At 40.2% G+C, this 126,183-nt stretch overlaps 2 protein-coding genes across 4 annotated transcripts; both read left to right on the plus strand.

Annotated features, from left to right (window-relative positions):
* Nucleotides 1-994: 994 nt before the first annotated feature.
* Nucleotides 995-65,504, plus strand: KLHL14 (kelch like family member 14). 2 transcript variants are annotated; one of them, XM_027674526.1, is made up of 9 exons: nucleotides 995-1,356; nucleotides 2,327-3,309; nucleotides 17,985-18,106; nucleotides 47,720-47,809; nucleotides 52,261-52,339; nucleotides 58,736-58,926; nucleotides 59,094-59,252; nucleotides 61,885-62,042; nucleotides 62,788-65,504. In XM_027674526.1, the coding sequence occupies exons 2-9, from the start codon at nucleotides 2,372-2,374 to the stop codon at nucleotides 62,926-62,928; spliced, it is 1,878 nt and encodes a 625-aa protein (XP_027530327.1). In that variant the 5' UTR covers nucleotides 995-1,356; nucleotides 2,327-2,371; the 3' UTR covers nucleotides 62,929-65,504. The 2 variants fall into 2 exon arrangements, with proteins under 2 accessions (XP_027530327.1, XP_027530318.1); XM_027674517.1 differs by lacking the exon at nucleotides 995-1,356 and having other exon boundaries at nucleotides 2,142-3,309.
* Nucleotides 65,505-95,379: 29,875 nt separating this feature from the next.
* LOC113963455 (ras-related protein Rab-10-like) lies at nucleotides 95,380-125,664 on the plus strand. Of its 2 annotated transcripts, XM_027674541.1 has the most exons (6): nucleotides 95,380-95,590; nucleotides 101,576-101,636; nucleotides 102,701-102,839; nucleotides 110,829-110,918; nucleotides 116,135-116,236; nucleotides 125,288-125,664. In XM_027674541.1, exons 1-6 carry the CDS (start codon nucleotides 95,419-95,421, stop codon nucleotides 125,360-125,362), a joined length of 639 nt encoding a protein of 212 aa, XP_027530342.1. In that variant the 5' UTR covers nucleotides 95,380-95,418; the 3' UTR covers nucleotides 125,363-125,664. The 2 variants fall into 2 exon arrangements, with proteins under 2 accessions (XP_027530342.1, XP_027530352.1); XM_027674551.1 differs by lacking the exon at nucleotides 110,829-110,918 and having other exon boundaries at nucleotides 95,388-95,590.
* Nucleotides 125,665-126,183: the final 519 nt, after the last annotated feature.

A 126,183-nucleotide genomic window follows, 5' to 3' on the forward strand; every position in this document is an offset into this window, starting at 1 on the left:
ACTCATTCATCCAGATCACAGCTAAGAAAAAAGCTGGTCACAGAAATTAGCAGTTTCAGCTCAGCAGCAAAGTCGCCAGCCTGTGAAGGCAGAGAGAAATTGACTAATTAGCAATGCGCACTAAAACTTGACGGTTCTTTATAGAGAGAGAGAAGAGAGAGGGAGAGCGGGAGGGAGGGAGGCGGGGGGGGGGGGCTCGCTTTTTCCCCTTCTTTCTTCCAAAGATGTTTGAAATCGCAGTCATTTACGCTCGACAATTTTTACAATAGCCTTGAGCCATAATTTTGCGAGTCTCTCCAGCATCCATCCCCCTGTATGGTCTCTCTCCACTGGCCATGCACGACCGTTTCTCTCCCCAACCGTGGATTTCCTATTACTCTCGTTACGACTCACTGAGCCCCAGGCCCAAGGATAATGATGTGTTGTTTCTTGGTAGCATAATTTGTCACACGTACATTTTTTCTTCTTCTTCTCTTGCAGAAAGCTCTGCGCTCTCTCTCTCTCTTTCTCTCTCTCTCCTTCTCTCTCTCTCGTACATTTTCTTGCTGTTGCTAATTCATGGTGATCAAATGATGTACGACAAAATAAATTGTAAAGAGTGACTGCTTCGAGTTGGGAACCAGAAGGTTTTTTTTTTTCTTTCTTTCTCCTCTTTTTTTTTTTTTTTTTGAAGGAGCGAGCAAACCTTTAAAAAAGGAAGGACAATTGATTTTTTTGGGGGGGAGCTTAAGTGAACCTTTACTTTGGCAGCTGGTGTTGGAGCAGGTAAGTTTCTGGCCTTGTGTCTAACCGTCTCTGTGCATTTTCTAGTGCCTCCTGATTTGTTTGTTGATGGGGGAGAGGAAAGGGGTGTCTGTGTGTGCGGGGGGAGGCAGTTGTGTAACGAACGCGTTTACCGAATAAACTCCGATTGCAAGAAATGGGCAAAATGAGAAAGAAGGAAAGGGAGGGAGAAAGAGGAGGAGTATGTGTCTGTGTCTGCGTGTGCATGTATGTATGTATGTATGTGTGTGCGTGTGTGTGTGTGCGCGCGGTCGGGAGGGGGGGTATTGACCGGGTCCACTTAAAGGGAGAGGCTCCGGGAGGTTTTTGTAGCCGGCGGCGGGGCGCGGAGCGGGGCTGAGCGGCGCCGGGGCAGGGGAAGCGGCTGGAGGGAGCCCCTCGCTGTGCCGATAAATGGGGCGAGGCGGGGGTGAAGGGAGGCAGAGGAAGCCCAGCGTTGGCGAGGAGCGACTGAGCGCGCTGCAATGGCAGGAGCAGGTCTCGGCGGGATCCCGCTGAGGAGGAGGAAGAGCGGCGGTGCTCCGCGGGGCGGGATGCGGTCAGCGCGGGTCGGTGGCTGCGCAGCCCCCGCAGGTGCGGCCGCAGGTCGGGGCAGCCCCGCCGACCGCCCTCCCTGGGCCGGGCATGGGGCCGAGGAGGGGAGGGCGCGGCGGGGTCCGCCGGAGCGAGGGACCGCCGGGCAGGGCCCCGCTCCCCGCCATCCCTTCCCGCGTCCCCCGTCCTTCTCCCAACTTGAACTTCCCGTAGTTACCGGAGTTACGGCCGCGGCGCCGTCTGCTGCGAGGAGTAGCGAGCCGGGCAGGACAGCGCCGGGCGGCCCCTCGCCGGACCCGGGGCTGCCGCTTCCATCCCCCCCGTCCCGGGGTGCCAAGTATTGCAGCCCCCGCGCTGGGTCGAGGAGAGGGGCTCACCTTCCGTGCCGGCCAGCGCCGGGGCCCCCGCCCCGGGCACGGCGCCCCCCGGGGAGGACGCGGGTCCTGGCGCCGCCGAGTTGCCAAAGCGGCCAGAGGGGGCCGGGGGCTGGCGGCGAGCGGGGCGGGAAGGGCTGCTCGCCTGCCCGGCAGAGTTTCAGTCACTTGGTAGTTTCTCTGGCCATGGCGGTGTTTGGGTGGGGGGTGGGGGTATTTGGTGTGTGTGATTGCTTGGGTAGCTGGGGGGAGGGGGGTGGCTCAGCTTTTAAAATGTCCCCGGCTTCCTCGCTCTACCCCTGGAGAGCAGCCCGGTTTGCACCGGGGAGGGAGGAGAAAAGGGGGCAGGGGGCAAAGGAGGTGTTAAAGGGGAGAGGCAAAAAAAAAATAAATCTCCTCCAGCCCTCCCAAGTTGCGGCCCCTCCGAGCGAGCCCGTCTGTGTGCGGGGCGGGGGGTGGAGGGGGGAGTCGGCTTGGCTTGGTGGGCACAGGGGATCCCGTCCCCCGGCTGCGGCCCCGCCACCTGTGCGCACACAGCCGGGATGCGCCCTCCGGGCCTCTAAAGCTCTGTGTTTATTGTTGTGTCGTCCCGTGTGTCCCCCCCACCCCGCTCTCCTCCCCACCCCTCTGCCCAGGTTGGAGGAGGGTTTAAAAGGCAGGTGTGCCGGAGGCCGCTCGCCATGTCCAGATCCGGGGACAGGACCTCCACCTTCGACCCCAGCCACAGCGACAACCTGCTGCACGGCCTCAACCTGCTGTGGAGGAAGCAGCTCTTCTGCGACGTAACCCTGACGGCCCAGGGCCAGCAGTTCCACTGCCACAAGGCCGTGCTGGCCTCCTGCTCCCAGTACTTCCGATCGCTGTTCTCCAGCGGCGGCGGGAGTGGGGGGCATCCCCACGCCCTAGGGCTGGGGCCCGGCGCCCAGGACGGGCTGGGAGGCCCGCCGAAGGAGCCGCCGCCGCCGCAGACGCAGGAGGAGCCTGGCACCCCGTCCTCCTCCCCGGAGGACAAGCTGCTGGCCAGCCCGCGGGCCATCAACAACCTAGTGCTGCAGGGCTGCTCGTCCATCGGGCTGCGGCTGGTGCTGGAGTACTTGTACACGGCCAACGTGACCCTCTCGCTGGACACGGTGGAGGAGGTGCTGTCGGTCAGCAAGATCCTACATATCCCGCAGGTCACCAAGCTGTGCGTGCAGTTCCTCAACGACCAGATCTCGGTGCAAAACTACAAGCAGGTGTGCAAGATCGCCGCCCTGCACGGCCTGGAGGAGACCAAGAAGCTGGCCAACAAGTACCTGGTGGAGGACGTGCTGCTGCTCAACTTCGAGGAGATGCGCGCCCTCCTCGACTCGTTGCCCCCCCCCGTCGAGTCGGAGCTGGCGCTCTTCCAGATGTCCGTGCTCTGGCTGGAGCACGACCGGGAGACCCGCATGCAGTACGCCCCGGACCTGATGAAGCGCCTCCGCTTCGCCCTCATCCCGGCGCCGGAGCTGGTGGAGCGGGTCCAGTCGGTGGATTTCATGCGCACCGACCCCGTCTGCCAGAAGCTGCTGCTGGACGCCATGAATTACCACCTGATGCCCTTCAGGCAGCACTGCCGGCAGAGCCTGGCCAGCAGGTGAGGGGGCGGTGGGGAGGGGGGACAGCCCTCACGGATGCTCCCTCGGCGGCTCCTGCCCGCGGGAGGTGCGGAGCTGGGGGTCCCGCCGGGCAGGGACCCCGCGGGGGCCGGGCCGGGGGCGGTGCGGTGGCCGGAGCGGCTGGAGGGGGGCGGTGGCGGGGCCGAGCCGCCCGCCCCCTGCACCGAGAAACTTTTCGTCCCCTCCCCTCGGACCTCCGTCCGCCCGCGCTTTGGGAACCTGTTGTAATTGTTTATTATAGGCCACATTTATTAACTTTTTTTCCTCCCACAATGTTACTCCTTAACAAGGAGTTGCGTCTTCGGGGCGTTTTAAGCTGTAATAGCCAGGTCCTAAATCTGATTAATTATTTTCACAAATAACTACATTATCCGTGTGCACCTTGGTATTGCTGGTGGAGGTGTGATGTCCCTGTTGTGTGCATGGAAACTTGTGACTTATTAGTCCTTACACCTATGACATGTCAGTTATTTACATTTATAAGGTAATGAATCATGATATCAAAGATCGACAATATGAGGTTGGTGTCAGGAACTGAAAGCACAGTATGTAGTTTAACAAGCAGTAAATATACCCAAAATTTATTTTTCTCCTTTTAAAATACGTTTATACTTATTTCATTCAAAAATGGAAAGATAATACCATCTTCCAGTGTTGATATTACAGAGTGGTATGGTAGCACAAGAAATCAAAACACACTTTGCATTATTCAGCTTTTTAACTAACAGGTGCATATTGCTAATGACTTAGCAGCAAGAAAAAAAATAGTACATTATTAAATATTTTAGATAGTACATTCTATTAGCATTAATGGAGTATTCTTTATATTTCATGTAATGGGTACCCCGACAATTTAACTTTGGAAATGCTGTGCCTTCTTTTATTATCTCTGGCTAGCTCACTGTGTTAGTGTTCTGTCATGCTTATCACCTTGTTGTCTAACGGATTGTCTCTCTGAAATCCTACAGTAAAAAAACAACTACAAGCATTTTGCAGTGTAAAGTATTTTTGAGATGCCGCTATTGTAAGTTGGTGCCTACCCTTTGCATTTCAATACTCGAAACTGTTGACTTTCAAAAGTGAAAAAACCCACCAACTCCTCGGGCGAGATTCTGCACGCCGCTGGGGGCAAGCTGGTGCTCATGTCCTGGTGGATTGCTGAGATACCAGCCGGCTTGGTTCAGTGAAGATACCTTTCCAGCTTCAGTGGTCCATGTCATTTGAAGGATATGTCGTAGTGTTCTGACCACTGAATGCTTACAAGTGTCATGGATGCTGCAAGAATCTGATACTCCTGTTGCTGGGAGCTGGCTTTCCCTGTAAGAGGGAGTGTACACAAAGGAATTGCACTCTAAGTAGTCCTAGATTAGATTCTAAGTTGCACTTACTTAATGACTTATGGGAGACTCCAAATACCACAAATACTACATTTTTTTATTTGTAATAGGTCTGCACATCTATGCAGGCAGTGGTATTTCAGAGACTCTTAACCAGTGGGTGAAAACGTACTGTCACCTTCTCAACTTTAACGTGTGTCTAATAATAGCATTGTAACTAGGTTTTTGTGATTGGGTTCTTTAGTAGCAGTGAAACAGGAGTAAAACCATTCAGATTTATTTATAAGCGGGCATTAGAACTTACTCCAAATGTTAAAATGTTGGAGATGTTGAAATGCTTTGTAATACAGAATGCAGTTTTTATATTTTCATTTTTGGTCTTGGATGATATTCCTGGAAATTCATAAAGGTCACAAAGACCCATTTTTGAATCTTAATCACTTTAAGATTTTGTCAGGCTGCCTAAATGTACCTAAATGCCTTCTTAAACATGAATGAAGAAATGCAACATACCCAAGACTATGGAGATTTCCAGACTTGTCCTTTCTGTTACTTATAGTTTCTCTAAAGCATCAATTTTAACAAGTTGACATCCATTCAGTAAAATTTTATTTTAAGGAAGAAAATCTGCAGAGTTCCTTAAGTTACTAATTTGCAGAAGGAAATCTTAAAAGTAACTAACAGTGAAGTATGTGTGCAGGTACATAAAAATTATTGCACAGAAAAGGACTTTAAAACTTTGATTACTTTTTTCTGTGAGTAATGGTGACTTTGGTAATTTGGAATTTAATGAAAGGTCATTCGCAAAGGATACACGTCTTCAGAAAGAGATTAACTGCTTCTCTTGTGCAGTGTAATACCTACTGCACAGTACAGTGTGGGTTGGTGAGAAATACAAGTAGCCCAGTGCCAAAGCCACCTGCTTCATGTGTGTCAAAGAAATGAGGAGAATTGCACTCAGTATTAGAATTAAAAAGAACATTTTTTTTGTAACATACTACTTTAAAAAAAAAGCATGTAGACATATGTTACGTACATATCCATATGCACATTTTCGAGTACTTTGGTATCAGGGCTACTTATATTTCTTAAAGAAAATTAATGTAATGGGAAGCTCAAAATGCAGGGATTCTCCTCTGAAATGTAACTGTAAAGCTAGTCCTGTGGTCAGGGCTGGAGGAAAGTGATTTTGGCTCATAAGAACCTGTCTGTATACTGTGAGCAGAGTTATTTATAAAGTTTGTGCCACAAATGCAGATCCTGTAGTGCAAATGATGCTGGGGCTACATAGGTACCTGGAATGTCTCTTGTGCTGCAGTGAGAAACAGTTTACCTGCAGGGAGAGCAGGGTTTTTTTTTCATGAAATTTCTTAAGAGAAGGTAATGCTTGAACAGCCTCGTGTATTTTTGTAAGATTAATTTTCAACGTACTGCAACTAAATGATCATCATTGTAAAAGTTGAGAAATTACATTCCTGACTTTTCAACTTTGCTGCGCACCCTGAGGTTTAGGACTTCACCACAGGGGGTGGGTGTTTTGGCTTTGAGTTGATGTTTAATTAGGTGCTCAACTCTAAGCAAAGTTAGTAATTCTGTTGACTCAGTGATCCTCACCTCAGTAGGGCCTCAGCATACAAGCTGCTGTTAAAGCCTCTTGAGGCATAGTCAGTTTTGTACTAGGAAAAATCATAATTGATTTCGACTTGGAGTAGGGTGAGTGACCCTGAACATTAGGCCTAAATGATGTTTGTCTGTCCCTGAAAGGCACAGGTAGCTTTGTGCTGTGTCATGTTTTCTGTAATTCTGGGAAGAAAATGCATTTAGATAGAGGAATGTTCATCCTCCTAGTTATTTATTTGACTCTTAGGACTTCACCAGAGTATTGAGTTGATTAAAATTTCTCTATGCTTTGTTGTGTAATGCAATATGTTTTATATAATACATTGTATGTATTTTCAATTTTTAAAAAGTTTTGGGTTAGAGCATTACCATGTTGCTGGAAAGAAATTAACTTTTAAAGATGAGTGAGCTACTTAGAATTATTACTGCTTCCATGTTTACTTGCAACAATGAAAATGGTTTAAAACACATCACTGCGGTGAAATATCTAGTTTTTAACTTCAATTTTGCTTGTGCTAATGCACAGTGTAGCTGTAGACAGACAATGGAGCATAATAGAAAAAAAATATTTAAATCATGAGGCTTATTATTAAATGTTTTACCTAAATATTGTAGCCTTTTTATAGATCATTGCCATGATTTTTAATGGTTTCACTCGCCTGTAACCATTTATAATGCCCTCTGTTCCAGACAGGCGTGAGAAGGTAGGCTGGGTGGGAAGAGGTGGCCCTTGATGTCCTGGGAGTTGTTTGTCGGGTGCAGGACACACGCAGCCCCTCTCCACATCAGTGGGTGTTTGGGCTGGTCCGCTCCTCTCAGGATTTGCAGGCAGAGCAGCAGTTAGGTCTCTGTACAGCTGCTTCAGGTACCTGAAGGCAGAGGGGAGTGAGATAAGTAAAAATGGGAGAGAGGGAAAAACGCAGAAAAATAAAGGAGTTGAAATACTCCAGAGGAGAAATGGGACGTAAGTAGAGGAAGCAAGAAAATACAGATGAGGGAAGAGGGGAGAGAAGAATAGTTTTGAAGGGAGAAAAATCAGAGAATAGGATAGGAAAGGAAACTAGCAAAACAAAAAAGACCATGGCAGATAAAAAAGAAGATACAGAATGAAACAAAAGGTAAAAACCTAATTCTTGGCAAAACCAGCATCTGTTGTCAGTAACAGCTGAGTATTCCAGCCTCTGAAAAAGCTATTTCAGATGGGAGGGGAGGAAAAATGGGTGGGGATCAACCAACTGACATGAGATGGGAAAAGTCATAGGCAGAAAATACAGAATTGAAGAGTACAAGAGAAAAGGAGGAAATAAAGAGACAAAGAGATAAGAAGGCTAAGCCTGATCGTGCTGTTTTATGGGTTCAGCAAAGTCCCAGCATGTACAGACCCAGCTGCTTTTCTGTACTTTTGTTCCCTGGACTACTAGACCTTGGGGAGATAAGAAGTGCAAATTCTGGTCCTGCTAAAGCTAATTGTAAAGGTGGTTTGTTTGGGGTTTTTTCTTTATTTTCAGTGGGAAGAGGGTGTCATCCAGACTGTTTGGTGTTAGGCAATATTAGTGAAAGTGATAGCAAATTAAACAGTGACAGGTGATGAAGATGATATGACAAGTTTTCATTCAGTAGGAAGGTGGTAACTGTTGATGAAGAAGGAATGTGTAAAGTGCTGAACAGCACGACACAGTAGCATCTATGTGCAAGGCATATATACCAAGTCTATTTTACTTACCACAGAGGAGATGAAAAATTTGAAGAAACCGGTTACATCCCTTGACAATTAAATAATTTCCTTCTTGAATATACTATTTGTCTACAAATCTCACAGACTGTAGTTCGGTTTGGCTGCTTTTTCTACTGAGATTTTTGTAGAGTCTTGGTAGGACATGATTGCTGGTTGTAACAAAATTTCTGTGTTTTTTCACTGAAAGACATTGCTGTGTGTTCTGATAACAACCATCTACCTGTCCCTTTGTGATCATAACACCAATATTTTGATTTTTAACTAATATTCTTACTCATGATTAATTGCAAATGAGAAATATTTCAGATCCTAAACTAACATCCTGATAAAAAACATGTATGTGAATTCTTAACTTTTGCATTGTGGTATGGATGAAGTGAATGTGAGGCTCCAGTTTATTTTAGTGGCTTTAGATCAGGTTTTATGTACCCAAATTAATATCAGGAAATTGTATGTGTGCCAGGACTCCCTCAGCTGAGCTGCAAAAGGGAGACTGTTATATTATAGGCTGTGGGGAAGTGAACCAGAGACCTGGAGTCAGTTTAATCCAAGTTAGTGTCACCTACTTTCCTTGCTTGCCTTATGTGCATTCATTTGCCTTTGGAGACAGGCTCATCCCGAAGTATAAGTGGAAAGATATGAAGTGTCCAAGAGGAAAGGAGTCCTGGAGCTCACGTTATGGACAGAGGCGGCATCATTGTCTTAAAAGGACTGCTGTAGGTCAGGACAGTCCTTAGGAGCCTTCTTAAAGACATGTATATCCTGGCTGGTAAAATCTTTGGGAGCTGCAGTGGCATAGGTGATAGCCAGTTTCTTGGCTCAGTTATAGTACTTGTTAGGAGAAATATAATTTATGAAGAGCATTTAATGTCCTTTCTTGTGGGCAACCATCTTTCTAACAGCTGTAGGTGAAGAAGGGTTGCCAAGTACCCTGTGCAGGTACTTGCCCTGCCAGCCAGTTTCCTGGTCAGAGGTCCTACTTGGGATAGTGTCCTTTGTGAACTGGCAGTCCCTCCTGATTTATGTCCTGAGGTGATAGGACTCGTCCTTAGATCCAACTTACATGAACTTCACCTCCACCTGTCCCTTCTCTTGGATCTGCTGTTACTATGACCCCTAACTCCTCAGGGCCCCTTCCACCAGGCTCCCAAGCTTACACACACCTCAAATGCCCACTGCTCCATGCCTCTCAGCTTGGATCTCCAGAGGCTGCTGCAGTTTGCTGGACTGTGCTGCTCCTTGGCTTTGTGTCACCCTGCCCCTTTTAGCACCTGAAACAGCTTCAAGCATCTGCATCTGCATCTCCAAACTCTTTTTCCAAGGGGAGATCTTTCACTGGATTTTAAAACATCTTGTTCTAGAGGGAAAATTAAACTAAGTGTAAAAAAAGTCTTACTAAGCCGCTCAAACTAATGACAAAGTGCCTATGAAAATGGGAACTTGTTCCTCAAGTGCTGTGCTTTAGCAAAAACGTGCTTTTCCACCACCTGCAACAGTCTATGAAGTAGATTTACAAATCATGCAGGTCCTTAAAAGCAGAGCTGTCCCCCATGAGGTCCTGTGCTGTTCTTGCCCATCCTTTGGCAACACAATCCATGACTGTCCTGTCAGAAAGTACATAGGTCACGGTAGTGCAGAGCCTCCTAGATAAGGAAGTTCCATCTTAGTCAAAGTCCTCCTGGAGTGATTTATACTTAGAGTGTACCTTTTACAAATGGAGCACTGTAGGATCATGGTGAGCATCACACACACCTGTCTTGGCTATGGATCTGAGACTTTTCTGTTTGCTCTTTGCCTGATGTGCATCCCCTTCATGTGGAGAGAGGAGATAGAAAGGAGAGAGTCTTAGATGGCATGTTGTGGCCTGAGGTCACTATAGTTTTTTCTTTATAGCAGAAGAATATGGAGGTTCTGAGTCCGTAACTGCTGAGCAGTAAAGGGAACAGAGCTGTAATGGTGTAATTGTTTGGATTTGTACTTGAAGAGAAAGAACAGTGAGCCTCGAGGGTAAGGGGAGTGAGGAGAGCAAACGTAAAACACAAAATCAGCAGAAAATAGTTTGCCAGGAAAAAAAGCTTTGGTTCTGGTAAACCCATGTTTAATCTGTAAAAACACTGTTTTATCTTTTCAAACAACTCCTGTGTTTTAAAAATACAAGCAGTTTTCTAAATCAGAGCAAGGTTTGTTATTATCCTTTGCTCAGCATGGCCTGAAAACATTGAGCAGTGAAGTTAATAGGAATCCTGAAAGAAGGTTTTGAGGTCCCCTGCTCTCTAAACATCTCTCTTGTTGGTTTTGTTGAAACAGGTTCTGTCTGTATTACAGGCTTACCAAAGGACTATCTAAAGAGTGTGAAGAATATGGGAAGTTGAAAACTATTAGTTGATACTTCCTGGCATAATTTTTTCATATTTGTTGCCTCCCTGAAATTTTCTTTAAAGACTGTCATGCCTAGTACTTACTAGGCAACACTTGCTGTATTCTTGGAAAGCAGACAATAAACTGAGCAAATATCAGCTGCCAAGTTCAATGGAAGCAGACGGTTTGCAGTGAAGCTGGAAGTAAATAGAAGTTTGTGCCACAGTTGGTTCTTTTTGCGTTCCTCAGATGCTGTGTCCTTTCAGGAAAAAAAAAAGGGCAGTGGAAAAGGTAAACAGTCATACCTTGGGTGAGCCAGCAGCAAGGTGTGTTTCTTCTCTTTGACCTCCTAAGGAAAAGGAGCCTCAGCTGGGGAGAACACAGCCTCTGATGCAGAGACCTCCTGTTGACATGGATATCTGATTTAGAATCAAACAAAAAGGGCCTTCTTGACTTTTTACAGTCTGAAAATCAAAAACAAGAGTCGATTGAAATTTCCTAGCAAAAAAAAAAGAGGATTTGACCACTTTGAGGCGTTCTATAAAGCATTTCCATTTTATAATCTCTGTCTGAGAAAAAAACCAAACCAAAAAACCAAATCAGCCAACCAACCAAACCCAAAATAAGGCCAAACAAGATGAGGTGGGGAAGAGAAAGCAATTTATAAAAACATGAAACATTTAGCTTTGACTTTTTTTTTTTTAAGTAATCTGGATAAAAGGAATTACTTAAAGGTTTTTTAGAATTTCCATTAGTATGGAAAATTGTTGTTTGCATAGTTTTGCCAATAAAATTCATGACATGGGAGGTTTTGTGTCTCATTTACCATTTTCCTTTCCTAGTACAATCTATTAGATTCCTTTCCTAGTACAATTTATTTGATTCACATCCCTTAAAATGCTCCAGATACTCACTGTGTGTCTAGTAAGGATATCTTTAGCAGTCAGATTTTAACAGCTTGTGTTCAAAGGATCTATTTGTGTAGATATTCTCACTATAAAAGTATTATTCATGATCTTACATAGGCAACACATCTGTTAAAGCCAGTCTCAAGCTTTAATGAACAACAGTATTGTGTATGAATACAGCCACCTTGGAAGGACTCCGTATGGGAAAGCTACTGAGAATCTTTCTGGGGAACGGTACCAGTCACCTGTCAACATGAAGGATAGGCTGGTAATACAGGGAGACAAAGACAAGAAGGACATGCCTCTTTGTTCTTCCCAAAGGAGCACTGCTGGTAGTTGTCACTTTTCCAGGATAGTTGCCCACCCTGAAGCTACCTATCACGTCAGAGGCTTTTATCCCAAAAGGAAGGGACATTGTCTTTCAAAACTCTTCGAGCTAAAAGCTGGAAGCTAGCTCTTGAAGGTTTACTTAGAGACTGTCCTAAACTGCTAACAGTAGTGGGATTGGATTCATAAAGAAAAATTGGGTATTCAGAGCTCCAGACTTATTTTAATACAGGGGATGGAAAAATGTCTTGCAACTTTAGAAATAAAGGAACTTTAACTTGTAAGGTAACTTTTTAACAGTTTAGTGTGACCTGTCAGACAAAAGATTCACTTACCCTCAGACTTCTGCATTTTAGGAGGAAAAGGAATGATTGTTGTTAAAGCAAACAGTGATGTAATTTTTTTTCAATGCTTTTTTTCCTTTTTTTTTAAAGTACTGGAAAAATTAAAGAAAAGTTGTAGTAGATTCAGAGGACTAACCCATCAATCGGTGTCTTAGCAGATCATTCTCAACTTAGTATTTATGTTACTAAACTTCATTCTGTCAGTGGTCAGCAACATGTATTAAATGAGCAGGAAAGCGTGTCTCCTGGACGTCACATCGTCTTCAGTGAATGTTACCATGAGCTCTGCTGCAATGAAAACTTGCACTTGGGGCCTTCTGCTAAGCATGCTCACACTGAGAATGAAAATACAGAAACCAAAATATTCATTATAACAATGATTTCCAGGTTTTTAGTGTTGCCAGAAATGTCTTTTACATTCTTTTAAGTGTGCCTGGGGCAGTAGGTGCGGCTTAGAAGCGTCAGAAAAATCCATTCATAAAGCAACTTTCATACATTCAGCACATTTTTTAACATTCTTTGAACTGAAGAACTAAATAATTTATTGGTCATAATTTGCAAGAGACTTTATCATGATTTAGGTTTTGACAAATTCATTATATCCTTTTAGGTCTGTACTTTATCCATAAGGAGAAAGATATTCCTGGTGGGTCAGAGTTCCATCAGGAGACAGGACTTGGTCTTTCAGGACTTGCAGACTGTGAGAGCTCAGGTCCGTCCCATGGCAGTACTACAGGGTTAGGAAGAGATTCTGGATGCCTATTCACCTATAGCTTGTGATGTTCATTTTATGTAATAACAAAACCTCACAAAATTCCTTTGTCCAAAATAAATTTTACATTGTACCTTATGGCTTTCATCAAGTTCATAGTTAAAACTCCTGGCTAATTATATTTCCTCTCTATTAAACATGTATTGCTAATCATGGCTATCTTTTCAGTCAACTATGGAAGCCAAAATCCATTGAAATAAGCAGTTTTCATATGACACTTTTGTTGCACTGAAATGTCCATCCAGAAGCGAGTAAGGTAATTGTTGGAGATCACATCACATGTGGCAAAATATTTTCTTCAGTCATGGGCAAATGGATGCCTAGAACGTCAGTTCAGATTTTCAGGCTGCAACTAGATTCTCCATTACATTTTTGTTGGACACAGCACCCCTTCAAATACTTTTCGAGAGTATCTAAAGGGTTGCTAAGGTCCACTCTGATTTCTGAAGATGGAATTAAGTCTTTAGGGTTAACAAACAAGAGGTCTGCAACTGAAATGCTGATTGGGATAGTATGTATCTCTTTGTCTTATTGAGGTTGGTATCTAAACCTCTCTGAAATATTTTGTTTCTGCTGCAGGTTGATACAACCACTTTTTCTGAGATTCTTGCTACTTGTTTTGACAGTATCACTATCAGACTCCAGTTTCTCGAATCCTTTGATGTAGTGAGATTTGTGGATGTAGGTAAAATTCGCCACACATTGACCTGGTCTTCTGTCTGGTTTTGTTTGTGCCTGAGTTCAACGGGCAAATACCTAAAGCTTGATTTTGCTCTGCTGCATTTAAGGTCAGCACTGAAGCAGGAGTGAGGCACACCATCATGTCTATCGAGTCGCTGCTCTGAAGAGCTACCCGGCTCTATCCATACTCAAAGCCATAGTAATAGCCCTGAGATAAGAGGAAAGTATAGTTGAATAGTGTTATTTTTCTTTCTTTCTTTTTCATTGATGGCCATGATCCCCTGTGCATCTTAAGATGCAGTTTTCTTTCTGATGTGTAACACTACGCTGGATGCATTAAGAACCACAGGATTGCCGTTTCATGGTTGTATTCTTTCTTTTTCATTCCCTAAAGCAGTGGGAGAAGCCTTATTGCATTGTTTAAAAACTGGAAGAGTCTGGAGCAAACCTGTTGTTGGGGCTTGTTTTCTTGCCAGCTTTGGTAGAATGTACTTATACTAATTGTCCAGATAAGGAAAACCCATCAGTAAAAGATTGATGGATATGTTAATAAAGAAAAACAATGTACAAGAAGAGTATTTTCCATTCATGTGTTTTCTATTAAGATAAGGGAATCAAGGTTGCAAAAGAGTAGGAGTGGTTGTCAAGAGTATTGAGGTCTCATGGTCTTTTCTATTGATTCTTTGTGAGTTGATAAACTCTCTTGGGCTCACCCTTTTGTTATGCGTATTTTTGATTAGTTTAGACTATGGACTAGTGACCTGAGTTTAGAGCTGATGTGCATCTGCTGCTACCTTTGAAGTGAGTAGGACTTAGTTATGCTGATAGCTATTCAATATCTCTGAAAATGATGCCACTTATCTGAGTACCCAAATTCCTTGGTTTATGTGTTTGAGGGAAACCCTAAAAGTTTGAAAATCTTGACTTTGAAATAGACTTTGGTTTCCAGTCTTATGTGTACACAAAATAAACTTCACACCACATGAGGTACCCAGGAACTTAGTTAAGGTGAATTAAGTGTTTAAAAGTCTTAGCAGAACAGAAACTGCAAAGTGTGTGCAGAATAATAACAATACATGAATGTTCATTGGTGGGAACTAGAGTTTTGGAGTCTAGGTATAAGAAATGTTTTTGAGAACAAGATATGGATAAATTTATCTCAGCTTTTTTTGCCTTGACATCAGTCTGCCTGTCCACAGTTAATATTACTTTAGCCTTCCCCTACCAGGATCCACTACTATTAGTTGAACTTAAGATGGCCACAGTATCCTTGGCAGGAACACTGGGAACTACAGTATGTAACTAAATAGTATATTACACTGTGAAATAAGGACTATGAAGAAACAGTGTTTCAGATGTAATGAAGAGCATTTCACATCGTAATCTGGAGTTATGTAAATAACAAACGTAATAATACAAGAAAGGGAGAAACTTTATATTGCTAATGTATTACACATATTTTTAAATCCTGTCTTCATTGCAGAATTTCACTGAATCACATTTTTATTAATATTTGGAAAAGTCTTCTGCATATAAGCAGTGGTCATTTACATGTTTTTCATATTTTAGAATGTATTTTAAGATCGCAACAGTACTGCTCAGTACAATATGGAACATAAATATGACATCATAAAGAAAATTTCTTTTCGAAACCTAAACTGTGGGAATTCACACCAAAACTTAAAAAGCAGAAATTGACTCCAAGGAAAACACATCTGTATAAAACATGCATATCTTTAGCCACTGTATTAGCTTTACTTAATTCACTGGAAAAACTCTCAATATAGATGATATAGATGAACTAGTTATTTGAGTAAAAGAACCTGCATCTTCTTTGTCATGTGAGAGTTCCTTGCGCTTTTGGTAGAGACTCTGCTGACTATTAAGTTCTTATCAAACTTTTATTAAGGTCTTCTGTTCATGCTACTTCCCATTTTAAATATGTAAAAAAACTAAATATTTTTTAAATATTCCCATATAGCCACACAGAAAAGAAGAAGTGAGAAGCAGTAGGTTCTCAGACTGTTTAGCTGAAAAAGTAATGTTAAGGATAGTTGCAGCTGCCAAAGTCTGGAAACTCAGAGTTATATCTGACATTTCATTCTTCACCTTAACTATTGAGCCTTGGCCATTCATTGGATTTTCACAGTGCTTTGGAGTTAGAAGGGAGTTTTACAGATGAAAGATGAAAATCAAAATAAACTCCTTTATCAAGTAAACCTTGCAAGGGCATTCTGAATTTTACAATACACAGGGAGTTGATTGTGATATAACATAGAACACAGGAGGGTTGGAATAAACAATTTATTCTCTATCGTTAGGGATGGCCATGCATAACTGACTTATGGCCCTGGTTTGCTCTGCCACTTGTTATGTGTGCAGTCATCCCTAACTCATACCAAAAACAGTTTATCATACTCCCATGTTGCATAGTTTTTATCAAATGTTCTCTCATTAAAAACTTTACTGGGGAGATTGAATGTTTCAAGACGCTGACAATGCTTTTGAAAGCTTTCCCCAGAGCTTGGTCTCACTGAGTCGAGTCTGTGCCGACAGTGATCATGAGACGATGCCTGATATCCTACACAGCTACAGTCTGGTGGGCAGGTAACAGTCATCATTTGACAGTACATAGCAGGTGCAGTGCAGGCATCAAAGGCTGACTTGTCAGGAAGACTGAGGGACTGTAGGGCTCTCCCTAAGTCAGTAGAGAAACGGGGTAGGACAACATGGGACACTGCCACTGCCCCGTGGTGTAACTCCTGCTGCTGCACTGAGGGTTTTGTTTCATCCGCTGTCAATCCCTCCACCAAAATCCATTTAAAAGCAAACAGGGCCACCTGCCAGATGACCTTCCTTGTCATAGATGCCTTTGTAGTCTGTAGTTGTCTTTTGGATAACCATTGGACAGATTTTATTCTGGAGCACTGTGTAGATCAGGCCTTCAACTGCGTGCTCCCTTCCTGAGAGAGGTTCCTTGTGGGCAGTGCATATCTGCAGGACAACGTAGTTCATTTGGCCCATACTTCTCAAGAGAGGCTGCAGTCCTAGTACAAGTATAAATTGTTGGGTCACCAACACGCATTCTAGGTAGTGGTTGGAGTGAAGCTATGGGTGTGGGGAAGCTGTGGAATAAAGTACCTGCTACCAGAGTGCACTGCTGAGATTGGAGCTCCTGGATGCTGCTTTGACCCTACTGTGTGCAGCTGTGGTGGGGCTTTGATTCGTGGCATTTGGTGCCTTTCTTGGCCAGAGGTGTTTGCTGCATACTGACACACAGAGTGCTACAGGGATGTTTTCATGTTTGGAAAAGTGTTGGTGTTTGACAAGGGTGCTTTCCATCAAATTTATGGTCCTCCTGCACATTCATTTGTATCGATGGATGTTTTCCAGGCTACGTCACCTTACTACTTAACAGGAACATTTTGAGCCTAGACTTTTATTTCAATGTTATCTCACCCAAGCTTTGTATAACTGATGAAAGTTCAATTATATGTGAAGTGACTATTAAAGCATCAGGGCTCATCTGGGGGTCTCGGCCTCCCCCCCTGTTTTCACTTACAATTGCGCTAAATCCCTTAATGCTGCAAAGAAATCGTACGTTCATCAGGTGGAGCGTTGGAGGCCAGGGTGCAGATAACCGCTTTTACTGCAGATGAGACATTGCAGTCCTGTTCTTAAGAACTGCCAGGCAGATTGGGAATCACGGTCACGGTTAATAGCAGCGAATTGCCAGCTCTTGATGGGTGGGTAGTCACTCCTTTCAGTGGTTGCCCCCTGGGGGAGAAGGTAGAAAAACAGAGGGAGGGAATTAGAGTGACTTTGCACAGTTGAGCAGGTTCATGCCGCTGGATCAGTGGCAAGCATTGGCAGGGCTCCACTCTGGGGAGGCTCACAACAACATCACAGTCTCATTTTTACCAATTGGTGTTGCTATAGCCAGTGGTGCACAGGGGGAGAGCAAAGAGAAGGGGGGGAGCCGGGGGCGAGAGTGAAAGCAAGAGTCTGGACTAAATTAAACAAACAAAAGTGCTTGTAAGTAGCATTTAACCCATAACCATTAGCCCAGTGCTGCTAATTGTACTAAACTATATATCTGAAGTTCAGTGTGTGATTAAAGAGTTGGCTCACAAACTCTCTGCATAACCTTAATTTTTTCAAGGTTCTTTGAGTGTAGAATGGCTTATAATAATGATTTTGACTAATACGATTTTTGACATGCAACTTTAATGCTTAACCTTAGTACAACTCCAGAGCATTTCATGTGTATTCAGCTGTAAAGAGTGATGATTTAAAGGGATAATATAAGAAAAAGGTCGTTCTAGAATGAACCTCTAACAAATTGCATAAAGGAAGCTTATTATTCCATGAGTAGAGAGATACGCAGCTTTTCTGATCATTTTTCTGCTTGGTTCAAGAAATTGTTGAGACATGATTGGGAAAAGAAACACAAAAAAATGAAATAGAAAACTGCAAGCAGTGAACATTCTTTTGATGGTTATGATTTTGTTGCCACTAAAAATACTCCTCAGTAATGTGGTTGTTCATCTTTCCTCTTGTTTTGGGTGAAGAATTCGTTCCAATAAGAAAATGCTGTTATTGGTTGGAGGATTGCCTCCTGGACCTGACCGGCTACCCAGCAATTTGGTTCAGTATTATGATGATGAAAAGAAGACATGGAAAATACTGACAAGTAAGTGGTTTATTTTTGTACAGTTGTCTTGATGAATTTAAAAACATGGTTAATCAAATTAGACACTTTATTGATTTGTTTCTCTTCAGAGATTTGTTTATATATCACAAGGGGCTTCACAATGGAGCAATAAATTGAGATTGCAAAAGATGCTAATTTTATAATAGGATAGGCCTAAATTAACATTGGCTTAAAATCATTCCAGTAAGTTTTTTAAAGTAAACTTGTCTTTCATGCTGCAACATGAATCCATGCATATTTATGTATATAGGAATAAAATCTGGTTTAGGAAAAAAAAAAGCAGGGTTCAAGACATTTTTCTTAGAGTCAGATCCCTGGTAAGCCATAGTACCAGAGCACACCTTTGATTCTCTTTTGCATTTTCATTTCCTTCTTCCAGCTTTATCTGTTGTCCACAATCATTAAAGAAAGGTTTCCTCTGTACTACTCTGCGTCCATTGCTGACAGAAGCATTGGTGGAATATATCAGCTACAATAAACAGTGCACGGAAGCTGCTATCACAAAATTCTTTCCCACCTTCTTTTAAAGGTTGATTGTGTTTTAGAGTAAGTATTTTGCCTCGAGCATTGAGATTTGGAACTTATTGTTATGTTGGTTGCGATTCCCAGTCTGACTTGGTCATGGAATCAAATCATAGCTTCTTGAGTGCAGCAGGCTGTGTGTGCATTAGTCCCCTTGTGGCTAAACTGGCTGCATTGGTCAATAAAACTAAATTTTAACTGTCAAAATTGCCCAAAGCAGTATAGGTAAAATAATAAATGAGCAATTTTGATCCATAAATCAAAACCATACTTCTAAAACTGGACAACTGGTAAAACCTGGATTTCCTGCTAAACCTGCTTTTTTTTTTCTCCATTAAAATACATTTTACAGAATTCTGTTCTTCTCCCTTATCCAAAGCCCTGTAATGGGATACATCCACATTAATAATATATCCACAGATTAGGATGAAAAAAGTCAAAAGACTGCTATGATGACTGAAATAATGCTCTTGCAAATTACTTTTCCCCATGGAAGATTTAGGAGCCTTTCGCAAAATGGTGCAACATAAAGACTGCTTAGGTATAGATGACCTGGACTAACAGTTGAGTGTATTGTGTAAGAATGACAATTACAAAAGGTTATATGTACATTAGAAAAGTCTACAGCATCTGTGCTAGGGAACATACTGTGCTTCACATTTTTCAGAATAATGAGATATGATGCTCACCTCTGTACACTACTTCTAAGAAAATTCTGAAGATGGTAAGTCAGTGAAAAATCAATGATACTGCCTAAGGCAGAAGTGTCCAGGTTTTTATTTCATTTGCTGTGTCTAATCCAGTGGCTCACCAGGAGAGGCTGGAGGAATGGACCTATTGCTTCAAGATCTGAACTCTCCACTGAATTAAAGTAAAAAGCTTTATTCTGAATCTCACCTAGATGTAGATATGTGAGATTTTGTAAAAATGACATTTATTCAACTCTTAGTTATATTGTGTAAAAGTTACATTGTGATGCTGTCTCCAAGACTGTGGGAAACTACTCAGAGGCATGATTCCTGAATGCTCCAGCTAAATGTCCGTCACCAGTATTTGAATAACACCACTGTCTATGGTGGTGTTAAGAGATGTTTCAGAATAATTTTATGTAGCTAATGTAGCCTTTTCTGTGTTACGTCTAAGAAATAGTGAAGAAAAATTCTCTTTCCATTATGGTTAACACATTTTATGCTGTGATTGAGAGACAATGAATTCAACTGTTACAGACATAGCTCGCTCATGTTCAAGTGCTTGCTGCTCAGCACTGGAAGTCCTGAAGGTCCCAGGATCTGTCTCAGTGTCGGTTGAGACAATGGCTGTCAAATACACAGCCCTCTTGTGACATGAGTAATCCCGTTCTTACAAATCCTTCTAGAAAAGGATGTCCTCTTGGCCTGGTCTGCAGTTTGAAGAACACAGAGAAGAATGCCTGTCTTTTCACACTGAAAGAGACAAAATGTTAAGAAGCAGGATTTCTTAAAAAATATTATTGCTACTCACCAAATGGTAACAATAACTGTTAAAAAAAAAGGTGAAGTAAGAGTTTCAAGTATCTCCTTTATTTTCTAACTTAATATAAGAGAGAATGGGAGACAAGTTCAAGTAGAACTTCTGTCCGTTCCATAAAACAGTGAAGGACTCTACAGCATAGGAGTGCAGAGGCTTGAAGAACTGTGACTGAGAAGTTTTAGGGAAGACCACAAACTAATCAGCTTATAACATAGTGATAGTTTAGTGCATTCATGTTGTTCTATCACATACAGTGACATTCATGTGGGAAATTAGGGACACTGTTCTAGTTTTATTTTTCTTGAACCTTTTGCAATTTAGGAAGAAGGGAATTTTTTTCTTTCTTTACTCCAAGTGCACAGTTATCAGAGATATACAATCAGCAGGAAAGGCAGAAGAGATTTTTTTCTGATTTCTCACTTGTTTAGACAGTGCTGTAAGTCCTGAGGCCGCAGTTCACCCTTAACTCACCAGTACAAAGGAGGAGTTTGCTCCTTACTGAACAGGGACAGAGGAAAAGCTCTCCTGCTCATGAGGTTCTGTGATAGGAAAAATCTCAGTTGTTTTAGTCTGGTATTTTAAGATGTTCTATTTTATTATCGCCTTAGGTGTATTTGATTTCCTCCTCTACCAGCAAACATTTAAACAGTCTTTTCTTTAACCTTCTGCCCACCAGTAGGCTCCCACACACACCAACAAAATGCCATGTCTTGCACTTAAAAGCTTACTGATCCAATGTAAAAGTGCACAGAAATTCCCTCTCCCTTCCTCCAAGTCAATCTACATTCCTCATTTTCTGCTCTTTGTGCCAGTGGCATTTGGGGATAGGGAAGGTGGGAAAGAAGCTTGCAAACACTTAATCCTGTGTACAGTGGCAGGGCCATTGAGGAGTAGATGGATGAGAGGAGCTTGAATCTGTTCCTGTCACCTTCCACTCAGAGGAACCCCAGAATTTCCTTGTCAGGGACTGCAGACCCTTTTGAGAGGGAGCGGCTTGCCTGCTGCCTTGTTCCTTTTCAGCGTGGAGAGTGGCTGTTGCAAATACTCAGTTGCTTAGGGCTCCGTGTCCTGCCTTGTGTGATGCATGAGGAACAGAAGATCAACCATCAGAAACTACTGACTCCATGTAAGCTGTGGCACTGCAGTTGGAGCTATGAAGATGGTTGCAGGTGAAACAGCACAAGCTATCAAGTATGACAGCTCAGCAGAGTAGCAATCTCATTTTGTTTCCACGACAAGACTAGATCTATTGGCAGGGGATCCTGCCCACCTCTCTCTGCCTGGCTAGCCAAAGCACCAAATGCATCAGTACTAATGGGAGTAATTCTAAAGGTATCAGGAAAACAACTTGCCTTGTTCATAGACCCAGGAGAGGAGGGGAAGCACGCACCCATTTCCAATTTTTTAATGTCATCATCTATGGGCAAGAATGCTATGGCTCAAGGAATCAGTAGATTTTTCACAGTCTAGTATTACTGTGTATTTTTCCTATCTGGTATTTCTCAGGGTTATTTTTTCAATGTTGACAACAAAGAATAGAGGCAAAATAAAGAAAAGGGGAAAAAAAGGAGAAAGTAAGTGGCATTTTACAAACACTTTTTGCCACCTAATTTTACTTGATGTGGGTACAATCCTAATCTGAGATTATATATAATATTATGCACATCAATAATGTGCATGTTGTTGTTTAATTTGAAGCACTTACTGCACAGTTGTGCCTAAGCAAAGTAGAGGCTTTTATAGACTATAGCAAAGTACAGCAAATATCTTCACTTCATGGTTTCTTTTCAGGCTTCCCTACATGTGCACAAACACCAGTATGTCATATAGCAGCACCAGGCAACCACTGCCCAGTGACAGAAAAGGAAGAGCTGATGGGTGTTTGACAGTCCTTAGTACCAGGAAAAGTTCTGCTCTATTAATGGGGTTTCATTATTCCATGATATTTTGCAGACTTCATAACTACTTACTGGATGTGGGGCAGTGGGGGGGGGGTCTCTGTGTCACCACCTCATGCCTCACTGCTCAGAACCAGCCACTGCTGGTTCGGTTTTAATTACTAGCTATGGTCCTGCCAGGAGTCCTTGTTTAATTCTAGAACTCCTTTGGTTGTTTGTTTTAACTGCAGTGTTTAAGATTAATTAAACTTTAAGGAAGTGAAACAATGTTTTGTTTGTTAGAATTATTCTATAATAATTGCAAGTTTCAAAATCCAGAGCCTATAAAGATTTTTTGTGTTCAGAATGGCATAGCTTTCCCAAAAACCCTACTGCTAAGGCAATGATGTATTACTTTCACTTTCATTATATGTTTTTAATCAGAGCGTGACTTCACACTAGACAAAGCGATGCTTTATGCATGGTCTCTCTTGTTTTTTGCTAAAATCTTTTGACATGATTAATTTTTCTTTAATGCTTTTGTCTTGTTGTAATGGTAAGGATGATAGGTATAAACCAGGGCAAAAAATACATGCTTTTCTGTCATAATGCTTCTAAGCATTTAAAAAATATATTAAATGAAAGAAAAAATATCACAAGAGAATGATCTAACTGGAATTAAATTTCTTGCTATGTGAACACAGAATGCAAGAAATAAATAAAAATGATGTAGTCACTGTTTTAGGTGGGATTTTTTTGTATTTTTTTCCATAGCAATTTATCCATCTGTCTGATTAGGAGTGATGACTAGAAGAGAAACCGTGTCTTACAAGTTTCTAGATATACAGCTATTCCTCCTTTTAATGCAAAATTCCTTTTTCTCGAAAGCACGAAAGGGTAAAATATTGGTAATATTACTGAAATCTTTCATGGCACTTTCCATCCATGTGAAGATGCAGCAGATATTTTTTTCATATCATTCTTTTTTTTTTTTCAATAAGATGTTAATTGTAACATTCCTTAATCTTCCTAGTTCACCACATCATCTGGGTGAGCCACAGAGATGATGTGAACATCACAATAGTGTCAAATATATGTATAGACAATAATGTGTTTATACTTAGGGATTGCAGTTGATCTGGATTTTAATCCAGTGCAAAAGCCAACACAGTTGTCCAATGAGACTGTATATTTGGAAAGACTTGGAAATGTCCAGAACATCACCAGACTGGAGAGTTTAGTCAGGATGACCAGCATCTCTTTTCAAGGTACTTCTTCTAGTTATCCCTTAGTGTGTCTTTTTTTTTTGTTATCTTGACCTTCCCGCTCTTTGCTAGGTGTATTTAAATCTGTTGTGTTTGGTCAATGTGTAAAGACAACAATGAATCAGGCACTTTGATTTCCTTCTCCCTCCCTCTCCTTCCTGCCAGCAGCAATCACACAATATCAAGGAGTTCTCATTTATTTGTCTTCCTCTGACTTGCTGGTCATAACGAGTAGCCAGTAACCTTTTCATCCTCAATGCTCTGATAAAGACAGTCCACTTTCTCCTTCCTTCCCCACAGCCAGGTTGTCTGTGCTTTCATTTTTACATGAATCAGTCTCCTGCAAGTAGTCTGGTCTGAATACAATATCATTTTATTTCTGTCATTTTGACTTTTTAAATTTCCCTTAAATATGTTCTGTGACACTGCAGAGGTCTTCCATCTTCAGTAACATTGAATGTCAGGCCAGCACTTAGGCATTCTGGTGATTCTCAAAACCCTTTGAACATTATTATTTATATATTTTATCGAACGAAAAGTCAAATAAAAGGAAGGTAGAATGATTTGCTTCATGTCTTGGTCAGCACTAGGGAACCTTGGTAACTCCAATCCCCAACCTGCATTGTTTCTGCTGCAATAGGTTTTATTTATTTCTTCCATGTTTTCTTTGGCAGTTCTGTGGTGTTCAGTTGTACCAGCCTTTCCTAGACAGAATGATACTTTGTCCTCCCTGAGCAAATGAATAACAAAACTCCTGTTCCTCTTTTTTCTGAAATGGCTTTGGAGACTCTGAGAACTTCTCAATCCTTCATGTGTTGGAGTGCTTTATGCAGTTTTGTCTTTTCCAGGCTGGTTAGTTATAAAGACAAACAGTATGATTATAGCTCACATCAGAGGGTCCTAGGAGAAATTTTCAAAGGCTTAAGTGTCAGCTTAAGCTTAGCATGGTGTGCCTTTGGAAATGCTATGTCTTTTAAGTAAATACATCCATCCAATGGAAAGCCTTTACTTTTTTGAAGAATGATAGGGTGTTAGAAGCAAGGGTTTCTTCCTTCAATTTATCCCAAATCAATTGATAACTCAATAAAAGAAGTGATGTTTGCAAAAAATGTGTCAAGTCAGATGGACAGGTTCTCTTGATAAATGCTTGTTCTAATTTCTTCCCCTTCCCCTTTTTTTTGTCACTTGTGAGAATAGTGCACACTTACTTTAGTCAAAAAATGTGTTTTGATGAGCACTTCTTGGCAGCCCTGATAAATTTCATCTCTCTTACTCCATTTATCCAGCAGTTGGGGATGCTGCAGCTTCTGCTTCAGTGCTGTGTCAAGGATGGTTTCAGCACTGCATTGAAAAGCTTGAGCAAGCATTAGCATATTGCTAAGGCAGTAGTCTTTATATTAGCCACTAGACAGATTTAATAAATGTGGCAGGTGTATGCAGAAGTTGTACATATACACATATGCACATGCTTATATGTATACTCCTTAAATAAACACATTGATTGCACTAAAAGCTAATTTTAAACATAAATTCCATCTATATTTTCCATCCTCATACTTAGACCCTTTTAAAAGGTTCAAAAGCAGGAAAATATGGTCACAAAGGAAGAGAGATTCATACACAGAAAACTTGACTGATTGGTATGAATATCTAGCTTTAAGCCTGGATTTAGAAGATTAATTCCAGGTGGTCATATACACTGCCAGTAAGCCACGTTTTACACATACAGAGAAGTGAGAATATAGAAGTGAGAAACAGAAATACAGTGAAGAGTATTTTTTCACATGTGACATACCTTAGGTTAACCACGGCTCCCAATCTGAGGTTGATGCTTGGCAATTTAACCGTGGAAGTGCCATTAACAGTGCATGCCCGCATATCTAAGAGCAGGACAAAAGTCTAAGAATTAGTGAAAACATAGCATGTTCTCACAGTGGTTGCCGTATTTATGTGTTAAATATTATTTTCCTCTGCACTACCATTTGAGATAACTTTCAAGAAATGTCAGCTCTCTTTGTGTGCATTTTTCCTATTGATTACAACGTTGTTAGCTTCTGCTTTTACACAGGGGTTACTTGACTGTCTGTATCTTCTTTACCCTGTGCCTTATTTGTAAGTGTGGTGTCTTGTAGATTCTGGATAGCTTTCCCTTCCTGTATTCCCAGTCCCCTCACATCTTGCTGTGCTGTGTCTTTGAAATGACAAGTCTTATCTCTGCATTCAGTCTGTTTGTGCTGAAGCCCTCAATAGTCTTTCAGCTTCTCTTGGCTGCTTTCTGCCCCTTATTATGGACTTGTGAACACCCACCTCTCTGGAAATCAGGCTGTTCATTTCCTTTCACATACAAAGATGCCTGAATCTACTCACCTTCATGCTCAGAAACTCCATTGGCAAATAGTTACTTTCAGGTAGAGTCTAGAAGTGTTACCCGATTGTCCTGTTCCCTGCCTATGCTCAACCATGTTAGTGGTTGAAAACCTAAGAGGGACAAGAGAACAGGACACAACCCCCTTCTGAGACATCCTCAGGCAGGGCACTGAGGCAGTGCAGAGCTGAGCCTTGGGTGGCCCCATGTAAGAAGGCAGCAGGTTTAAGACAGATGAGCTATCAGCTGCTGGTGCCCTTCCTGCAAGAGATGCTGATTTCAGGCTTCTCTAGAGACATCTTACTAAGAAAGCTGCTGGCTTCTGGAGATGCCACTCCTTGCTATATCTTTGCTAGTATATCAAAACTTTTGACTCAAAACCTTTTTCCTGGATCACAGAGCTTACCTTTTTCTAAGTCATTTCTCTACTTGGGTTCATATCTTTACAGGTGGCTTGAGGATGACAGTTCCATTTTGCAGCAACTTCTACTGCTTAGTTCCAAGGCTAAACAAACAAAAATTCTTTCAAATGTTTTTGCAAAACCAGAGTCATATCAGAACATCCCTTCTCTTCTCAGCATCTCTTGTGGGCTGGGGAAGAGGCAAGCAGTTGAGGTTTGCATCCCTGCCTTGCTTAAGTCAGAGTACAATTTTTTAGCTTGCAAATCTTTCATGTATGTCCCAATGGGTATTTCACAGCCCAACCAAAGAATGTTTTGTCGAGCTTTGCAAGGCTAACTGCAAACCAGAAACTGCCTAGCTACAAATAAGAAGTTGCTGTGACTTCACCGGTAAACCCAGGTGATCAGCAGAGTGTAGGTGCGTGGGTTTAATGCTGCCCTAGAGGATCTGCAACATTTTGAGTAATCTCAGCCTATGGGCATTGTCTGTCTGCTATGAACACAGATATCCTGGGAGCTGCGTTGTCCTGTCTTCTGTCCAAAGCAAGTGTCTCACCTGGCTAGATACAGATTTCAGCAAAGTCATGAAATTTCTAGTGAAAGGTGATATGGTCAAAATGTTCTCACCAGATCTGTATGTGTAGATCTCTCAATACTATTTGGCCACTGTCTCCAAAAAATCGGCCAGCTGGAATAACTTTCACACAAAATTATATGGGACTGTGCAAATTCAGTGCTCATTCCAAATATTGCTTTCTGGTTTTCAGGTGATTCCAGGTAAAATTTATGTGTTTATTCTTACCTACTTGCTCTGGGATTTATGTAGCATTAATGGGAGCTAGGCATGTATGAAGATGAAAATGAACTCTGTGTTTATAGTTGCTTACTTTGGAAAGCATTCCCTTTTTCAGTATCTAATGTGACATTTATGTACAGATGGGTTGCAAACAGAATGGCAAAGTACTGCTGGCTGGGTAAAATGTAATAATAAAAAATTCCCATAGAAATCCTAAGGCTTTTTGAGGAATTGGTACATGTTTTATAAATTTTCTCCTCTCAAACCTTCTTAAAAGAGAAGGCAGTTTCCTTCCCAGAAGTGTTTTGTACACAGTTATTTGCAATACAGATTTCAGAAGCCTGCCATAGCTGTCTCAATTTTTGTAAGTGCTATAATGACAAGAGGTGAACATTTTGCATCCTCAACTTTATTTGCTGTTGTATGTCCTTATTGCATTCTAGTGGCTCATTGTTTGAAGGAAGTAATTCTCTTTTCAATTTTCCTCTATTTTCCCACAACTTGATTAAGTTCCTTTCTCTCTTCCCTTCCCTATCCCTTTCCCCTTCCCTACTGGCCCCCCTACTCCCCTACCTTCCCTCTGTTTAAGACAGAAATAAAATTTATTACATACTTGAGAAGGGTTTTTTCTAAGCTCTCTGTCTCATACCAGGTGTTGTATGAGCTACTGCTTTCATTTAACTGAATGCTGGAGTATCTGCAGGAACAGACTGATATGTCTTTACGGGGATGGCTTTTGGTATGTTGTTTTGTCATATTTATATATTGTGATTCTACTCCCAAATGGGGATTGTGCTACTACAGGATATGCAACTGCAGAATGACTGTTCACACCGAGAAAAAAAGTGTTAAAAAATTGAATAGTAATGAATTAACCTGCAGAAAAAGCATTTTGCCCTAGTACACAGAAACCCTGCATAACTAGAGCATATAATTTTAAATGAAGCAGGCTCTAGGAATGCCTCAATGGATGTGATGTCGACAGTAGCTCATAATTCATGGATATGAATTATGGCTGAATATCAGGAAAAAACTTCCTGACATTGAGATCTATTAGGTTGTGGAATAATCTCCCATGGGAAATGGTGGAAATCCCATTGCTTAAGATCAGACTGAGCAGTAGGAAAGGGACAAATCCTGGCCTGGCCTCAATCTTTTAGGGCAGATTAATTAATTGCATTAACATATGCCTTCCCATTAGTCTAGACAGGCAATGTGTTCTGGTATTTGCCAGGCAGGAGCAACAAAGGCAGCTGTAGTATGAGCTATCTTACCTAGCCCCATGACCATACCCCCTCTGCTTGTGAATATATCATCCTCAGAGGTGAAAAAAGGGGTGGCTTTCACAGAATACACTGAGTTGGAATGGACCCAAAAGGATTGTCAAGTCCAAGACCATCACCATGTACCTGAGAGTATTGTCCAAACGCTTCTTGAACTTTGTCAGGCTTGGTGCTGTGACCACTTCCCTGGGAGCCTGTTACAGTGCTCTACCACCCTCTGGGTGAAAAACCTTTTTCTAATATCCATTTTAAACCTCCCCTGACACAACTTCAGGTCATTCCCTCGGGTCCTGTCACTGGTCACCACAGAGAAGAGATCACTGCCTGCCCCTCCTCTTCCCTCAGTAAGTTATGGACTGCAATGAGGTCTCCCCTCAGTCTCCTCCAGGCTGAACAGACCAAGTGACATCAGCCACTCCTCATATGGCTTGTCCTCCATGCCCTTCATTATCTTCATTGCCCTCCTTTGGACTCTCTCTAACAGCTTAATATCTTTCTTATCTTGTTGTGCCCAAAACTGCACACAATATTCAAGGCGAGGCCTTACCAGTGCAGACCAGAGCGGGACAATCCCCTCCCTCGACCGGCTGGCGATGCTTTGCCTGATGCCTCCAGGACATGGTTGGCCCTCCTGGCTGCCAGGGCACTGCCGACTCATATTCAACTTGCCATCGACCAGGACCCCCAGGTCCCTTTCCATGGCACTGCTTTCCAGCATCTCATTCTGCAGTCTGTACGAACATCCAGAGTTGCCTCATCCTAGGTGCAGAATCCACCACTTTTCCTTGTTGAACTTGGTATGGTTGGTGATTGCCCAGCCCTCTAATTTGTCAAGGTGATTGCCCAGACCTCTGCAGGGCCTCTCTGCCTTCAAGGGAGTCAACAGCTCTTCCCAGTTTTGTGTCATCTGCAAACTGAGTATCCCTTCCAGTCCTGCATCCAAGTCATTTATGAAGATGTTGAAGAGCCTAAGATGTAGTCCTGCAGAACCCCACTAGTGACAGCTCACCAGCCTGATGTTACCCCATTCCCTGTCACCCTCTGTGCTCGACCCACGAGCCAATTGCTCACCCACCACATGATGTGTTTATCCATGTGCTGGACATTTTGTGAGAGACAGTATCAAAAGCTTTACTGAAATCCAAATAGATTACATCAGCTGGCTTCTCTTGATCAGCTAGGTGAGTTACCTTGTCACAGAAAGAAATCAGGTTGAATAAGCAGGACTTTCATGAAGTCGTGCTGGCTGTGACCGATGATAGCATTGTCTTTCAGGTGTTTTTCAGTACTTCCCAGAATAATCTTCTCCATAACTTTGCCAGGCACTGAATTTAGACTGACAGGCCTGTAGTTTCCGGAGTCCTCCTTCTTGAAGATCAGGACAATGTTTGCCAGCTTCTAGTCAACTGGGACCTCTCTGGATTCCCAAGACCACCCAAAAATCATTGAGAGAGGTTTTGTGATGACATCAGCCAGCTCTTTGAGCCCCTCCAGAGCTGTTCTGGAGAATTGCTGTGCTGGCTTCTTGGGAGCCATGTATGAAATAAACTGGGCAATATTTTTGGCATGGAGGCATGTGTGGTTTCCAGCTGCAGTGCCCTTGACTAACCTGCATCTGTGTGAACTGTGTGTGAGGGCTGAGGTGTGGGAGTGAGCCCAGTACCGTGGCTGTTTCGTGTGAGACACTCCTGTTCAGGATTTTTGGGACCATGAAAGGGAATCAGAATCTTTTCCACAGTGTGAACATCTGTTTTCCATGAAGTGGGTAAGGCTACTCAAGTGCTCACTGAGCTCAGCAAACAGCCAGAGCGTCCAGTGACTGATGCGAACCTGTTGTTTTCAGTAACAAATTATCTGTGACTGAATCATTTCAAATATTGCCATGGGGTGGGCGGGAGCCCTTTACGTTAAACAACATGATTTAAAATTATTTTGGGGGGGGGGGGGAGTCCTCAACTCTTAAAATGTCTATCACTAAAACTATTAAATCAAGCTTGTTTCCTTGTGAGCAGAAACTGCAAGTAAATGCAAGTGAAGTGACAGTTCTGCAGTGATGACAATAACCAATATCTTAATGTATATGAGTAGACAAATGCTTTGAGTTCTTCCTATTAAAAAAAATAAAGGAATAAAAAAAAGGTTTGACCCTAAAATTTGAAACTAGGAGAGAGTAAATGTTCCTCCCTGGGCTAAGCAGGAAAGGGAAAATTGAGAGAGAGATGTGCTTGAATCACTCTCAGGTGGGGAGGCTTGGCAAATTATGTTATTAGAAATCATTAAAATAGATTTAAATAGAATTACCATGATGAGTGATGTAAGGGCCATGTTTCTGCTCTTCTCCTCCCTCCCCCATGGTTTTACATGCCAAAAGAACAGAGAGTATGACTCCAGTCTGTGCTCAACAGTAGCTGCTTGCTTGCTGGTCAAGAATTACAGCTGCTGTTTGTGCAGCTTTAACAAACATACAAACCATATGTAAAATATACTTTTCTGATTGAAATGACATGAAAGGAATGTCAAAGAGCTGCAGGATCAGAAAGAAAGAACTAGATTTGTTTTTTCCTTGATTAAAGACTAACAAAAATAAGTCCAATTAAAGGTCACAGAGCAGTCTTCTTCCCTCATGCATATGAAAGGCATTGTGCAGGAATAACTAAGGCAGAATTTGACTCCCAAATTAACTCATTTACTGGATGCAAAACTGAAAGAAAATCCTTATGACCAGCTTATAACTGTATATAATAAAAAATTGCAACAGCAGAAAAATATATTCGTATCATATCTCTAATTCAGCAAAGTATTAATCACACTGATGTTCAGCAGTGTGTTTAAATACATGCTTAAGTACTTTACTAAGTACTGCCTGTAAACAACTCTATATGATGGTGCATTAACATAAGACAGAGTTTATCTATATACTCTCTCCAGAGAACTACAATTATTTTAAGTACTGTGGCAGCCAGTAACACAGGGCTGGATGATCTGTGGTGTCCAAATCCCAGCTTTCTGGATAGTCCCCGTGCAGCCCTTGTCTCCCAGCTGCATTACCACTAATGTCTGCACAAGCTCATTTAAACTTTATTTTATTCAGCAGAATCACAACTGCTGAAATCAGCTGGGCATTCACTGGCTCCCATTAACTTCAGCTTCAGGAAAAAAAGATATGTCTAGGGCAGAGATGTCCCGTGTAAGGGTTTATACACTGCTCAAACCTCCAACTTAAGTTCTGTTAACATGCAGGATGTTTCAGGGGCTTTCTTCAATGGGGCACCTTTCATCCAGCAAGATTGGAGCCACTGTCCTCCTGTCAGCTCCCAGGCTGTCTCCAGTGCCTCTCCAAGAAATGATCACTTCAGCACTCAGAAATTTGATTTTTCTTAAGTGCAAAGATTTACAACATCAATAAAGCCCTGACATAGCATCCCTTTTCCTGAAGCCATAATTTGGTTTCACTTCAGCAGCTTTATTTTAGCAGCCTGGCCTCCTTTCAGAGAGGCAGGGCTGCCATGGAAAGGGGTTCCACCCCCAGGTAAAACAGCGCTGGTACCCACCTGAAGTAGTTGCAGTCATTTGAGGGCTTTCATTTGAAACTTTCAATATTGGAAAATAATTCATTGTCATCAGAGAAAATAACTGATTCCTTAGGGAAAAGTGTTCTGGTTTTACATGGCACAAAACAGCGCTGTTTCAGGAGTAAATGTTTTTATACAGAAAACTTCTATTGATCTATCACCTTCTATTGATTTTCACAAAAAAAAAAAAATTCTTCTAGGGCTGGCCATTTAACCATATGATACCATGGTTTTTTGCCTCAGCTTCTGAAGTCCTTAATTACCTTTTTGCAGTATGCAAAAAGTGTTCTTGAGAGCTCTGTGTTTCCCCTGATGCTCAGAGGCTTTGCAAGATGCTGCAGGGGTTAGGTCTTAGTGAGCTGCTGGAATGGCCCACAGGTGCACATCCAGGGATGGGAATCTTCCTCTTTGAAGAAGGAAGGCTGCAGAAGTACACCAAAATACTGGAAGATGGCTGTGCACCAGTTTTGGGTGCCACCCCACCCACAGAGGGTGCAGGTGGGGATGAGGAGTGATTGGTTTTAGTTAGTTGGGTTGGACAATGAAGACAGACACCAGACCTGCCCACTGAGTCCAGAGCTGAAATTCTTCCTGAGTGGACTCCAGAGGCTGGTGCAAAAATGTCAGGAAAGTGTCACAGGAAAAAAAACCCCACAAGCAAAGGAGGGTTTGGGCTATTAGAGCAAAGTGAATTGTGTGGACCAAATTCACATCACGCCATGAAATCTGTGGATGAAATGTATTAAGAATTTAATATCTGTTCTACTTATAAATGATTTGTGGTTGTCAAGAAGAACAACCTGCAGACAGGTACTAAAAACTAGAAAGAAATATGCGATTTACCCATTTTTGATCGTTTATATATACCTTTTTAACGTGTTGTTTCCTGCCACCAGTGGATACAACTCCTGCTGAACTCAGGCCCTCAACCAACAGGGACCTTTAGAATAAAGGAGAACTTGAAAGTACACCTGTTGGGGCTAAGTCAGTAACATGAAGTTAGTTCAGGTATCATTACACCATACGATAACAGTTTCGGTACTCACAGTTCTACCCTGGGACTGTCCCCTCAGAGCACAACAATAATACTGCCCTTTTTCATGTGTCCTTACTTGGACCTAATTCTGATTATTTCAGGGAACTTGCTGCAGAGTTGCATTAGCTGCACTGCCAACAATTTTATCTCTGATCTTGCACATTTAGTATATTAAGACAAAGCTTTGTGATTCAACTGATTGTTTTTCAAATGGGAGGTTTTGATCTTATGGTTGAAAATTAAAAGTAAATTGAAAGTAAATTGAAGAAAGTACATTGAAGGGGCACCAAGCATATGTAGTGTCTTGGATTTAGTGATCTGGGTTGTAGTTTTTGAAACTGTTTTGGGTTATCAGCACTTGTACTGTAGCGTAGGGAGCAAATAACCTAGCCTTTGAGGTTTTTAATGTGATTTGAAGACAAAATTTTTGCAAAATTGCTTAGTATTCATTTTTATCAAAACAATGTTTATGCACCCTGGTACTGCAATAGGAATCAATGTATTTGTGAACCTCCAGTGAAATGGATCTCAGCAAGTGTCCCAAACAGGTTTTTGTAGTCATTCAGAGTTTCCATGTATTGCAGAACACCAAAAAGTACCTTATGGCAGAAACCAAAGTAAATCAGAGGACTTATCATTTGAAAGCCTACATATAGCTGATCATGTGGAGCTGCCTTTCCAGACTTAATGTCTAAATTTTTACTTCAAGGATTCTACAGAATTTTAATGAAGTTATTTCTATAATAAAAACTCCACACTGCTTCTCGGGATATGTCATCATGGCTAGGCTTCACGAACGAAGATTTGGGAAGGGCACTACCCATGTTTGTTACAAGCACATTGGTGGCTAAAAAGGCCAATTAGAGATAGACACGTCCAGTTGCAAAAGGCACAGCAGAAAGACTCCTTAGGAGGTATATTCTGCAAGGCATGAATCTTTCTGCATTGTCTTTTCTCCTCAAGAGTGATCCTGCATGCTTTCTCAAAAGCATCAGCAGCATTACAGATAGTGTGTCTCCAGGCCTCCCGATTGGAGGCCAGAGTAGACCAGTTATGTTGATCAATATGGCCAAGGCTGAGATGTTGTTTCAGGGAGTCCTTGTATCTCCTCTTCAAGGCTCCTCTCTTGCGGCAGCCGGTGGCAAGTTCCCCATAAAGCAGGATCTTAGGGAGGCGGTGGTTCTTCATCCTGGAGATGTGCCCTGCCCGAAGCAGCTGTGTTCTCAGCAACATGACCTCAATACTTGTGATTCCTGCTTGTTCTAGAACAGATGTATTAGCCACATAATCTGACCAGTGAATGTTTAGGATTGTTTTATAATCTGACCAGTGAATGTTTAGGATTGTTCTTGGGATATGTACAGTCAGTGCAAAATTTCAGTGTTTTAGTAATGTGTAAATAAGGTGCACTGACATAAGGAGTAGGTTGCTTCCGCCAGCTCATCTTGCAGGTAGTTGTTATTCTTGTTTGTTTGTCATCTGTGGAAGTTTATTGAGTCTATATCTTTTGTAATTTTGTTATGGTCAAAGGATTGCAAGAGATCCAGCTCATCTGCTTTTCCCCAAGGTAGCCCCTACTAGCTGAGCCACAATGCCTGCTAGCGCTCATGTTCCTGAGTGGTTACAAATGTAAGGTAAAATGTGCACTTCTAAACAACATAATCAGTGCTTTAAGACAGTTTAAGCTTGTGGCTTTTTCTAATTGTAAGAGACTAAAAGCAATTACTGCAGCCCAGCTGATAAGTGGTGACTTTCACAAGCACAGTGCTAAACCAAAGCAAAAGTGTTGATCATCTGTTCCTGTTCTGTAGTATGAACCAAAACTGTTTGTATCAGTGGTAACCTAATTTGTGTAAAAACACATTTGTTTTAGCCAGATGTGGATCAGCAGTCTCCATATTAATATATATGATCAAATGCACTGCAGTTGGGATTATATTCTGTCTTTATTAATTTATAGGAAGACTGCAAACTCCTTAGGTAGGATCAGTCTGCATTAATGTCTGGTAATGATTCACTGTGCATTTTATCAGTGTTTTTGCAATGAATTAACAAAAGAACGGCTTAAGTGCGCTTTCTTATTTTATTTCCCTTGTATTTAGTTTTCGGTCACATTTTTTACATCTGATTCTCTTTTTGAAAATCCAAGTTCATCAGGAATGGAAGTTAAATTGAGTTTTCACCTGCAGGACATACTGTTGGGCAGCACAAATCTGTCTGCCCATGCTCATCTCCCAGTTCATCATTGACGTCTAATCTTGCCAAAGCCAAGTGCTGCATTGCCACTTGGGCACATCCCTGCATGTGGCTCTTTTTGAAAGAGTAGCTTTTGAGACACTTGCAAGGATGTGGATCTGTGCAGTACTGGCTGTGTCAGGCTGCTAAACACAAGTTGTTCCATTGCTGGGATAAAGAGGAGAACTGATGGGTTAGCTTACCCCTGTCAATACTGCTGCCCTGTGTTAGGAGCATCCCCAGCAGCTGCCCTCAAGTGATCTTCCTCTGCCCATACCATACAAGGAAAAGATCGACTTCAAAATGATCCTGGCTTTTTGCTCTCCTCTTGGCTGTGGAGAAGAAGAAGAGGAGTCTGTAGGAGCTTACAAGGCTGAGCTGGGTCATGAGAAGGGAGGATCTAGGATGTCGGTATTTTTGATTGTATTTTATATGTACATTTAGTAATAAGTAGTGTTACTGGGATGGCCGATACCTTCAGAGGGACAGTTCTTGTAAGCAGTTGGGGAGGAGTGAGAGAAGGCATAATTCAGCAACGGTGGGTATGCAGGTAAATACCAGTCCCTCTGCACCTTCCTGATGGAATAGACACACTTCAGCTTCAGCATGCCTTCCCCAAAAAATCATTCTTTAGGGAGATGAGAAGAGAGCTGTAACCTGGCCACCATTATGCAGTTCAGTTTGGGATTAACTGAGTAAAGCACTGTCTTTCCATTGGAAAGGAGTAACTCTTTTACAAAGGACTCTTCTTTTTTTCCCTTTAATTCTGTAGGTTGTTTTTTTTTGTATAACAGTTTCCTCACGTCCTCTTTCCCCTTCCTTACCCCTGTAATGCAGAAGCACTCTCTTTGTCAAAAGCGAGCATGTTGTTTTTAGCCACCTTCCAGATCATTATTAAGAGAGAGAGGGAGAGAAATTTGGCGGCGTATTGGTGGGGACGGGAACTGTGCCTGCTATATTTCACTGGGACTGGCGCGTGGAGTAGGAAAGCAGATGTGTGTGGACTGCCAGAGAAATCGCTGACTGATCCTTGCACAGTCTGGGTTCGAGGAGCTGAGACAAGACGCGGCAAAGCAGGTATGACTGATACCCGTGCCAAAGCCTGAGCACCTGCCGTGCCCATTGCAGGCAGCGGGAGCCGGGGGGGGCTCAGCATCCTCCAGGATTGATGCGCCGAGCATTCGCTGGGGCTTGTGTACTCCGTTTGATTTCTTCCCTTTCACGCCGAACACGAGGAACAAGCAGAAGTTAACTGCTTGGGAGAAAGCTGGCTAAGACTTTTTTTTGTGCTGCATTTCACCTCTTTTGTTTTTTAGTTGGTTGCAAAACCTGAAGCCAAAAGATGATTGAAATGCCTCTCCCAGGGGAAGGGGGTTGCCGAGCACGCCGCACCCCATCTAGTGGCTTAGCCTCACACTGCCGGCTGGAAGGAAATGCGGCAGGAGGAGGAGGAAGAGGAGGAGGAGGGCTCCTGCAACTCCGGCCATGGGCTTCGTAGACTTCGGACTCCACAGCACCTACACGGGTGATTCAGAGGTGCTGAAGCAGCTGCAGGACCAGGAAGGTGTTAGTTGTCTGTCAGACCTGGCGTGGATCACGCACGAGGGACTTGCACCAAGCTTGGAAAGAGTGTTAGATAGGTGGCAATACTAAGCCCTCTGGAGTAAGAAATTTGAGAATTAAGCTGCTTCTGCAACCTTAATTCGGCCTCTGTTTGTATAAGCACTAAGATACAATCTCCAATATCACATGCTATTCTTTGTCACATGTCAGTGCTCAGAAGGGACTGCACTCAGTTTCTGCTCACAGCATTTTTCCTCTGTTGTTTAGCAAGTAGATCCTCTCTGTCACATGCTTCTGAAATCTTCTGTAGACAGAAGAATTTTTTCATAAGGTTTCCTTCACAGACTTCACAACAACAGAGGCCAACAGCTTCATGGACATTTGTTGTGGTATTTTTGTACCATCCTCTTTGTGAGGAGCACAGTCCGTCAGTGTTCCCATTTTGCAGATGAGGAAAAGAGGTGTAATGCGGTTAAAGTCAAAGGTATCCTTTATTTTGGGGTGCCCATTTCAAGACCCCTTAGACCATCCTTTCCACACTGCCTCTCCCACACACTTCTGTTACAGCAGTGAGCAGAGGGCACTCCCACATATCAGGCACAGGGATCAGATCAGGCTCTCTGAAAATGAAGTACAGGTAATTAGTGTTCTCAGAACAGGAGAAAAGGGTAGCTGTGGAAAAAAACAGCTTAAGAGATTTATCTAGCACCACAGTAAAAATATGTGGCAAAGACAAGGACAGTATTCCATCCTCCAGCTCAGGGCAGAGCTGCCTTAACTGTGAGAAATCCTATCTGCTCCTTCAGCCCTCAGCCTCTCCCTACACATCTTCCAAAAGTGAAGCAACCTCTTGCAGTCAGAGGTCAAGTTCACTGTTACCTGCTTCATTCAAGGGCTGTGACCATATTCTAGGTGAAGCTGTTGCTGTTGTTTCAAGTCCCTTTCCACCCAAACCCCATCCCATGGTCTTATCTTCTCCTTCATGTCAGTGCTAGAACTCATTTAACTCCTGGGTGAGCCTGCTTAGGGCATTAAATCAAAATGAAAATATACTCTCTCGTTTTCTGGGTTATTTTTCCACCAGGTTCTTGCTTTGAAAGGGCTCACTGAGGGGTGCCAAGGAGAGACTGTGCTAGTGTGAAGAGCGGCCTGGATTGCCTGGGCTGGGAGAGCGACAGGGCCACAGCAAAGCTGGGTTAGACCCATTTCAGTGGTTTGGTATTAGGTAAGTTGAAGTTGTAGTTTCACAACCACAACAAGCTGATCCAAACTGGTGCTGCTGCTGATACATCAGTCTTTCCCTTCTCATGGCCTTGCACTCCTGCTCACTCCAGTTTGTGAGGCCAGGTAGGGAAGCTTAGTGGGGAACAGATCAGGATTAAATTTCATGTACCTTAAAGAAATACTGCAGTTTTTTGATTGTTTATTTCTTGATTTCATGAGTGCATCGGCCATCACAATGAGTAATGGAACGTCTAGTTTGCATGGATCTGGACCTTCAGCAAGATGGCGGGTTGGGAAGCATCACAGTGAGCTGTTTAAGGACTACACCAGCATAAATACACAGAGAGGTGCCACAGGAGATGTGCACTGCAACCTCTCATGTTGACAGTTCATAATGTCTGAGTGCTCCACATCACAGCATTTTCACAGATTTTCATAGTCGGCCTTTTCAAGGTGTATTGAGAGACATTGTGTTGTAGATCTGTGGTACACATCTCTGCAACCCAGGGGTGTAAATATGACAAGGTTCCACCTAGATGTGCTGACAGCAGAGGAGTGTGAAGACTGCAGAACTTCGGGCTCTGGATCTGTATGTGCTGCTGTGTTCACAGATTTTGCTCTCTCTTCCTCCAGTCTCAGTCATTTTGCCATGTCCCTTCTGATCTGTCCTGACCTATCCCTGCCCTTTTCCATTTCATTTGCTTCTTTAATTCAGTCTCCACCAGAACCTGATCCAAGCCATGTTTATTAGCACAGTGGGTCCCAGTTTTTTTCATGGAGACTCTGTCCTCTCTTTCCTTAACCTAACTAACTGAAGATTATATTTTCCTGAACAATACTCTGTGCAAAATCAATGTCTTCATCAAAAAATGCAAGCCGGATGATGATACTTAGTTATATGTATTTTAAGTGTTTGGGATTGATCACAAGAGCTTTACTTTAGTCTACTGTATATGTCCAATCCTGCAGTCCCAGCGTGGCCAGTGCTTTGAATTACCATGACCTTTTATCTTGTTTGTCAGTAGTCCATGAGCATGCACTAGTGTGTGATTTGTGAATTATTTGTGATTCTGTGTGAACGTGGTTCAACCCATGAATTTTGACACCTCTTGATTTAAATAGCAGCTGCTTGTGCTATGATAGTCAGCTTGGTATCCAGTTTTGAGAAATGTGTTTTTCCTTCTGCTTCCTGAGTTGATGGTTTCTGAATTCACAAAAGGTTTTTGAGGAGATGGGACAAAATTTCTGGACTGAGGGTTCATATGGAGTGAATTTTTTGGATTGTTATGAGTAGGCACCACAACACATTTTTCACAGCCATTTTTTTCTGAAAATATTGAACGGTACTGTTCTCTTACAAAGCAGAAGAAAATCAACGTAAATTTAGTCCAGATTCATTAATGGCTTTTTTTTTTTTTATCAGCCCTACATTCTCATTTCATCTTTTGTGTATAGATTTACAAAGTAAGTCATCTGTGCCAGTTTTATGTAAGTGTGTGGGTTTGCTGCCCAGGTCAAATTTTCTTCCCTGAATTTGAAAATTGTCCATGGGTTTGCCATTTCCCTTCCTTAGGACCCCATCTGTGGAAGGGGGAGGTCTAGGAGAGCAACATTTCTGCCTGGTTTCTGTTGGAGAAACCAGTCTTTAGTGTTACCTGATGGTGGTGATGAGAACATTAAGTTCTGTGATACATCTCCATGTACCTTTATTTTTTCTCAGGACACTGGCAGGGATGTGCAGAATCAGGGTAAAGCCTGGTCTGCAGTCCTTGCTCAGGGAGCAACATTCCTGCCTGTGGGTATGTGTCAGGGCATGATGGGGCTGGTGGCTCCATGAGAACAGGCCAAAAGTCCATCCAGAAGACAAGGCTAAAGACAGGACTGGAGACACACTACAGTGTCCCTGCATGGAGTTCATCCAGACCAGGTCTGGGTGCCTAGGCCTGAGCTGAAATGGGGCTCCTGCACCCATGGACAAGTGTTGGGGGGAACTCCAGGCTGGTCAGGGCTATTGGGTCCTGTTGGTGCCCTCACTCATCATCCTGAGAGAATGTTTTCTGAGTGGCCTGTCCATTACAGATTAACTCGAGCCTTCTTGCCATCCCTGGCAGGGACTCCTGAGCTTTTGTTAGGCAGCCTAAGTACATGAACGTAATACTATGTGGACATTCCTGCTTCTGCATGCTGTTCTTGGGCGTGCTGGAAGTTAGGCATGTTGGAGTTTCAGGTTTTTCTTCAGATACCCATACAAGGTATATGTCTTCTGGGAAAGGCAGCTTTTTTCCTGTGATGGAAAGCTTTGGACAGATCCTTCCACCCTCTTCTGCTTTAAGTCCTAGTGCTTTAGGTAAGCTGGATTTTCTTGTAAATAAAACCTTTCATTTACAAATACTGAAGTATTTAAAAAGAAAAAAAAATACAAGAATCTGTAGCAGTGAAGGTTTCAATTTATCTGTTATGAGTGAACTTAAGTGTATCAAAACTGGTGTTTTAATATGGCAAAATATGGGCACATCCCTCCTCCATGTAGAGTTTTCCAAATGGAAAATCACATTTTTCTTCTTCTCCTGGAATTACTTCAAGACTTGGTTACTCTAAAATAATATGTTGAGTCCAGAGTTGAGAGCAGAGTAGGAAGTGGTGAGACTGAGAGAGAAAATTGTGAAAGTCATTTTTTGGGGTAATAGGGGCCAAGTAGGGTATTGCTGCATGTGATGAATTCTTTTTAAGATGTGGATCCCTCAGCAACATCAACAGGATCCAATCAGGAAAACGCAAGCAGTGGCTGTGATTGTCCTGTGTTTGGAAGGTTATCTTCAGAGGAGACCAGGAGAGTGTTTGCATCTCAAGGTCAGATAGAAATTGAGCCATAAATGGATGCAACTGGTCACAGGCAGTTGGACATTAATGCACCATTCCTGGCTGTGGTCTTCTGCCCTGCGGCACTGTTAGAGAAGGGATTGCATGTCCTTGAGTTGACATCTTGGAGGATCTGAAAACCTCCAGTGGGACAAGATAGTACTGCTTTCCAGAGCTTTCTGGCAACTCCGCTGTGTTTTTCTCCCATCAGGGACTATTCATCATTTCGTCCATGAGAAGATTTTGTTGTGCAAAATGTCACATCATGAAACTGTTGTGATGTGACAAGATGTCATTCCCCAGTAATACATGCTGGGCTCTACTTTAGAGATTGTAAGTCCAGGCCTGAGTAGGTACACAATGTATTCTACTGGGGAGCAACTGAGGTAACATTGCATAACTTATAGTGGTGGACAAGTGTCTCCTGATAAATAGTCTGTGGAAATCGGTGGGGCAACTAGGTTGCCAAGGGCAACCTTCAGCAGGTATGGGGGTAAGCAGGGAATAAAAAAACAAGGAGAATTGTCACTTTGAACCTTTCCACAGGACCACACATTACATCCCTTGCTCCACGTTGTGCCAAGATGTTTGGTGTATTCACTTACATGTGCTTCTCAGACCTGGCAAGGTCAGCTACATGGAGTCACTTCTGTGAGGAAGGCAGGAGTGTGCATAGGTTTGCTATGCATTGCACGGGAAGGACTGTGTCAGGATTTTGGTACAGGAACACCAGTTTTTAAGGTGACAGTGTAGTATTTTCCTACTTTACTCAAACATTATTGATTAAAGTAGGCAGCTTTATTATTCAAATGAAATCCAAATGGGTGCTTGCAGCTTTGAAAATATATGAATAAATATTGTTCATTCAAACAGCCAAATGTATATGTTGCTGAAAACCCAGTAGAATATTTTGTCATTGGGTGAATTTCACCCATGAAAACAGACAGATCTGTACTTAGAATTTGTATTCAAATAACATTAAAGCAACTTATTTTAGGAGAGAGCTGAGCACGGCAGCTATTCCTGATGTTATGTTTGCCTGATTTGGTGTGTCAGAATTTAATCTTATTTTAGAAGCTCACATACGAAAATTTTAGCCTATTAAAAAAATTAAACTGAGAAACCCCCTGACATCTGGAACAACCTGGCTGACATTACTTCAGAGAATGTATAAAACAGTAACTCTTCACATCTGAATGAAAAAAATATATTTTCATTATTAAGGAATATCTTCATAATGAGAAACGCCTAATTAATATAAAGTATCTTCATTATATGAAATACCATTCACTGTGTTGTGAATTATTCCAAGGACTTTGATCTGCTCAGATTTCTCTTTCTTGGAGCTTATGTTATCTTTAATTGAGGGTAGGTTTGGGGCGGCATTTTACTTTTGCTTACCTGCAGCCTCAGTTGAAGTACAGGCTATATCCTAGATGATTTCAGCAGCTCCCATCCTACTTGTGATGGCTTGAACAAAGTTGCCGCAAATTTGGCATGGGAATGAAGAGGTGGTGAAGTTTCTAGCTGAGCTAGAAACTGTAGCTGGACCACAGCTATACCAGTTATTTTTTCTTAAAGGTGACTTTAAGGCACAGTATTTCATCTTAAGATTTTCTGTTTATGGTAACTGCTGTTGGACTGTCCCAGGCTTCCCCCACTGAGTTGAGCTCAGGCTCAAGGTTGGCATTGGTGTGTTACTAGAAAAAAAATACTTCACGGGTATTTGCTTGAATGTGAGGTCACAGAATGCAGTTTGGCCAAGAATGCTAACAGAGGTATTTGCCACCTACTGCTGATTATTCTCTTCTTTTAACTTTATTTCATTATCTTTTGAACTGAAAATACCAGTGAGTGAATGCCTGATGCCTTTAAAGTCAATGGCAAAACTCCCACCACATTCACTGAGGCTAGAATTTCATACTTATTGTGGTCAGTCTTTCCCCACAGTTATTAAATAACAAACAATTGAAGAGAACAATTCACTGAGGAATCCTAGCATTTGTTTATATAACCTCCTTGGTGAGAAATAACAAGTAGCATTCAGTAATAAATGCATAGACTTCCTGCAAATGATGTATGAACCATGGAAAGGTGCTATCTGATATTGTGTTCTCAGGAGACAATTGGACCAGCTGTGGTCTCCCCAGCATTTTGCAAGGAGGGTTGGGAATGAAATGAATATTGTGTCTCTGCCATGAGCAAATCACAGTCTCCTAAAGTGAGTCTGTAGGTGCCTTCTGTACTAGAAAGAGACATCTCGCGTTACCCTGCCCTCCTCAGAGCTTTAGAAATAGCCAGTTTTCAAGTAGCAGTAGTTGAATATTATGTAGCCAACAGGATAGGCTGTTAATATTATGGAAGGTCATTATTGACTCCATATGTCCTCTGATAATGACATCTTCATTCTGGAAACACACTCTTCTCTTGCATCATCTGCACGGGCCATTAGAGATGATAAGCATGACTTCTTGGTGTGTACCGAGTCTTGAAGGGCTGTGCTCAAGCTGTGCAGTAGCTGAGGAAGAGACTTCTTGGCTTTCCTTACAGTACCTCCTGTATCTCAACCAGCTGAACGGTTCAGGGCAGTGAAAAATCTATGGAGTTTGGTTTTTTGTTTGTTTGTTTGGGGGGGTTGCGGGGGCTTAGGGGAGGTGGGCACTTTTTTTTTTTGGTAGAAAAATCAAGTGCAGTTTCTGAAAGGAGTTTTCAGCAGAGTGGGGGAATGGCTATAGACTGTATCACAGATTTCAGTTCTCCTGGGACCAGAGCTTATGCCTCCTCCTGTCTTAAGAAGCGCTACTCCAATTCCCCCTTCTTCCCTGCTGATTAGTGCTGAAGTGCTGATAGACAGGGGGAGGTGTAAGGAGGAGGAGGAACTGATGACCCTTTTACTAGTGTATGGAGAACAACCAGATGCTGTTTCCTAAATGTGCAGTTATTGGCAGAAACTAAACAAAACTGACTAAGACAAAGAGCACACATTATTGTTTGTTAGGTGAGTGAGGTGTATCATGGAGGTGCCTGTGAAGCATCGGTGTGTCTGGTTGTCCTCATAGGCATTACAGTTGAGTGTGTTTCATTTCGTGAGTGTTTGACTGTCAGCTGTAGTCTCTGTTTTTGAAAGTAGGTCCCAGAACATTGTCTAGTACCTTTCATTAGCTAAGCTTTGGCATGTGTGAGGAGTTTCTGCCTGGGATAGCTATCCTGATGCGCAGTGCTGCTGTGTCCTCCACCTGCATCTGCATCTGGAGAACGATCGTGAGTGTCACCTCCTGCACAATGTCACTGATGTTTATGTAGTGAAGTATTTCTTAGCAAACACTACTGCAGTCTTGGACTTCACTGCCTTCTGGATCATTCTCAAGTATAAATCATCCATTTGGTTTTGACCTAGGAAGTTTTACTTGTTACATACATACCTGGGAAATTGCCTCCCACCTTACCAAGGGTCTCCTACCAATCCTATATCAATTGCATGGAAAGAGGGCTGGTGGGGGTGTTGTCTTTCAGTGGGGCTGTTTGGACTTGTTTGTGCTCTTGGTCCAGGAAAGCATGGGCATCCTGAGCTTTGGGAAGTGTGTGTGAGGAGCAGAGCCTTAGAAGAGGTGATTTCTGCTCCCTCCAACTAATCTGTTTATATCTGTCTATCTCACATATTTCTCTGGCACCTATCACCTTGGTAGCTAACCATGTTTCTCAGATGACCATGGCTTTTTTCATCTTCTTCTCTTTTTAATATTCTTTTCCCCTTCTTTTTAAATTGGTCTTTAATAAAGTTGAGAATTCTTGCACAGGGTTTTATAAACATGTGTTATTAAATTTCAAATCTGTTTTGAAAGTGCCTCTATCCTACTCCCTCCTAGTAAAGTGACCTTTTTAAATGGAGGGAAGTGGGTTTAGATGACAGTCATGATAAATGCGGTCATGTTCACTCAATAAAATAAGGCCCAGTGCATTTGAGGATAAATCAGTGAAATGTACAGCCCCACCTGTCTGTCTCCATCATTCATTTCCACTGTCACTTTCACAGTGGCTGATGGATCACAGTTGCTGTAAAATTAGACAGCCTTTAATCTCATTTCATCCTGATTAGCTTCTCCTTACCCTTTCCCTCTAACTCACTGACTGACACGCTAAAAACTCACACTGAGCTGTGTTTGAGCGTGGCGTACAAAGTTCTCTTCAAATACCCTTTTTGTGGGGCAGGCAGGTGTTCCAGTGAGTTGAAATCGAAAAATGAGAAGATGGGATTTTCATAATACTAAAGCAAAACAGCAGACAAAGGCTCATATAAAATTATTGAAAGCAGCAGCCTGGCCAGACTTTGTGATGGGCCAAATTCTTCCCGTTACACCCTGTCAAGCCCAGTGCGTTTGAGAAGATAGTTCCTACTAGACATAAATATAGCACGCTCACTGCCATGTAATTTTGACTATTACCTATGAAAATCTAAGTTCTATATGGGTATGTGTTCACAAGGAATTATGGTTTACAGCACAAGCTTTCTGGTGCTTTCAAGGGATGTTTTATGGTGGGGGAAAAAAAAAAAATCTTCATTCCCATCGCTTTGATTTCTGTGTATAACTCATGATTCTGAGGGACCCTGAAAATGGCCAAGGGGAAAGACTGTGATGTTGGTGATTTCACAGTTTCAGTGCCCAAAACTTCCTTCCCTCTTAGGTGTCACTCCATCCTCCCTGTGTTTTCCAGCTCCCCTCATCCCCATGGGCAGATTCATGATACCAAGAACAGAGTTTTCCCCAAAGCTCTGTGAGAAACAGAGGTCACAGTAAAGGTCTGCAGTGTTTTATTGCAGTCACCTTTCCTTCTGAAGTCCAAATACTACCCTCCTTCTAAGGCAAACTTCCTTTTAGCTTTCCCATGAGTTATGGATGGTAGTTCTGATCATTTGGACCCAATCCTGTATCAGTGAGAATGTTGCCATCAAATTAAGTAGGAGCCAGGATTAAGCCATTAGTTTTCAAGGTTTAATTGTAATAATAAGTATGGGAGTCTCATTGCGTACCTTATATGCATGGGAACAGCCAAAAAGCTTAAAATAGAATTTCTTCCTCTACTGACCCTCTTTGTGTTAATATGGAAGATAAATAAACACAAGTGTTTGCAAAAGTGAAAACGTGAAAAATATGCATGTGTGCCGCCTGCAGACAGTTCTTTTTATAAACGCTAGAGCTCTCCAGATTGACCAACAGAAGAGGTTGAGGGTGCAACTACTGGCTTGGACCTAACTGGAAACCATAATAGAACATTGGATTAGGTAAGAATTGAAGCTCTTGCAGACTGATCCTGGGGAATCTCTTCTTGAGAGGAAGGATCCCAAAAAGCATCTAAGGAAGGCAGCAAATTTCTCATGGGAGAGACCCAAATTCATTATGTACTAAAAGCATCCACAAAATCAAGAAAAGTGCTGGAGTTTTGGGAGAGAATTTTTAAAATATGAAAATATCTGAGACTAAAGAATGAGATAAATATGATATGAGGGCTCAAAAGATAGCAAAAATCTATTTAATTTTTTCATCCCTCTGTGAGAATCTCTGGGTAGTATAAAATCTTTTGCAGTGCCTGGTATAGGATTAGTTCCCAGTTAATATAAAGTGTACTAGTAACAAATAACCTTAATTAATGAACTTTCACTGTACTGGCTGCCTAATTTGAGAACTGTTTCACTTACATGACTTGTAAGAGCACAGAGTATGAAAATGATATTCGACCTTTACTAGAAACTAAAAACATACCTTACTTATTCATCATTGCCTAGGCAAAAACTTCAATAAGAAGCTTAAATGAGCCCACTTGATCTTTAAGAAAAAGTGTCCTAAATAACAAAGCTGTGCATATTTCTTCTTATTATTATTTGCATATGCTATACTGCACAACTGCATTCCGAGAAAAATAAAAGATAATAAAACAAATGAAATGAGAGATATATCACCCAAAATAATCCAAGTGTGAGATAGGCTGCTTCTTTTTTTTTTTTTTTTGGCATTGGCAAAAGAGCACAAAGTAAAAGCTGGCCCTGAGTCATATTGATTTCCCACTGCACTGGTTTCCTAAGTGCTCTGTTGATCCGTGTCAAGCAATAAGTTCCCTGCCTGTACATGCACATCACCACCCCATTTGTCCTCACCTAGATTTAAGGTGCCCATATGATGAGCTGAACAAGGACATCATTTTTCCTACTGGTGTCACTGGGCCAAAACTACTCTATGTGGTATGATAACTAATGCTGTGTAAGTTTACATTTACCTGATAATATCATTATAGTTCTGTATGGCACACTGCAATAATATGTGAATATTATATATATATATAATTATTATTTTTGCATTTTAGCATTTACAGTGGAAAACATAAATTTTAAAAAATAGATGTTTGCATCTGTAGTTGGTCCACAGTAATCAAGAGACCTCTGTAAAAAAAAGGGGATATTGCAAACCTAATGCCACAGTTTTGATCTTTGTTAACAAAGGGCTTCCTGATTAGATGAATAGAAGATGTGTGATTGTGCTGCTAATGACATTGTACAGGAAATTAAGCGTATACATTTGGAAAAGACATTAAATCAGCAGGACCTTAATTTAAAAACTTAAAACTGTATGGAAATGCAGCTTGTTCATTGCTGTGTAATAGAAATCTACTGAACATACTGACTCTTCTTGTGGAAACATTGCCAGCAGAACAAAGCTGGGCTGAGGTTTTTTAATGTTTTCTAGCATATTAGGATTCCTAGCATCTGCTTATTTTCAAGGAACTTCATCCCTTTTTAAAAGCTGTTTTTAGAGCAGTATATATGGCACTTGGGCAGGTGAGGGGGGACCCAGAAGGGAGCAGAAGGGACCGGAATTCCTGCTTTATTTCTTACTTATTTGCAAGATTGAATAGCATAAGTTTACTAATAAGTGGCTTTGTCTGCTGCTAAGTCAGTGGATGTAAATGCTTTGCGTGATGCATTCCCATATCATTTCCTACAGATGTAATCTCTGTGCTGTACTTTGTACCTTTGGAAATATTTGATGTAATCGGTATCCTAAGCTGACAAAGAATTCTTGCTTTGCTTGCAGTTATGCCATATAACAGTGCCCATCATTGTGTTGTGGAAGTGGAAAACTTCTTGTTCGTGCTGGGAGGAGAAGACCAATGGAACCCTAATGGTATGTATAGAATACTAAAAAGCAAAGGCAGCATCTGCCTTCCTCTGTCTGTCTGTCAGGTCAGCTGATGTAGTGATTAGCAAGGGATTTTGAGGGCCTTCAGCCTAATTGTTGAACCTACTAAAGGCTACTTTTAGATGTTGATGTAATGAATATCTGGTACTTTTGCTTTATCATCTCCATCATTCATCAGCTCCCACATCCCTTGAGAAATGCCACAGGCAGCAGAACAGACTCTTTCAAGTGCATGCACCAGGCAGCAGCTGTTAAGAATTTTAACCTTCATTTCCAATCTCCTTCCAGTCATAATATAATAATGCAATAGCAGTAGATGAATGCTTCTTTTCTATTGTCAAACAAGATACTCGCAGCTCAAGTTGTTAATGTGTTAATTATCTAGACTCTGAGATTCTTACACTGGTCCTTTTTTTAGTCTTGTGAAGAGCTTCTCATATAGATTATCTGCTGCTACCTTCTTTGATTTGATTACTTCATAAATTTACCGCAAAGAGAAATTAAACAATTTAACAGGCTTCTGAGCAAAGCAAAAGGAGAATACCATGCCTTGCAAAATTCACAAGATTGTCAAGACATTGTTAAAAAGCTTCCACACAAAGAAAGAGTTGTAGTTGTAGCAGTCTGTGTAACAGAGATAATTATGACTGAGAAACCATAAAACAGCTTGCAGGTACACATTTTTACTTTAAAACACCAGAGGATCCAGCTGAAATTACATATACTGCATATATTTTATTGTGAATGCCCCATTTCAGCATCTGCACTAAACCAAATTATAGAAAATTGTTACATCTGTTCACTTCCTAAAACCTGAGACAAACAATCCAGTCCACCCTATAAGCATGTTTCTGGTGTAGTTAAGAATATCACTAAATGTCTTAGGAGACAAGCCCCTTAGTTCTATTGTTGAATGTCCTTTATATTAAACAGGAGACAGCGCAGTATCATTAATGACAATTTTTTGGGGAGGATCATCGGCCATATCCATCCACTGAGGGCCCTCGTTGTGCCTGGTGGTAGGCATATGGATAGTAAGAGGCAGACCTTGTTCCAGACAGTTTATACTTAAATGGCCATGTCACATGAAGAGTAAAAGAAATATAATTACTCGCATTTTAAAGACATGGAAACTGAATGGCAAGGCAATGAAGAGAGATTAGAAGGGGTACATGTCCTGCATCTGAGATAGGAGTTAAGCACAGTTGTTTGTGAGATGGATAGTAACTTAGGTCTAAGTTTGCCTAGATCAACTCCTGAGCTGAAGATGTTACTGAATACATCTAACAACTTCCTTGTGCTGTGAATACTAGGGCTAGTTTTTTTCTGTAGAGAAGAGAGCAATGAAAGAGGTAGGAGCATTGCTACATTGGTCTCTTAATGAATTTACCTCAAGAGAAATGGATTGTACTTGTCACAAAAAGTGGACCTGAAATCATAAACTACATCCTGTGCTACTGCTGGGCTAGTTCTTTCTTGGAACCAGTTTGCTCTAAATGTGCAGCTACATGGGAACAGCTCGCATGTACCTGCTTGTATGCTATTCTTGTAGCACAGAAGGGGCTTCAGAGCTAGCTGGAACTGTCTTGCCAAGGCATTACAAGGCTTTTCCTTTGAATGAGAATGTTCCAGGTGTTTTTTCCAGTGTAAAAAATTATCCTTGAAGTGGTAGCAATGGAAAGAGCACCATACATTGCTTTAGCCATCAGACTGATTCTTCAGAAGCTGTATGGTCCCCAAGGAGTGCTTATGCCTCCTTCATGCTCCTCTGGCTTCCTGGCAATGCAGAAAGCATGGGAGACATTTTTTCTCACTTTTTTGGATCCTCCTATATCTATGCCTTTTCAGGCACAAGGAGTCCCTGCACGAGTAAATGCTGATGAAACCAGGATGCACAACACAGACATGGATTTAAGACCAACCTTCATAACTCTCAGAGCCCTTCACCTTTTGGCATGGCTGTGGAGACCTTCCTGTAGAGCGCAGAGTGTCTGCCACCTTTTGTCCCATCATCCTGATTGGCTAATCCTGATTTCTGATCACTTGTCCGAAGTTCTGTGTTCTGACAGGTGCCTCCTGACATGTGTAACCTCCTGACTAATGAGCAAGGCAAAAAAATATATACAGTTCTTTAAGTCCTGAATTAAACTGGAGTCAAACCAGTTACAACAGGCAGCTTAAGTAGGTCATCAAGTCCTTTTCCTGCCATCACAGGCATCATATAGTTCCATTTTGTTAATTTTCTAAGCTACATTTGAAAAGCAGTTGGATTTCTAGCCCCCAGTACTCCTGTTGGAAAGCTGCTACAGAATCCAATTGCTCTAAATGACTAGGAGCCTTATTCTAATGTCCAGTAAAATGTATTCTTTGACTGTCTAAATCACCTTGTTCTCATGCCAAAGCTGGCCTTTATCTTAATAGTTTTACCCCTTCTGGAGATTTGTTTCTCCGAAGTATTACAGAGAGCACTCCTATCCCCTTTCAGCTTTTGTTTTCCTAGGTGCAACAGGCCAAGTTCTTTGTCTCCTGCCATAAGGTAAACTTTCTGTTGCTCCTGTCACCATAGTAGCTCTTCTCTGTGTCTGTTCTAGTTTGATTTCATCTCCCTTCCTATGAAGGGACCAGATTTGTATCCTGTATTCCTACTCTAGTCTTACTAAACCCTTCTCTTTCTACCCTGCGCTCTACAATCTTCTGTATATGTGGTATTTGTAGTGAACATGTGTGTGAAACATGTTACATGGCCAAGGTCCCCAAATCATAGGTTTGTATGACAACAATAAAAAAGCTGCTGTATAATCAGTGACCACTGAAGTCCCCAGTAACTCTGAAAGATGTAGTGAATACGGCAGCATTAAAACCTCCTACTAGAAGTCCAAACTTATGATCAATACTTACACTGTTTTGAAATCTTGCTTTTTGAAATACAAATAGATTAATAACTGTCCTAGAAAGTGAAACCTAGAGACACTTAGATGTCTGCTGTTACTGTTTTACTGCTCATTATAGCTCTCAATGCCTCTTTTTGTAAATTGTCTATATAGACTAAAGGAATTCAGATAGGCACCAAGAGCAACGTCTCACTTATCTAAACCCAGTGGCAGAATGACCAATTGCACTTAGAGTATGGGGATCTCACCCTGTATTTTGAGATATGTTTGAATGGTGCCAAGCCTGGTCCTTATAAGGCAACATGTTGGATTGGAAGGGAAATACTGCATTAGTTATCAGTCTTCTGCTTCACCCTCCTCATACAGAACATGCTTATAACATAGCAAGGAAATGAGTTTACTTCCAAGGTGGTCATCATGGTTTCCTTCTCTGTCTTCTTGTAAAACATGTTCTTAAATTATTCCAAATACAAATTCTGACTGTATTATTATTCTTTTCTACAATCTTGATGGTCTACTTACACATGATGAAGTAAGTGTGGAATGAAGCAGGCAAAGCGAGCCAATCCTGCAAGAGGCTTGTCTTATGCAAAAATATTCATCTTGTAGAATACCTAGTGACCATTTATAGAACCGTGACATACGCTATTGGGTTATTCTGCTGGCCTGTGAAGCCTCTAATTCAATCTTTTAGTTATACATACATAAACAAAGGTTTTTGTTTCCGAAATGCTCAACTGTTAAAGTCTCAGGTGTTACAGGAAATTGCCATGCACTCTCTTGCTTCAGTTTTCTTGCTTTGATGTCAATCTGCATGTAAAATAAGGTGAAATCTTAATATCGTGAAGACATGAACACAGTTCCTGGGCTTGACACAAGGGAGAAGCTAGTTAGCTGGTGTATGTTGCTCATGTTTCATATTTTAGCTAACACACTTGGAATAAAATTCTAAGAGTGTATTCCCCCTTCGATGCACATCTGTAGTTCCTTCTAACTTACACTGAAAGTACATGGTAGAATAAACCATCTAGTGCAAATGCTTCATACCCCATGCTGATGGCTTATGCAGCTCCTGGTTATTTGCACAAGGGTGTTTTGCCATGTTCCACGTAGAGATGATGTGAGGAGAAAGAAAAGCACGTGTTCTCCCTCTAATTTTTTTACCTGACACAAAATACTCTAGTCATAAAAATATTGTGGGGATGCCCTCTTTTGGGCAGTAATATTGTTTAGTGCTGTGATTTCTTGTGGCTGTGAAAATACCACAGCATGTGTAAGTAAATTTAAATACACATTTTCAAGATCTTATTACAGAGAGCAAGAATAATCTCTGTCTGCTTTTACTGCTAGCAACTGCTAATTCAAACCTTGCAGTGCCCCATTTGTTGAATTATTACTGTACACATAGTGCAATCAGACATTGTTGTAAAAGGGAACCCTTCATAAAAGCTGTCAACTTGTGAAGTATATGATATATATATTACAATCATGATGTTAAATACATGAAAACAAACAGCTGAGTGTCAAAATAATCTATCTTTACAGGGAAACACAGTACAAACTTTGTTAGCCGATACGATCCCAGGTTTAACAGCTGGATACAACTTCCACCCATGCAAGAGAGGTAAAAACCTGCTATGTGTTTTTCAATTTCTGTTTTCTCATCCTAGGAGCAGCTGAGGTTTGGCTTAGTTCTGGGAATAAGGAGGCCTACAGAAGCACTGAAAACACAAATAAAACTGCAGCATGCAGTTGCATCCCATTCGTCTCCTGATGTTTAAAACTTTCCAAATTCGGAACTCTAGATGCCAAATCCTGCCGTGCTAACTCATGCAAAATAGCCATGGACTTTGTGCAATTACTGGTTGCCTGAGTACGGTCTGAAGAATTTTTATGAAGTCTCCATAGTGTCCTGTCATGTTCCCTGACTGAACTGTCATGATGAGTTTGCAGTAAACAAGCAGTAATTATAGTCAGATATCTTAGAGGGAACTGAAACCCTCACATGTTGACTCCATCCTGTTTCACCACACCAGCCATGAAAAGCTCTCCTGAACGTCTCCACTTGTCATAGGTGATCTTGAGTGAAGTTGCTGTCAGCTAATGCATATTAGAGTAGCTCATGTTTTAATCTTGCTGTGTACCAAAGAGCAAAGGTGCATGTGGACTTGAGCAATGACTCGTAAAGATGATGTAAACTTAACCATGGATCCCAAATCCTATCCTGATAGAAAAAAATCCCGCAAACCTGAACTGAATGATGCATGTTTTATAAGGAGAATCTCACAGGCAGAAGATCCAAAGCTGTAATGTCATTTGAAAAAACATTGTGTTTTTCATCCTTCAGTTCAACACCTATCTTCTCATGGATCCTATGTACAAAAGATCTCACAGTGTCTCCCTAAGATGGTCTCCTTATTCTATGTGCTGTCAGTATTATAGCTCTTTCTTTGTTGACTGTCCACAGTATTCAGGTGTCTGGCAGTCATAAATATATTGATTTCAGTGCAGCATTGTGATTCGAGGTGTGTATTATGAGATGCATGAAAATATGGCTGTCTTTTCAAATTTCCAGAGGTAAAATGTCAGTCTGCAGAATTCTAGAAGGACCTTTGTTTGGGATTCAGTTTGATTGACCTAAATCCTTATGCAGACCCACATGTGATGTTTGTCACAAAAAAATACTGCTTTCTACCAGTGCACAGAAAAGTGCAAGTGGAGCAGTTCTGAGCAGGTTCCCTGTTGAAGCTGAGTGCACTGCCAAAATTACCTGTAAAAATAGAGATAAAAAAGAGCATCACAGTGCATTATAGTCTCTGGCTTTATTAATAATGTCATCTTTTACTTTAAAAATCCTTTACTAAAATTCTTTTTTTGTTGTTAATAGAGCTAGCCCAGCAGTGGTGACCCTGCTTTGGTAGCCCCCAGCCTTCTCCCTCACTCCTGCCAGCACTGATAACCTCACAGCTCTGACTGTTACCTTAAAACAGAGGGTTCTGCTCCCCAGACTGTCACCGCTGGCTCAGGTGTTGGCAGAGGGGTGACAGAAGCTGAGCATCAGATTGCTCATCACCATGCAGGTCATCTTCGGTGAACCGGGAGACTGACTAGTGTTTGTACCAAGCCTGAAGCTCTTCCGCGGAGCCTAATCTGTGTCCTAATTAAGCCCTCTGTATATCTGCAAGCAGAATTCCTGAAGGGCATGTGCGGCTGGCTGAACTGTTGGGTTTATTTGGCTGCCAAAGCTCAGAAGGCAGAAGAAGGTAGTTGAGGGTTGGAGAAGGGAGACAGTGAGAGGTTTTCCACCTCCACATTGGCCAGTTGTGTTTCATTAGAAAGTCGTGTGGCATATGACTTGCCTTGTGCTCTGGTGGAAACAGTCAGCAAAGAGTAAGAAATTCAGCTATGCATTGTGCTTGCTTCGGAGCTGCCTGGTAATAAACTGTAAAGTATTAGCATCTCAGCTCCTTGCACTGTTATTTAAAAGTAATGGAATACTCATACATAGTTCCTTCTGCAAGGGACTTTTACTATGACAACGCTAATTATCACCTCTTTTGTCCAGGATACATAGCTCGTAGGCTTGCCCCTTTTCTTTCTTTAAAGGCTCCTAAGCATTGGGGCTATTGTTGGAAAACAGGGATTTTCAAATCACTTTCCAAAATGTTTTTGATGGTGTATTTGCTCATCCCTAATGACTTCCTCAAAGTTGTTGCAGCCTTCAGAGGTAGGGACTGGCCCAGTTTTTAGAAGATGGTACAAATAAGAGGGAGCTTTTATGCAGCTTTCTTTCCCAGCTCCTTTAGTCAGATAAAGCTCCCATTAAAGTCAACAGGCTATTTTTCCCTCCTAGGAGTACAGGATCATGCCCTGTCTCTGTTGGCATAATACAGGCACCATTAACAAGACAGACTGTTTGATGGGGTTTTTTTGAGCCATTATGGTCCATCAAGTCAAAACCTACTTAGGAATTTTAGTCTGAGAATAATTGGCTGGATGGATTATAATAGCTCCTTTGAAATGACTGCCAGGTAAATGTGGGTTTCATTCACAGGCAGTATATTATCAAGTCGAGAATCTATATGAAATATTTGATAAGTAAACTTTTATCTCATATGCCAAAATCCTTATCTGATTGATTTTACTGTATGAGCTATAAAGAAAAGTCTAATCCCATTATGGATTCAGTGCTGTCAGTGTATTTTCTTTAAAGCCAAGTTTGGTTTCTTTTTATTTGAAGAACATCTCAAAAATAGATGCTTTTGAAAAGTATGTACTATTTTCAGAAGTTTGTTGTTTAGAGAACCAGCAAATGACTCATAAGCTTGGAAATACACATCTCCCTGATGATGCCATAACAATGGGATGTTTTTTGGAGAACAAATCAGTGAGACTAGTACAGTCTTTGTAGCAGTTGTATCTGAACTTGTGGTGTGAGCCTCAGCTGGACACCTCAGTCAGAACTGTTGCATCTTGCCAGCTCAGCACAGAGCTGTTCAAGGTGTGTGGAACAAAATAACATTTAAAACACCTTGTTTTTTCTTATATTATGAATTAAAAGTTTCTGTTTAAAGTCCAGCAAAAAGCACAGCATTGTACCAGGTTCTAAAGAAGCACAAGTGGAAGTGGGAAGTGAGCAGGTCAGTGTACTCTCTGAGGCTGAGTGAACTGAAAAAAGTAGGCACAGAAAAAGAAATAAAACAATTTCACATTTTATTTTTGTCTTCAACTTTAATAGTAGCAATGTTTACCGCTATTAAGTATATTTATTTTTAAAATGCAAAGCATATACTCAATAAGTGACTCTGAAATCAGGTCCAGATATTGCAATGATCAGTAATAGCACTGGTAGTTTTAAATCTCACACTGATAGTTCTGTTTAGTGTTTCAGGGCATAAATTAATCATCTGTGAAAATCAGGAAGAAAATCTTCCCTTTTATGTGTGTATACTTGAAAGAAGAAGTTGGTTGGGTTGATGGTTGAGTGAAGGGGTGTGAAGGAAAAGCATTTCAGAGACCAGTGAACATTGAGTACCTGCAAGTTCTGAAGAAAATCACAAAATAATTGTCTTATTGTCCATATTCAGATCCTGAGGTGCATTCCAGTTATCTGATTAGAACGGATAGTGTCTTCTCAGTATTGTGGGGAAAGTTGCCATGCAAAGATTGCTGTATTATATTTTAATCTGAATCACATTTTACAGCAATTTAAAAATCATCACTTGACAGCATGCCCTTACACACTGTAACAGCATGCCCTTAGACACTGTATCATTGAAAAGTAAAAACCAAAAAGCTTAAAATATTTGTGACAGGAGCTACTGAGTGAATGTTCACATTCAAGCAGAAGACTGAAGCGTGCTGATGCTTTCATTTTTGCTCCTTATAGTGACACTGTGTGGATGAAACCAGGAGTACACGTACAGAATATTGCCAGTGAAATCCTAGTTAATGGAATAATGCCTGGAAGTTGTACCTATCTCTGTTTATTAAACCTGAACTGGAAAAAAAAAAAACAACCAAAAAAAAAAAAACCACACAAAGGCAAAACAAACAAAAAAAAACAAACAAAAACCCCGAAACTACCAAATGTGCTGAGAGCAGTTTGTTAATGGGTTCATCAGAGAAGGGCACAAAGACAGAGGAGTGGATGTGGGAGCACTGGTGACAGGGACCCTGTGGATTTGTGCTTTGTGGCTGCTGGACACAGGAGCATTGGGGAATGTATGCCTGCCTATGCATGATCTCTGATGTGTAATAGGAGGTGATCCCTGCAGCTTTTCCTACTTTTGGGGAAGCTGTGGGCTGTCTTGCCTCTGGCCCTTCACATATTCTCAGAAAGCTTATAAGCACTTGTTTGCCTGTAATACCTATACCCTCTGTCAGATTAGAGTGAAATTAGCCAATGGGGTTTTTTTGAGGAGATAATAGTCAGGCAGGCATGGGTACATGTACAGTGTAATCAAGTAAGCTTTGTTTCCATAGAAAATCAGGCTAAAAACATATATGCACAATTTGCTGCCCGACCATGCGGAGCAATATATGCCATCAGCTTCTATCTGCCCATTGACAGATAAATTAAATGGTCTTATTTAATTCGTCACTTGATTTGGAGCACTTAGCAGTATTCCTGTCCTCCTATTTGCATAGGGTTTTTTTCAGTAGTCTTATCCTCGTGGTGGAGTTCTCACCCCCATTCAGCAAGGAGTGCTGTCCCATACCGTCCAAGCTACCCATGTGCGGGCAAGGTGAAAGCAAAGTAGACAGGAGGTGCTCAGGCTGGTGAGGAGCCCTGTCAGGTGTGCACCAAATCCAAAAAGTAAGGTCAGGAACAGGCAGCATTGTGTCAAACCTGCTCTCTGAATGCCCAGCCAGCCCTGCTGTTTCCGTGGCTCTATCTTGGTGTCTGCCTGACTTCTCTTCCAACTTATAAAGCACCAGCCAGTCTCAGACATTTTTAACAAAGAGGGAGATTTCTCTAAAATGTTAAAGTACTCTACAAATTTTGTGAAAATAGATAGCTGTGTAAAAGAGAGAAATCTTATTCCTGCCTTCACTGGAAAATGCTCCCAAGATGTCCCTGGCTAGATAGCAGGTTAGAGACAGGGCACACCAGACTTTGCTAGCTCACCTGGTCATGGGATGACTATTGGGATGCCTTGGGAGGAGTTGAGACATACCAAAGATGTTAACTGAGGGTGTTGTGCTCTGTAGGTGGACCACTGCTCATCCCAAATGCTTTGCAGTGGTCTGCGGATTCAAGTCCTTGGTGGTGCAGGCAACCATCAAGCCCCCAGGACTTACCAAATGATTCAGGGGTGCAATATGCAGCTACTCCCAGATTCAAATTCGGCCACCTGGGCAGGAACCAGAGCGCCTGTGACAGCCATGGAGTAGGGTTTGGAAAGCTGCAGCCACACTCCAGTATGCCTCCTTTCCAGGAGCTCTCAGAGCTACACCTTGCCGTGTCTGACCTGCCTGCTCATCTCTGGGCTCCCACGTCACTCTGGTTTCACCCAGGAGAAAATTTCATGTTGGGACTGACAGTTCTTGTCATTCAATATTTATTACAGTTCTTCATCCTAGCCCAGTTGTGCTCTTTTGCAGTTTTTGTTTCTCACATAATTGCAGATGAAAATTAAAGGTCTCTATTCTAGCAAACCTTCCCGCTGCTGAATGATCTAGTGAGCTTCCCCTAAAAGTGGATTACACCAAACAGGGTCTTTCAAAATCGTCTGCTGCTCAATTTTTACTTCAGCAACAAACACTCACCATTAATTCTGGAGGCATCAGGAAGACAAACTAATATATGCCTAGCAGTCCTGGCCAGAAAAATTAATTCTTTTCCTGTACACCTGAGTTGCATGTGAAAGCAGACAGGTGGCTAAAACATTTCTCAGAGTTAGTTTGAAGGAGACAGATCTCTTTTGAGTTAAAGGGCACATATGTAGTGTTGTGGCTAGCATAAGGAAAGTTGTTCTATTTGCAGTACTGCAGAAAGAAGAAAAAAATGATAATTGAAGAAAAATTTTGATGATGTGGTTCTCTTAGTAAATTGGGAACAATGACCCTTGAAGGACCATAAAGAAAGTGAATGTCAAGATAATTTATTATTGTTACATTATCTATCTCATTTTTCACTTTGTCTTACTGAGTTGTTATATCCCTTACAAGGTAATGCCCCAAACATTAATGAGCACCTTTTTATCTTTCACGGGTGTGAAAAAGCAACAAACAGCTTTGAAAAGGGGTATTTTCTGCCAGGTTTATATGTGCCTAATTGTTTTGACACAAAAAAATGAAGTTTTTTTTTGATGTGGATTGTGTATTTGATTAGCAAAGCAGACGTCTCTAGGATAGCTGTAAGCATATGAAACTCCTGGACACTTCTCTCTGAAGTAGCAATTGAAGGAGCAGCTATCTTAGTTCAGGGAGTCAACTGTAGAGGGGAAAAAATTAGTTGACATGGCTAATTGGTTTGTTGTTGGCTTGTTTTGTTTTGTTCTGCCCTGTCCTCCAGGAGAGCCAGTTTCTATGCCTGTCGCCTTGACAAGAACTTGTATGTAATCGGTGGAAGAAATGAAACTGGCTACTTGTCCAGCGTTGAGTGCTACAACCTGGAAACAAACGAGTGGCGTTACGTATCTTCGTTACCGCAACCTTTGGCAGCCCATGCAGGAGCCGTTCACAATGGCAAGATATATATTTCAGGCCAGTGTCTTGTGTAATTCCTGCTGTATAACAAAAAAAAACCAACACAAAACCACCAAAAAAAAAAAACCAACAAAAAAAACAGATCCCGAAACCAGAGCATTAAATTCCTGCTGCAGCCAACATCTTTATTTACATTAATTAACTGATATGTATTTACTTTGCAGGAGGTGTTCACAATGGAGAATATGTCCCCTGGCTGTACTGCTATGACCCTGTGATGGACGTCTGGGCCCGAAAACAGGACATGAACACAAAACGAGCAATCCACACTTTGGCCGTAATGAATGATCGACTGTATGCAATTGGAGGAAACCATTTGAAAGGTCACATTTTTAATAGCAAAAAAGCATTTCAGTGTCCCACATCTCTGATAAAGAATATTTCTGTTAGACAGTCATTCTTAAATACATTTAAAACCAAGCAATACAATTTAACAGGACACTTGAGCCAGCAATTTTAAAAACATTTTATGCAAATTATTTTAAAATTATAACAGTACATTAAATATATGAGTAATGAATGCTTTAGATAATAAAAATGGGAGCTTCCATTACTCAACGGCATGGACAATTTGTCATTACCAAGAATTCAATGAAACAAACAGATTATTCTTTGACCCGAAAGTACCAGCAATATTTTCCTTTGTAAATCATTTTCCAAAGTGTGCAGTTAAAGAGAGCTTTATTCAGAGCAACACACACAAACAAGCGCCTTATTTAATGAAGAGAAAAAGAAGCAAACTTCCAGCCATTAAATATTAGGACTAGGCTCTTTAGATCCCTTTTTAGTATTAAATGTAGCTTGTTAATTATAATTCTTTTTAGAGGTCTCTTGTTTTCATCTTTTGAAAAGGTCTCATATTAAAATAACTACTGCTGAGGCATCTGGTATTTTTGTCTTAATGCCTACATGTCATTGCTGTTACTGCTAAAGAGATGCTGCTTAATCCAGCCACTTAGACAAAAAGCACAGCTCTACTCCTTTGTCCTGTGACAATATTTGACAGTTTATATTCATGTTTTTTCTTCTTTCTCCTTTCTTACTTAAAAAAAGAAAAAGACTCTCAAGAACAAAAGAGAAAATTGTAATACAAAAGAAAAAGTAACATTAACTGCCAGTAACACCAGGCCATGTATGACTCTGGCACCTGGGTCCCCATGAAACTGTAAAGCCACATGCTGCTTTTGGAGATCTGAGTTCTGTGGAGCATGTAGGGGACAAAGTCTCAGATGTAAATCTTCCTGATAAATAGTATGGGTGCATAAACCCCTGCAACCAGGTTCATGGATGCTGCACCTCTGTTCTCCACACCCAGTTGTGATGGGTGTTTCTGGACTGGACCTTAGAGGGTGAAGGGGGTAAAAGCTGCTTGCACAGGAACACCTGCAAATTTTGCAAAGGTTACAGAGTTCCGCAGTATTGGCTTTTCCTCCTACAAAAGTAAAAAATGTCACATCTCTCCTATAGTTAAAGCACATGTTTTGGTTTGCATAGCCTTGAATTACTTCCTTCCTGTCTTCTGCTTTCTTTTCCTGCAGATTCACCTATTTCTAATGAACATTATATTTTTGCCTCTACAGCTGTTGCCCTAGATGCCTTTGTTATGTATGAACTGCTCATTGTTGTGAGAGGTATTTAACATCCAGGCTTCTAGAAGGTCATGGCTGTCTGGTAGAAGGGCCTTTTGGAAAACTGGTTTCTTCTGTACAGTGAAACAAAAGGAAGGAATGCAAGGAAAGGGAGGAGGGAGAGGACTGAAGTGCAAATGAAATGCTGCAAATTCTCCACCAGCAGGGAATAGCAGGGCTCCATGGAAAAGCCGTTCTTTGTGAAGTTGGATCTGCATAGTAGTGTTAGCAGTGCATTTATCACATCCAGTCATGTGCATACTGCGGTTTGTTACAGAGCTTTGGACAGATTCTGGGTGCACAGCAGTGGCCTCTTGAAAACCTTACAGCAACAAAAAATTATTTCAAATTAGCTGTTCATTCCTGACATAAATAATATTCTAGCAAGAAGCATCATTGTGAATTGCCGATATCACCAATACCCTTTTTGCAGAAAATCTTACTTCTCTTTGCTGTCATACCTTGAAGAGAAGGCAGTAGTGTCAAGTAAAGCATCCCAGCATATTAAGAAAGTCATAGTTTTACTGCAGTGCTCTGATAAAGAAAGTAATTTGAGATAGGGAAATGCCTAAATATTGGAGCAGGAACCAGGACTCCTGTGTTCTATGTCCGTGTTCAGCTCACTTAACTCATATTAATGAATACAGTTTGAGATTCTTGAGCTGAGACCCATCTGCCTTTTGGTGATCAGAAAGCAGCAACTGCTTGGAGCGTTTTTCGGCCTGTCAGGGAGGGATGGGACCACTGTTTCTGTGGTTACCTTTTTTGTTGCCTTAAGGACTTTATCACAGCTGCGTGCTTTAGGGTATACCTTAAATCAGCTGGAAAATTGAAACTGGTCCTGCACATCATGTCCATCGTGCTAAGGACTTTGTCCCTCTGAAACCAAGAGGCATCTATTGACTTTTGAATAGATTAGATCTGCTGACCTTTGAGAAAGACTGCCAGGACAGTCTTTTCCCACGTGTTCAAACTTGTATTAACACTGATAGATGAGGAAGACTATTCCTTGAATCTGATTGCATTGCTGATAAGTTATTAATGAGTTTTTTCTGAAGTGGCCAGGTTTTATATGTACTCATGATTTGTAGAAGACTGTAGAACTAATAGTAAAAACCTTCAACAGATTTATTTAAACTGAAATAATGAGGCATTATTGTTACAGAAGTTGGCTTAAATGTATATGGCAATATCTTCTAAAAGAAAAGGTTTATAATGCTATAATAATATAATTGTAACTGTAGTTTAATCAATTTAACAATAAAATGAATAATAAAACAGTATGTCATAACATAGCATGTTCTGTGCTCTCAATGCCTTCATCCAGGTTTCTCCCATCTTGACGTAATGCTTGTGGAATGCTACGATCCAAAAGGTGACCAGTGGAATATCCTCCAGACTCCTATTCTGGAGGGTCGCAGTGGCCCTGGCTGCGCAGTCCTTGAAGACAGTATTTATCTTGTAGGAGGCTACAGCTGGAGTATGGTGAGTACCTGCTTTCTGCAATGACCTTTCTATTTCTTCTGAGTTCTTGCAACAAGTCCATTTAATACTCGGGATGGAGAGGAGATGAGAGGGGGAGGTAGCTGCAGGGGTAGGTTTTGGGTTGGTTTTCAGCTTTCAGTGGAGAACATGGAGTGTTTTTCCCCCTTTGTGTTTTTCTATTTAGATAAGAATAGAATCACAGAATAAAATCATAGAATCAGCCAGGTTGGAAAGGACCTCCGAGATCATCAAGTCCAACCCTTGACCCACTAGCACTGTGGTTACTAGACTATGACACTAAGTGCCACATCCAGTCTCATCTTAAAAACCTCCAGGGACAGGGAATCCACCACTTCCCTGGGCAGCCCATTCCAATGCCTGATTACCCTCTCTGTAAAGAATTTCTTCCTAATATCCAACCTAAACCTCCCCTGGCGGAGCTTAAGAATAGAACCATAGATAAGTTATTATCAGACTGTATTCACTGATATGGACTAATATAAAAAGATGGAATTTTGAAAATGTGATTGACAAGACTATATGCTTATAGCTCTGCTTATGAGGCACTTGTAAAGGAGACTGATTTGCAGAGGCTAGATGCTCAACCCATATGAAAACCAAACCTCTTGAAGGACTTCTAAGTTAGAGCTCAAAACCATGAGCCACTTTCAAACCTCTTTAGAGCAGATGTGTGACTTGGATTTTACCAAAGCCACATTTACTATGACATTTTGTTCTACTACAGGGAGCCTACAAATCTTCTACTATTTGCTATAGTCCTGAGAAAGGGACTTGGACAGAGCTAGAAGGAGATGTTGCAGAGCCACTTGCAGGACCTGCCTGCTCAACTGTGGTATTGCCAGCCTGCGTACCATACAACAAGTGATAATCAGGAGCACTCACATGAACACTGATTGCATTTGGGAAAATAATGACAGGTGACGTAAATATTTTATTAGAACAGAATTCCTGTTAAAACAAAGCTACCATAATGGACCCCTCATTCCGTATTTATGCTTTAGGAGCAAACTAAAAGAAAGGAAAACCCAAGCATTGTTCCATCTCAGATAGGTGCCGGTGTCTTATGAAGCAAGTAACTAAAACACACCGAACATTACATGCTGACAGACTGCCATTTCAGACTGATTTAAACTTTTCCTGCTGCAGAGATACTCCTCACGTCAAATTTAACTTAAAAAAAAAAAGATGGCTAACTGTTCAAATACAGCCTGAAGAGACAAGATCAGTATTGTATCTACCTGCATGTGATCTGTGTTGAAGTCATGAGGATGTTGTTTTCATGAATGCTTCAGAATTCAGATAGTGAAAAGCTCACACTGCATTGCAGAATTGTCTCCTCCTTTGTAATCCTAACCTACAGCTGCTTCACATGCTCTGCAAGCAACACAGCATCAGAAGATTATAAAAGGTAAAGAAATATCATTCAGTTTTTGCACAGCTTGGCAACTAATACACTCTGCCTTCAAAGTCCCCATTTGTAAGTGCAGCAGAAAGCAGACTACAATGAAAGCCATGCTTTACAGAGCACTTCTTGCAATAGCAGCTTAGGGATTAGGATCAAATTCTTCTAATCATACTTGTGTAAAGTCAGAGTCATTTCCCTGAAATCACATGAAATGACTGTTTCTACATTTGTATAACAGAATTTGGGTCCTATACCTTAAAATCTGGCTTTGCAAAGTAAGTTATTTCTATGACCACTTAACAAAGTACCAGAAACCTTACTTCCTTATCAGTAACCTGTTAGATAGCAGTATCCATGCTAGTTGCTTCCAAAGACAAGAAGACTGCATTTAATTATAAATTTATTACTTTGGACTCTGAAATGCTTATGCACATTTTTGGAGAGATGCTGTTAAGTAGTTAAAGTAGTCCTGTGTGATTGATCTTAAGATGTATTCTGAGAGATTTTTACTATTGATCCAAAGTAATATGAGGCTAGACTTTCCACTGCCTTATAGCCTGTGTAATTATTTACACATTGCAAAGCGAGTCAGAATGCTACCACATGGGACCAGTAGCATTTAGAACTTGCTTCATGAATTCATAGTTGCTTGCACAAATCAGACTGTCTATGTGTTAAGCTTATGCCTTTCTGTCCTGGCTTTGCAAAAGCAGTGACAAAATCTGAGCCTGATTCTTCACCACCTATGATTATGTTCACAGACATAATCATCTGCACTTCAGTAAAGTATATGCATAATTCTTCTATTGTGGTTTACTGGTGCTGCATCCACCCTCAGGACCATCCTCTTCACTGGTATAAACTGACATTGCTCCATTGAAGCCAATGGATGTACTTTATGTCAGCTGAATATCTGGCCTTTAATTTGCCTAGTTGTAGCTGGCTGCACCGGATAAAAGGCAAAGGACACTCAGATCCTGCATTTTCAACCCTGCGCATATCTTTCATGACAGGATTTAATGCTAGTGCATTAAGCAAGGAGCAGGCAACTACTGGAGGTTGGTTTCTGCTGCAGAGGCAATAGATGAGAGAAAGACTTCATTATTTGCTTTGCAAAATATAAAAACGGTGAATGTACACAGAAATTACACTATATATTGATGCTTGAGAGCAATATAAATAACAGAGAGCAAATACCACGGGACTGTTTCTCTCTGGCATCAGCCCAGTTTTATTGCAGTGCAACTCCCTTGCTTGCAGCAGAATTACACAAGTTGTAAAATTGGAGTAATGCAGTAAAGACTGATACCACACAAATGCAATAATCCAATTGATGAGGTTGCCGCATGCCTGGAAAAAATGTTTAAATGAAATCATTATCTGAAGATGCTAATATTTGAATGTGCCATTGGGGAGTTTTCCAGTGAGCATCACTAAGGAACTCATAAAGGTGGAGTGTATATCCTGAAATCTCAATCCATTTCTACTATATAGTGCAATCTTAGTTGGTTTTGTATTTATTTATATTGTTCAGATCCAAGGGATCCCTTGTAAAATATACTTGGTGCAATCATGACTTTTTTTTTCTTTCCTGCTGAAAGTATATAAATATAAATATATATAAAAAGGAAACTGTTAAGATACTAAATGAGGAAACCTTGAATGACATTTAAAAGGTCTGCCAGTAAACAGTGACTGTCACCTGTCTCTACTAAAATGTACCATTTTTAAAGGATATTTCTTGTCCTTTTAAGTGGTTCTTTTTTTTACCAAGATAATTTAAAGATTTATGAGGACTGTATGTAAATCTTTCTATCTTTCAGGAAGGCATGACCAAGGAAAAAGTGCTAACTGAATAAGTCACACAAAGAATGTAAATTTTGTACAGTACTAGACTGTGTAAATGAAGCTTGCTTGTAGGGGGGAAACTTTAAATAAAACTTTATGTACTAATTCAACTGTCTGCCATATTCTGACTTATAAAGTGTATGTATAAATATTATCTACATTAAATTCTTTGGAACTTTTTTTATCATGCAGATGTGTAAACTTCTTTTATTTTGTGGTGTTACATAACAGCCTCATTGTTTTCCAAGTGTCATTACCCAGTGCTTGTAAATGCAGTCTGTAGTGAGTCAGTCTTCCCCTGAGCACAGTGCCTGTCCTGTGCTTCCAGCAGGGAAAGCTCCACTTGTGTGCCTGCTCTGACCACAGAAGCAATTGCACGCCTCTGAAATGCCTCTGCCTTGCGCTGCTCCCCAGTTCCTCTGTCTCATGGTTTCACAGAATAGTCAGAGTTGGAAGGGACCAACAAGCCTAATCGAGCCATCCCCATACAGGGATCAAACCCACAACACTGGTGTTTATTCAGACCACGCTCTAACCAATTTAGCTTATCTCGAGTGGAAAGGGCACTGCTTTGTTAAATCCAGTCTTGCTTTGGGGAGTTTAATGCTAGTGGTGGCAACTTCATCCCTCTTCAAAATGCCCCTCCTGTGGCAATTAACCCTTCTAACTATAGGTATTTCCATTCTTGGAGGGGAAATGCTGGCATGTGTGTGCGATAGAGGAGTTGGGACAAGAGGTATTTCCGTGCTGAAAAGACAAGATAAAGGCAGGGGGTTTTACCAGGAAGCAGAAGCATCATCAATACCAGTTATTATACTACTACATGCATTATTTATTCATACCTACCAACCTTTGTCATGGAAGAATCGCCCTATGCAAACCAGGTGGGTGCACTGAGCAAACTGATAGGTGGTCCCTGACCCCCATGCTTACAGCAAGTGTGAGCTCTGCTGGGGGGTGGCTGACGGCACAATGAAAGAATCTGTTCTAATGAGAGGGAATCAGCCCTATTCAGATCTTTTGTGAGGAAGGGAAAAGTGAGCCAATAGCAACTACGATAAGAAAGCACAGTGAATAGGATTGTTTCATTAATTAGTTTATTTCAGCAAAGGAAGAAAGGGAGATTTATACATTTTTTTTAAAGTAATGTGGGAGAAGAAGGAAGAGGAGAAGCTGGAAGCAGTGCACAGAGATATGATTTAGAAAGGAAGGGAATGAAGTGAGAAAGAAGAGGTACAAATGAAAGGAAAGAACAGAAAACGAGCCTGTGAGAGGAGAAGGTGTGAAGTTCTTGTGGATCGTGGACACAGAGAAAGTCAGGGCTGGAGTAATGAGGAAAGCAAAGATGGTTTCTGAGAAGCATATATCAGAGCAAGGCTGGAAAGAAATTACAAGAGAGCTGATATAAGAGTGGAAGAGAAACATGAGAAAATGCAATAAAAGAGGATGTGAGATAAACACTAAACTAAATAAGCACTTGGTGATGATACTGCTCCTATTCAGCAAATCATTTTCAGTGGTCTAGCTGTCAAGGATAAATCTGCAGAGTACTTAGGTGATGCAGTGTTCAAACTTTCAATGCATGGACTTCAGCACAGCAAAAACAATGAAGGAGATGCACAGAGGCACCTCTGCAGTGCCTGGGCTGTGGCGAGCACCCAGCTACACCAATGCCTGTGACCAGGAAGGAGAATTGACACTGGTGGTGAAAAGCACAAGAAGGGCAGATGAGTAACAACTCCTGGTCCCTACTGGGCTGGAGAGAAGCACCCTTTCCATTTCTGATCCTCTGGTGAGTGTCATCTTTGGGAGCTGGACACATGGACTGTTCCATGGTTCTCCTTCTCTGTTGTCCTTCCTGCCAAACCCTAATCTTCCCCATTTTGTCCTCAGCATGACAAACTTGCCTAGGTACCTCTGATGAACTGGACCTGGAAAACAACAGACTGGTGAATGAAGCCATTTCCCTGGTTCTGAGCCTGTGGTCCTGAGAACTGTGAGAAGACTGGGTTGCTGCTGACTTGCAACCTGTACGCATGCCCTTAAGAATGACAAAGATGGCATTTCAGAAATATGCCTTTCATTAATTATAGCACTGTCTTAGAAGATACTGTGCACCCACCTCCCAAAACTGGCATTGCTTTCCTTCATGTGTTTGTCCCCCTTCTTGCTTTTAATACAATAATTTACTCTGCTAGCTGCATCTGTGAGCCAATTTCTGAAGAAAAATCCATGCCAAACCTCATTATCTATACCGGTTTCTATTGTATTATAATCACTCATCAATAAAGTACTCAAGTTCCCTAGCTTTAAGGGAGAGTCCATATTTTAATTTGAATGGAGCTTTCTGGGTACAGACAAAGGAGACAGAAATCCCAAACAGAGCCACAAGGCCAAGACAGTAATTGCCAACATACGCACTCCTGGGTAGTTATAAGATACACGTTCTAATTTCTGTTATTGGTGCAGCAGGGGGAAAAGAGTCAGTGTTTCAGCCTCTCAGGTCCAGCCCAAGGAAGCAGTGACAGCAGCACTGGAGGTCAGAGTAGTTAGCAGGAAGGGAAAGCGCATTAATGAATTCTGGAGGGCTTGTAATGCCATAAAAGATTCAGTTAATCTGCAGCATAGATGTTGATCAGCGAAACTGAACCTAACTCTCTGGACCTTGTCAGATGTATTCTGTGCATGTCAGTGTTCCACACCAATTACAGATTTTAGAAGATGCTCTCATGCAAAACTATGTGCCCTAATATATAAGCCAGCTCAGATGTAACTAAAATTAAAATCTGACTGTGGCAAATCTCTGTGATCCTGATATATGAAAATCCAAATAAATGATTTGTTCCCAGAAATGAAAAATAACTTCAGCAGGAAATTTCAAAATTACTTATGCAGGATTAATCCAGTTCAATGAATGCATCTTGCGTTGATTAATAAAGCAATCCTGAATTGCAAACTAAAACGAGAGGAGACTTCTGGTGCTGATATATTCGTGTATTTCTGAAGCTAGAGAGGAATGCACGCTTGCAAGAGATGTGGTCAACCAGTGTAAACAGAGATTGAATACAAAGAGTGATTTTCTAATTGTCTGTCTTTTCCCTGCAGCAGAAAACTACCCTTCTGTCATTGATCCTTTCTTGAAGAACAGAGGTACTCTGTTACCTTCCACATATTGAATGAGAACAGGGCATCTAACATGATTGTACAATAACTCCACTTAGTATCCAAATTACATCTGCAGTCTTATATAGCAAAGAAAAGCAAAACTTGAGCTACTTTCCACTGATTTTCTTGCCACACAGAGTAGAAATTTTGGTCAAATAGCATTAGCTTTTGTGATTTGCTGCCCTTGAGTTTAATTGGGTTTAGAGGTGAATAGATACAAGGAACCTATTTAGAAAGTGAAAACCAGGGAAGGAGATTTAAACAAATGTAGCATTTTCACAATTTTTTTTCAGCATCTACACAGACAAAAAAATCAATTGAATTTGTTTAAAGTGGTCTCATCATTTAATCTAAAAAACCGTTCTTCAGTTTGGAAAATTGCCTTCAATCATTGCAGTGTTTTAAAAAGGAATAGTTATGAATGGTTGAGTTATTTCACAAAATATCATTGAAATCCTTATGGTTTTATGTTTAAGAAATGGTTCCTCATGTTACCCTTAAACATCTTCCATTCTTTGCAAATTCATTTTCATTTTTGTTTTTGTTTATTTTGTGCAAAATAATTCAGTTTTCAAAGAACTTCGGCTGACCAAGACTATTTTGCACGAGTGGAGGCTGAACTTAAAATGTACTTCACTGTGAATAACGAATACCAAGACCAATGATCCATCGCACAAACAGTAACAGAAAAATTCTTGCTTCCTGTATATTTAGGGGTTTTGAGAAAGGTGTATAAATGCACATGTATACATTTGCAGCCAAAAAATGTCAAGTTCACAGGCCATAGCAAGGACAGCTGTGCCACTGTTTTTGCTAAAACCATAAACTCAGTAACAGCACTGAAACTTGGATGTTTTTCTTTAAAAACCACCTCTTTAACTGCAAAGATGCCATTAGTCACAGCAGGGAGCATAACCAGAAGGAGGATGTCTGTAACTATAGTAAGAGAGCACATTAAACTGTAGGTCAAAATCACGACTGACTGATTACCTTCAGGGTGAAAGTAAATCTTCAGACTTGCCAGAGTGATAGGGCACAGGACTGACTGGCGGTTGCCAAGGTCATCCCCCGCCTCCCCCACACCACGGCGGGGTCAGCGATGTCCAGCCCGCTTGCTCCCAGCAGACCTTTGCTGACTTGCCTAACCTTCGTAGCAATGTGTGACGGGATGCAGTCATCGTCATCATTAGAAAATGCTTCCTAATGTCTAGCTTAAATGTCTCATTAGTTCAAAGAGGTGATTCCAGGAAGAACCTAAAATAGAAAACAAATATTTTCTAAAAATGAAAATCCATAATTAAATAATCTAAAATTTTTACAAATGACAGAACCTTCAAAGCTGCTTTTCCTTCTCCTGCTTTCAGTGATTAAGGAGAACTGTTTATTCCCACTCTTTGCAACAGCTTTGTTTTTGCAAACTCAGACTACCAGTCTTCAGTTTTCTCTAAACCTGTGACCCAGTCTCTCCTCCCCGACTATAGAATTTACATCTATTAGCAGTCTGATTTTCCGTTTTTAACTGATTTCCAGCTGGCCCACATCTTCAGCTGTACACTGACCAGTGCAGAGAAGACCAGGAGGTTTCTGTCTAACTTACAGTAGTGCAGTAGTTTATTGCAGTTGCAATAGACTAAAGCTTTGCAATGAGGTCTTTCTGTCCCTAGGAAGCCTCCTTGTAACTTGCCCAGGACAGAACAGATCAGACTGATATTTTGGCAATATTCAAGACAAAACATCCACTTCTTAACAGCACTTCCACTGAAGATAAGGATGAAAGCTGCTATCTGACTGTGCAAGATTCAGGTAGGGAGTGCAATAAACTTTAGTGAATGGAGTTTACATACAGGACTGCGTAAAGATTAATTAACCTGCTGTAGGAAAGTGTAGCACTTTTATCAGTGGTTGGGCACTCAGAAAAAAAATTACTGTTGTCTTTTAAGCTCTTTTGCTTCTTCTAGTGGAATAAAATGAAAGACACTGGTGAAGAATTATGTCTGGCACATCATCACCTCTTGTGAATTATTCTCCAAGCATTCACTTTTGCCATGATATATTCCACTGGTTTCAAGAGCTACTGAGCACTGCCAGTACCTGAAATGAAAAGATGTATTTCTCCAACAGCAGTCTGTTTTGACTAGCACGAGGGTGTCATGCTCTGGATCCCCTCCTCTTGTTTTTAGGTGGTCACTTAAGGCAATTTTTTCATAACTGTATCTATTCATGCTTCTGAAAAACACCAGCTCTCCTGTTTGTCATGTGAAAAATGTCATTGGACATCAACTTCACTTGATTCCAACTTGGATACTTAATCCATTCCTGGCCCTGTAGTTCAGAGTTTAATCAGAAAACCTTTTGTTGCAATCTGGATACTGAGTCTTTGCATTCAGGGTTGCAATATCACTGTCCATTCCTCTTACATTGGAGAAAATCTCAAAGGGTTGTAGCCTTGGCCTGCAAACTGAATTGTGTAGTAGACTCCATGTCTAGTCTAACCAAAAAAGTCGATGAATGAAGCCTTGGACTAGCCTACACCTCAATCACTATAAACCTCACATTTCTATGCTAGCCCATGGGGAAGGCCAAGGGCTGTGTAGCTTCACTCCTTTCTCTCCCCTCCACTACCTGGAAATATGTGACAGCTCATGCAAATGCCCCCTTCCCAGTGTCACCCCTGGCACAAAGTATTCCCCAGGCTGTGCCCAACCCTTGCCTTCCCCAGGGCCCATTGTCGCTCCAGGATGGCAGTAGGGCTGGCATCGTCCATGTGTCAGGGATGGCCACTGTGCCCTGACCTGATTCCTGTTTCAGATGAAGCAATTAAACTACATTGCTTTAGGGAATTAACTGTACAAACATTGTAGGACCCAGCTGCAGAACAGAATCGATACCCTCCTACTTCACCAGAGGACACTTATTGATAGCTATGGAGAGAACTCACAAAATCATTTCTAAGACGTGGAACAACACTTAATAGATGAGAAAAAAGAGTTGTCATTCTGTACTCATTGGTTCCAATTAGAGGATGAACTGTCCTCAATTTTCCAAAGCATGTTTAATTTTGAATGGGTTTCTCATGGGCAGTGGGTTACCATAGGCAAATCTCATTTTGACAAGTACTAATTATGGACAACGCAGTGGCAGACTGTAATCTCTGTCATGAGAGCTATCAACAGGGATGCAGCGAAGGCTTTAACAGTGGGTGGCAGTACTCTGGGTCAAATTAATCACCACCATAATGACAATGAAATCAGTAGAGCTTTGGGATGTTAAGTTTGATAAAAGAAGCCATTCTATTCTCTGTCTGGCTATTTACATTAAAGCCTGGCCTCAGCTTGAGCTAATCCTTTGTCACAGTGTTCAGGGCAGGCTTTTTTTGGCACGGTGAAGAGAGAACAAAGAGCAGCCCCCCTTGCAGAAGCAATGTTTTCATGTCCAGATCTGAGTTGCGGCAAATGGATTACCTAAGTGTGAAGCAGACAGCCCTAGATTTGCACAGGCTGCTGTTTTGAGGCACGTGAAAGGACTCAAAAATGTAAGTGGTATTTTTGGGGCACGTAACCTTGGAAGTGCTGATGTGCGTGAAGTCAGGTCCGTTTGGCTTTTGTCAAAGAGCTTTAGGAAGGTCTGTTTTGCCTCCTTTACCTCCCTTTGCCATGGCCACAGGGGTTGAGGTCTGAACAAGTACCCCCTTAGAGCACGATGTAGGCAACTGCCAGACAGAGATATGCAGTGAGTGCAAAAACAGCTAAAAAAAAGAAGTTTCTAGGAATAACCAGGTGAGACGATTCTGCATGTAATGATGCTACACTAAACTGTGTTAAATTTTAGCCTAAGTCAGTCTTGCCCTACAGCTATGGGCTTGCTCACCATGAGTTTTCATACTGCTTTATTCTGCTTTAGATACATGTTTCATGCTCTGCTGCTAATGGCTGTTTCTGTAATACTGAGCCTTGGAACATTCCTTAGCAATGTTCAATGTACCACTGCATACCAATGCACAAGCCCCCTCTGGACGCCCATAAAGGACGTGTAGGGGCTGGATGGGAGCTGCTACCTTCCCTAACAGCTCTTCCAGCTGCACATCCAGGGCAGTGGGGCCTGAGGTGTCATTCAGTACATTCCAACAGGTTCACGTGGACACAGGTACAGCAATAGGCGGTGCAGCTTATGTTCTGGTGTGGCACAAACATGGAACACCTCCTCATTTGGCCACACAGGCCTCCCCCATCCTCTGTCCTACCCCGCTCAGGGTTATTGCCCCATGTCCTCTTCATTTTCTGACAACTTATCAAATACTGCTTTCATGAGGATGATGTAGCCAAGTTTTTTGTCTTCACTCATCAGAGTGAAGAATTTTCATTCCTATATCCACAGTTCCATATCAATGGAAGAATCAAATGTAAAACCATGTCTTTCCATTCATCTCTTTAGTACCAGACTAGTTACAAAAATATATAACTACCCTAAAATTCAAATACACTGCCAACCATTCATTTTGGATCCATTTTGTAACTATGCAGAATAATCTTTTATTAGAGTGGTTAAAGGAGATTTAGAGGGAGGAAAGAGCACGGTGACTTCCAAGGAAAGAGTGAGTGATTCAGTGCAAAAAGGGTAAATTTCATCTGCACATTCTTAACTGCGAGGACATTCTGCACATCTCAGGAGTGCACTAAGTGGTGCAGTAAACCAGTAAATTAGAAGAATGTAAATTCTTTAGTAGGAATTGCACGCAAGGGAAAAATGCTTCCTCATGCTCATATTTGTTTTCATGAAAATAATGTACACTCTTTCTAAAATCATACTGGTACAGAGCTGAGTAAGACATCAAAACCAGTAATAGATATTCCACTGGACTAAGAAATGGCGATGATACAATTATCTTCCATGTTTCTGATGATCACTGTGATAAAGCCAGGAGCTGGCATTTTTAGAGCTTGGCACCGAGTAGGGAGCCTTGTAGCTCCCTTCCTCTCTCACTCTGTCTGTCTTATTTATCTCTCATTAAACTAAATTGTATTCTTATTGGCTGACTGACCCCGATACTGTTATTAATTGATTTATATAGTGCCTTTTGCAAGCCTCAAGGCACTTCAGAGAATTGCAAATATATTCACCAATCACCTCAGTGCAGCCACCTTTGGGCTGGAAACTGGTGGCCATTGCAGTGGCACTGGGAAGGCTTTGGGTTAGAAAGGAAGGCAGGGTCATGGACCCAGCGCTTCTAGCAGTCCTACTGCCAAGCACCTGCCTTGGTATCAGACTGGAAGTGTCAAAAATCTTTCAGAGAAAAGGCTATTTCTGGCAAATGATGAATCAACAGAACATATTCAAAAGCAAGTGTGAGGCAGATTAAGGTCATGATAAATTCAGTGCCCAAGGGTCGTGTGTGTTATCCTGAGGTCCTGATGACCACAGAACCCCCCAGGCATCATTCCCTCAGAAGTTCAGTTCAGCACCAGCCCTCCTCGCAGCACTGACTGACCTCCCCACTGGCTCACATGTGCACATGCAGTGTGTATCTGCAAGCCTCATGGTGCCCAAAGGACTGCTGGAGGTTCTGGTAAAAGTAAATGCCATGTACAGACTTGGTCATTGAACAGCTATTTGGAGCCAGGGCTGGTGTTTCCTCCTCTCTCCATGTCAGGCACTTGGGAAGCTGATAGGGATTTCAGAGTGGAGACTGGGGCTTCTGGGCTGTCTGAATCCTGTTTAGCTCAAGACCCAGAGCATCCCAGACAGTGTGTGATGGCTGCTAGCACCACTGCAACACTTCCTTGATGCCTACAGTGCTATGAGTAATGAAGAAAAATTGTTGAAATAGGCTAACACACACACGAGGTGGCCACCAAGAAAGGAAGGGATTGAACACACCAAAAAACCGATGCAGATCTTCTCCATAGAAGGGCACCCAGCCCTCTTTTCCTTACCCGCAGTGGTGACTCTCAGCACCACAGCAGGACCACACCCATGTCAGCATCGATGCCGACTTCTCAAATGTGGGAAAACTGCTTGAGCATTCACAATAAACATTTTTAATACTTTCCCATCAATCATAGATGAGAGGGCTTTGTGTTTTTTCAGAATATTATAGTTTTGTCTTAATTTGAAACATCTGAATGCCTCTAATTAAAGGAAAAAAAAGAAAAAGAAAGAAATCTTTCTGAAGGTACAAACATAGTAGAGAATATCAGAAATCTCTTTATTATGTTAGGTCATTAAAGCTACTTAGCTTTGTATTGTATAGATCTGAAGGTTTAGAACCCTTCTCCATTAAAATGAACCCTGAATATGAAAATGTGCACCCCTCTCCAAAGCAGAATTAATTTCACTGACTCCATTAACAACCAGGTCTGCTCTTGTCTTATCTTTCAAGAATTCTATACCTGATTGCATTTATGTTCTCATTTAGAATCTCAAAATGGGCACTTTCTCTCAAGAAGGGTTAGTGCATGACTCACCCGCTTAGTTAATCTGACTAATTAGCATACAGTCACCCATTAACAGCATTAGAACAACAACTGTAGCTCTCATTTCCACACTGTCTGGAAAACAGACCTCTTCTAGTTTGCAAGGACATTGGTTGCTCCCTGTCTTCTGACAAGTGTGGGGTTATTTATCACACCAGCACAGGATTTGCAGATAGCTCTGGAAGGGGTGATATAATTCTTAATATCCTGCAAAAACATTCAGCCCATAATCTTTCCTCACAACTTATTGGAAATTATTCTAAAATTAAGTCCTTAAGTCTGCCAGAAATCTTGCTGACATCCAAGCTGCTCCCATACACCTCTTCCAACTTCATTGAAAGAAACTAATGGTGGAAATTAAATGATTTTTTCTTGATAAGTCACAATAAGTGTATCAATATTAAAATTTTTCATAACTCAACCATGCATGGTAGTCTTGGACTTATTTTCCACAGCTATTCTAGGTGTATCAAGCCATGCTCAGACAGAAGTAAGATTTGTGGGTCCTTAGAAGAGTAATTTCCCAGGAAGCATACCTTGCAAACCAGGAACATTTTTATTCATGGAGGTGATGCTGGGAACAGCAGGTTAAAAGACTGAACTAGGGAGGCAAAGTCAGCAACTGCTAGAGCTCCTTAAGACAACCGCAGAGTGCCCAAGGTACTCAAGGAGATTTACACACCCAATTTCAGCCTGCCCCAAATAGGCTGGAAAGCTGTAGGACCCAGATAGGTGTGAATTTCTGTTATTTATTTCAAAGGGCTGTTCACAGGAAGCCTAATTATGGTCACTTAAATGCCAGGACAGTTAATCATTTCACTGCTGCTCACCATACCAGAAATACCTATCATCTAACAGACCTCCTCCATGTCACCAGCACGTGGATGAAACCCACTGGTGCCACACACATTCACACCACGCTCCAAAGCAATAAACCTGCAGCCTGCAGCTCTGCCTGCACAGCCTCAGGATGGACCTCAAAGCATGATGGAAAGTATTTAATCGCCCTTGCTGTTAGCACAGAGCTGGTGTTTGTATGGGTTATTGAAGTGACACTGGCTTCCTTGGGTGCCTCAGAGCCAGTGCTGACACATGCAGGGCCTGGGGGCATTGTAAGTAGGGCTCCTTGCCTCTTCCTCAGCCAGCAGTGAGAAACAGCAGACAAAATTGTTGAAAAAGTGAACATTCAACATAAGCTTTAGAAATCTGAAATGTTTAGCGGACCTGTGAGTTTTACCTGCTGGGAAAGTAACTATTTGACATGAGGAAATCCAGTCACTAGGGAGGCTTACTCTGGACAATGCCAGAGCTCATGCTGAGTGAAGTTTCTATCTGCTTTGAACAAAAGCTGAGCCACAGATCCCCTGACCAAAGACCCCTCACAGAGCACTGGTCCAGGATGTGATGTTCCTTGTACTCCCCTCCTGCTGTGCAGTCATGCTGTGCCACTCATAATGACTGTCCCTGCTACAGCTGAGACAGAAAGGCAAAAGCTCCTAGCACAGATGGAACTACACCAGTGTCCCAGGAATCTGAGTCTTGGTTTCAAAATGTCCCCGATGGTACCAACAACAGTTTTGTCCAACTCACATTAGTAGTTAAACTAGTTTCAGGACCAGTGGAGGGCAATATTGCTTTGGCTTTCCTGAATAAAGGGATCGAGGCACTGGCTAGGGCACAGAGCTGCTGAGTGCAAGGCAAAACCCTTACTTTGGGCATAGGATGACACTTTTAGTTCCACAGAAAACAGCCTCCAGGGAGTATGGCCACCGGAACACCAGCATCGCCTTCTGAAATGTCTCGCTGAACACCAACTTGCTGTAGAAATTGATGATTTTGTACTGGCACCATGTCCCCAGACCAGTGCTCGGGGAAAGACAGGTGGAAGCAGCTATAGGATGAAACAGACTCATTGTACATACTCCTATGATTTCTGTTATTTTCCTCATTATGAGCATGATTCAGCATCTAAAAATTTCCCAGTTCTGCATTTACCACAAGCTTCTGTCTATGTAAAAATATGAAGGAGGTCAAAAAAGGGGTACTTTAGTCACATTTTGTGGAAGTACAGTCTGGTTAATGGAGGAAATGAAATACTTCTTGACTTGAGCAAAGTATTCAGACGGTGAAGCCACCATGCCTACAGAAGTTGCACGTGATTTAAAATATTTGCCCTTTTTTTAAGTAGTTCCTTAGACTCTTTTCATAATATTAAATCCCTTATTTTAACATTAAGAGGGAATGTTCATACTTTGTTTTGCTTCTCAGCACTTTTGAATCAATCTTGCAGTGATATGGTTTATTCTGCTATAATTTCTGTCTCCTGTTTGAGACTTAGATTTATTAACTGTTTCCCTGGAAAGAAATGCTTTGAACTTGTACTCAGTGAAAAGCTGTGGCATTTCTGCTTTTTCATCTTTGGTGTCTGTGGCAAGTCATGGCTGCCCATTGGTACCCATGGAGCAGGTGGCTGCTGGGGTGGTGAGTGGGCTTTCTGGGAAAGATGGAACAAGAGTAACAGGACCGAAGGTTGGTTGGATAGACATGGCAAGGACGTCCTCCAAACTAGGGACAAAGTTGGGGCACCTGAGGGGAAATTAAAGCCTGATGGGGTTTGCAGGATAGATGTGGGCTTTACGGGGGCAAATGGTGAGGTTTTCCCTTTTATTGCCTCGCTCACCTCCTGCTGCCACATCCCTGCCTTGTCCCACTTCTGCTGTGTCTGGGAGGGCCACAGCCCCCATGAAAGGTCCCACAGTAGGTGCCAGCAGAGTCGCAGCACACACCACCAGCAAGCACAGTCATGCTGCCCAGGCTGCCGTTGGGCAAATCTGTCAGGAGACATTATATCTTTGGTTAGACCTATTATTTGATTGTAAAACACAGAAGAGCTTCATAGCTTTTTTTATCTGCAGAGAAGTTTGTGCCTGAAAGCTTGCATATTTTTTTCCAGCTCTATCAGTTGCTCCAAAAATAAAAGGTATAATTTCTTCCTACAGTCTGTGTCTGTCATATCTGTAGATATGTATCACAGCTACAACATGATTTGGAATTTAGCACATGCCATTCAGTGTGAGCTGCAGATCTGTGCCTGCTGAAATGCTGTCCAAGAGCCAGAAGCATGCACCTCAGACCATTTTGGAATTGCAACCTGTATTTATTCAACCTTACTTTTACAGAGACCAGAATTTATTTACACAGCACAAAAAATGATAGAAAATTGAAATTGAAACCTGGAGAGCTTTAACATGCTATTGGGATTTGTTTTTGCATGAGAGAAGCATCTATATTTTTATATATAACTACTAATGATAGGATAACAGCAAATATAAGTGACTCAATGGAGGCTAAATACTTTCTCAAAAGCCAGGGATTGACAGAAAATATCTGCATTTCACCTTTGACATGCGACTGCCAAAGTTGGCAATGCAAAAATCATTCTTCTTATTGATATTATACATTCATCTTTCTGAGAGAGTTTTGATGTTAGTAATATTATCAAAAGCTTTAGGGAAGACTTGAAATATTTAATCAACAAATAGGTCCTTCAAAAATCTGAAATCAATTTGGATTTTAAACTTTTTGTCTTGTGATTCCACTAGGGACCCAGTGGAACCATGAAGGTTCAGCTGCTTTTTTCTTCCTTGCTGTGATATTTCTGCCCCAGGGAGTTCCATATTATTGCATGACATGTACAACACTTCTGGCTTCAGAAGACAGGAGGGAACCCAGCTAAAAAGCCTCTACTGTTAATGACAATAGGTGTTCAATGCTCAGTGATCTTAGACTTCAAGAAAGAAATTTACTGTATTTAGGAAGACTTTCACCTCTGCAACTCTGATCAAAATGGGGGAATCCAAAGAGACTGTACGGTTATATGAGTGCTGGCACATCATATAGCATAAGAATGTGTTGGTTTTATTCTACTTATACCAGTTAGTGCCTCTTATAAATCCATGCTTGTCCATCTGCTTCAATTCGCATATTTGCCAGCAGCCTTGCTGAAGTCAGGTTAAGCACGCAGGCAGGGTTAGTCTAACTCATCTGTGAAAAACTGACAAAGAAGACATTCTTCTCTTCTATTACATTTAGTGTTACATTACCAAAAATATTGAATTAGAACTTTATTTAGTAAGAATTATTAATTGTCACATGGGTCTTTAGCTCATTATCTCAGTGCATCCAATTATCTTCAATTCACCATCCAGTTGGCTTATAACACATGATCACACAGAAGGACCCTATATATCCTCAAATTTTCTTCTGACATGTCTGTATTCCTCAGACAAAGGTGACTTTAGCAAAAGAATAGCTAAAATTTTTTCTGTTGAGAAAGTTACAGAGAGAAAGTTCATTGGAATGGCATGGCACTCTTCTGCAAAGCCGGCCCAAGCTTCTCAAAGGGGTGAGCAACATGCAAGATGTTTCTACTCCTGCCTCAGGAAGAAGAAAGAAAAGGGTAATATTGGATTAGAGAAAAGGTATTCATACATTCTCTTCTTCCAGGGACAGAGATGATGCTCTCGGGATGGGTTCTTCACTCCAGCACAAGTTCTGTCTATCTACCTCACTCTCCTCAGCCTGGATTCCTGGACCCTGGAGTAAGCAGCACAGACACCAGGGTTCAGTGATCTGATAGTCTAGCCCAATGCCTATATTGCCTATGCAAAGGGTCAGTTCCCACTCTACTTGGCCAAGGACAGGAAATTACAACATTGATGTTCTGATATTGGTATCCTATTGTCACATTCGGTGGCTGAAGACTGTTTTGAGTTGCTTTTATTACACTGATATTTAATCCAACACATACATAGAGTCATCATAAACAGGATGGGACTTGGAAAGACCATATATACACTTATGAGTTACACATAATCTTTCCTGACCGATGTTTGCTAACCAGATCCTGGTCCTAAGAAGGAAGATGCATCATAGTGCCTCATTGTTGCTCTCAGATATTTCCTAATACCTAAACTACATTTCTCCTGAGGCAATGTAGACTCCCTACTACTTGCTGATTGGTTATTGTTGTACTCTTTGAGGTTATTCCTACCCTCTTTGCCATTTTTGCTGTTGAAGATGCTTAATCTGTCTACTTTAATTTCCCTCTCCTTTAGACCGAAAAAGCCTTGCTCCTTTAATCTTGTCAAGGAGTTTATAGGACATTAAAGAAAATTTCCAGATCCACCTTACTTCCCCTACATCTTTCTTTAAGTGCTCAAAGTGTTCAAAACTGGACACCATTCTCCAGCGGAACACCACACCTGCACTGAGCAGAGGAAGAAACTTTCATATATGTTGCAGAAAAAGGGCCTTTTTATATATCCCAGTGTAATGTTTACCTTTTTGCCATATCATAAACTCAAATTCACTGCAACTTCCTCTCCATGACTTTTATGCTGTTGCAGCTCTTCCCAGGTTTGTGGGTTTGGAGTGTAGATTCTCCTTACTGAGTGCAGGGCTTTTCCTAACAAACTGGCACAGTGTTTTGTTCTCAGTACCTTCTCTAACACACTGGGAGTAGTCTGGATCCTAATTCTGTCCTTCAAAGTGTGTGCAAGTCTCTCAGCTTGGTGTTTTCTGCAAATTTAACAAATATGCTCTTTACTTCATCAGCAGTGTTGTTACTGAAATTTACTCTGAATGAATATTCACTCAGTATTACCAGGTCCATGAGAGACCTCTGGGACATTGTCCCTTGAAACACGTTCCAATGTGAGAGTGATCTACTAATTATTGCCTTTAGTTTTTTAAGGGGTTTTGGACTAATGTATACAGAGTTTGTTTTCCTTAATTGCTCGCGGGGATTCCATGTGTAACCCTGACAGAGATCTCCTCAAAATCAGGATTTACGAACTCTTAGTCCTTCTTCCCTAATCCAAAAGGTCTGTTATCCTGTCACAGAAGGAAATTAGGCTGCTTTAGTGCAATTTGTACTTGACAAATCCCATTTGTCCTTGCAGCTAGTTTGATTATTTGTTCCATGAATCTCTGGCTCTTCCTTTCCCTACTTTCTAAAGACAAGCTTTAGGTTTATCATTTTCCAGGCTTATCCCATGTAACTTATCTGTCCCACATTTCATTACTTGTTTTCATCTCTAGCTTCCTCTGAAGGTGAGATTTGGTCAACTTCACCAGTCATCAAGCAGCACTCTTTTAAGCTGACGCACTCCTATGCACTTTGTAATGTGCATGATCAACGGCTCCAGAAGAGCTTTGGAATGCTCCCTCAGTCCTAACCAACCTTATTTCAGAGAAAATATCAATGCCCACACTTGTGGATAAACTACAGCCACAGTTGCCTCAGTCTCCGAAACCACAGCACCACCGTCAACCTGTCAGCTCTGCTTTGGTTAGCCATAGGACAGAAGAGTCAAGTTTCAGTCTGCTTCACTTTTCTCTCTAACAATTCACTAGCCCATGTGTCTCCCATCCTGGCTTCTCTCACGTCTTTGGTCCTTCCATTACACCAGGTCCTACCTATGCCTCATGAAGAACATTGTTGGAGAGATAAGCAAGGTAGAAACCCCAGGAGGGGTGTGGGAAATGATGGATGAGGCTGCTGTGAAAACAGGGTAAGCAGAGTTGTAAGGAGCATCTGTGGTGGTACATTCCACTCTCACTCCATCCCCATCTTCCCCACACACACCCCCAGTACTCAATTTCTGCTACAGCATGAAACAGAATTTATGAAGTTACAATTGATTTGGAAAATGAAAAATCATCTCCAGAACTCACTCCTCATGTAATTCATATAATTCATTGGTTTGATCAGTTCAAAAACCAGACAGGAGATGGTGACTAACTAGGGATTACCAGTGACTAACTAGGGATTACACAGCCCCACTAACAGCTGCAGTACCCAATGCTGAAAACCTAATAGCCACACTACAATCAGCCATGCACCCATGGATGGCAGTGCTAGATAGAAAAGATATGTTCTCTATGGTCCCCTTACAGGAAGAGAATGAAGAGAAATTTGCTTTTATTTGGGAAGGTGTACAATGTACCTTTTGCAGACTCCCACAGGGATACAAACATTCACCCATGATTGCTCATGCTGTGCTTGTTGACATTGCTGAACTCTTGTAGTCTCGTTTCCACAAGATATCGAATAATATCAATATACAGATGATATTCTAATTGCAGGAGATTCACCTGAAAAGGTAGGGGAAGCAGCAGCAACAGTGTGACAAGCACTACATAAAGCAGAAGTTGAGATCTTGCCTAAGAAATATGTCAAGGACCAAGTAAAGAAGCAGGGATTTTGGGTACTTGGTGGATACCAGACAGTGCAGTTATTTCTCCAGACTCCTTAAGAAAAATCGAACACTTGCAGATGTCCCAGTCTAGGAAAGAATTACAACAGCTAATGGGAATTTTAGGATATTGGAGAAAACATGTGCCTGCATTTTCTACTATTGCTTGCACATTATATTCACTTTTATGAATGGGAAAACTGGAGGTTGGATTAGGAACATGAAGAGGCAGTCAAAATTTTAATACAGGAATTAGAAACATATCAATCACTGGGACCAGTACATCCCCACAACCCTATCATAACAGAATGGTTTTTTGTTTTTACATCAACCTATTTCAAACTGTTCACTGATGCCTCAGCAAAAATAATATAGGGTAAATGGCAATATAAGGCTGCTGCACTAAACATTTACATTGGCAAACAAACAATAGAAGAAGGTGAAAGTAGTACACAAGTAGGAAAATTAAGGGCAGTTGTTTTGGCAGCACAGAATGGAGGAAAAATGATATATGTGGACTCCTATGATGGTGGGTCAGCATCACACAATGGTTCAGTCAATAGGAATCACTGAACTGGGAAGTAGGCAGGTCTCCAGTATGGAGAACTGAAGATCGGCAATTATTAGATATAGCCAGGAAAATGCCATTCAAAATGGGATGGGCAAAAGCTCATGCCAAGGATAATAAACCAGCCACAAACTGGAATCAAAACTGGATGAACTGACTAAAATTAGGGAGATAAAAATAGGGAACTCTTTAAATCCTGAGTGGTATCAATTGGGAGAATAGCCACATCAGAAAGTAGGTCACAGTGTTAGCCCCTAGACAGGAAAATTTGATTATCCTCAATGTAGATTAAAATTACAATCAGATCACCCTGGTAAAGCACAATCCTACACATCAATCAAGGAAAAACTTTGTGGTCTGCATGGCAAATTGATTATATCAGGCCATTCAAACGCTCTGTGGGATACAAATCTATCCTCACAGGAGTAGCAGTAGTCTTCCAGCTTACATATAATGACTGAGTGCTGAAAGGCTGATGGACAAAAGTACAGGGGCTATTATCTTGGTTCTCAAGTCTATCTGCTCCTGGTACCACTCAAAATTACACTGGCTCACACTTCTCATGTAAAGAGGTGCAAGCAAGAAGAAATTCAATGTGTATTACACCCCCCAAATGACCCCAAGTCAAATGGTATAGTAAAAAGAGCTAATGGGTTATTGAGAAGGAGCCTTAAGACACATAATGTTCAGTGGGATTCTTGACTTTCCAAAGCACTTCATCAATCGAATAATCAGTAATTTGTAAGTTCAGCATTCTTTGCAAAACCTGAACCTGATGTTTTGCCTTCCAATGAAAGAAAATATTGGATAGCATTACAGTCAGGGCAACCTGTTATGGTAAATTTACCACAAATTGGAACTGTGCCTATGACTCTGACTAAACCTTGAGGCTCAAATGCATGGGAAACTATTGATAGGAGTGGTGAAAAACACAGATTCAGTGCACAGTGGACTTAACCTGCACCATAAGAGGGGTAACCCATTACACCCTCCCCATCAAAACCTTTTATTTCTTTTCTTTTACAGCAGAAAATCAATCTATACTGATAACAATGACAACAACAGTAAACCCCCCCAACACATTCTTGTTTTTCCTCTTGATTAAGACAAATATAACCCTTCCAGATCAAACACGAAATCCTTGGGACCATGCACTAGTAAATTATACTGGAAGTTCTGGGGTCCCACCAAAAGATAAGGCAAACTTAAACCTTGCTATTTTGGCTATACATGAAAATGAGGCATATCTAAGGGATGAATGCAGATGGGAGACATTATATGGAAAAATAATTATAATAACTCACACTTAACAAATATTATCTCTTCCAGTGACACCAGAGGAAGAGATGGAAAAAAAATAAAAATACGGTACTGGGCAATCAATGGATCTACCCTCAAATATATATTGATTTTTTCAAACCAAGAAATAATAAGAAATCTTGCTATAAGATATCAGAACCAGATTGCTGGTTCAACATCACTTTTACACAACCGATACTCACATTTTGCTTGTGGGTAAACATGGCATAGAAGTGTTGTTTGATTTTATGATTATTAAGAAGTGTTGTTTGATTTTATGATTATTAAGCACAAAATATGGAATTTGTGCACAATGTGGTGGCTGTGGGTTGATGCATATCTACTTCTAAATGCACCTACACCTAATCTAAATGTATCAGCAGCAGCACTGGACAATAACATCACCTTTTGTGGGCCAGAATGGATTATTACAGATGAAAATGATAACCAGAAAATTCCGTCTTTAAAGGAAACTAAAGGAGACATCATTTTAATACAATGTTGAATACAATACTTCGGTATACACCATAAAGCCAATCATTATGCCAGGATTAAATCACCATGGAACTATACTCCATCTGTCCAAACAAAAAGTATGGGCCCAACAAAATGGGCACAAATGGCAAACAGTTGATGTTGATGCACATGGTTTTAGGAAATAATAGAGATTTCTTTGTGAAAGTAATACCATTAAGGCTCAAAGTATTTATTTGACACTGAACAAAATGTTTGTTATTTTGAAATACAACCTGATGAAATCCTGAAACTGTACTTTTAAATTATGGAAATGGATGTGTTTGTTTGAGAAGTCTTTATGATTCTGTACTTACAGACAACACTACTGGAGAGACAAGAAATCACTCAAATATCTGTGTCTGTCGTTTCACCAAAATTGTGGGATGCAACTTTAACTATTCAGCTCTTGTCACAATCCCCCAATTGTTACAAGCTTGATCACCCACCCCCATTGGCATGAATCTTACAGTGTTGAAGAGACTCATGAAACTTTCATGATGATGAAAACACACTGATGACATGAGTCAACTAGTAGAAGATATACATGTCTGAAACCATGGACACAGAACTCTAACCACTGTTCATCATGATACAGAAGAGAAACACCATGTCCTAGGAAGAGTTAAGAAAGATGGTGGGATACCTTATTCAGGTGGTCACCAAAGGGAACTCTAAATTGAATGCTGCATCCCATTGCAATTTTACTTATTTCAGTTGTATTATGATTGTTATTAAACATTATTCTATATGCTAGAGTGTGGAGAATAGTTAGACAGGTGGCACTGTTGCAAAGACCTCCTTACATATATACTACTACTCAATCATGCATAATAAAACCTTAATAATTATGTAACAACAAAAAGTTTCCCTCAGATTACAATTGGAATATGACATTAATCTGTTTATAGGCACAGAGGTTCTTGTTCCACATTGGCACTCTGTGGAACAAGAAGAGTTAACTTTAGCCATGGGGGTGTATTGTAGTGGTGCATTTCACACACCCCCATGGCCTCCTTGGACCTGCTCTATGACTTCAGCAATTCCCATTAAGCCTTGACTGTACCAGTCGGGCAGTGAAGGATCCCTCGACTGAGTTGGGCAGTGAAGCATTCCTTGACTATACCAGGAACTCTTGCACAGCAGAGGTGGGAGCAGCACTGTTCATACCAGGGACATTCATTTCCTGACCAAAGTGGAGAACAAGGGATAATAATTTATTCCCTGTCAGCCTTGGAACATTACTTACCTGAACTGCAGCCCAAAATGGAATGGTACCATTGTTACTGGATGTTTTAAAAACTTCGGTAGTTACTGACTTGGGTAATGGCCAGGACTGAAACTGACTAATGGTTAAAGCCAGTCATCTCGTGACCCGATAAACAGTGGATCTAAGTGAGGCCCTTTGAACTCTGATGGACTGCAGAGGGCTGTGTCAGCACCTCTGTCTGAATGGAATGCCTCTCAGAGCGCACAAACTCCCAAGTTTGTGGTACTCAAAGGACCATCATGAAGAGCTGATGGGGCCTGGGGCTGATGCCCTCCACAGCATAAGGCCCAACCCTCATTCCGTGAGAAATGCAAAGGCATTCAATGTGAATATTTCACTGAACTCGAGGGGAATTTTTAACAGGTACCTTTATATATATATACATATATATACATGCATCCCTGAGTCTATGTATGTGCATATGCAATGCCCTCTAGCATAGAACATAGAATGTTGCCATCTTGGATCTATAATTAAGTGGTTGATGTAAATATAGTAAATCCTACAGAATGACTTTATAAATATTAGTCAGTGATTAAGTGCTGCTAAACTCCTAAACCCTTTAGACATAAATGGTTTGTCAAATATGGGACTAAGATTGGACTCAGCTGCATCTAGGATCCATCAGTTTAGGTAGCAAGGTGGTCCTCCATGGACCTCGTGACTCAGCAGAAAGGTCTCCCTTATCCTTTTGCACCCTTACCCTTTTGCATCCCTGGTCTCAGTGTAAATCATTCTAAATTGATTCTAATCTGATTTACCTTTGTATGCTTTTTTTATGCAGTGAGCAATAAAGTGAACCTTGCCACTGAACTCTGTTAAGTCACACTTTAACAACTTTATAGTAAAACCTGCTTTTGCTAACACCTTTGGTGATGATTCTTTTAGTGGCCTAAACCACTCACTCACAAGAGTAGCATATGGGAAAAACAGGAGCTGTGCATGTGACTGGACAGCATAACACCAGCTCCCTCAGTCATACTCCTTTAAAAAGTCCTAGGAGTGACTTCAAAATTTCTGGTGTACAAATAACCAGAGAAGGTTAACAATAATAATATTGAGCAGAATGGTGTTCCCCAAGAAAAGACCGATTTCATACCGTTGTATTGTTCTGTGGCAATATTAAAAGTTACCAGGCAAACTATGAACAGAAACATTTTAGAAATGCAAAATTAATTATTTGCTTTCTGTTGGAAGGGTAAGGGAGGTTGTCATACCGGTGTACAACCTTTTTGCCGCACTGCATGAGTCTGTTTCACTAAACAAGGCACATGGGCCTTTCTCAACATATTTCTACTGTCTCTCCAAATGACATTCAACTGCTTGACCAATATTTCAAATGATGTGCCCAATCACTCCTTCACCTTTGTGTGTGGGGGGGACCTAGGTGGAAGTTTGTTTCAATTGTAAATCAAAGAAAACGTTCTTGATTTAAAACACAGCTTTTACTTAAGGGAGGCATATCTTTAAGAGTATTAGGCTTAGAACTGAGCATTGATTATTTCATACCTCTGTGGTACAACTGCACTCTCTGTTACTTCTCTCTTCAATGGGTATTAAACATTCATGTTCATATAGCTTTCCTCCATTCCGCACCTCCCTCAAGTCGTTTTTTCATGTTTTAGAGGGGAAGGGGAAGATATCATCCATGTTGCTTAAGCAGCTGTAGAGACCAAAAGACAATTCAGTTATTCTTGCTTGTTCTACAGTTACTGTTCTAATAGCTCAACAGAGGATGTGAGCTACTTAATTACATTTCACTTTCACCAAGTGTTTTATTTCAAAGAACAGCACAAGAATGCTAATCCCCAAAGTAATGCTTGTGTTTCAATGATGTCACCAAAAAATAAAACATGGGCTAAAACATCAAATTTTCTCAAGTTTCTTCCACTCTGAAGGCTCATTTCAGGCACTCTTGCTCCAGATTCCCCAGGAGCAGTGGCAATCCCAAACTGTGGTTAGGTATAAGATGCTTCATATCAATGGTCAACCTGCCAACATGGACGGCCAGAGATTGGTTGTGCCCCCCTCTGGGGCATCCAGACTTCTTGTGCAAGCTCTCCTTGCTCACATTAAACATTTTAACCTATATCTAAATGATCTTGGAGAAACAATCAAAATGTAAATGTTTTACATAGCTTCATGTGGGCAAAAATATTTTCTTTCACCAGGGCAAGAGGGAAGTCATCTAACAACCCAAGCTGCAGCATCAACCAACCTACAGCTGCATAAGTGGCAGCAAGCAGAAGAGTGGACCACAGTGACCCTCTGAGCCCTTACAGGAGCACTACAGGGCTCAGAAGTCTGTGACCAGATCTGGGCCCCAAGGCCTTAGATCCTGAAAGGAATTCCAAACACAATGAAACCCACCATACTTGAGTTGCTCACTTTAGACCATACATCGCTATCCAAAATACAAAAAGCTCTCAACATATTTAAAATACTGTTAAGAACTTCTAACCTTAAGTTACATCATAAATTTTTAAAAAATTCCAAGGAGATAGCTAGTTATTTTGAAATTATCATTAAAAATTTTATCATTTTGAAATACTGTGATTTAGTGAACAATTTTATCTGCTTTCAAAGATAGCCTTAAATAAAAACTGCATACGAACTGAAAAATCACTAACGTTACCTTGACAAATAGTTATGACTTAAAGTTGTTTCAGTCAGAATAAATAGAAAGAAATAGATTGCATTTGTTAATACTAAAAAAATATTGTATCAGAAACCCTAGTTGTCCAAATGGCACAGGCAGTGATAACAGGAAAAGGAGAACTTTCAGCAGTCAGACTACAAGGGAAACTAGGAAGGAAGGGAGACAATAGCAAAATAAAAAGTTAAGAAAGAGATGAGGAATGAAATATGTCCTACAAAAATCCTGTGTTTCAAAGGCTAAGGTTCTCTCTTTTAGAATCACTTCTTCAAACCAGTGAGGAACAACTGAGGCATGTAAGAGGGGAGGGTGCAGCAGAGTTAGTTTCTGTCTTTCTAGCAAATTATAATTTCATTTTTACAGAACTGTCAGGTTCCTCAACTTCTGTGTTGACAAAATACACTTCCGTTCAGCTGAATCATGCAGTACAATCCCAATATGTCTTCTTTCCAGGGCTGCTTTCCACAGCCAGTGCTTTTATGGGACTTAGATGACATTTTGGTGATTCATAGTACTTAAACTACTTGAGAGCACTTTTTCAATTGGAAAATTCACTTGAAGTAAATGCATCATCAGCATGATTGTTCATGCATGAAAGAGCTACAAGCAAAACAATGAGCACCATTTTTTAAAACCTACATTTAAGCCAAGAAAAACAGTTATCATGAACTATTAAAAGACCTTATTTTTCAGTTTCCATGAATCTCTCATGGAAAACATGGGTTATCCTTGTCTCTGTATTTCTTATTCCGAGAATCCCAAATTGCAAGTGAAAAAAAAATAATGTGCACATTGGTTTAGAGTCATTAACATGATACATTGCAACATAAATTATATTATCTACAACAGATTAAGCTATTACTGATTTAGCCTTATTCTTCTAACAGTCTTTTCCAGGAAAAAGCCTATAGGATCTAGGCATCAAATAATCTTACTATTCTCTACTTTGCTTTCAGAATGCTAAATATAAATAAAATGCTATTTAAATCTTTTAAGGATTAATGGAAGATGCTGTGGTATCTGCCAAGCACTGTGGATTTGAAAAATATGTCAGGTACTTAAATGGAAATGGAGGCCTGAATTTTTGGCATTTATCTGAAGGAAAACGTTATCTGTGGGTTATGTATGTGCATGTGCCTATAAGGCATTTTAACAGATTATTTGATACTGGTATTTCCAAAATATTTCTATTACTAATAGCATCAATGCAATCTTTCACTCTTACCCCATTCTGGTAGTGTTTATTTATTTATTCACTTAAATGGATTTATATGATACATAAAAAAGATCTATCTGCAACTCTGCATGCTTTTCATATATAGGAAAATATAGTCAGACTGGTAAAAACAAGTATAAACCAGCAACCACCATTAAATCAGAAAACAGTCACAGAAAAGCAAATTAAAAACTACCTCTTCCAGACAGTCATTCAGATAAGCTGCACTAATCAAAACCATGAGGGCAATTTGAGAATGTGACTCCAAATCTTAAGAGCACTAAAGAAAGGGGCCCACCGAGTCTCCAGCTCTGTGTGCACCCAGCCCAGTCCCAGCTTCGTGCCCATGACCAGCGGAAACTGAAGATGTGTCCATCAGATCTGAAGGTCAGAGAAAAAAGACGATTTCAAAGGGGAGTGGCACAGTCCAGATGTGAGAGCTCCTCACCAGGAGGAGTCTGCTCTTGATGAAAAACGAGAGGATGCATGCTCATGTTGCCCTTTCGGTAGGGTTTGCGGTTGCTGGATGCTTTTGGGCATGGATGGAGACTCCTACCCTGGAAAGTTGACCTGTCCAGGGAGCTGCCAGCTGCCTTACAGTTTGCTAATCAAGATTCAGAGGATTAAACATTACCATCAGCAAATACCAACGTCTCCTCCAAAAGCCCTGCTCCACCAAAGGCAGCAGAGCTGTGGCCTCAACTCCATCTGTGACAGGCTGACAGCCACCTTGTAGCCAAAGTGGCAAGTTCAGATGTAAAAGAGGAGCATCTGGGATGGGAGTTAGCAGGACAAGCTAACATGGAGACAGGAGCAAGCTGGTGAGTGACAGCCAGGGGAGATGAGCTAATGCCCACAGGGTAGATGGAGCACCTTTACCCCTCCGTCAACTTTGCTTGGTGAACTTGAATTGAAACATGGATATTTCTACTAAAGGTGATGCAGATGTACCCTATGTGTTCTCAGGCTCATCTATAAGCAGTCTGCTTGCATGGCTTCCTATTTGTTTCCATTACTGGGTAAAAAAGTAATTGGAAGAGTACATAGAAGCTTACCTTCAAAGCTGACTGTCACGGCTGCTTGGCCTTTAGTTTGTGACCTCGCTAGGCCACATACTCCATTTTGATCTTCTAAAACTCCCGTAGGAATCATTCCCATAAACTGTACCGACAAGCCCCTGGGATGATGACTTCAGTCCTTCATCTCTACATTTCCTCTAATTTTCTACTCTCCATCCCCCTGATTTGGAGATCAATCATCTCCCTCCATTCACACTGCTCCTAATATTACAGGTGCTAAGAAAAATCAGAATAAGCATATGTACTTAGAATCTTCCTCCTAGTCTTTATATCTTGATGATAACATATCTGTTCACCCTCTCTTCCTATTCCAGAGTTCTTTTTGTGACTTAGGATGCTTCTCAAGTTTTTCCAAATAATATAGATTCCTGTGGCTCAAATGAGAAACAAATAGGAAGATAGGCAGGGGTGCTGTTTACCAAGATATTTACTGTATTGGTTTTGCATGGCCAGGTTTTGGTAGATGGAGGGTTATATGGGTGGCTTCTGCGAGAAGCTGCTAAAAGCTTCCCCCATGTCCAACAGAATCAATGCCACCTGACTCCAAAATGGACCTGCAGCTGGCCAAGGCAGAGCCCATCAGCGACAGTGGTAGTGCATCTGGGGTAAGAATTAATCATGGAACCATAGAATGGTTTGGGTTAGAAGGGACACTTTTCAACGGAATTTTCATCAGTGACCCCACGTTTGAGTCATTCTGACCCAGACAAATGTCCTGTTCTCTGATGAAACCTTAAAAATTACATTCCAGTTTAACAGAGAGTCCTGTCTCTTAAATAACTAAAATACATTTTAGTTGGCCCAGAAATTTCATTTAAGGATTAGTGAACCCTATTTTGCCTATCATGAGTAATTTACCTCAATTTTGTCCACTCAGAAATGGTTTTATCTTAACAGAAATGAAAGCAAAGAGTTTCACTTTGGTCACTTAAGAGAATCTATTCAGTGAGTAATCTTGGCATGAGCAGTGACTTAATACTGAGGATTTTAAATCCAAACTAAGCCCTGCTCTTTCTTGTTATTATCATTTTTAGCTTATACCTTCAGCTCAGGAAAAGTTTCATGAATATGCTGCTAATATTTGTAATTGCATTAGTATTCTAATATTCCATAATTTCAAATGGAAATACATTGAACTATTTTGCAATATTTTGTAAGCTTTATTTCAATATGAAGGACGTTTCACTTATTAAGGAGGTCGTGGCACCTGTATCGGTGCCATTATGTTTGAGAAACGTTTCTTCATCCTTGGTTTATATTTATGTTGTTCTCCTTAACTTTTTTTTTCTTTTTAAATAATGGTTGCTAGCAAGACTGTGCAAAGCAGGCTTAGTGACAAGATTATGCTGAATGTTTTGCATGAAATATTTTGCTGAAGAATCTCTAGTTCCTACCTGCATTCAGAGCAATTTACAGTAGTTTCTGTAGCTGTGATGAGAAGTGGCTCACTTTTGTGGGGGTTTGGCTATATGAAAAATCAGCTGTTGTATCAGCTCTTCAGAAGGAGTTGGGGTAATATACCACAATAATGCAAAGTAGGAGATGTGAACCTTTTGAGAATTTAAAAATATGGCATTATCTTCTTTGCCCAAACTACTTCTGTACTCAGAGTAAACTGAGCAGTTATTTCTCAACTGAAAATTTCAGATAAGAAGCAAAAATGTAAGAATTACATCTATGAGAGAAACCTTAACAATTTACAAATATTGAATAAAAATACGTGTTGTTTTAATATTTTATAAAATTAAATTATAATAAATCTAGTCATTTTTCCATGTGAAAATTAAAAGATCTCCCACTAAAATGCTTTTTAAAATTATGTCATTATTTTTAATAATAATAATAATAATAACATTTTTGGAAAGATAGAATCAAAGAAATGGTAGTGAGCAATCAAAAAAGCTGAATGAGAAGCAAATACATCCTTTTCCAAGGATATCTCAATAAATATAATGGAAACTTTGTTTTGTGCTTTGCACTGATTGTGTTGTAGCCACAGTCATTACTTTCAAGTCATTAGCTTCATTAAACTAACTCTACTTAGGATCAGCTCTATATATACAGTAGTATCACATAGTTTACAAAGATCTGGAACCTTTTTCTAAAGCATGAAACACATATTTAAAAAAAAATTAGTTCATTGAATGGTAGCTTTTCAAGGAGCTAACTTTTAAATGGTTTTAGTCAGTGGTAAAAGATGGAAAGACTGTCCCCTTGTGGATAGGAATATGAGGAAAAGTGATACTGTAACTCACTGATAGCAGCAGTAACCCCAGGCATTTGGAGTCCTCATTAAGAAATTGGCCAGAATCCTGCCTTGCACATTGTTCATAAATCAACACTCAAAAGTACAAAATGCTACGAAGAGCCTTTTAATTTAAATTGGTTGGCCTGACAAACAGCAGAGGGTAAAGACTGAGCTAATGTAGCATCCTTGTTAACACTATCATTCCAGGTTAACACCTAAATCTAACTGCTGCAGGCAGCTGCAGTGTGGCCTGCATTTAAGAAAGCTTTTTTGAGAAGAACAGAGCAGACAATGGGAGAAGGCTCCACCATAAAGACAAAGCCTTATGGTATATCTATAAACCAGTGTGCTACCCACACACGTGCATCTGTCAAACCTGTGCTACAGCATCCATCTACAGGGCAAAGCACCATTGTCCTCACTTCTGAGTTGCACTGACAGAGGGACCAGAGGAGGATTGGTGCACAGCCAGTTGAAGACCCTCTCCCCTGCCTGCAGATGTTAGATTATCTGTCAGCACTACAGATTCCCCACACACATTGTCACCTCTGACCCATGAGAACTACCAGAACATGCCAGCACCCCATCAACCCTCAGGTCTGGGATAATCAAGGGCAGCTTCAAATTTCTGCACAGGGAAGCAGAACTTCATGGGTCTCCTGAGAACTTCATTGGGCTGCTGAGATAGCAGGGGATGTTTCTCATAGGAAGTGTTCTACTTTATGAAGTCCAGTCCTTCCTTAATGCAGGCAGTTACAGCCACCCTAACACGTTTATCTTGTTTTGCCTTTATTAAGAATTCTCTCCCAATTACTTCAATTGCAAGAATTTTTTGAAATATCATTAGAAACCTCACAAATTTTAGCTTGGCCATATTGACAATCAGTGTATATCTATTCACTATATTATCCTTTTGTTTAAGCAGCTTTTTTTAACACCCTATAACTTAATCCTTGGCAGACAGTAATCATATTTCCTCCTAGCCTTTTCTTTGTCCAAATAATCAAGCCGCATGACTGCAACTTTATTGTACAGGCCAGGCTCCCCAAATGCCTTCATAATGTGATGTGTCACCTGAAAGCATACTGTGGGCTCAACTTCTTCCACCAGCAATCACTCAAGAGTGTACTCAGTCTCATCAGTACAAAATCTTACTCTGTTCCTAATGGAAACACTTTGACTGATGCCTCCTTTGCTAATATTGGTTCTTTACACAGTCACATCTCAGAGGTCACTCCTTAGAAGCCCAGCTAACTCAGTAGTTGATTTTATCTGTCATTTCCTACTGATTGTAGCAGAAATTCTCATTCTTCCAGCAATGATTGAGAAACAGGTTGCTGACACCCTTTGAAGACTTTCTACCAAAAAAGTCCTGAAGGTTTGTGGCTAACCAGTCCAATACTGGAAAGCTGAGGTGCAGGTTGGTGTGCAGGGTGAAGGGAAGATAGGCCTGAAATAATATTTGGCCTTTGATAGCAGAACATTTGTGGAGTCACCATCTCTGGAAGTATTCAAGAGGCATTTGCATCTGGCACTGGGTGATACGGTTTAGGGGTTACAGTGGTAGTGCTGGATTAACAGTTAGATTAGGTCTTAAAGGTCTCTTCCAACCTTGATGATTCTATGATTATATGATCATGAATTCTGCTAGGTGGAGCTCACTGAGTCACAAATTGTCCTCCACAAAAAGCGAGTATGTCACATCTACTACTCTGTGATACACAAACAGACTAAGGAGTTACTCGAAAGGTCGAAGATGACAATATAAAAACCCATGATGAGTCATTGCAGGCCTCGATAGACACAAATATTTGCAGACTTATATTAGCACTTTTCATTCATATATATCCCATTCCTAAATTTATGGCACTGGGTGAGTTCCATGTGCACACTGACAAATGCCCAAGGGCCTTATAATTTGGACAATGTGGGATTCTAGTAAAAACATCCAGACATACATGCAGCAAGTCTACCCTGTGGGTACGGATTTTTTATTTTTTGGGTTTTTTTGGATGTTACAGGTCGCTTTGACTGTCAGATGAGAACAAACTAAAAGTGAAAAAGAGGAAATTCTTAAAACCTGTTTCCTCTATCTCTGTCTTTAACGCTAGGAAGCAAAGAGAAACCAAACTGTTTATTTCTGTACTTCATGGGGGAAGCGTCCTGGGGGTTGTGAAAGTTCCCTCTTTCCTTCCCGGTGACGAAACTTCATTAAAAAAAAAAAAAGCTCGTTTTTGCATAATTTCATAACCCTAGTTCGGGGCAGTGGCTGAGGCACAGCCTGAGGAGCCTCCCTGCCCTCTCCCGCCCCGCCCCCCCCCCCGGCACGGCCCGGCCCGGCCGGCACTCGGCGCCCGCCATGGCGGGGCCGAGGAAGGGGCCGGGGGGTGCGGAGGAGCCGCCGCCGCTGCTGGTGAAAATCGTCATGGCCGGAGAGTCCTGCGTGGGGAAGACCTCCATCGTGCGGCGGTACACGGAGCCCGGCTCGCCGCCCGCCGGCACTCCCGCCACCTCCTACTTGGCCACGATCGGTGAGTGACCGCTCCGCGTGCCTCCGCCCGCCACGCTCCCTCGCCTTGCCCTCTCCTCCCCGGGTGCCCACGGCTCACACACGGCCGGACCGGCGCTGCCAGCGCGGCACTGCCGGTCTGGGAGATGTCGAAGCTCCCTCTGCTGAGCTCTGCGCGTGTCCAGCAACTTAAACCTGTGCCAGCGTGTCAGGACATGTGTCACCCAGAGCCACTGCAGAGTGCTGGCCTGTTACACTGGCCTTGCTGTTCATCTGGGCTTTGGGAACCTACTCCCGTTTTAAATTTATGAAGACAACTTGATCTTACTGTTGCTATTGCCCACGGAGGCCCTGCTGCTGTACACTGGTGTGGGTACAGAGAAAGCCGTACAGAATCACAGAATCGATTAGGTTGGAAAAGACACTCTGAGATCATCAAGCCCAACTTGTGACTGAACACTGCCATGTCAACTAGTCCATGGCATTAAGTGCCGTGTCCAGTCTTCCCTTAAACACCTCCAGGGATGATGACTCCACCACCTCCCTGAGCAGTCCATTGCAATGTCTAATCACCCTTTCTGTCCAATCTCAACCTTCCCTGGCACAGCTTAAGGCTATATCCTCTTGCCCTGTCACTTATTGCCTGGGAGAAGAGGCCGACCCTGACCTGGCTACAATCCTCCTTTCAGACACCAACCTCAAAGAGATGTCAGATATCAGTAAAATGCCCAGTTCCTCAATCTTTCAGGCTAGAAAGGGATTTAACTTTTCACTAAAAATTTTAATGGTATAAAGTCAAAATATGTACTACCGTAGGTAGCTGCATGCATGATGATTAAAGAAGAGCCATTGATGTGATGGAACTAATTAGCCCTTGCCAGACCATGTCCATTCTATGCTGTACCACCCTACTACCTCCCCCAGCACCACTGCAGATGGGTGATGATGGGGAACTTCCCACTGCCTTGGTATCCCAGCCCCACAAGCTGACTGTCCACATGCTGAAACCTGTGTCATCAGCAGGCAAACGTTTTATGTGTGTGCAGTGGTTTGATTTGCTGTGGAGATTTTCCCAATTTTTGCCTGGGAAATTTTCATTTTTAAAAATTTATGTGTATGAGTTTGTGGGTTTTTTTTCATTTTCTTTGCTCTTGAAGAGAAGACTAAGGTATGCCAGGAAATTGTGTATTCCTGCATTTGGAATATGCATGGCTCTTTTAAACATTTTTCAGTCTGGGAGGAGTTGGTTTATCTGAATTAAATAACAGATAGTAGCTGTGGCAGTAGTTGGCCTAGGGAATACTTAATGTACATGACATGACTTGACCTGCCCACATGAGAACAGCTGAACTTAAACCACTTTTTATTTTCTTGCCCATTCTTGCAAAACGGTCTCTGAAACCATCATGAACAAGGAGGGAAGAACAGAACTAACAGTGAAGTTGGGAAATAGATCCTAATAATAGGCAACTTATTGCCAGGCTTAGCAAGGAACTCCAAAGAATGGCCATGAAAATAAACATCAACTTTGTTGATGTGTTTTATACTGGAACAGAGATTCATGACTATGAGGTTATTATTTTGAGATACAATTTCTTTTACTCCTAATTCAGTTCCCTGCAGACTCAAAACCTTTTCTAAAGTGATGATATTAAGAATATGGTTTCCAAGTTATAACTTAAACCATTTTCAAGGAATAGTGAAGATAATATGAGTTTTTGTGACAGTTATGGACTGAGATTAACTTTGTTAGTTTTATTACTGACACCTAGTATTGAGAGATTTAAAAACTGTTTATGTAAATGAATCATCCAGATGTGGGTTTTGTTACCTGAATATGGTAAGTTATTTCTGAAATACTATGTTCCATTTAATTCCATCTTAACAGGTGTATTAGAGCTTAGACTTTAAAAGCAAATGAGATTGTGAGTGATGTCTTCCAAAAGAATAATATCGGAAGTGAAAGTTTCTTTTTTCATGTAGACAGCTACAATGGAGAGGAAGACCTATAGGTTGTGGCTCCTAATGTTGTAAACGAAGAAGACACAATACAATGTTTTCTCAGTTCCTGACGTCTTCTCCCTCATTGTTGACGCTGTCAAAACAAGTAACTGTTTTTATCTGGCTGCCTGTTTCATACAAGCCAAATGATCCCTTTCTGTTGTGCAGCCTATTAAATGCTCATCTGCTGTTAACTGATTTTTCACCTTACCTATCCAGGTGAAACGTGATTTGAGTAGAGGGAAGATTATCCCAGCTGTGCAGTGTTGCAGCCTTCCGAGTTCCCTGACAAATTCATGTGCCCCCACCTTCCTTAGTGGCAAAGGGTCATATGGACAGAAGTTAAAAGGCTGTTGAAAGTCTCATTTCTGTGTCATCATGAATCACAGATTTGTGTTACTAGGAAAAATTCTAGTGTTATTGCAGGGGAAAAAAGCAACCAAACATTTTATAGTAGGCTTCAGTAGTAGCGATCTTTTCTAAAATTATGTATTTCATGAGAAAAAGCAAAAAATGCATTCACAGTAAATTAGCATTGAAAACTTCTAATGCATCACTTAAACACTCAAGGCTGGGTGCCCTTCCTCCTCTTCAATTACACAGTTCGGATAAATTATAAGCACTTATAGTTTTCTAATTAAACTTGTACGCATCATAAGGCGGATGCATTGTATTATGAATAGACTATAAAGAATAAATGTTTTTGTTTAAACAATGGCATTGCATATAAAGCCGTAGAGAAACTTTATGAACAAAAAAACCCCTTCTATACCAGTGAACAGAATTGTGATCTCATGGACTGTGAGGTTATTTTGCTGTATTAATGGTTGCTGTGGTCCTGCAGCCCATGTGTTTTCTTTGAGAAACATTTCTGCAGAGCTCTGAGTCCTCTCAAATCTGTCATAGTTGAAAGTGGTACAACTTCAGCATTAGGATTAAAAAGTCTGTGTAGATGCCCTGATACTTACTTTAGAAGGAAATAAAGTAGAACTAATCAGCAAAAATAAACCATAGTGAAGGTATGTGTTAACATCATCAGTAGCAATCCACATCTTAATTCCTTTTTCTTTTTTTTTAACAAAACTGGATTTTTTGTCACTGTTACTCTTCTGTCGAACCATCTTATCCTATGAGTTGCTTTTCTTAGCAAACCAGCAATTATCATTACTTGAGACTGCTCAGATACCTCACCACTTCAGATATTTCTTGACATGTACAGGAAAAGAGCCTGATACAAGTAATACACCAACAACTAGTAGGGGTTAAGTATGGGTAGAAGTAACACAGTGGAAATTCAACCCACAACATCTCACTGGGTGCTTGCCCAGTTTGGGCACAGGAGCTGATAGCAACTGTTTCCCTATTTCTGGAGTTGAAGACAATGTATTGACAGTAAGTGGGCATTCACCATCCTCTGCCCATGTTCTTACTGTTGCATCCTGCTAAGCTGCTCAAACTTGCATTTTCTCTGGATAGACATATTTTTTGAGCATTTTCTGTCAGGAACTCACCAGCTCTGTTGGAGTGAAAAGTGTGTTGTCATTTCTAGGCCAACTCCAAAAGACCTCTTTTGAAGAGGACTTTTGCAGATGGCCAAAGCCTATTTTATAGATACTGAGGGAAGAGAGGGGCATTTCACAGCTGCATTACCCTGAATTACTGACTATTTTTGTGTGTTTTAGACCTAATTGTCTATAGGGTGCATCAGTCCTAATATGTGAATATTTGTTCTTTGGAATATAAAGAAAAGAAATTAATTTCATGGCTATAAAACTTGGAAATAACAACTAGAATTTGAACTTGCACCCAGCATACCCCTTCTCGGTTTCATTTGACAGCCTAAAAGAACCAAGTACAAGCTGTTGCATTCCAATAACATATATCTCCAGAGCTGTAATCAATGCTCGCTTTGTTATGTTGGTCATGTTGTACAACACGTAGGCCTAAAAGCATCTGAAATCCGTGAGCTGTCTTTGGCATTGTGGTTCTCATTTTTCTTTTCTGTCTTTGCAATTTGCTAAGTTTGCTGGAAATTTCATATAAAGACATGAACAATTCATGCATGCAGAACATATTGACTTCTGTTTTTCACTAACATTCATTGACCTTTTAGGTCAATAAATTTTGAAGTTGACTTAAGAAGTCAATACGCCTGATTTTAATTTAGATTAAGTTTTAGTCTGATTCAGCATTCTGCTTCCCTTTTTATAAATAAATAAAAAAAAGCTTATAGCAATTATTATTAAAATGTATGTCAACTAAGAACTTTCTCATATAGGTTTGGGAATCCCTGTCTGCTTTATAATTTTTTGCTCTATTCCCGATCCACCATTTGAAAGCGATGTTTCAGCCTCCCAGTGTGTACCCTGTCCCTCTCAACATCAATTGTAGAAAATGATACAGATAATTAAACAAAACTGTGTGAATTTCAGGAGCAAATGTTTTCCATCACGTTGGAATTTCACCTTACATGAGCAAATTTGACTTAAATTACATTTCCATCTGACATTATTAATTCCATCAAGGAAGCTTTGTGTAATACTAATTACAGATACCAATTATACTATTTCATCTTTCCTTTCCATTGAAGCTTCAATGAAAATTCATCAAGTGAAGGACATGATTATCATAATAATTTTTTAAATCTACCTCAACTCCCGTATCACATACACACAAAAAATGTTAATGGCATTGGAATCATGCATGTGAGAGTGTACTTGTCAAAATTTTGTGCACAATACATCTGTCAGTACAAAGGAGGGGAACATTTCCTCTGTTGCATTTTTTAGTTTGCTGACATGGATACTTTGCTTTGATAAATTAATTTGGCAGTCAGGTTCTTACAGAAATCAGTACAGTGGTATTAACTCAAAATTTTTGTGATTTTTTTCAAACTGTCTAGGTCTTTCAAATGACATTACTACAGGTGAAAAGCCACTCTGATGTAATTTTAAGTAGCTGTAGTTTGATCTTATGGAATTTTGACTATACAGTATGGTCAGCTGTTGCAACGCCACCTTAACTTCACTTAATATAATTGACAAAAATACCTTTATTGTTTTTCAGTGGGGAAAAAAGCTATCAGAGAAATTATCAAATGTTATTTCAAGCTTCAGCAATAAAGTAGTAGGGAAACGATGGATAACTCTGAGAAAAGTGCCACTCTAAGATAGCAGCTGATAGCTGGCTGATTGTAATATTGAAACTAAAACTTTAGCAGCCCATAAATGCAGGTATAATCTACTACATTTGGAGTACTAATTTGATAATATAATGAAGGAAAACACCATAAATTATAAGGAAAATAACTTTGAGGAAAGATCTGTAATCTATGTAGAGACAACATTCTGCACTGATTTCAAATATTAATGCTTGCTTTTAGAATTCTGGATCTGTGATACATGGTGATTTAGGTTGTAGAGACAATCCTCTTCATATTGAATTAAATCCCATGTAAGTTTTGTGTTTGCGTGTAATTAGTACAGCCAGCTCCTATTCCTGTTCATGTAACTCTGGATACTTTTTTTAGGGATTTGGAAGTAAGGACAGAAAAACGGTGTGGCACGTGTAATGGCTTTGTAAGCATGTCTGCCTTCCCATTCATAGCTGCCATGCTGTTGAAAATCACCAAGATATTTGCACAACATATTATTGTGCATGGGCCATGAAACTGCTGTCATGTCACTTGCCTATCCATGGAAATACCTACATGTAGTTTTAGAGTATCTGCACCTTTGCTTTGGCCTGCCCCTTCATTGCTTGGTATTGGCATTGCTTTGTATTGTATTTGTGCAATGTATTGGCACATAGCTGCTTTCATCATTGAATAATTTCCTTCTACAACTTCCATTTTGAATGTGTATGGTTGGCTAGTTATTCTTTGTTTGGTATTGTTCCTTTTCACTTTCTGTTCAAAATTGCACCATAACTAGAGCTAAGAAACACTATTCAAAGGGAATCCATGTTAGTATGAGAAATGTTACAGATTTTCCTTTTTTTCTTTCAGGCATTGATTTTAAAGTAAAGCCAGTAATGTTTAATGACACAAGAGTGAAACTTCAAATATGGTAAGTTTTAATTTGTATCAGAAATGAGAGCCAACTAAATTGCATTATGACCTGAAAAATCTCATCTGCTTTTGATCGTGTGTCTTCCTGACATGCAAGCATTCCTACTAGGTCATTTTAAATTTGAATTTAGCCTAGGGGAGCACATTTTTTGCAGCAACTAATGTAAGTTTAAAATACGGTTGTTCCTGGGTTACTTTAACAGTAAAACTTGCAGCATACAAACAATGCAGATCTACGATCCATATTAAGTATATTTAATTGTATAGGAACATCGAGGGAAGTGACAAAGCAAAAAAATTTTACAGTTCATTACCCATCAAATGCGTGTTCAAAAGCATCACCAAGAGAAAGCCACTAAGAGGAATCTGTGAACATACACTATTTTTTGGGTTGGAGGTTTTTCTAAAGAGTATATAGGGCTACTGACAGCTGTCTCTCCAGGCATCCAGTACTGAATGTTGTTTATACTTACCGGTATTTAACTTCTCAAGGAATTAATCTGTACGTGAATTACCTGACCATTATTAGATCTGCAGTTATTCTGTCTCAAGCTTTAATACAAAAGTATTGAAGGCTTGTTTATAGCTTTCTTAAGGCATAATTATGTGTAGGAGTCACTGCATCCCTGTATTTTGTAGACTTTTTCCTGAAACCTGTCTTCCATCTAAACCAGCTTACTGTTTGTGTCAGAGTTTACATAGGGCTTGTCAGAATATGGGGATGTCACCTGACTCCTGCAATGCTTGTACTCCAGATTTTTTTTATCATCTGAGTTGTACTGATCATAATTATTATGTATATAAAAAAGCAATAGTGGACTTGACATTACACTCAGACTTCAGCCACTGGTTTGGCTTCCTTAGTAGGGCTGTATTATTCAGAATAAATTTCCAGTGTATTTCTTTTAATGCTGTGTCTCTCATCTGTATCTTTTCTTGTTCCTTTCACATTAGAGTATATAATTCAAAATTTGGACAATACTCCTTAAAATAAAGGGGGTTCTGCAGTTTGATCATCTTTTGTTTGTTTGCATGTGTGTGATTTATTGCAATTTCTTTCAGGGATACTGCTGGCCAGGAACGATTCCATACACTTAGTACTAGCTATTTCCGTGGTGCACAAGGCTTTGTTCTTGTATATGACATCACAAATCTGAAGAGTTTTCAGAGTATAACAATGTGGATGCAAGACATATATGAGGTAAGTATATCTGTCAGTGGTTGATCTAATGAAAGTAATTAATGTGTTTTTTTAAATGACTGCATGAGATCTATTCTTGTTTCTGTATGTTTATAAACAGAATTTCATGCATTTAACTAAGCACACAGTATGATAGTAGAATTACTGTCATCTGAAACTGGAACAGAATGTGTATTATCTAGGACAAGCCCATGGTGATGCAGGAATGTTTTCTGAAGTACTTCTAAAACATAGCTTCCAATCCAGGTTTGTGCATGCTGAGTTATGATGCTTTTGTCGCTGGTGTGGCTACACATAAGTCAATCTCCTTGAGCTCATCCCAGGATTTTAATTGGTTTCTGTATGAAAATTCCATATCACAGCCAGTTATTTCCCTTTTCTATTTTCATTATTTTAGTGTAATTACCTCATCCCAAGATCAGTAAACATCCTCTTTGTCCTTGCTGGGTATTCCTTGAGAGGATGGTTTCGAGAGGGAGGAATTGGGGTGGGAAGCTGTTTGTTTAGCTCAGCTGCTTGTGGTGCTGCAGCCAGAAACACGTGCTTTCATGTAAAATAGGAAGTGATTCAACAGCACATGGCTGCCAGACAGGGAGAGTGTTCCCACCTCCCTGCTCCTAAACATTGGCTCCCACTGTGCAGCTTTTGGAGCTTGTCAAGAGCCCTCTGTGGTTCACTCTGACTTTCTAATGCAATAGAAAACTAACAGAGCAAAAAAAGTCGGATGGTTTTTCTGCTCCATCAGTGAGTTTAAGAGGCTCATAGAATGGTCTGACACTTATTGGAGTTGGTGCAAGGTAAACAGGTAGGAGTAGGAAGGCGAAGAGAGAAGAATGTATGGGAACAATGTGAAGGGAGGAACCAGGGAGGGAGGAGTGGGCAAGCTCTTAGACATAAGATCGTTCAGCTGCCTGTAACCCTGTATTCCAAATCTTTATTGCTAGGTCTCTCTTGTTATGTTCTCTGTTAGGTAGAAGCAGGTCAGTTTTAGAATAGAATAGTTCAGCTGTAAGGGACCCTCAGTAACCATCCAGCTGCCTGACCACTTCAGGGCTGACCAAAAGTTAAAGCACGTTATTAAAGGCATTGTCTAAATGCCTCTTTACTTGGCCTGGGGAGTCAACCATCTCCCTAGGAAACCTGTTCTAGTGTTTGATCACCCTCTCAGTAAAGATATGCTTCCTAATGTCCAGTCTGAATCTCCCAGGCACGACTTTGAGCCATTCCTATGTGTCTTGTCTCTTGATGCCAAGGAGGAGAGATCAGCACCATTCCCTTTACTTCCCCTCCTCAGGAGGCTGTAGAGAGCAATGAGAGTGCCCCTAAGCAGTAGCATGGCAGTCTGTAGTTAGCACAGTTGTGTAAGTTAGTATGCTTGTGTAAGAATCCAAGCAAGGAAGTGCTCTTTGTTGATTAAAATCAAGTAAACATTCAGGCAGTTTTTTTAATGTTCTTATGATTTGGTGGGGATATGACATGATGGAGAATTAATCTTTGGAAAGTGAGCTTGAAGTAAAACCATCAAACACATGATTTTCTCTCTTCACAGCTTCAGTGTACAGCTGAATTAATGAACTACACGTGGTCATATATCCAATAATACATACATATGGTATCTTATACTCTTGGTAAAACATTATATTTACATTATCTCATTATTAACAACATTACCATGGTGACCTAGTACATCATTATCCTTGACCTTAGAATCGTCTTAGTGACAACAGAGCCTAACTGCAGTAATGTGTTACTGAAGGAGATTCAATGACACAATATTCTTGCTGGCTTGTCTGCACACACTTCAAATTAAGACATCTGTTTTATTATTTTGTTAAGAAAAGCACGTGCCCTTATGTTGGACAAATAAAAGCCACGCCTAGATATACCACTGGTTGTACAGTTTCATGGTTAACAAAGATTTAACTCGGCACACGGTAGAATAGTATGTTTACTGTAATCTGAAGCTGAAAATATAGTTTATCCATATATATCCATTAATATCTATCTATCTATGCATATATCTATATATCGGAGTGTACAAATTTCTCTATAAAATACTAGTCTTTATTCACACTGGCTCCAAAGGGGTCATGTTGTCCTGTCATCTTTAATTAGATCAACAGGGTGATTGATTCAGTGGGCTACAATTCACAACCATAAACAGCAAGAAAGTTTCAGGATTGTATGGCCTAGGTGGAGGGAAGTATGAGACTAGCACCTGTAGCCACCGTGCAGGCTTAGATCTGCTTAAGTCAGTCAGGAAATGACACCTGCACAAACCTGCTTTCTGTTTGTGACACTTCAAAGCTTCTGTGTAAATGTAGTCAAGCTATTTAGACTGTTTAATCTTAACCCCTGAAGGTACTTTGTTAGTTTAAAATTTAAAAAATCGAAAAATACTCAATCTAAACCAATTTTTAGGAATGTAAATTGCATGATTGATTGTACCAATCTCAAAACTAGCAATTAGTGTTGTAATAGAGCTAGATAATAATAAAAAATTTAATTTAGTCCTAGTGGGATATCAATTTCTGAAGCGTCTTGGTAGAAATATATGGAGCCATTCATTGCAAAAGAAATGTTTTTAAGCAATAACTGTTTAAAACCAGGGCATTTCATGAAAATTAATTACTTCCTGGAGGTCGAGGACATTCCCTGCATTTGCTTTGGTCTGTGAATGCAAACCAGTATTTAATTCCCCACAAATGCCCAGAATCAAAGTGGCTATTGCTGCAGTACCCTTTGAAATATACAAGCATAGAAAAAATAAATAAGCTTTAAAAAGGAAAAGGGAGAGAATACAGACTTCATGAAATACCAGACTAACAGGTAATATAAAGCTTGCACCTGAACCAATCAAACAGGAATTTTTGAGACAATTCAGTTATTACATTATACTCTCATGTTTTAATTCTTTCCACATAAAAATTTTAAAGTTTTTTTAAAATCTGTTCAATGTACTAAACCATTTTTACAACAGTTGAAAATAACAATCTAAGCAATTTAGCATTCTTAAGAAGTCCATTGATTTTATAAAAACTGGCCAGTCAGTGCAATTACAATCAGATTGCCAGTAATGTTCTTATTATATTTCAGTTATTTGAAATGTGGAATACAGCAAATTTCCTATTAAAAATGAATTATTGTTCAAGGAAGTTCAAGACAGAAATATGCTGCCATATCTGTATTGCTGTAAAATTTATATTCAGAACTAGAGGAAACTAAGTAACATGACTGTACTTAAAAATCTTAGTAGAAAAATACACTCACCCACAGATTAATATCTTAGGGCATTATTGGCAATCCAGTACAGGTATATTGGATTTGTAATGCACTCATTAGGACCATGATAATTGCAGGAAAATTACTTTGAATCTGAAACCATTCTTTGTTTGTAGGATTGCAGGTTATGTGCAATTTATTAAAGTGTTCCTCTTGTCTTCTGGCATGGCTTTTAGCTGTTGTATGCACCTGTTCTGAAAGGCTGATTCTGTTTGGCCTTTGAAAATTAAGTACAAGTAGCTGTGTACCAAATCCATTTGCAGAAAGCAGTTCTTTCTAGGATGTTTTGAACAAGATTCCAACTAACATTGGCAAAAACTTCCTCACAATAGGTTGGTCAAATGCTCAAACAGGTGCCCAAGAGAGGAACTCTTAAAGGACACGCTTAAAATGCCATTCAACAGGGCCTTGAGCAACCTGACCTGACTTTGAAGTTGGCCCATCTTCAAGCAGGGGATTGGACCAAATGACTTCCAGAAGTCCTTGCCAACCCAAATCGCTAATGGAATACATTAGCTTTCTATTTGTCCTACCTGAAGAAGTGACCCCTTGACCAGTATATAAACTGTATGGGTGTGTTGTGTTGCTGACATTTTCGCATAGTGCCCTTTTTTGATTCAGTTCATCTGGTGCATCTGGGACACTGGACTGTCTTTCAGTGTTTCTGCATCACACTTAAATAAAAGCAGCACAGCAAATTGCTGTACAAATGTAAATTAGTTTGACTTCAAATTCTTCTGAGTTTTTCTTTCCCAGGAGGGAAAGCTTGATGTCAAAAGATTTAATTGTTCCAGTTTGTAGATGGGTTTGTTGTTATGGCTCTGATTAGAACTTAAAATTCTTGTTCTTGTCATTATACTAAATTAGTTTATCTGTAATCCCAGGTTGGTTTTGGGATAAATTGGTTTATATTTACTGCAGTCTAAGTTTGCTAGTAGGAAAGAAATTTTATCATTTGTTTATTTCCACTGAAGTCCTGGAAACCAGGCATTTGTAACTGAGGTCATAGGATGGCACTTAGAAAAATATATAGAAAGAGACATGTATGGGAATCGTAATATGAACATTGTCCATGTGATACTGTCAAAGAGACTGTGAGGGCAATCTATTACTGATAAATAGCTCTTCAGTATTAAAAAGGGTAAGTTTCTGCTGTCATTGTCTAGTGAGTAAGAAGAGGAAACTTCCCAGCTTTAAGACCTTCTCCAGCCCTGCCTTTATCTTGCAGTTTGACCATGTGCATCTTCGTCAGATGTGAAAAATTATATTAATACTACATTTCTTCCTCATATACAAACTAATTGAGTATTCCCATAGTGTATTTATCACGTATGGGTTCTCGGTTTGACTATTTGGACTTACAAACTTCTGTTCCCTTTTCAAACTGTCATCAGTGAGTATCAAAATCATGCAGCCCTTCACAACTACACCCTGGAAGCGTGGTGGAGGGACAAGGTGGTGTTTCTGGAGGATGTATCGCTGGATAGAATGGTTCATACAACAAAGAGTCTGAATGAGCTTGTAAACATCACGGTCAGTTTGCTGCAGGGGAGGTTGAGGCTGGCCATTCATGGTCGGGTCTGTGCTCACCATTTAAGAAATGAAAGTATTGTTTCTTCCAATAACCTGTAAATACAGATGTGGTGTAGTTCTCTTACAGTAAAGGTGTCTGCTGCTTTTCATACTCACATAAATTCAGAGCACTTCTGGAAAACAAGAACTGCAGAAAAAAAAAGACCTACCATTTGAAAAGAAAAAAAACCACCAAACAAATTACATACGAAGGGGATGAGCAAGATATTTTCCCTTTTGCATTTTTGATTTCTGTTAATAGCCATGTAGTCAGGCAGTGATTTGTATATCTGCTTGGTTGGGTGCCCAGGCTGGGTGAACGTTAAGCAGGAGGGTGAAGGGCATGGGTAGGTGTCCCCTGTCAGTAGGTCGCTAAAGAGGCCGTGGTACTGTGGTGCAAATGTCCAGTGTTCCGAGCCCAGTGTGTGGCAGAGCTGGGTTTGAGGCTCTGCCGCTGCTCCCTCCCGTGGCCACTGCTCGGAGCAGCCTGACTCCTGCTGCTGCCAGATCCAGCTGTCTGGGAACCCAGCGGAAGAAAAGCCCTTTTGCCAATACCTGGTGACTCCAAGCTCTGCCAAACACTTCAGAAAACTAGGTTAGTCTCAATAAATCTCTTGACTCCAGTTTTTGAGAGAAATATAGTGCTCATGTTTTCCTTTTCAAAATAAAATAGTATAGGTTTTCTTCCTATAGTTCAGGTTATTTTATTTTAAGCTTCAATAAAATGTAAACTTTGAAATATTAAAACCTAAGGGAAAAATGAGAGAGTGAACCAAAAATCTGGCATTTTTGACATACCAAAGCAAACCCTTTTTTTTTAATCTTTACCAAAAAAAATTTTTTTTGCCTTGATGAAATGGATGAAATTTTTAATAATACTTCTCCATGATATGGGGGAAAAAAATATTTCCTGAGTCTATGAGCTTACTCAATGCTGACTTGCATAGTAGCATTTTAACAACAGTAAAATAACAATCGTCTTTTAGATTTTGCATTTGAAAAGCTTATTCCCTAGCTATAAATAACAGAGTATGAAATTACAAAGTGAGCTTTTGGAAGCACTGAAGAGCCATATTTTTGGCCAGTTCAAATCAGTGTACCCTTGCAGTTTTTATGCCAACTGAGCACATGGTCAAACTTCCGCCTCATCATATTGACTTAATTTTTTAAGTCTTCATCTACATAATCAGTTTTCAGAATCTGAAATGTACATCAGTTTAGTGTATAATCTTCATTTTTCTAAATGCAAGAAACTACAAGACACCATCTTTAAAAAAGGAGTACTTTGAGTGCTTTGATGGAGGAAACAGACAAAGTGAAAAAACATTAATACATTATGTTGATATAGAATTAATAGTTATTTGCAGAAATAAATACTGATAAATACTTACTGAAAGGCCTGGTACCTCTAACTTCTTTTAAATTTTCTTATTATTTGAATCTCTTTAGAAAAAACATTCCTACTGCAAAAATTTGTGCTGTTTATACAGAAATAAAGTTGCAGAATGAATTCAGTAGTTTTGTATGTGCAGTATGCAAGTATTTCCCTTTGACCTTTAACTTCAGAGTAAAGTTAAATGTCTCTCATAATATGTTCATCAACATGCATACTTATTCCACATGAAAAGTTGATTATGTGAGGAGATTAAGTTGTCTATTTACCCTATTTTGGGACTGATATATGTGATTTTATGTAGGAGAGCCATTGACCCTAATGAGTGAATCTCCAGTGCATTCTGAAATAGCCAACATTTTGATCTGTTAGTCCAGGTTAGATTGATTCGCTATTTTAGGCCTGTACTTCCTAGTCTTGTGTTAAGTTTACTTCATTTTACTACTGCGTTATCTTGAACATCAAGTCTGGGTATGAAATAAGTTTAGCTGACTCTAAGAGGAGAATGGATTAAAAAAATGAAATAGTGTTCCTTAATAATAAATTGTGCCTACTGCTGTACTCTTCAAATGAGGCAACTTAGTTGTAAAAGTACAAATAGACGAAAAATAATGATTCTCTCATCCTTTACTGAATAGAGGTTTTTCTCTGCATTTCTTTGAAGGGAAGGGCATGCATGCATATGTGTGTGAGCTCTCAGCAAGATGATTGTGACTGATTCTGCCTTATGGCAAAGTTACAGAAATTAAGACGGTGACAGAGATCAGAGAGAGATGTGCAGCCTGAGACCAGGCTTTTTGAGTCATCAAAGAAGCTGTGTGAGCATGTACCTCCAGAATAAAAGCCATGGCAATCAGATGACGTTAGCTTCAATTGTCTCTAGAGTGAGACCCTCAGCTTCCTCCATTTAAGGACCAAAAGTGGTTTTAAATATTATGACTTTCACAACAAAAGTCAGTTTTCAAATTCCACATTCTGTTGCAGAACTGTTCACTTTCCTTGTCATTATTCCGGTCATGCATAGTTACAATAGCTTATCTTAAAATAACACTAATGTAAAGAACCCAGTGCGTTTCACAGTCATCATGCATGTGAGTGGATTAGAGGAATGAAGGATGGAGACAAGGTCAAAAAGGTAGATTTTTCTTCCTTTTGGGATCAATGAGGTTTTTAAATTTTACTTCATTAAAAATCTATTGCCTTCTTCCTAGTCTCTTGGAATAATCAGACTTTTATGTTGAGTTTGAACACTTCGAATGTAATTTTACTATCTGTGTGCAAAAGCAAAGTACAGAGAGGTGCTCTTTCAGGTGCAGCAAATTCCTTCCTTTTTACTTGTGAGTGCTGGATGTAGACCGGAGTCATATGCTAATCCATGGATCTATTACTTTAGGGAGGGAAGTGTCTGTGAATTCAGGGCATTTCCAGTCACTTTAAAGCCTCAAGATGGAGCACTCATCAGAAGATGGTGCCCATGCACCGTATACTTTATATCTTATGAAAGGGGTTGGAAATTATACATGGCACTTCTAAGTAGCTTTTTTCTGCTCTTTGCAATCTTGCTGTTTCACTCCTAATCCCAGTAACTGATGGAAAATATTTCCACATTTGAAGGTCAGGACAGAATTTAGCCTTTACTTTCAAGGAAGTGAGGTGCTGAGAGTTGTGTGAGCTGAAGGTGAAGGACTTTTATTGTTTGCTTTTTTCTTACTTGACATTTATTAATGCTGGTTCTCTTTTAGAAAGCAGGTGATGAAGTGGACGTAATACTGTTGGGCAACAAGTGTGATAAGGAGTCAGAACGTGTAGTTCCAAAACAGAAAGGAGAAAAGGTATCATTGATACTTTCTTTGGGCTCTCCCGAGTATCTTAGTATGTCACTGTGAGCTGTTAAACTGGAAATGGTGAAAAGCTCCTGAATCCCAACAATTCTACTAGGGATTGCTCCAGAAGAACACTTGAGGAGTCCTGGAGTGTTGGGGGCTTTTTTAACATACGAGTAGAAACACATTAAGTAATTCCTAGATGGTCTCTTTAGAATACACTTTTAAAGGTTCAAATGCACTTTAAAAGTTTTGGGTGCTACAATAGAAATCTTTAATATAGAGTCTGCATTTTCAGAATACTGTTATAATATGGAATATTAAAATGTAATACATTCTGCATAATTTTTCTGGTACCACCCATCAATAATCTTTTTGCTACAGTCTGACTATAAGGAACTATTCTGACAGCCTATGCAAAGTAATCTGCATTCTCTATGAATAACCCTAAATAAGACTGGACAGGTACTGAACATCCAGCTCCTCTAGACCTAACTGTGTGCATGTGGTACGGCTGAGACTACAGTATAGTTTATACCTGCTGACCATGGTTAGGGGAAGAAATGTTATTAAGTGGGGAGTGCTGTTTTAAAGGCAGTGGCAAATTATTCTGACTGAGAACCAGTGAGGAAATTCAGAAACCATGCTATGACAGAAGAAATTTTGATAATAACTAAATATTGCAGGAGAGCATGGCCTATATACCAGTTAATTTTGCTACTGCATACTGTATGCATCTGTTGTCTGGAACTTGGAATTAGCCCTCCTATTATGCTTTCAGGCATGGTGAGTCAGGCAGGATGTTCAAAGAAAAACACACTGATGATATCTTGCCAATTATATAACCCCAGATTAGGGAACTTTAAAAAAATAACATCACCTTTTTGACAGCATTACAATCTTGCAAGTTCATTGTTTGTATGGAAGGTGCTTTCAATGTTAATGTACCATAACTGTTTACAAGGAATAAGGTTGCTGAAGAACACATATGTACTCTCACACAAAGAATGTACTGTCAGAAATCTAAAGAGTCACTGGATGCATGTGCACAAGAGGGCAGTAGTAGGGTTTTGCATATGGTATTAAGCATGACATTTTGTGACTTCTGTATTCTTAACCACACAATCAAAATTTCTCTTAATGTAGTAATTTTTTCAGAAACAAATCATTACCTCCTCCCCAGTGAGTCTACTTGCTAGATTTCCCCTGTGTTTTTAGGCAAGGCAACTCTTCAGTTATACTATTTCTTCTTTTAGTATGATTTACAAGTGCTAAAGCATCTGACTGAACATGCTGGAGAAATATTCCATTAGCACAGAGAGAGCTAGTAATTTTCCTCTCACTCCAAAGAAGAAAATATCCTTATTAAGAGGGGAAAACAGTTTGATACTAAGATTGACACATAATAATTCATACTTAGGTATTTCATATTACCGTGAAAGTATGAGCTGTAAGTATTGTTCTGCCTCAGTCTCTTGCAGAGAAGACCCTAGGTTCCCTGGGAATCTTATCATCTATGTTGGCATTTTTGTAAAAATCTGTTATAACTCAGTGGCCATCGTATATCACTTCCTAGACTAATTTAATGCTGAGAATTTTTTAGTTACTTTCTTTTGTAATTATGTAATTTCAATCACTCAGAAATTGATATATTTAATTTCAACATTATGAAGTATAATTTTCATGTATTAATTGTTTCTTATTCACTTTGACAAAAGTTTTAACTCAAGGTTCTTGGGCTCCTCTGTTCACCTCCCCCAAATATAATTTTCTTTTTCACTGAAAAATAAAAATGTTGAAGGTTATATGACTTGGTAGAATGTGGCAGGTTTTTTCCTATCAAATCTTTCTAACAGAAAAAGCCAAGTAAAATTTTCTACCCTTTTTTTTTTTTGCTTTTTCTGTCTTCATAGCTGAAGCTGATTTATAACTTTGAAGCTGATTTTACATGTACAATACAAATTTAAAAAAAATATTCTGCCCAGCTCTAGGAATATTTCAGCCACATCTCTCTGATTCAACACTAAGGAATCATAGCAGCCCTTTGCTGGGAAGTAGTATATTTTGAGTTAAAGGAACAATTGGAATTAAATTTCATCTTGGAAGCGGTATTAGCATTACTTATTTTGTTACTGTAACACTGGATCTCCAAACTGTTCTCAAGGATATTATAAAATAAAATTGCCCAGTAGTATAATTCCATTGGGTTTGTAAATGTATTTAGATATTTTATTTATGGATCTACTCAAGATACTCCTAAAGGAGAAAAAAATAGTTCTTTGAATGTGCCTTTCCAGTTTCTTTATGAGAGGGAGTACCCAGATCTGTGTTCATGTTTCCAACTGCTTTAACACTGGACTGGTAGGGTTTTTTCCATCTAGTTACATTTTTAGAAGACTTGCTTGCCACAGAACTTACCGCTATGCAAGGTGAATTGAAATTATGCATACATTAATCTTCTTTGACCAATATTGTGCACATATAGAGAAAAATGCAGCTGCATTGATAGATGTAGTAGACAATGTAGTAATATGATACAGAGAAGGCCGAAGTTTTTTGCTTTGATTTTATTTTATTTTTCTTTTGCATGGCTCTTCAGAGATAGAGCTTGCAGGTGTATTTGTGGTCTGTTTGTCTTAGGCCTCTGCAGGTACTGGCATGGTTTGGAAAGGAGCAAGTCAGCCAGCAGTGGGAAAGCTTTGGATTAGAAACTGCTTAGGAAAGTTGGATGCATCCATAGACATGATGAAGTTCATCCAGTTGTGCCAAAAGAGCTGTCAGTCAACTCTGAAAAAACGTGGTGGTTGGAAGAGATCCCTTTTGACTAGAAAGATGCTGGCATGACACGAATCTTTTAAAAAAGGCAAGGAAGGGACTTCAGGGAGCTATAGGCAGTCAGCCTTGTTTCAGTCATGTCGTTCAACATCTTCATCAGTGATCTTGCTGATGATAGATGGAGATTTGCATGTAGCATGAGGTTAAGGGGTGTGATTGGCAGACCAAATGGGAGAACAGCAATTCTTCAGGACCTTGATAAAATTCAGAACTGGGCCAACAGAAACATCATTGAATTCATGAAGTGCAAAGATTTGCACCTGTGATGGAGTAATCCCAGGCATGATTTACTGCTGCAAAGGACTCAAGTTTCTCTGAACACTAGCTTGAATATAAGTCAGCAGTGTTCCCTTATGGCTTAAAAGCATGATGGGTGACATTAGAAGGATAGTGGATAGTAGATCTGGGGGGATTATTACCCCCCTAATTAGTGCTGGCAAGGCTACATGGAATATTGTGCCCAGCTTTGGCTCTCCCATCTCAAGAAGGGTGTTGAGAAACTGCAGATGGTACAGCATACAGGTACAAAGGTGATTGGGGCCCAGTAGGAATAATCCATGAGGAGAACTGGGGGAGGTGGGTAAAGAGAAGGCTAAGGACCAGGTACTGGTCTACAGCAATTGAAGTGTAGCTAGAGAAATGACAGAAAAGACTCTTCTCAGCAGAGACAGACAATAAAGCAAGGGGCAGCAGGCACCTGGCTTGGGAGGTTCAGGCTGGAGATGAGGAGAACCAGTTGCGCTAAAAGAGTGATGTAGCTATGGAAGAGGGTCCCATAAAGGTTATAGAATGTCCATCGTTGGTGCATTTCAAGACATGGGTAGGCAAAGCCATGGCTGACCCCATTTCAAGTGGGGTTACCTTTCAAAATGGCTTCTGTGATTCCATGACTAAAATGTAGGGGATTTTTGTTCATCAGAGTTTGTACATAGGTAACCCTCTAGAAATCTGGTACGTGATACAAGGAAAAGGGAGTATTTAATTAGTTTCTGTGTACTTTAGAAACTGCTAAGCAGTTTACTTTAGTAGCCCAGTATTTTTTATTGCTTGTATTTTTCTTTATGAACCATTATACATCATTTTGTATTGACACTCATGAATAGCTAAATGATCTTAATTTTCTGTAACAAGTTGCTGCAGTACTGAAAATAGTTCACAGCAGTAAGCTAGAATTCCTTCAGATTCAGAATCCCTTATGAAGCAGTCTGTCTAAAGAAACAGTCTAGATCTCATCTTTATTTTCAGAATTACATTTTCTTGTAGCACTTTGGAAAGGAAACCAATTGCCTCACTTTTTTTTCCTACCTTTAATATAATCTTGGTTATATTTTGACTAAAACTTATGAAGTCTGATTCTTTTATCTGTATCTTCATGCCTGATTTTGGAATTTTTGTGAAGCACTGATTTGTTATTTCTGGAGCTCATTGAAAGCAAACAGAACTGCCAACATTAGACTTTTTATCCTAATGGAGACCCTTCCAAATAAATCATTAACTATTCAGTAATAACAGGATTTTCTATACATTATAAGCAGTAGGGTATTTTCTTTGCCTGATATCATCTTCTCCAGATGTGTACCAAGAAGGGATCAATTGCAGTGGGAATAAATAGACTCTTCCACTATGTTTGGCATATTTATTCCCACTTTGGCCCCCTCTCTTGGGAGGCAATGATGCAACTGTGTTTTCTTTTTGTCCATGTATTTAACTGTATAAATTGGGAAAAGTTTAGGACTCTAAAAAACTATTATTTTTGTTGTGTTGGGTTTCTTTCTTCATGCCAACATAGCTCTAAGCTATCAATAAGGGAAATACACTGGAAATGAGAGAACACAAGTAAATTAAATAGAACCAACCAATATAAAGTCTATACTGCCCTTATAAGTATTTTCTCTTTGCCTATTACCATAATATGTTTTTTGCACATGTATCTTTTTTTTGCTTGCCTGTTATTTCTGTGCTTCTTTATGTCTGGCATAAAGGAACATCTCTTTCATATTTCATCATGTCTCTTTTCCTACAGTTTTTGTCACATTTTTATCTATACCTTTCTGCGGGCACTCCATTAGTTTCCTCTAAATAATTGCCTAGGAGATAGTTTGTTTTCCAAATGTATCAAAACATTGAGAACAGACCCACTGAAGTTTATTGTTGTTATTTACAAGTAGCGATAGGTTAAAAAAGCTGTTTTGAAAATGGAAAAATATTTAAGAAGAATGAAACATTCTGAGGATGAAAATAGAATACTTTACTGAGCTAACATGTAAATTAATCAGTGTTTATATAGCATGTTAGAAGCAGTCAGAACACCTCCATTTCTCGATACTAGTATTAGGAAGTGGTTTTTTTCCTGAAGACTGTTCATCTCATTGCCTACCTTTGTTTTTCAGATTGCTTGGGAATATGGAATACCATTTTTTGAAACCAGTGCTAAAGATGATGTGAACATTGAGCATGCATTCTCAATCTTGACTAAGGAAATACTGGAAAAGGTAGGCTTCTTTTCTAAGTAGAAAGAATGGGAGATTTTTCTTGACAGATTGGGTAAACAAGGTTGTAAATACAGAACAGGTTTGGCAAAGCACAGCTAGTGCTTTTTTTTTTTGTATTATGGAGTTAATATTTCGAAGGGATCCTGTAGTTGCAGGTATACAGAGGAGGGATGTGGGGGAAAAGAATTGTGGGAGAAGAGAAAAACAGTAGAGGGGAGCAGGTAAAATACAGTTCAGAGAGAAAGTGACAATTCAGGACAACTGCTTTTGTGTTTTTCTTTCCCGTGCTTTTCTGTAAGGGAGTGGTTAACAGCTCTAGAGTAGTTCCACTTCTGTGCCAGGATGATTCCCATTTCCTCTAAGTTTCTGCAGAATGTGCTCAGAGCGAAGATGCTGTATGCTGATGTAATCAGTGGACCTTTTGTGTTCAGCAGTCAAATGTTTTATACAAGGTTCATAGCTGTTTGTTTGGCTGATTTACACTAGTGCTTTTGAAGTTATCATGACCTAAAGATTTGAGTTAATTAGTAGTGGAATCAATATTGTAGCTGTCAGAGTCAGCATCTCTAACTAACTCAAGTGTGTTGGCTTAAAAGTCCTTATTCCTTGGAGTTGCAATACTTTTGTAGGACTGAATTATTGTTCATTAGCTCTGAAAATGTTTTGCATTGTAATTTATTTTTAGACAGTAGAATATTATTTTAGACATTAATAGATGTTCTTCATGCAATGCATTATCATCGCCATTCATCACCAATATTAGTTATACAAAACTAACCTTCCATTCTGAATGCTGTTGAAGTCATAATAAAGATAAATGAGCAAAATTACTGACAAAGTCACAAGTTGCAGTGTTTTGATTAAGTAGCCATAGGGGATGGTCAGAATAATAGCTCTGGGTTGGACTGCTTCTAAGTTGAGGTCCTGTTGTATTATATAACACAAGCTGTAGTTGGTTATTTTGGGGGAGAAAAAAGAAGAAAAAAAAATCTTTTGATTACTTTAGCATGAAAATGAAGCACAGCAACTTGATGGTCAAATATTGTTTAGAACAGAATGATAGTGGCAGGTCCTTGAATAGTTGGACAAAAAGTCTCAAGATAACTCTGATTTTGCTGTAAATAAAAAGACATTGACTGCTGTAAATGGAGAATATATTAATATGTTAGTATGAAGCTTGAAAATACAAAACAATAGCTATGATCATAACTACTGCAAAGACAAATATGTGCAAAGTGAGCATTTCTGCACGGTGCATTTGGGTAAGATCTAAGAATTCTCTCAGTGTGCAGAAATGGTGCTTGGTTATTTCTCACATTAAGATTGCCTGCACTTACTTTAGTGTAAGTGGAACTTCAGTATTCCTACTCATCTTCATGAAAATTCATGGGGTTTTTAGTGTGGACATGGCAAAGAAATTCAGACCACATTGAAAATGTTATACCGCTGCATGGTTTTAATTAGAACTGCTTTGAACAGTTGTGTGCTCTGCTTGCATGTATGTGTGTTTGGGAAATATGCCCATGAGAATTTGTCGAGTTTGTCTGTAGTAACAGTTCACCTTAGCTAGAAATGTTTGGAATCCTGATGGGGCATCACATACCATTACTTTGGTGTATAATTTGCCATTTTTAGTGAAATGGATTTGTTGATTTAAACAAGGACTCCTTTAGCCCAATTGGTTTTTCCATGGCCTGATAAGAGAGTTCGCAGTAAAAAAAAAAAAAAAAAAAATCTACCATAGAGTTTCATCATGGTTTTCAGGTTCGACAAAATAATTTGCCTGTTCACAAAACTGTGAAATCTGAATGTAGTACTTGAATTTTAACTTCCTCTAACTGATGAAATTTTGGAGAAGGGAAAATGCAGTAGGAAGTGTGACTAGCAGCTGTGAAAAATGACATGATAGATGCCAGTCTGAGATCATTTTAGTCATATATCCATTCTGTAGTGGTGAAATATGTACTTGCTGATTGCAAAAAGGAGATACAGCTTTGCATAGTGTTTTGGCCCAAGACACCTATGTCCGATGGTATCAGGCTTCCCATGCTTCTGCAATAGGACCACCTCTCCCAGACTGATGAGATGCTTCAGTGGAAGCATGTCATTGCTTTACCGGAAACTCATTTTAAGGAACTTTCTAGAAAAGTCTATTATGGCCATGCTTTTGGGAAGTATGTGAAGGTCGTTCAGAGGTAAGATAAATGGGCAGGGCAGGCTGACAGGCAGCAGACCCATTTTCAGATACATTGCAGTAGATTGTATTAATCTGAGGAAATCTAGGATTTTTTATATACACTCTTGCTTACCATTTACTACAGGCATTTCTTTATTAACCAAATGTACAGAAAACATCTCTGTAGATGGTGAAGATCAATGTCCAGAGTTACAGAGCTTATACAGAAATACTAAATGTCTTGATTCTTTTGAAATTTAGAACAAGCTGTTGTTCAGTGGAGGACTGGGGGGAAAAAAACCATTAAAATGTGTCAGACACTTAAACAAAACAAAACAAAAGGCACGTTTGTATTGTCCCTATTTTGTGCTGCACTTTCCTATCTCTTAATTTGTAGTTTTTCTTGTAGTGAGTTTAAGGGAGAGAGAAGACTTCTGTATTCCAGCAATTCAGATAACTAAGGTACTGCTTGATGTTTCAGATACCATCTCAGCCATTCTATGCTTAGGCTCAATCCTACAGCTCTAATTTACATGGGTAGTCTCACTAAAACCATGAGATGTTATTTGACAGTTTACATTGGTAACAGCTAAGGAGTCATGCCATATTTCTGAGAACTCACAATTTTCAAACCAATCAGTTAATAATAACTGAATGCAATGCTTTAATTTTAACTTCCTCTGACTGATGAATTTTTGGAGAAGGGCAATAATAGCTGATTTGATTGTATTTGAAAGACTGCAGTGGAAATAGATGTTAATGACAGATTATTCCAGAATATTGCTTAGACATGTTGACAAATAACAACAGTATTTTATTTATTCACAATTCTTATAAGTCTCAGATACGCCTAAACCTGTTCAGTAATAGATGACAGCTGTTCTTTGACAATGCTTCTGGTTGCCCGTGAACTATTTGTACTTGCGAGTCAGTCCTCAAGAAACAACCAAAACCAAACAAATACCTCCCAGAATGCAGTTAGCATTTGCATTTTTGTGTTGTTTGGTGTCATGGCTGACAAGCAGTACTTTTCTCAACTAGCTTTAAAAAAAATATTACAAACCTTTGTATTTATGTCTTTGTGTGAGTGGTTGTTGGTATTTTTCTAAAATAGGAGCAAGGAGGGAACTGTATTAAAAAGAAAAAAAAGGAAAAAAAGAATGAAGTTTTCACCTTTTTCTGAAAACTGCCATAAAACTTAACCAAAACTTAAGTTCTGCCTATCTCCCAAACTGACTACTAAGATTATTTTGATCATATTAAATAAACATATATCTGCTGAGTAGAGAACAGTGAAAATCCATTCAAGACCTTGCCCTGTGCTGTTGAGAGCAACATTTAATGTTTAACAGCTGGATGTCATTTGAGATGAACATTCTGAAATAGCAGGCCTCAATTCTGCCCTTCCTTTGTTTCTTTACCTTTCTTTCCTATGGCAACAGATTTTTGAAATTACACTGTGTCCCGTGCCTTTGCTCCTAAAGTACCTTTGTAACTTGTTAGCTGATTTTAAACAAATTTGACAGGTCAAACTAAAAGATAATTAAGCTCCTGAGGCATTCTTGAAAATAAGGTGAGAGGGAGAGTACTCTGCAAAAGGAAAGTCTCCAACATGAGGTCATACAGTGTTGGACAGAGACCACTCTATAGAGAAACTGAAAAATGCTTCAACCAGCCATTCCAGCTGGAACTTGCATCATAGATATCAAATTTAATTCACATCAAGACCCAAATCCATAGGAAATCGGATTTCATTATTGCTGAGGTTCATGGAATTGTTAGTTTGTCTAAAAGATCCCTGTGTCTCCAGCAGTGCATATTCAATGTTTCTTTATTATCCTCAGTCATGCATGGAGCCCCAGGCTTTGTTTGCCCTTTATTTATCTTATACTGACCACAGAATATTAATTCCTTCAAGAGGGTTTTCATAATGCTTGTAATGCTGTACTTTAGATCTATTTTAGATTTTTATCTCCATAACCTTAGTAACATTAGGTAGTATATTCAGCATTACACACTTGGGTACCAAGGTACAGAGATTAAAGCAAAGAGGATAAATGGTACCAACTCACTTAGTGTTGGTGCAATGTAAGGCATAATTTAACTACTCTATCTTATTTAATTAAAAAAAAGTCTGTTCTGGACATTGAATGAGCTAGATATTCTTCTGGAAACAGTAGCATATAATTAGGTTATGTAAATCAAAACTTAATCACAATGTCTGAGTGTAGGGGATGAGATTCATCTTGATGTGCAACCTTAACCAGCTAAAATTTGCATGACTGGTCTGATTGTCTGGAATCATCTCTATACAATGGAAAGAGATGAGTCTTTTTAGAATAAAATTTTGTTCTGGAAGTGCCTTTCTTTTTCCCTTGATTATAGGGAGTTCCATATCTCAGCCTATATGGTTTCATATGATTCAAATTACATAAATTGAACTCCAGGAGACCAAAAGAATGTTACAGACTTGACTCGCTTCTGGCAGTTACTGCTTATGCAGGATCTTGGTTTTGAAGATGTATTGCTCTCTTAAATAGGTTTGTTGATGTGCAACTATACTAAACCTTACCTAGATGACTTGTAGGGTTGAGGAACCTTACAGGAGGACCACGGCTGTCTTCTCAAGTTTGTGAAATAACTAATTGCAGTATAACATTGTTACAGTCTACCTGGTATTAACAGAAGAGGGAGATAGAGCCCCACACTTTGCCAGTGGGTTAGATGTTTTAGACATGGTGGAATAGCAGGTTTTGGGAGCAAGGCCTTCATCAACATTTCTTGAGGAACGTATTCAGCAGCAGTTAGATCCTGCTCCTGTCCCTATTCCCACAGAGATTGCCTTCCCTGTTAATATATCCCTAGCTCTTGCTTAATACTGCTTGTGCCATGTCCTGCCCATTGCTGTTGTGAGAAGACTGCCTTGCGTTTTGAACAAGTAATTTGACTTACAGAATATAGGGAATGCACAGAAAGTGTCAGGACTGTTCATAACTGAGCTTCTTCTACTGGCAGTTCAGGAACAAGAGTGACATGGACTTGGTTGCATCAAGTTCTCTGCCATGGTTTGTCAGTCTTTGTCAACTATCATTTTTAAATATAAACAAAATGATTGCAGTGATTAAGGAGGATCATTCTGTCATTAGAATAAAAATCCTCAAAATTTAAAGAATGTATAAATAATAGGAACCTCAGCTACAGTCCCCCCTTCTTGTTTCTCCAAAGCTGCTAGTTTTTCAGCAAGCACTCCAAGCCTGACTTCGACTGGGGACTTGATAGAGTAAAATCCTGTCATTCTTCTGAACCCACAGTGACCCTCACCTCTGAAATAACTAAACCAGTATCAAAATACCAAGAACTGGTGCTTGAGTAGGTGAATCATCTGACTTTGTATGGCACAGTTGATCTGAGCAGTTTTTGCAGCAAGGAATGCTCAGCTGATCTTAATGAAGATTTATGGATTTACTCCATTAGAAGCCTTTCAAAGAGTTTATCTTTTTTTGTTACATTTCCCTTTGTATGCCACCTTAGCTTTCTTTCCTTGATTTAAAAAAAAATTGGAATCTTAGCATCTCATCACAATTCCTGTGTCTAGGTATCTGTTGTACGCCAATGATACAAACTCTGCTTAGAGCTGGAGAGGAGAGACAGCCTGGAGGGGAGACAGCAGGAAGCATAAAACTGGCTTGAACAGATGCCTCTTTGTTGGGTGAGACATGTCTGGTGTGCTATTTAACAGGAAAAACTAGTATTTGATAGCAGGAAGTTTCGACATCTTACTAAAATCACTGCAGGGTAGAGTGGCATCTCTGTCTGTGGAGGTATTTTCAAAACCCCAGTTTGCTCAAGATGCCAAAGTGGAAACTCAAGCTTCTTGGTACCATTGTGGTTCTTCTCATCTTTTCACATCTCTTTTGCTGTTTATTGGCTGACTTGTCAGGCAGTGAGTTACAACAGGGTGAGCTGAAATGTGAGCTGGAAGTGTTAGTGTTCATGGAGCCCTGGAGGAAGAATGCTGCCTGCCTTGTTCCCAGAGGTGGGAGAGATTTGCATAACTCCCTGCTGTAATTTCAGGAGAGGGGGTGCCCCACCTCCTCCAAGGCTTGGCTGAAGTTGAGCACTACCTGGGATTGCCCAAATCTGATTGTTGCTTCAGCGCTTCATGCAGGACTCCTCATATCTCTTTAGATTATGAATGTGGACTGTTAAAATCTGTACAGCACATTTGCTTAAATGAATCCCAGGCCCTCATTTGCTTCACAAAGATCCTGTATGGAACAATCTTACCAGTTTTACCTCAACTTTTACATTTTAAAATTTTAAAACTGATTTCAAAATGGCTCTTCTTTATTTGTAGAGTGCTGGTTCTTGTCTTTCTGTGCTGGCTAGTCTGTTGATAAACTATCAGATAATGATCTTACAGATTATAAGAACCATTGCATTATCGTTATGCTTCACGATTCTTAATTACTTACAGTACTGAGGATCTGTGCTAAGGATACATGAACAGCTTACTTGCCACCCAGAAGTACTATTAAGTAGTAAAATATTTGCAAATAAGCATCTTCAATGTTTAAGGAACATGAAAGTTCCTCCCTTTTCACTGAAAGCATGAAGTTTGATCCTGAAGTATAGCCTGCAACATCTTGAATTACCTGTTTCCTCTGAAGTTAAGTAAGTGAAATCTGAATTCTGAAACTGTTCAAACAGGGATTTTTCTAGAACTCTTTTACTACTTAAACTGATTTTATTTTCTCAGGAAAAAGCATGGGTGAGACAAAACATTTTTAGTTTATGTCCACAATAATCAATGCTTATTTTATTTCTTGGTCTCAAATGAGTGAATTTAAACTTCTTACTGTACCATTTTCTTCCAAAGTTTTCCCTTCAGAATCTTATCTGTAAACTAGCATGGTATCTGGTTCCTTGAGATTGCAAGGTTATGTTTGTGTACTTTGGATTCTGCCTTGCTCCCTCTTTCAAAAAGGTCTTCATACTTTATATTTACTATCTATGCTTGCAGACTATCAAATACTGTCTCTGCCTAATGTTAATACAAATGTTAATAGCTAATGCCTTTACTCGAGTACCTTACGCAACTGTGTAAAAAGTTAAAACTTATCAGAAGTTATAAATCAGTGTGTTGGTATTTGTGTGAATTCTCAAGGGTAATAAAAATGTTATGTCTCTTGGTCCTTATCACTCAAAAAATAAAAATAATTTTTAAAACCCAAACAAAAAAAACAAGTAAAAGTGCACATGCTGTGTTTCTTCATTATGTGACTAATGACAAGAAATTCCTAAAATCAGTAAGTCACAGTACCCTACAGTCAGAAAAATATTTGCTAATAATTTTACTGATGACAACTTCGACATCCATCCTGAGGTGTAGACACTGCAATACTAGTTTAGACACTGCACTGGGTCTCTGCAGCCCCAGGGAGGACCAAGCTCAATCGCTCTCTTTGTGGGGACGGCCCTGGCACAGGGCAGCCAGCACTCTGGAAGAGCTGAAACTATGGCTACAGAAGGAAAAAGGAAACAAATTTCATGCGTCCACTCCAGAATTTTAGGCAGCAATAAATATACTCAGCCAAAGAGGCATCAGGCTTATTTGTAGCATAGGGGAACTTTTTATTTTGCCCTCATTCTGATTCACCTGAGTAATTTTAGATGAACCCTTCTGGATGTAGTCAATGTTCAACTACCCTGTGACATTGTATGTGTAAGTTTTCAATTCTGAATCGTGATTAGTATTGTTCATGATGACTTTTTTCCCTTTTCCTTTCTTTTTTCTTGCGCTTTGAATTTCATGAATTCCGTTTTAGATAGCTGTTGTCTCTGGAAGCTTTTCTTTATTGTCAGAAATTGTTGTTTATGGCTGTTGGGTTTGGGTTGAGATGAATGTGGTGAATCCAGTGGTTGCACTTACTTCTCTGTGTATCATTACATACTTGGTAAACCTGCCAAGACACAGGCAGGAGAATGGCAAGTAGAGAAGTTAGGACTTTTTGTTTCCTTGGCATGTGACAATATTCTCTGTCTTTGTGCCCTTGTTCGGGGTTCAGTGTTACAGTTTCAGAGTACAGGATTGCGACATGTATTTGTACTGTATTGCACAACTGGGTTTGATTGTTTCTCTGGTCAAAACTAATTATCTAGTCGAGTTCATTGCTGAAAGGAAGAGTCCTGGTTTTGATGATTTTTATTTTTGTTATAATCTGCTTTTGCAATCAGTACATAAATGTTTTACAAGGGTGGAGTGATATTTTGATAGTTTATCATGATAAAAACTGAACTGTTTCCATTTGGAGGTATTTGTGGTTATTAAACAGAGGCAAGAAAACAGAGAATTTTAGTGAATTTCACAAAACAAGTTAAAGTCCTTTCTAACAGTTAATAGCCTGTGCCTTTTTTAAGTAGGTACTGATACTCTGTATTTTCCTGTTCCTTTCAACTGGGCTTTTGCACCCCATGCTCAATACTTCAAGGATTAATGCACTTAACTGAAACTAGTGAAAATTGATGTAGTCAACAGGAGAACGTGCACTTATAAACAGTTCCTGTGAGAAAAGATTTTCAGGATAGCATGGTTTGTAGTGTCTCCTCAAAAGACAGTTTCTATCATCTGTCACCTTCAGAGTTAAGATAGATGTTTGAGACAGCTAAAGAATGTAAAGATGCCAAACCTGGACTTGCATGGGCTTCAGTTTCCATTTAATTTGTTAGAAAACTGCAATCTTTTAATTAAATATTTAAAGACATATGTATCTAGTGACTTTACCAAATATTTTACATTAAAATACGTGAAAAAGCAAGCTTTTCAACTGTTGTGTTCTAGTTATCTTAATTGTTTGCTTATGTTTGTTTTACAGAAATCCTGTGTATTATATGACTTAGATGTTGTGACTCTAAATGAAAGTAAGAAGAGAACCTGCTGTACATTCTGAAATATTGTTTCGTGTTCCGTTTGCTCTTCAGAAAATATTAAGTGTTGCAAAGGCACACACAAGATTTTAAAAGCGAGCCTGTAATCTCAAAACACAGTGTTCAGGCATCCTTTGTATTACACACACTTTGTTGCCAAATGTTTTTATATGTTTATATTATATTTTCATATTTTTAATGTGAAGATAAAACAGTTATCTGATATTGGAATGCATCACAGGATGACTGTGTTTGCATACAAATGTTTGCAGAAATGTAATGTAAGTGTACAAATTTTCTCCTATTAAAAAGAAAATTGCCTTGACTTTTTTTTTCTGTGTTATTTATACCAGATTTGTAATGTAATGAACATTGACATCACCATCATACAGGCAACCTTCTGATATATGAAATCATATAACATCTCTTTAAGCACCTGATATTTACTGCCATCTCCTAAGATAATTCTATGGAAATTTTTGGCTTTTGTTTCTTTTACATCTATTTCAGAAACATATGTGTTACTTCAATAACCTTGAATAGGGAGGCTGCAAAAGTGAGAGCTAAGAAGAAAGAATAAACCATATACAAGATTGGTGTCATAGAATGGTTTGGGTTGAAAGGGAGCTTAAAAATCATCTAGTTCCAACTGCCCTGCCATGGGCAGGGATGCCTTCAACTAGGGTATGTTGCTGAACCTTCCTAAGAAGGCAGAAAACAGAGAACAACACAATCCTGTAATACACATCCTGTAATAATCATCTTTCTCATGTGAAGTTGTATAATTCTTTAAAATAATTCATGCAGGTGTTAGCAGCATACCTGTATTTTCAAATGTTTGTTT

This window comes from Neopelma chrysocephalum, unplaced genomic scaffold (assembly GCF_003984885.1).
Source record: "Neopelma chrysocephalum unplaced genomic scaffold, ASM398488v2 Primary Assembly neopelma1_22, whole genome shotgun sequence".
NCBI lineage: Eukaryota > Metazoa > Chordata > Aves > Passeriformes > Pipridae > Neopelma > Neopelma chrysocephalum.

Coding starts and splice junctions, on each gene's coding strand:
- LOC113963455 (XM_027674541.1), top strand. CDS start 95,419: ATGGCGGGGCCGAGGAAGGGGCCGGGGGGTGCGGAGGAGCCGCCGCCG. Junction 95,591..101,575: donor CTCCTACTTGGCCACGATCG/GTGAGTGACCGC, acceptor TTTTTCTTTCAG/GCATTGATTTTAAAGTAAAG. Junction 116,237..125,287: donor CTAAGGAAATACTGGAAAAG/GTAGGCTTCTTT, acceptor TTTGTTTTACAG/AAATCCTGTGTATTATATGA.
- KLHL14 (XM_027674526.1), top strand. CDS start 2,372: ATGTCCAGATCCGGGGACAGGACCTCCACCTTCGACCCCAGCCACAGC. Junction 18,107..47,719: donor GACATGGAAAATACTGACAA/GTAAGTGGTTTA, acceptor CTTTGCTTGCAG/TTATGCCATATAACAGTGCC. Junction 59,253..61,884: donor TGGAGGAAACCATTTGAAAG/GTCACATTTTTA, acceptor GCCTTCATCCAG/GTTTCTCCCATCTTGACGTA.